A 144179-nucleotide genomic window follows, 5' to 3' on the forward strand; every position below is an offset into this window, starting at 1 on the left:
TGGTGTTTTGTTACGACAGCCTGAGCACACTAACACACTTTCACATCAGTCCTCTGCAGCCCACATTGAACTTTTTCTTTGCAAATGTGATCAGTCCAGAAGGAAAGCACCATCCAGAAACATTGAGGCTGGTCCTTCCAGACTGGGTTCTCAGGGGCTCAAGAAGGAAACAGACATGCATGAATAACTTCAAGTGATGGCCTTCTTGCCAGGATCCTTGGAAATGTGAGAAATGGAGGGAGAAATCGACACACTGAGTACAATAACCTCATCTTGTTCTTCTACTTTGAGATGGCTTCAGGGTTATGGCAAGTGTTGCCCACTGAGGCTCAGAAAGCAACTTAAGTGAGGGGACCCATCCTCCCTAAAATGAGCCTTCATTTGTTCTTCCTATAGTGAACACAGATTTTTATTGTTCAGGATCCCTTCCATCCTGCCCACTCCAACTCCTAGCTCTGGGGACTGCCAGTCCCCTGCTCCAGCTCCCGGATGACCAGCCAGAACACCTTATTTACCTCTCCAGCCACAGTGACCGCACAAGAGGGGGGCATTTGGCCTGAGCCGAGCGAGTCAGTCTTCATCGAGACTTTTCAGCTAAAGCAATCTGGGAAGATGGCTTCCTATTACGGGATTGCTTGAGAGGATGTGAAGTCAGGGTTTTTGGTGGTCGTCTTCCTCCATCACAAGGAGTTAACCTGTCTGTAGCAGAGAATAGGAACAATGCAGAGAGGGAGGAAAAAGCGTAAAGCGATGAAAAAATGGAGTACACTCTGAAGATGCCTGAAACCTATGTGGACTTCCCAGTCACGCAAGCCAACACATTTTATGTTTTCCTTAAGCGGATTCGACTTGGTTGGTTGATTTGTTGGTGGTGGTGGTGGTGGTGGTTTGTCACTTGTATCAAAAAGAGTCTTAATACATTTGCCATGATGCCCAACCTGACTAGAAATCGTTGGCACCATCTGGTCAGGTGGGTCACTTTCGGGCAGCAAATTTCCCACAGCCCTTCACACTCAGCGGGGGCTAGACTCCCTTGCAGCCTCCTCTTACGACTTTTCGGTCCTCAGCCACCAAGTGGCTCGGGTGGCGTCACATCCGCAGCTACCCACACCGCAGCATTTGAAGCAGGAGGGACAGAGCGGAGGCAGCGGGCTGGTGTCTACTCCAGGCACCTTAAAACCTGCAAATCCAGTTTTCTGAGGGAAAGTTAGTGGAGTGCCAGCCGAGCAGGGGCAGCACGGAGCAGTTAACAGTTTTCCTGTCGCCCAGACGGACGGCTTCCAAAGCTGGTAGCACACGTCCAGTGTGTGCTCTGGGGAGACATGCAGTTCGTCTGCCGTGGCTTGTCTTTGTGCCACGGGGAGGGCGGGGCAGGAAGAGCCAGCCCCTCCATCCACAGGACCCAGAGACGTGAAGTCAGCTTGCATCCGAAGACCATCCTGGCCGTGTGACATGTGACCAGGGCACCAACTTCCGAGGAAAGCACAGCCCCACGTGTTCATTGGATAGTCCAGGGTATACCAAACAGACCTGCTCCTGTCACCGCCCCAGCCCTGTGGGTGACAGCACATCCGGGAAGTAAGAATCCACAGCTTGATGGCATTTCCTTCCCTTCGGACCCGTGAGGGGCTCTCACAGGAGTCGGCTCCCACCAAGTCTGAGGACAGGAGGAGGGGACAGGGCAGGAGTGAGTCTCTTCCGTGTGTTTCGTGGAGAGAATGAGGTTAAGTGACAGCAACTGCTTCCTCAAAGCCACATTGTCAGTCCCATGCCTCCCTTTCCCTTCCTCAGCCTCTCCCAGCCGTACCTCATCTTGGCCTCTGGGCCCGTCCACCCACAGAACTCATGAAGACTTAAGCCATCCTGTGGCAGCCTGCCTGACCAGCCGGGATTGAGGCAGAAATTTCTTCAGCACACGCACAAGCAACCACCTAAACACACACACGTCCTTACACGCATGCCTATACACACGAGCATACGCTCACATGTTCCCACGCACGTACGTATACGCTACACATTCACGCGTACAGGCTCGTGACCAGCACACACGCAAACGTCCATGCAGATAAATACACAGCAGAAAATCACACCCACGCACTCACCTAGGGTGGCCTATCGTACCCTGGCACATTTTTTAGTCAAGTTCATAAGACTGAGGCCTTTTTCCTCCATTGAGCTGAGTCACTGAGCCCGTAAATCCCTCCCCTCTACCCCCCATTCCAGTTATTTCATCCAGGATGAAGATCTGAGTTTTTCTTCACTTACAGCCTCTCACGGATGCTCCAAAGATAGAGCTCTGTCATGACAGCTGGAACAAAATCTGTCACTAACATATGTGGAAATGAAACAGAGAGGAGCCAGCGGAAAGACCACGGACTCACTTGCGCCAAAAGCTCCATACCGAGAGCACACAAATAAAAAACCATAGTCCACAGGGGCGCCTGGGTGGCCTAGTGGGCTAAGCATCTGACTTCGGCTCAGGTCATGATCTCGCGTTCAGCGAGTTCGAGCCACGCGTCGGGCTCTGTGCTGACAGCTCGGAGCCTGGAGCCTGCTTCTGATTCTGTGTCTCCCTCTTTCCCTGCCCCTTCCCCTGCTTGCATTCTGTCTCTCTCTCTCTCTCTGAAAAATAAATATTAAGAAAATTAAAAAAAAAACATAGTCCATATTTACCAAAATAGATGATAAATTCCAAATGAATATTAACAGATCACTCTCAGCACTCTAATAACCGAAATACAAGCATCATGAAGTAAGGCATCTATTATTGTAATTCACTCCATTAACATTCAAAACTAGTTATTGTGTTATTTGAATACTCACTCTTTGCCAATGTAGTATTGGCTTCATTACAGAGAATCGGAGCAAGATAGATGGATGAATATGATGACGCCTATAAATACATTAACAGGAGATTCCAGAGACGGACCCACACAGAGGGAGAAATTTAATGGTAGAGGTGACAATTTATTTTTTAATTAAATATTTTTTTAATGCTTTTATTTATTTTTGAGAAAGAGAGAGAGAGACAGAGGACCAGCAGGAAAGGGGCAGAGAGAGAGGGAGACAGAGTCGGAAGCAGGCTCCAGGCTCTGAGCTGTCAGCACAGAGCCCGACACGGGGCTCGAACTCACGAACTGCGAGATCATGACCTGAACCAAAGTCCGATGCTTAACCCACGGAGCCACCCAGGTGCCCCGGTGACCGTTTAAATCAGAAAGGAGAAAGGAAAGACCATCAGTATGTGGCCCTGACACAACAGGTCATTTACAGGGGAAAAATAAAATTAGATCCTGCCCCACGTCATTCAAAACAATAGATCCCAGATGCATGAAGCTTCAGTATAAAAACCCAAACCAAGAAGGTGACTCTTAACTACAGAGAACAAACTGAGGGTTACTAGAGGGGAGGTGGGCGGGGCAGTGCCTTAACTAGGTGATGGGGATTAAGGAGGGCACTTGTGATGAGCGGCGGGTGTTGTTGGAAGTGTTGAATCACTATATTGTACACCTGAAACTAATATTACACTGTGACTAACTACCTGGAATTTAAATAACAACTTAAAAAAAAAAAAAACCACTAAACTACAGAGCATGCCCAACGGCAAATGAATTCAGATAACATGACAGGGCTTGCCAATTAGCACAGTAACACTGAGTCCACATTTTGAGCCATAATACTTTGGGCCCCGCTTCCAGCATTATGCTGGGGTTTCAGTATGCTAGGAGAGAACACGGTAGAACATTCTTACAAGCTTCAGACAGAAAGACGGTCTTCCTAAGCAAGAGGGAAATCTCGAAGCTGCAGAAGGAAGACTGACAGATGTGGCTGAATCAGAATTTAAGGTTCTATCAAATGACCACCAAGTGAAAGTTCAGATGTGAAGCGCTACATTTTTTCCATAGAAATATCATCAGTGTGTTCGATTACACCATTTATTATACAGTCTTAAGTAGTGGTTACCAAAAATGATGCAAAGTTGTATATACAGGTTTGGTAAAATTTCCAAGACACAGAGCTAAGGGTCCAAAACAAGTTACAGAGCTGACTAGATAGACAGATGGATCCCATTCATGTTTAAAAAGTGTGTGTGGTTTGGCCATAAGAGACTCTTAAAAACCGAGAATAAACTGAGGGTTGATGGGGGATAGGAGGGAGCGAAGGGTGGGTGATGGGCATTGAGGAGGGCATCTGTTGGAATGAGCACTGGGTGTCATATGGAAACGAATTTGACAATAAATTTCATATTTAAAAAAAAAAGTGTGTGTGAGGGGCACCTGGGTGGCTCAGTCGGTTAAGCGTCCACTTTGGCTCAGGTCATGAACTCACGGTTCGTGAGTTTGAGCCCCGCGTTGGGCTCTGTGCTGACAGCTCAGAGCCTGGAGCCTGCTTAGGATTCTGTGTCTCCCTCTCTCTCTGCCCCTCCTCCACCACACTCTGTCTGTCTGTCTCTCTCTCAAAAATAAATAAACATTAAAAAAGTTTTTTTTTAAGTGTATGTGAAAATTATTATAAAACTTCATGGAGACTCCTTTTAAATTTTATTTATTCTTGTTTATTCTAGAGAGAGAGAAAACCTTAAGCAAACCATGCTCAGCGCGGAGCCCGACATGGGGCTCGATCCCACAGCCCTGGGATCACGACCTGAGCCGAAATCAAGAGTTGGACGCTCAACTGACTGACACACCCAGGCGCCCCAGCGGGGACTGTTATCAATAGAGAACAGACTGAGGGTTGCTGGAGGGAGTGGGTGGAAGATGGACTGGATGAATGATAGGTATAAGGAGGGCACTTGTGATGGGCACTGGGTGTTGCACGTAAGTAAGAATTACTGAATTGTACTCCTGAAACCAATATCGCACTGTGTGTTGGCTAACTAAAGTTAAACAAACAACAAAAAACTTTATGGAAAATGGACTATATTCATCCACAATGAACTGTTCGTGCTGGTATCTCTGGGCAGGAGGCTGGCATCAGTGGGTGAGGGATGGATTTCACTTTCTAGTCCATAAGCTTCTGAATTACTGAGTTCTTACAAAAAGAACGGATTCATGCATTTCATTGTGTCACAGGTAAGAGACAAAGAAAATCATAACATTTGGAATCAGGCCATTGTCCTGACTCCCAGGTATTTTTAGCTTTGTCGCCTGTGGCAGTTGGCTCCATCAAAATGAGGCAATAACCGCCTGCCTCATAATAATGATTTGAGCACTGACTAAGATAAATTACAGCTACCCTTTATTGAGCGCCCACTGTATACCGGGCTTTATAAATGCACTATTACCTTTTCACTTGATCTTAGCCAAAAGGCCGAGAAGCGATTGCACTATTACCTTTTCAATATACTATCGGCTAATTTTAGTGATTTGCATATAAGGAAACTAAGGCCCAGAGAAGTGAACTAACTTACCCAGGGTCACAGAGCTGCTACCCAGGGTAGCAGAGCTGGGGGGAAACCTGGATTGTTCTGATTCTAAGATCAAGCCCGTTCACCCACGTTCGCCACTCGAGCTCCTTTTGTTTGCTCTCCCAGAAGGGTTCTGGCACTGGCTTAGGCAACACCCAGGGATCGACCAGCTCCAGCACAGCCCCCAGGCTGGACCCTGCAGAAAGGGGACCAGGAATTCCTGACTCATAGCCACAGCCGATTGCTCACAGGCCGTGTCTGGAAGCGCCCATCTCCCACTTCCTCTGAAATAGATAACAGCTATTTTAGCCTCAAATGCCCCTGGCATAAACACATGAACAGTAATAAATCCGAACTGAAAAAAAAAAAAAGAACCTCCTAAAATAGCAGCCAGGGACCTGCATTATAAAACTCTCCACCCCTCTACAGCCTGCTAGAACCCTTGCTCTGGGGACCCCACCTCCCCCCACTCCACCAAGGAAAGGGAAGGAAGAAGAGATCAGGAGACAGCTACCACAGTCAGTAGGGACTAATTAAAATAATCAGTGGCGGAGGCTAAACATATGTTAAAGACTAGGAATGGCTAATTGGGTATTCTAACTTTTCAGAGTATACACAGTCTGACTTCTCTCTATGAACCTGAAATTGTAGGTGACGTCAGATATACCTACAAATACCAGCTAAGCCCATTTAAGGACTTACTATGTGCCAGCAACTGTTTTAGGGATCTTCACAAATTAATGCATTTAATCCTCCGCAACAACTCAATTGTTACCCCAATTTTCCAGATGAGGAAGCTGAGACACAGAGAAGGCAGGTATGTTCCCAAAGCGAGTAAGTGACAGGCCCAGAACCACTTCAAACCGCCTCCCACGTGCTTGGCGTGGGGAAATTGTTTGCACTGAAATCAAAGAAGGAACTGGAAGTCTGGATTTATGCAGTGCAGAGAGGTTAGCCTCAAGACGAAAAAGACCTTGAGGATATCAAGATACTCAGAAGTCTGGAGAGAAGAGAGTTGGACCGGCCAGTGAATGGAATGAGGTTTCAAGCTGATCTTATCTGGGTCAGAAGGTTCAGAGACCCAGCTGTCACCTGGGTTATGTTTCCGAAGGATGTTACCCTTCCTCTCCTCCAGATCGCCCTTGGGGGTGAAGAAGTCCTACTGTGTGCCTGGCCTGGCGTCCTCTGGTCCTTGGCCACTGGGGTTCTCCTTCCCAGTTCCCCTCCCAGGTGTCCCACTTCTGCCATACCACTGTCCTTGCTTCGTATCACTGGGACTTCGTATCATTCTAACTCTGCCCCACCACCTCCAGGACAAAATAACGTCTAGAACTACAACCACAGAAGTCAAATGAAGGATGCACAGCCCGGCTATATTGTTGGTATCGCCTGAATGGAGGGCATGGCTGGTACTCCCTGGCTAATTGGTTCCATCAGCTTTCCCCGAAGTCTAGCCCAGTGCCATCCAACGGAACTTCCCGCGATGAAGAAGATGTCCCGTATCTGCTCTGTCTGATAGGAAGCCACAAGCCATGTGTGGCTATTGAGCAGCTGAAACGTGGCTAGTGCAACTGAACAAGTACATTTTCAATTTGTACTTAATTTGAATGCCAAGAGCTATATATGCCTAGTGGCTACTGTTTGGGACGGCACAGCTCTAAACCATGGGGAAGACCTAGACACCATGGCAGCAAGAAGGGGAAAAGAAGCCTAATGTCACTCGAGTCTGTATTTGTCTCCTATTGCTGCTATAATAAATTACCAGAATGTAGTGGCTTCACGCAACACAGCTCTATTATCTTATAATTCTGGTCGTCAGAAACTCAACACATATTTATCTCACTGGGCTAAAACCATGGTGTCACAGGGCTGCATCCCTTCCGGAGGCTCTAGGGAAGAATCTTTTCTTCATTCCTTGGCCCACAGCCCCCTTCCTTTATCTTCACAGCTGGCATTATCAACACATCACCTTCCCTCTTACAGGGATGCTGTGATTACATTGGGTCCACACAGATAATCCAAGAGAAGCTGCTCATCTCAAAATCCTTAATCGCATTTGCAAAGTTCTTTTTTGCCATGTAAGGTAATATATTCCGAGATTCAGGGAATTAGGATGTGGATATCTCTGGGAGCGGGAAGTCGTTATTCTGCCTACCACAGAGCACTGTACTGGGACAGTGAGAAATGGACTTCCAGATCTGCCTCTAAAGCCTGTCTCTGGGACCTGATCCAGAGGTGTTTACCCCATTGGGGCTGGAATTGGAAAAGAATACAGGGTACCTGGATCAACTAACTCTAGGAAGTGCAATTTGCTCCTTTTATGTAAATGAGATGCCATGGAGTTTTTGCAGTGCACAACCTGAGCAATTGTACATGGGGCTCTGGGAGAAAGCTTCTATCCAGCAGACAGGCCATCACAAAAGGAGAGAGAGAGAGAGGAAAGGTAAGCACACATACTCAATTCCTCTTCCTGGTTTGGTGAATCAGTAAGGCCTTCTTCATCCCTTGGGGAAAGATTCAGTGAACAAAAGGTAGGAAATGCATTACTTCCAAGTACTTTCCGCCTCTCCTGGAAAGTGGGGTGAAAGTTCCTCACAGAAACATTAGGATAGGAAAAGAAATTTCCACTAAGGGGCTGTCTAGCTCAAAGTATCCAGATCCTAGTTGGCTGGAGATTCCTCCCCACACCGCAAGACATACCCAATACCTCCCCACCCCAAATGCTCCTGGACTGACGCAGCCACAAGACTGATAAGACCAAATGTCCCTCACTGGCAAGGATCGCCCTTTACGACAAGCCCACAAAAATGTCCTGTGACACTTGGCCTTTCCCCGCTGTGGAGGACTCAGTGAAATCAGCATTTTTTACAGTTCTCTCTGCCTTTGGCCAGTTAACTCAATCCCAGCTCCCTTAAAGAAGAGGGTTTGTCATCTTAGCCTGAATTTTCCCCCTGAAATTCCCAGAATTTCTCTGGCTCCTTCCCCACAGCTGGGGAAGCTCCAATTACCACGGGGGAGTTCTCTGGGAGTCCTCAGGGAGGGCTCATGGGTATTCACCAATGTCCCCTCCCAGCCACAAGGTAGCCTCATCGGACACTTTCTCTGCTGCTCCAGCAATGACATCTCGTGGCCCCTCCCAGCGTCCAGGTGCATCCGGTCCTCTCCAACTTCTCTGATGGTGTGGTGGGCTGGGCCTGCTCACAGCTTGACCGCTCTTTGTCCCAGCCCCTCCCACAAAGGCTACCACCTGACCTGCCTTGAGTGTCCAGGGTCTGACGAGAGCCACCGGCATCATTCCCTTAATGTCGCCTCCTACTTTGTTACCATGGCCCCTTTCTGGGGCTCTGTCTTAAATAGCAATGAGTGTCAGGGAAGCAGTGAAACACAGAGCTATGTGTGTGACTTGAGGGCGACGGGAGGGTAACTTTAATCAGGTGGGTGTGACATCTCCTCTGAGGAATAAGATTTGATCCCTCCCTTAACCTGAAGGAGGAGACGAAGCAGCCTGCAAGAGTGCCCCAGGCAGAGACCCCCAAGGCCAGAGCAGGCTGGCTTCCATCTGAGGAACAGAAAAAAAGAGCAGGGTAACTGGCACTAAGGGAGTGAGGACAGAGGGCCCAGAGACAAAGTGGGTAAATGCAAGAAAAGAAAGTGGTCAGGTCATCAGGGCTTTGTTGGCCACAGCCAGACATTTGAGTGACTCCTAAGTTGGGGGGTCTCGGAAATTCAGTAGTTGGGGTACCATTTACTGCGATGGACAAGTGGGAGAATAGAGGAACGGGTCTGTGAAGGATTGTGAGGTGGAGTCAGACTTTCCATCCAATGGAGCCAGTAGGACTGAATGCCGCGAGCTTGATGCTTGGGACCGTTGTCCCAGCGAGAAAGGTGATTTGAGCAGGGTGGCCCACAGTCTCTCTTGTGGCTGCAAAATCAGAACGAAACTCATAGACACACTGACAGACGACATTCCCACTCCATCAGCCCCACCCTCGCTAAGTCAGCCAACAAACTACTCTGTCCGAAATATTAAAGCAGCCACGATTTAAATCAGGTGGTTTTGTGCTCCCGCTGAAAACCTTCTGCTGAGCTCCCATTACAATTAAAGGAGAAAAAAAAATCATGCCCCCTTTCCAGGTGTTGAGGCAGCACTAGCTGCCTCTCAGGCACATCCCCGAATCTCAGTGGCCAAACCCAGTAGAAGTTTACTTCCGGCTTATATGCTTTAGACTGAGTGTGTGCCCCGCAAAGACATATGTGGAAGACATAAGCCCCAGTGTGATGGTGCAAGGAAGTGGGGCCTTTAGGAGGTAATTAGATTCAGATGAGGGGTGAGGGTGGCGCCCCTGTGATGGGATTAGTCTCCTTCTAAGAAGAAGCGACTAAAGCTCGCGCGCTCTCTCTCTCTCTCTCTCTCTCTCTCTCGCTTGTTTGCTTTCTCCTTCCTCTGCCACAAGAGGATACAGCAAGAAGACAGCCTTCTGCAAGAGGGCTAGCACCTGACCTTGGACTTCCCAGCCTCCAGAACAGTGAGAAATAGATGCCTTGGCTAAAGCCACCCAGTATGGTATTCCATGATAGCAGCCCAAGCAGACTAAGACAATCCGCACAGTCCAAACAGGTGATCCTGATGAATGGTCAGCAGGCCTCCAAGTAGTGACTCAAGAATTCAGGTCCCTGTCATCTATGCCTCCACCATCCCAAACATGTGGCTTCTAATGTCACCATATTGGAGAAAGAACAGCAAGCACTGCACCATTGGAGGTGCCATTGGCTAGAGCTCAGTCACATGACCACACCTGCCTGCAAAGCAGGCTGGGAAATGTAGTCTAGTTGTGTGGCCAGGGGGGTGAGGAGGACAACATCTAATGGGCTCTGCCCTCCACGCTTCCAGAGTCCCTCACAATCTGGCTCTTGTCTACATCTCCAACCTCATCTGCCACAATTCTCCCCTCACCTACTATGCCTCAGCCTTCTTTCTGTTTCTTGAATACCCAAACCCAAGCCTCCCATGCCTTTTCCTGCCTCAGGACCTTTGTACTGGCTGTTCATCTACCTCTCACTGGCCGAGTCTTCCCATCATGCTCACTTTCATTCAGAAATTACCTGCCAGACGCCGCAAGATTCCAGCCTCCTGTCAAGTCCCAATCCTTGATCGGGACTTTGATTGTCTTAATTACATTTGCAGTATCCAAAACTATATTATTTATTTGCTTATTTATTGTGTCTTCCTCTATTAAAATGGAAACATCAAGAGTCCAGGAACTTTGTGTTGTTCTCCACTGCACTCTCCAGCACACACAGGGGCTCAATAAGTATGTGTTGAGCAAAAGGATGAATATCACCAGGATTGCATCTCTATCAGGGATCCCCTCGGCACTTTCAAGGCAGCCTGGAGCAGGGCTTAAAGTGTGAGTTTTGCAACCACGCAGCCTGGAGTCAAATCTCACTTCCACATGGTCTGGGACAATAAATTGACAAGCCTCTTAGCCGTAAATCATAATTATACCGACTTCAGTTTTTATGAAGATAAGCAGTAATGTCTCTTAGATGCCTGAGACGTTATAGGTGCTCAGATAGTTGGTAAGTGTTGAGAGAAATAAACGGCTATTTTTTTTTTCAACGTTTATTTATTTTTGGGACAGAGAGAGACAGAGCATGAACGGGGGAGGGGCAGAGAGAGAGGGAGACACAGAATCGGAAACAGGCTCCAGGCTCTGAGCCATCAGCCCAGAGCCTGATGCGGGGCTCGAACTCACGGACCGCGAGATCGTGACCTGGCTGAAGTCGGACGCTTAACCGACTGCGCCACCCAGGCGCCCCAATAAACGGCTATTTTAACTAACTTTTGAAGAGATCCCACTCCATGCCAGCCACTGGGCTGGTGACTGGGATGAGTGATCGTGGTGATCATATCATGATCATAAGAGAGGGACTCCTCCTATTCCTACTGTGCAAATGAATAGGGTTGCCAAATAAAAACATAGGATACTTAGTTTAATTTGAATTTCAGACAAATGAATGATTTTTCAGCATAAATGTGTTCCATGCAATATAGGAGACATACCGATGCTTTAAAAAATTGAAACACAATGGTACAACTGAGTTTTACGCTGAAATCTGTATTGCATAATAGATGTCAGGCATGGCCTAGTAAACAAAGGTAATAAAACCGAATCCCCATCCCTTGAGGAATAATGTTGTCCCAGCTGCGAGCATTCTGGATCAGTCTTTTGGGGGGAAATTTGGCAATGAATATCAAGGGTCTTAAAAACATTTTCATTCCTGAGGCACCTGGGTCGCTCAGTCGGTTAAGCATCTGACTCTCCGTTACAATCTCACAGTTTGTGAGTTTGAGCCCCGCGTCAGGCTCCGCGCTTTGGATTCTCTCCCTTTCTCTCTGCCCATCCCTACTCATGCTCTCTCTCTCTCTCTTTCTCAAAATAAATAAATAAACTTAAAAAATATATATTCTTATTCCTTAACCTAGAAACTCCACCGCATATGAATTTCTGACATATTAGCCGATTTTCTAAGTCCTTAATATATTTCACAATTTTTTTTTGGCAAAGCAGGTTACACTTGCAAAACATCTGTTGTTTCATCAAGAAAAATAAACAAGAATGATCAGGACTAATATTCTTACAGTAGTAATTGGGAACTGTTATCGATTGAAGTGTGTCCTTCCCCCAAAAAAATTCTGCTGGAGACCTAACCCCCAGGACCTCAGAATGTGATAGTACTTGGACATAGAGTCTTTGCAGAGGCAAACGAGGTAAAATAAAATCATTAGGGTGGACTGTTATTCAATATGACTGGAGTCCTTATAAAAAGGGAAGGTTGGGACACAGAGACAGACACACAAGAGGGAAAATGATAGGAAGCATAGGTAGAAGGTGGCCAACTATAAGCCAAAGAAAGAGGGGACAGGTCATTCCCTCACAGCCCCCGGAAAGACCCAACCTTGCTGATATTCTGATTTTGGACTTACGGCCTGTAGGACTGTTTAAGCCATTCACTTCGTGGTATCTTGTTACGACGGCCATAGCAAACTCACACAGGAACATCTTAGCTCATTTTCAAATTGGGGTATGAAACTAATCATGAGTTTCTTTTTCCTGTTTTGTTTTGTTTTTTAATTTGGCACACGATTCGAAACCCGTCTACCTTTTGGGTTAAATGAATTGTGGTACAATATAAAACATGGCAGCCATAGTTATGCACAAAGTATTACTATGGCAAGATATTCCCATCTATTGTTAAATGAAAAACATTGGGGGTCAAGCTGCCAAGATTCAAATACTGGCTCGATCACTTATCGCTGGGCCACAATATTTAACCTCTCTGTGATTCCGTTTCCTCATCCCTCATTTGGGGATGATTGTATTAATACTTACCTCTTAGTATTATTTTGAGGATTAAGTAAGCCAGAACAAAAAAAGATTAGAATAATGCCTGCACATAGAAGGTCCTCTATAAATATCAGCTATTAGAATTAGTACAGTTTGATTCCATATTTGTAAAAATCACTTATTTAAATTATATAAACGGTGTCAGGGATAGAGATAGAGATGATAGATAGAGAGTGAGGTATGGAGATGATAGAGCGAGACAGAGAGATGACAGAACTAGAAATAGAGATGATAGAGAGATAAATGTCCTAGGTAAATAACAGCTATTAATTCTGGATGGTGGGATTACAGGTGATTTCTATTTTCTTTTTTTTCTTTATATTTTTTAGCTGCTACAAGAAGCATGTGTTACTTACATAGCACATTTTAGTGAATATTTTCATTATTTTAGAAATGTTGTGTCTTTTGACATTCCTAAAATTATACCGCATCACAGTGATACAGAAGGAGTTGATCAACAGCCAGTTAGCAAAAGAACATTTCATCCCTGTGGCCTGAGCTTGGGCTCTTGGTGGCAGAGAGAGACCGGCAGAGCTTGGCAATTCTTGTTCTGGGACGGTCAGCCTGAGGAGGAGGGCTGTGGGCGAAAAGGGGAAGGGGTCACGGACCGCAGCCCAGGAACAGAGGGAAGACCTAACCTCTGCCAACAGGTGGCGTTTTGATGATTGCTTCCTCTGTATACGATGTGTGCCTACATTATATGACGCGTGCCTCACGTATCTACTCACGTATGTTCGTTCTACTTACGCGTTCAAGAAACATTTATGAAGCGTCTACCGCACGCCAGGTCCTATGTTAAGGATAAAAAAGACAATTCAGATGTAGTCTGTGCCCTCAAAAAGCTCACAGTCCAATGCCGAAGACAGACGACAGATGCCGCACCATGAACGGCGACAATACGCACCAACGGCCGCAGCAACGATCCACGCAGGAATGCAAAGGCCCTCAAGAAGGCCGATTGAGCCACAGGAGCTGTGGCCAGCATCTCATCTCAAGGACTCCTGCAGAGCCTGTCTGGTTGATTCGGAGTTGTTACGCCCCATACCAGATCCCCTGCACCCCTAACCCAGGGGCAGGGTCAAACACTGCCCTTGACATTTTGTTCTTTGATATTTATACAACCAGATGCAGAGATGAACCCGGACATCTGAGAATAAAAAATTCCAGTCCCACCAAATGCAAGCATTCCACTTTCGGACACAGGTATACCCCTGTTGGCTTAATAACAGGCATCGTAAAAGATCCCGGCCGGTGTTGAGAGATACGTCAATGTTCCAGTAACAAGCAATCATAACTGGATAGCATTCGATAAACTCACTCCAGAATCTCAGGCCTCGGGCCAAGAAACCGCCACTGTTTCCTGTTATGGTCTCCGAGGCCTTGCCTTCCTCCCCAACGCTGAGCCGTCTCCTTTTAAAAGCTCACTCTGGGGGCTGTTCTTTGCAACAGGTGCTGCCTGTTATCCTCAGGATACCAGAAAGACCCAGGGCGAGGCTCTGAGGCGGAGGTAGGTCGGAAAAGGAAAAACAAATCTGATCCTGGGAAGGAAGGAGGAGATGAACGAGTCCTTCTCGTCGCCACCGATGCCACTGCCACCGTCATCATCATCAACCTGCCCTTGAGGAGGTTTTATTGAGCACCAACTCTGTGCTCAGCGTTACTGGGGCTGTGGCATGAGCAGCACAGAGGAACTCACGTGGAACTCCCATGCTCCTGGAAGAGAGACAATAAAAAGTTCTCAGAAATTTCCAGATGATGATGAATGTTAGGAAAAAGATAAAACAGGGGCACCTGGGTGGCTCAGTCAGTTAAGGTCTGACTCTTGGTTTTGGCTCAGGTCATGATCTCACAGTTGGTGGGATTCTCTCTCTCCCTCAAAATAAATAAACATTTTTAAAAAAGAAAAGAAAAGAGCTACAACTAGGTGATGTGCTAGCGAGGAGCTTGGGTGAGAAGAAAGCTTACTAAGGTGATGAGAGGGTGTATCATTGGAGGTTAGAGCCTAGTGATAAGAAAAAGCCACGGGGCCAAGAACCTGTGAGGAGAGTTCTCAGCACAGAGGGAGCCGCATGTGCAAAGGCTCTGAGGTAGGAATGGGCGTGGCCTGTTTGAGGAGCCGAAAGATTGGTGTGCTTGCACAGCAGACCATAAACTGCTGGGAAAGGGTAGGAGATGGAGTGGGAGACACACAAAGGGCCAGTTGAGGTGGGGCTTGTAAACCATGACCAGGAGATTGGATTTTGCTCATAGCTTTATTGAGCACCTATTGTATGCCGGGCGTTTTACGGACACCATCTCTTGAAGTCCTCCCATAGTGGACGTAATGACCACCACATTATAGACGACGATGGTATGACACAGAGAGATTACAAGATGTGTTTTATCTTGGCAGAGTTAGAACTGATATCCACATTTGTCGGACTCCAAAGCCCGCACAGCTAACCACTACACCATGCTTGGTAAAAGGATAGGACTTTAGCGGTGACAGTCCCTCCACGGGCTCCCCTCTCCTCTCTCCTCTTCACACCCCCCAACGTCCTGTCCCCCCCTCACTTCCCCTGCTCTTCCCCCTCAGACTCCTGTAGTATAGTGATAACTGGAGGGCCGGGGCAACACAGCCTCCCCCAAGCCTGACATGACTCTCAGAGCCCAGGACCCTGCACCAACGACCAGTCCTCATGCTTCCTCCCATGCAGTGCAGGAGCTCCCCTGGGGTAACTCTCTCCGCTTCTGGGGCCCCTCTCTCCCCTCCCCCCAGGGCAGAAGGGCTGACAACGTGATTGGAGAGGTTGAAAGGAAGCCCCTTTCCCTTCCCTCTCCTCCTCTCTCACTTCTTCCTTCCCCTTCCTCTTAGGACCATGTTGCCCCCCCACGGCACATCCGCTGTGCCCTCCCACATCATGGCAGGCTCTGACCTCACTGGGGTAGGTGGGCCAGGGCTGGCTGCCTGTGGCTAGTGGCCAAATTTGTCCATTGCAGGGTTAGCATCAGGACACCCACAAGTCTGCCATCTGATCCACAGCTAGCTCACCTCGTGCATTCTGAGGAGCAAATGGCATAGGGGAGCCATTAGTGTTCAAGGGTGTAATGCCTTTATTAAACAGCCAGTGCATGCCACCATCATCCACAGGCCTCCGCTTAGGTCCCCTGAGCGTGGTTGGCACAGCAGGAACAGTTGAGTTAATAATCTGAACTCTGCTTACCTCCCTGAGTTGTTGTGGGAACCAGCTGGAACAACATAGTGAACAACAAGGTGGTCCATATTCAGAGACCTGGATAATTGGAGCATGAAATTGTGCTCATAGCCAAGGTGGCTTGTTCAGAAACAGACACATGAATCTCTTCTCATTCTGAGACTTTTATGGAAACTCTCAAGAAGAGGGGATATCATCCGATTTTGAAGTGGGTAGATTATCAAACTGGAGCTACTGGAAGAAAAAATTGTCCCAACAGGCAGCCTGATTGAGAAGCAGATCCAAGGGTTGGAGAAAATAAGACGAGGGCCTGATGACATTTTCTGAACTCCTGGATCTAGCCATACCTGAAGCACAAAACTTTTCCAATGCAAATAAATTATCTTTATTTTGCTGAAGCCAGTTGGAGAGATCACCTGTTACTGAAAGTTTCAACTAATTGAGCATTTAATTTAATAATGTAGTCCAAGTGCTTGAAGCCATGCCTGGCACACCGTAGCTACTCAAAATCTCAAGGCCATTATTCTCAAGCTCGTGTGAATCCACCTCGGTAATAAGGCCTGAACTGAAGGTCTTAAGGAGGCTTAAGTTAAGTCTATATCATAGAAAGCAAAGGGCACTTTAGCCCTCCTCTACAGCTTCTTGCCTCCTACAAGGAGCCTGTGAAGCGTCTCTGACATTGGAGCCTCTGGCTGCCAGTCAAGCACTGTCTGACACACTAAAGTTCTGCCATCCTCGGGACACTGAAGGAAAGGTGTGATCCCTTCTTAGGCCTCAAAGCAGATCCAGTGACTTCCTTCCTCAGTTACATCTAAGTCAGGGTTCCTTAACCTTGGCACAATTAACACTCTGGGCCACATAACTCTTTATTATAGAGGCCTTCCTGTGCTTGTAGAACATCCCTGGCCTCCACCTCCTGGATATCAGCAGTGCCCCTAGGATTGCGACAACCAAAATGTCTCCAGACCTTGACAAATGTCCCCTGGTGGGGGGGGGGGGGAGTCATCCAGCTGAAAATCACTGACCTAGACCAAAGCCATGAATGTTCATTTCATTGAGTAACCTTGGTATTGGAATGTACAACCCAAAGACCCCACAATTTTCAAAGCACAAGCAGTGTGAGGTTAGGGGAATTTAGTGGACATCTTGGACAGCAAATTACATGATAGTGGTGAGAACCACTCCGTGGGCAAAAAATACAACAAAGCTTGTGAAGCATTGTCATTGTCATCATCATCACCATCATCACCACCATCACCATCATCACCACCATCAGCATCATCACCATCACCATCACCATCAGCATCACCATCAGCATCACCATCATCAGCAGCATCAGCATCATCATCACCATCACCATCATCATCAGCATCACCATCAGCATCATCATCACCATCATCATCACCATCAGCAGCACCATCACCATCACCATCATCACCACCATCAGCATCATCACCATCATCACCACCATCACCATCACCATCAGCATCACCATCAGCATCATCATCACCATCATCATCACCATCAGCATCACCATCATCTTCACCATCACCATCACCATCATCACCACCATCAGCATCATCACCATCACATCACCATCATCATCATCACCATCATCATCATCACCACCATCACTACCACCAGCATCATCACCATCATCATCACCATCACCATCACCATCATATCATCACAAACCAGCATGTATTGTGTGCTAGCAGGCACTTTTCACTTATTATCTTTATAATCCTCATTGAACAGCCCCATAAGAGGCACAAATATTATAGACATAAAGCACAGATGGGTAAACAGAGGCATGAGGAAGTTAAGTAACCTGGCGGAAGTCACACAGACAGCAAGGGGCAAAGGGCTTGTCTGGGATTCAAACATAGGTAGTCTGACTTCCCAGCCCAAATTTTTAACCATGATGCCATATTTAGATTTTGTCTGAGATCCATCAACTGAGTGCTAAATTTATTTGATAATAATCATAGGTGACATCTAAAGAATTCCTGAGACATAGCCTAGATAGACAGATAGATAGATAGATTATTGATAGATGATAGATAGATGAACAGAAAGACAGATGATAGAATCAGAACTATGGAGCCAGAAAAGGTGTTAGATATCATTAAGATCTGTGAGTCCCATCTGGAGTCCTGGTATCCCAACACTGCTTACACTGATTAGAAGCCCTATTTGGCTACCAGGGCCATCATAAAAATTCCTAAAATGTGATTTCCTTATTCAATCAGAAATACTTCCATATCTGAATCATAGATAGCAGAAAAGAAAATTGGTTACTATTTAACAAATAGTCTGCCCCGAAGACAGTATCTTTCAAAACACAGGGAGGAAAGGAATCAGAAAAAAGTCCCAGGCACTGAAAAGTGTGAGACCCTGCTTCAGTCTGATCTTGTTGCTTCTGATGAAGGTGGGAAATTATGTGAGCCAACCTGGGCAAAACCGTAAAAAGAAAAATTCAATTTTCCTAAATGCATAGTCCTGTCATAGTCCTGAGGACACTATCAGAGGAAGATGTGCACATACAAGTGTATTTTTTTCCAGTTATGCGTGGACTGAACTTTCCAAAGGACTTCTTATTACGGCCAGCTAGTTGGCCAACCTTTCTAGAAAGGGAAACATCCCCATAGAGCCTCATAAGATGATCATGTGACCAGCAGGTGGCTCTGGAGAAGACAAAAGAACAGAATCACCAGCCTCCTGTATCCTGCCCGGACTGAGCGGGAGTCGGAAGAAAGGCTGGCTTGTCCAGTTCACACAGACATCGATGCAACACACACACATTTGCAGATGGAAGCTATAAACCCCAACTGTTTGCCCATTTACTGATTCCCTTACAGGAAGACTATGACCTCCTCTTTGCATCTCTAGTGCCCAGCACATTTCTTGCCATACACTCCATGAATGTTGGTTGAGCCATACAGTAAGCACTCCATAAATGTTGGTTGAATTAATTCATTTGAACAGACTAAGGCGTTACTCAACGATGATTAACACAGACTTACAGAGGACTTACGGACCCACAATTCAAATCCTGACTCTCACTGGAAAACTTTGTGACCCCGTCTAGGCCTCCTTGCCTTATCTGTAAAATGAGTAAATTTGAAAAGTAAAAACTCTATGTCGTGTTGGTGGAGAAGTAAGTCATTACGGACATTTCAGAAAGCAATCGGCCAGCCCTAAGTGAAATGAAATGTGTATATATCCCGCTGCGTGCATGTATCCCAGAGAAACCCTGGCCTGTGGTAATGGGTGACCCTGTCGAGGGGCGGGGGGGGGGGGGTGGGTGGGGTGGGGAACAAAGTGAAACTGTGATGAATACGTCTGTGGGAAGCAATGCCGCAGAAAGAAGCAAGAAAGTAGACATCCCTAGAGCAGCGTGGACAGATTTCAATGCAGTGTTAATATGCAAAACAGGCAAGCAGCCAGAAACACATGGAAAGACCTACGCAAACTAATAATAATAAATAGAATGGAAGCAACCTAAATTTCCAGCAACAGGAAACCGGTGGAACAGCAGGCAACTGAAAAATCACCACCGCAAAGAAAGACCAGAAACCAATGTTAATAATGGTTACTCTTAATGGGTATGGGGGCCAGAAACAGGCTCGAGGGGGAGGGATGCAAGGGAGATACCTCCGAGCGGAATTTGTAATTTACTTTTGCCTGTTCAACTATGCAGTTTACGTAGTCAAAAAGTAAACCAAAAGAGAAGGGGTGGGTGGGAGACAAACTTCAAAACTGAAAGCAAGCTTTTGAACACAACGTCCTAACTGTTCCTCCTGGAGTGGACTTTATTCAAAGAACCACACAACCACCCAGGAATTTTGCAAAGAAGCCTTAAGCTTCACGGAGTAGCTTTATCGTCAGTCGTAACATTTGTGCTTTTAAAAAAACCATAGTCTTGGGTGAGAAACTAAGAAAAGAGTAAGATTTCTAGCACAATGCCATCTGTGAACATTAGAAACACATACACCGATGCCACCTGACAAGGACGCACCCCTATTTGAAGATGGAATTAGAGGGAGTGCCTTCTTGGGGAGAGGGAAGGTCACGGGTGTTGGGAGAAAGCGGGAGATAGAGGGCAAGAGTCTTTGTGAGACTAATGGTGACAATGTGCTGTGAGCTGACAGGAGTGACTTACAAGGTTCTCGGAGCTGAGGGAAAAGGTAGTAGGGACATAAAACAAATGAAATGAATGGTCGGACTTGAGTAAATGTCTGGAATAATTTCTCCTTGCTCTTATCTAAATTTTAAAGAAAGAAAATTTGAGAAGGAAATGAGCTACCTGATGTCATTCTTTTGCTTCCAGAACCCAGAACGTCTGGTTTATGACAGGTGCTCATTAAATGTACATGGAGTCGATGCACATACAATATGAAGTGCGCTTGACTGCCACACGAAAGATAATTAGAAGTAGGCAGTCCAGGACAAGTATGGTGATCCCTGGTCGTTAGGGTCACAGACATTTATCTTTCTGCTCCACTGACCCCCATCTTACAGCTTTTGTCCTCAAGGTCACTTCATGGTCCAATACAAATGCCAGAGTGCCGGTCATTTCATCTACATCACAGGCCAGACGAGGGGGGAGACGTGGAAGACCAAAGAGAAAGAAGAATAGCTTGTCCCCTCCCTTTTAAGGAAACTTTCTGGAAGTACTAAAGAGTACTCGCCATTACATTTCATTTGATATAACTTAGTCACTTGGTCGCACCTAGATATAAGGGCCCAGTAAGGGAAGCTGGAAAATATTGTCCCTAATTCTGGATGATGTGCCCAGCTGGAAATTGGGGTTTGCTACTGAGAAAAGATAGTCATAGTTAACAGGTGTTGGGTAGACAGCCAGTAGTCTCTGCCACTGGAGAAGGAAATGATTTTGGTTAGCAAAACCGAGTAATCCTATACCCTTAGGACTTAGCAAAGGTTAGCAGCTGATTGGGAGGCATACGGCTTAGTGGTAAAGAAGGCAGACTCCAGAGTCTGAGTTCAAATCCCCATTGAGGATATGAACTTGAATAATTTCTTAGCCTCTTCCTACGCTTCAGATTCTTTTAATCAAAAAGTCTCTCTTAGGATGCGCTTGTCAGGATTAAGATGAGCTATGTGAGCAAAGAACCTAGGACAGAGTATGTCTCAATAGATACAGGAAGTGGGGCTTGGACAATGGACCCCAGCCATCATCTTGTAGTCCCACCTCTCGGACACCCAATTGGCTGTGGTCCAGATAACACCGGTTACCACTGACCCTATACGTTTTGTAATCATGACTATGACCAATCATGACGATTAATCATAATAGCAGCAATTGTAATGATCCATCCACTGCACTTGGCAGGATAGGAGACCCATCCCCCGCACATTATATCTTCACCGTATCATCTATAAAACACCAACGACGACACCCACCAGTGGCTGATACGGCTAGTGAACGAGATCCTGTGTGTTGAGTGCCTGGCGCATAGTAGGTATTCAGCAATCCTTGCACTTAATTCCTATACTCGACCGCATAGCCCTAGGTGTGCAACAAATATCAAAGATTTATGTATTGACCATTTTACTTTGTAGATTTGAGCATTAAATGTATACTTATATGTGTCTCGAGTATATATGTATGTATTAAATGTTTACCAGAAATAAATGTCTAAAACGAAGCGATTCTTGCCAGAGCTACTAGTCGCCCTCACAGATGACTTTTCCTGGTGTCCCCTACTGCGAGATCTGAGTGTGGCTTGTTGGCATGTAGCCTGGCCCTCGCACCAGTAACTCAAACCTCTTTCGATCAATGGCCTGTGTCTGGATGTGCTCCGGAAACCCTGCATCAGGAAATAGGCTCCAAATGAGGGCTTTTTAGTTCTTTCTGGTATTGGCCTGGATTCAGAGCGAAGGGGTTAGGGAGCAGAAGGAAAGAACTGCACAAAGGTGCCAGACGGTGCCCAGAGTGCTGGACGCACCAGGGGGATCCCATGCCCCATGAACGCTGGGATTTGTGCCGTCGTGCCCAGGCACAGTCCTGGGTGAGTGGGATTCTCAGGACTCCATCTCACTTCCTTTGCAATGTCGAGTGGGGAAGGACAGCGAGGCAGGGAGAGCGTTGATGTCTGGTGTGGGTGGGCAAGACAGAGACAGGTGAGCTCTCCCGATGGTGGTCTCCAGAAGGGCCTCAGACATCCCTTGTCTACATTTGAGGTTGACGGAGGGCAGGCCGTGTCACAAAATAAATGGTACAAAAGGGGACCGCCTCAGTGTAGATATTAGAAAGCGTATTTTACCAAATAGGGAAGATAAAGTTCTGCCATGCTCAGGCCTCGCAAGCAAACGGGACAGGACTGTGTCTGGCGGGCTCCTGCCCCCGTTCAATCTATCTATCCAGAGTCCTCTGAGCCAAGGACTAAACAGGATCCACCTGGCTCTTCTTTCCTCGGAAGAGATATGAACCTTGACTTTCACCCAGCAGCGACATCCCATGTGATGTTCTCAAGGCTTAGGTGACCCGGGTTCAAGTCACTTTACCTCCCCAAGGGGCCTCAGTTTCTTCATCTAAATGGGGATAAGAAGAGCCTCCTGTGGGTTAAATGAAATGACATAGGATGATTTGTCATTGGTTGTGGGTCATTTTTTTGGCTTCCCTACATCTGAAACTTCTAGGTCTACAACCCAGTCCAGAGCAAGCAGGCGCACCTGCCCAGGATTTCAAATCTCAGAGTGAGTATCCACAGAAGCAGGGAAGGAGGAGGGTCCATTTTGGCCATTCTGACCCGGACCGTCTCATTTTCTAGGGCAGCCGAGCCCTGTGGCCAGAGGTCAGACCCGGCTGAGGTAGCAAAGCAGCCAGGAAGGTGGTGGAGGTCTCCTCAGCAAACTGGCTCCGCGGCCCGATTCTGGCTGAGGTCTGGCCACTCGCTTCCTTTATATTCCCAAGCCTTTAGTTTGCCAAGCCTTGTTTCCCAGACCTTCTGGAGATTCTGGGAGTCGTCTCCCGTCCTCTTCTGCTGAGATCAACTGGGGCTCCTCTCTGGTGTTTGCCGCTCAGGGTGTGGTCCGGCCCAGCAGTGGGAAGGACCCACCACAGTGTCTGGCCAGGAGCAGGTTCACAGGGCGTGCTCAGCTCCCTCGGAACTGGCGTCCTGTTTGTACGAGTTTGCTAGGGCGGCCACGGCAAAGTACCGCAAATTTAGGGGCTTAACACAGCAGCCACATGTTATCGCACAGCTCTGCAGTTCAGACATCTGGCTTGACGTGGCTGACCTCTCTGCTCAGGGGCTCACAAGGCCGTAATCAAGGTGCTGACAGAGCCGCATTCCTTTCTGGAAGCTCTAGGGAAGAACCCACTTCCGAACTCATTCGCAGTGTTGACAGAACTCAGTTCCTTGCAGCAACAGGACTGGGATTCCCGTTTCCTTGACCTGCGGCCCCTCCATCTTCAAGCCAGCCATGGCTGGCCACTGAATCCTTCTCGTACTTGGAACCTCTGTGGCCGTCCCTTACTTAGCCTCCCTTGGCTGCCGTGAAGAGTTCCTGTGATCGCACCTGGCCCACCTGGGTCTTCTCCCTATCTTAAGGTCAACTGATTCTCACCAGAATTACACGTGCCAGGTAGGTAGCCCGTTAGGGCTGGAATCTCGTGGGGGCCCCAAGCGTGCCCACCACAGCCTCCTTCCCAAAGCCACTCTGCAATGCGTGAAATTCCCCTCCTTGCTAAGCAGGTCGATGTCACCTAGAAAATGTCTTGAAGTGGGGTCGGACGTATGTTTTAGAACAACTCCAGAGTCTGCGTTCCTACGTGCAGGAGTGAGAAGGGGCAAAGCAGTTGGGGAGTTCGGCTCCTGAGAGAGAAGGTGAGGGTGAAAGCCAAGGTGATGGTGGTGGTGGTGGAAGGAGAGGCAGCCTGGAGACAGAGAGGGGGAGGGGGAGGAGGGAGGGGAGGAAGGGAAGCAGGGCTGGCTCCTCCCAGGTTTCCATCCTGTACATCCGGTGCCATTAAGCAAAATGGGAAACCGGCGAGGACGGGAAGCAGGTTTCCTGCGCGGGAGGAAGGGATTCTGATTTGAACGCAATGAACTGGAGAGGCCTGAAGTGTATCAAAGGGAACATGCATCCCCAAGCGCTGCGAGGATGCAGGCGAAACCTGAGAACACCGCAGCTAAAGCAAAAAGCAAAAAAAAAAAAAAAAAAAAAAAAAAAAAAAAAAAAGCGAAAGCGAGAGGGGAGGAGGAAGCCGGAGAAAGTGCAGTCGAAGGAGGAAGGATGAGACACATGGCGAACATATGACCGCTCTGCCGGGGAGTCAGATGCTGCTGGCTGTGGCCGCGCCGCTCCGCCGCGCGATTTAGGCTCCCATCTGCGGCAGCACCCTGCGCGGCCGCCTCTTCCCAGAGCACAAGGCTCGTGTGCTTCCGTGCGAAGCTGCAGCCCAGCATGCACCTGCTGTCCCGATTTTGCGGGAATAAATGCTGCTTTGGGGCTCCGTGGAGCTCCAGATGGCACTCCGGGATTCCTGCCCACATGCCTTATGCTTCCCAGCCCCAAGAGGGTCGTCGCCACCTGAATGCCCCTCCACTGCCGCCCACCTTCTCCAAATGTCCCGCGCTTCTTTGCCTCGCTCTCCTTCGCCCTTCCTCTCTTGCCTCGCCGCTGCCCCACGACACGATGGAAGGATCATGGGCTCTGGTATCCGACAGACCTAGGTTACTACCTTACTTAATAACCCAGCTGTGTGGCTTTGAGCAAGTTACTTAGCCTCCCTGAGACCGAGGTTCTTCACACATGGAACGGAACCCGTAACACCTGTCTCAACGGGCCTGTCACATTAACTGCCTAGTCCCTTGTCTGACACAAAGATGAAACCCAGTCGATGTCAGTCCCCCTCCCCCAGCCTGGCACGCGGGCCTGCGGGTCTCTTGGCAGAGGCAAGAAGGCACAGCCAGAGGCACCACGGGGACTGGTGAGCGCGAGCTGTATAGTGAGGGGAACGAGCCGTCATCTGTCTTTGCCACATCTTATTGCTAGAACCTTGGGCTTGTTATCTGGCCGACCGCTCTGAGCCTTGGTTTCCTTGTCTAGAAAACAGGGACAATGGCAGCATGTGCCTCTGCTGGGCACCTCCCACCCGCCCCTCCAGAGACACCCTCCGTCTTGCCCCACTTTGCTCAAGGTGACCAGTGGCAACTATGCCAACCGAGATCCCCGCCAGCGTGGTCATTTCTGAGCTTCCTCCCCACAGGGTCACGGTCGAGCAGAATTCCGCACACCAGCTCCAATCCCAGCAAGGACTCTAAACGCTTCTGCCCCCTGCATCTTGGTACCGGAGTTGCAAGAAGAACATGACACGGCCAAGTACCGAACGGAACAATGCTTTCCATACACAGAGAAGAGACAGAACAAGGTCAGCTTCGATAGTGGGCATGGGTCCCCAGGGCGGGTAGGTCTCCCCCAGTGGCCAATGCAGGGAAGTCGGCCTCTGGGCACCCTTCTGTGCCACGGCAGAAGACAACTCTCCTCTCCCCATGGAGGACAGATCATTAACAGTGGGGTTGGCCAAGCGCCATATGACATGCATGCTTTGGACGAAAGAGTATCCATCCTGCCTGAAACAGGGGAAGATATTCCCATACAAGGTGATAAGCCTGGCACGGGCCATAGAGGGTCCTTATCTCCCGGGAAGGCCTGAGAAGGCCTGTTCTTGCATGGCCAAGTGGGGCTCGAGAAACTGCACAGGAGACAGCCTTTTCCAGTGGTCACCTCTGGCCGGCCGCTTTGCCTGATGACAGCTCCTGTCATGGAGGCCTTCCTGACATAGCTGTGTCCTTCTAGAGCCCAGGACCCGCCCCATCCTCACTCCTTCTTCATTACCCCTGGGTACTGAAGTTCCCTGGCGTCTGCCCTACTCCCTAACCATAACCCCAGAAACTGTCCTTTTATGAAAATCTCCTCAAGTTATCCTATTTCGTGCCAGAACCCTGCTGGTGAGGAACGAGTGAATAGATGCCAAGGGCTTAGAACATTTCCTGGCATAAACACTAAATATGTGTTAGCTCTTATTGGGTCATTTCATCAGGTTTTCATGAGAATTCAATGAGATCATTTTTATAAAGTGCTCAGTAGCCTGTCTGACACAGAGGAAGACCTCAAGTAATGATGGTACCAGGAGAGCACTGACTGCTCCCGTTTGGACAGAGGAGGGCGGATGTCCTTCCCTCTTGACAGAAGGGAATATTGGTAAGAGGGGCACACGCTGTCCTTACCTTTTCTCCTCTCTCCCATGGTGCGCAGCGATTATCTGCCTGGTCAGACCAGAAAAGGGGCATAGGGCAAGCTCCCTTGGGGCCATTTGGGGTCACTCTTTTGTTACCATCTGCCCACAGGAATTTCAGTTTCTTCCCCTGGTCCCAGGTGAGACATCCTGCATGGGGGAGGCTGTGTCCATCCAGTTTCTCCACCTCTCCCTGCCTCCCTTAAAGACAGAAAGAGCAAAAGCCCCAGTATGGCCGAGGGCCCAAGCCATAGCCTCTAATTTTTCTTTATCAGCAATAAAGCTGGTAATCAAGCTAACTACCTAGGTGGGTCTCTCCATAGACTCAGAGCTGAGAGTAGAAAAAGTGAGATTATTCGCTACCTTATCAATCTCAAACTGGAAGTTAATTTTGTCTCATGTTTATTATTATGATTCTACTAGAAGGTAATTTGCAAGCAGGAAAGAATCAGCGTTCATTGTGTGGCTTCACGGGGAAAAAGGCCACGTGCGCCTACTTTGCAAAGCTTGTCCGACCTGGGCCTTCCATGCAGCACACTTCACAGTTTTTGGAGTTGGGGCTGAAGATGGTATGTGCTCAAACTTAACCTTCCCTAATATGGTCAACACTGTGGGGATTTGTCATCCTATCTGGCTACCTAACATATTTAAGGCATGTGCTATGTCCAAAGACGTCCCCATCTTGTGAGGCATGATGCAACGTAGAGGTTACTAGAGAGACCGGGTAATTACTTCCACTGCTATCAGAGTGCAGGCATGCAACCTCGTCCCCACCTATTAGACAAATCCATGCTTAGCTTTGACCCAGGTACAGACCCCACAGAGGGTCTATTCTAGGAAAGGTGGTGGCAGCTACCTCCAATTTTCAGAGGCAGTCACTGTGACAGATACTGTGTTAATAGTGGCCTGTCCCCAGCATTACCCTGTCAGATGTTGGCAGCGCAGGGGGCAATGTCTATGACCACTGGGGCTGGCTGGGGAGGGGGGGGGGTCCCCTCCTGACAAGTCCTACAACAGAATTCTGTTTCTGCACCTATAGTCTCAAAGTCTGGCCTTCCTGAAGGCTCTGTGTTTACTGAATAACCTTCAATAATTTCCATTTCTGCATAAAAGAACCAGAACTTGTGTCTGAAGTGTCTGAAGCTAAAAACTCTGACTAATACAGCCATCGAAATGACAGCCCTTTGGACCATGAACAATGTGAGAGCAGAAGCCAAGTTTGTCTTCATCACCACTATTCTACTAAGAGTTTCTTTTGGCTTTTGAGTCCATGTTATGCTCAGAGACTGTATCAGTCAAGAATCCTTCAGTTGCAAGGGACAGAAATCCAAATCAAACTAATTAAGCCAAAAACCAAAACCCAAAGCAAAAAACAGGGACTAAGTCTCATAATTGTAAAGTCCTGGGTTAGTGTTTGCTTCAGGGACAGCTGGACCCAAGAGTTCAAATAAAGCTACAATACACATTTAATTTACTTTCTTAGTTCTGCTTTGTTCTCTCTTGGCTTCATTCTCAGGTCATCTTTCTTACCACCTGGTGATAAAACTGGCTGCCATTAGTATCTCTAGGTTTACATCAGTCCTATGGTCATTCCAAAAAGAAAAGAAAGAAGGAAAAGAATACAAGTCACTCTACCCCAACATGCACACTTAACCACCCACGTGGTACTGCTGGGCTCTGTTTTGGAGTGAACCCAGGACCAGTCATTGGGTCCAGGAGAAAAAGAAATCCAACCAGTTAGGGTGGGTGAAGAGCTCATTCCTCCTTCAGGGTAGAAGGTGTCGCCCCCCTGGAGCCACCTTGCATTGGGAGTGGTTGATCCCCACAGAAAGTGGTGCAGGACCAACAAAAAGAGCAGATTTGTATAATAGAGCTTTCAGTGACAGAATATTATTCAACAAAAGCTACTAGAATGGAAACTAAATGGGCTCGTCTAAGACTGATACATTTCTCTGTGTTCCTCTCTCTGTCTCTCTCCCTCCCTCCCTTTCATTGTCCCCTCCCCCCATGCACATCTCACATATGCATACAAGGCAGCGATTTCAAACAGTCCCTGTGCCACTAACAGAGGAAAAGGACCATGAGGATCAATCCCAGAATTGCTCAGAGGACAGAGCTAAAGTCTCTTGTTACATCAAGAGGAAAAGAAAAATCATGAGCTGAAGCATAAACTTCCAAATTGTAAGGACCATGATTGCTGGGCAGCGAAAACCTCATCATTCTCAACTAGACCATAATCTTCAGGAAGCTTTCAATAAATAACCTGCTACTTTGACATGAATAAAGTTGAGAAGAAGTGAGCTGTGCTGCGACAGTAAAGGCTGAAAGAGAAAAACAAAAGTTGTTTCTGATGTCCCTTGGTGTCGCTCTCTTATCCAGACACTGAAATCGAAGCACCACAATGAGCCAAGTATCATATTCTCAAAAAATCTGCCAGACATTCCTGCCATTTTAGCTTTATTGAATTACTATGGAGTGCAAGCTTAGAAATATAAATCAAGGGGAAGCAGGAAGTGCGTTTATTTCATTAACCCATCTAGCCTTCATGTGAGGCCTGCCGGTGCCTCTGTTGTAAACAGCCTTGCAACCTCACCCTGCAAATACGTTGCATTTTGTTTTCCAATGGCAGCAAACCAATGATAGGCTATCGCTTTGTTCCTGCTCTCCTCAGAAGCGTTTTCTGCCCAATTTAGTTGCCCAGATGGAGCACAGAGCTTTAAGATGAGAACATCTCTGTGTCCTTTTGTTTGTCATTTCTTGGTCTCCCAGGCGCTCGTTGGCCAGACTTGCTTTTCACATCCATTCCAACCGACCAGCCACAAAGGGGAAGAACTGGTTCCCAAGATGGGCCACAAACATCTGGAGGACACGCATGAGCCCAGATGACCTTTGGCACAAAACGTAGTGCTGTGTAGAGGGGTTGCACATGCAAAATGCTTAATAGATGGCAGGGGTAATGAAGGCAGAGATTTTTTGGTCAAAGCAAGCAACTTTGCATTTTCAGATGACAGAGCAGACTTGGGACGGGAATCCCCGTAGTCAGATTGACTGAGTTCAGGTTCAGACCATGCACTTACCAGCTGCATGACTTGAGCCCGTGACTTCCCTTCTCCAAGCTTCCATCTCTTCTGCGGTGTTGATGTTTACTTCCAGGGGCTATCGAGAGACAGGACGAAATGAGCTTGGGGAGGACCCATAACCTACAAGATGTCACTCACCTTGGTTGTCATTATGACACCCAGACCAAAGAGGGCAAGAGCCAGATCCTTAGACGGCTCAGCTTGAGGCAAAACTTCAATCTCTCTTGCCACCTTTCTTGTGAGAATTCCCTTGCCTTCGCCTTCTGTCCCAAGGATCCCCAAGGGGTCTGTGCTGTTCTCCATTCTTACTCCCAGTTAGCACTTAATAAATCTTTCCTGAAACATTAATGGCTGGCTAAGGTTCAGCTGACAATAGCTTAATGTGTGATATCCTCCCAGGGATCCTGGCGCTTATTTTAATAGGGAAAGAGGCCTTAACATCCCTCCTAACCACTCAGAAGCTCCACCAGAATCCAGGGAGAGACAAACCTACAATGTCACCATCTGGGCCCTTTCTACATGCTCATGTTAAAGGTTTGGGGGAGAGAGCAAGGAGAGGGGGAAAGACAGTGAAAGAAGATCTTTAGGAATTCCCTCTCCCTTCCCCTCTCAAAGAGAAGCCTAGTGCCTGGAACGCAGTAGGTGTTCCATAAATAATCTTGAATGGATGAATCAATGATAGAATTGGTAAACCAGTGAGCAAATAAATGAAGAGCTGTCCCACGCTTTCTCCATTCACTCACAGGGGAAGAAAATAAATGAAAGCTCACTTTGGCAATGGCACCTCTGAGAAGCAGCCCAACTATAATAGCAAACTCCCTGGCTAACCCTTTTTACTGAAATTACCAGCAAGCAAAATAACCAATTTGCTTTTCACTGATAGAATTTTTACTTGACTTCTTTCTGGAATGTGATATTTTAAAAAGAGAGAGAGAGGGGTTGGGGGGAGAACAGGATCTTGATAAGAGTGAAAAACGTAGGGGGCCCCTGGGTGGCTCAGTTGATTAAGTGTTCAACTTCAGCTCAGGTCACAATCTCACAGTTCATGAGTTCGAGCCATGGGGCCCTGTGCTGACAGCTCAGAGCCTGGAGACTGCTTCGGATTCTGTGTCTCCTTCTCTCTTTGCCCCTCCCTCACTCACAGTCTGTCTCTCTCAAAAATAAGTAAATATTAAAGAAAAAAAAGAGTGAAAAACATAGGCTTTGACGTTTGTCATATCTGAGTTTAAGACCCAGTTCTGCCATCGCCTATCTCTGTGATTGGGCAAATGGCTTAATTTCAACTTTTCTCCTATCTATGAAGGAGAAACTCCTATGAAATACCTCCTAACCCCATTGTAAAAACAAAATACAAGACAGAACAGATTATATTAAACAATTGTGCTCAGACGTCAGGCAACAAGCAATGTAGAACTATGATCCCCAGTAGAAGAGAAAACACAAGGTAAACCCTCCAGTTGTACCAGCTTAACCTGGGGGAAATTTCTATGGTAAATCTCTTCCCCAGAAAGAGGAACCCAAACAGAGATCATGAAGGCCATGGGCAGCTAGATTGTAGGGCACAGAGTACTAGAAAGGAGGGCACTATACAATCAAAGAGCTCCAGAAATCTGCATGGGGATACTGAGCCTTTAGATAAATACTGATCTGTGCATGTGTAGGGAGAAAGCCCATGAAGCTGGGCAAAGGAAAATAACAGGAAGAAGAAGAAGAAGAAGAAGAAGAAGAATCATCACTGGGAAGCTACAAGCTAAACAGTTCTCAGAGTTCACCCAGGGCTGGAAATATTCATGTTTCCACCAGCCAGAGTACAGAGACACTGCTGAATGCATATGTATAGCAAATGGAACTTATAGGGATGAAAAACACAAAATCTGAAACACAATTTCACTGGGTGGAATTAAGAGCAAATTAAACACTATCAAAGAAAAGATCAGTGAATTTGAAGACACACCAAAAGAATCCAAAACAAAGCACAAAGAGGAAAAAAAGATTGAAAAATGTCAACAGCGTCATTGTCAAAAATGTCGACAATATCAAGTGGCATAACATGTATGTAACTGGAGTTCTAGAAGGAGAGGAAGGAGAAGAATAAATATTAAAAGTACTTGAATACATAATGGAAATTTTAAAAATCCAACTTTTGGGGGCACCTGGGTGGCTTAGTTGGTTAAGCATCCAACTTCAGCTCAGGTCATGATCTCATGGTTTGTGGGTTTGAGCCCCACATGGGGCTCTGGGCTGATGGCTCAGACCCTGGAGCCTGCTTTGGATTCTGTGTCTCCTCTCTCTCTCTGCCCCTCCCCTACTCTCACTCTGTCTCTGTCTCTCTCAGAAGTAAAAATGGAACATTAAAAAAAGTTTTAAATACAAGTTTTGATGAAATCTAGAAACTTATAGACATAAGGTCAATGAACCCAAAGAAGGCTAAACACACACACACATACACAAAGTATCAAGAGAAATCATAATCAAATTGCCAAAGGAAAAAATAATAAATAAAAAATATTAGGTGTTGCACAGAAAAGAAAACTGTCACAGAGAACAGAGAGAAAAATGATCACAGACTTCTAATCAGAAGGTATGCAAACTAGAAGATAATGGAGTGATAACTTTGAGGAACAAGAGATAAAAATGATCACCTAAAATATTATAACCAGAAAAAATATCTTTGCAAAATAAAGTTGAAACGAAGATTTTTATTTCAAAGAAAGAAAACCTGAGAGAAGTAGTCTCCAGCTGACCTTCACTAGAAGAAATGTTGATGAAAGTTCTCCATGAAGAAGTATGATACCAACGGGCAGCTTGGAACACAGAGGATAGAAAACACAGCAAACATAAAGTTATGTGTAAATATGAAAGATATTGGCTGATTTTTAATTTTTAAGGTAATTCTATTTATTTGTTTCTTTGTTTAAAAGGTCATTTTAAGGTCATTTAAAACAAAACCAGTAATAATGCATAGGCTTCTCAACAAATTGCTCTCCAACAACTGAAGATCTGTATGTAAAAAAAATGAAACTCAACCCTTTCCCACACGGTAAACAAAAGTTTACCTCAAAATGGAGCATACACCTAAGTGTAAAAAATTGAATGTAAAGCTACTAGAAGAAAACAGAGAAAATATTTGCAACACTGGTGTAGGCAAAAATTTCTTTGGACATGAAAAGCACAAACCATTAAGTATTTTATGAAAAGGATTCTGGCAAGTTTCAAAACATCTGCTTTTCAAATCACTCTGTTAAGAAATACAAAGGCAAACAAACAGAATGGGAAAAATATTTGCAAATATATATCTCATAAAAGCCTGTGTCTAGATATATGAAGAACTCCTACAACTCAATAATATGAATATTACCAACCAAATTTCTACAACTGGCAAAATTTTGGAGAGATACTTTACAAAGGAAGATACTCAGCCCAAAAGCACATGAAAAGGTGCTCAATATCATTAATCATCAGGAAAATTCACATTAAAACTATAATGAGATACTATGTACCCACTAAAGTAACTAAAATTAAAAAGACTGACAACGTCAAGTGCTGGAATAGATATGGAGCAGCTGGAACTCGCCTATGTTTTCGTAAATAATGTCACACGGCACAACCACTATAGAAAAATCTGTGGTTCTTTTAAAGTTAAGCATACATGTACCATAAAATCCAGCAATTCCACTCCTGGGTATTTACCCAAGAAAATGCTAACATATGTCCCAATAAGGATTTTTACACAGATGTTGAGAGAAGCTTTGTTCATAATAACAAGTGGTGGTATGTTCATACAATGGAATACCACATAGTGATAAACAGGAATGAACTACATGGTGTGCCTGGGTGGCTCATTCGTTAGGCATCTGGCGTTGGCTCAGGTCATGATTTTATGGTTCATGAGTTCATGCCCCGGATCGGGCTTCCTGCTGTCAGCACAGAGCCCACTTCGGATCCTCTCTCTTTCTCTCTCTCTCTGCTCCTTCCCTGTTCACTCTCTCAAAAATAATAAAAAAAAATTTTTAAAGGAATGAACTACAGCTACTTGCAACCACATGGACGGATCTCAAAAGCATTGGGCTGAATTAAAGAAGCTGGACACAAATGAGTACATGCTGAAAACTTTCATTTGTATGAGATGGTGTCAGAAGGCAGATTGGGAGTTTGCCTAAGACCAAAGGTGTGGAGTGTAGACAAACTGGGAAGAAGCGTTAGAAAGACTTGCTCATGGTGAAAATGTTCTCTATCCTCACTCTGGTGGTGATCACATGCACATACTCATTTTTCAAAACCTCCTCAAAACTAAACTCACGTATGTTTTATTGTATGTGAATTGTAACTCAATAAAGCTTATTTTTAAAAAGACACCCCCTTTATAATGGTACAGATAATGGAATAACAGCAGCCTCTAGCATTCTAGGTTGTAGTGATGAGGAGAGATGAGATGTGAGCACCGCGCCATGTGTCACTTCCAGTGGAAACGTAAAGAGCCAGGACGCATTTCCCCACCCTCCCTTTCCAGTGGTGCACTGGACACAGAAGAAGCACATGTCAAGATGCTCTCTCATTAGCTCCAACAGCCTCAAGGGCAGCAGCATCCCACGATTCTGGATCCCAAAAGGATCTGAGCATGTGATTATGAGTTGTTTCTCTGAAAAGGGGAGCTGATGTTTCCCAAGCCTCCACGAGTCTTTACTTTATCACCATGGTGCCCAGATTTACATGTTTATGAGAAGCCAGTCTAAGCAGCTTCCCCTGCCAGGAACCATCTGTACCCCACAGGGACTGAACCCACAACCATGGCCTCTTAGGAGCTGACCAGCAGGCCTGGTTCAGAGGTCTGCATCTGGCTTTCTGCTCTGCACACATCCTTTTGTCTGGGCTCCAAAGCCTAATGGTTGAAGCTTCTGGAATGCCCCAGGCACTGCCGCATCAGATGTTTTTCAGCTTCAGCGATTCACAAATTTCTATTGGAAGTACTTTCTCAGGATAGCTATATTATTGGAGCCCCTTTTCTCCAGCTGCCTCCAAAATGAGCTGTTCCCCACCCTCAGTTTCTCCTGACAGGGAGGTGTTCCTCTGGAAGTCTGATTTGAGGCCATGCCTATATTGTCACCTTGCTCTAGGTTTTGAAAACACGGTGATGTTCTGTGTTTTGTGATGGAAGTTTTCGCAATGCCTGATGCCAAGCAGGTCCGTGCAGCCAGCCTGGCATCCCGTGTTTCCATGTGACTCCAAAGCAGTTGCTTTGAGCTTTCAGCCCTCCGGTAGTGGGCTCCCCTGAGATGACACATCAGCACAGGAGAGAGTTTATACAGCACTGTTGGGTGTGTGTGAATACACATCTTTGGACAGAAGAAATCTAGCCACTGAAGGCCTACTACTGAGTTTGGAGCCACAGCATGTGCTCAGAATAAAGACTCATTCTCCATCCCGTTCCACTCAAGAGGAGTTAAGACACCTGAACCCATCTATTAATTTTATCTACTGAGATGAAATCTTCCAGACCCTGGCACCATATTTGTTCGGAGAGTGCATTGATTTGGGCCCGTGTCTTCATTCCCGATTGTGTCCATTTAGCTCCTGCAGGAAAATGCCATTTACATGGACAAGGATAGTGACAAGAAGGGCCTTATGATCAAGGAGTTTGACTTAAGGAAGGATCATCCCAGGGGCACAACACAGCAGTTAAGAGCTTGGGCTCAGAAGCTAGTCAGCCAGGCTTGAATCCAGCTCCACATTCAATAGTTGGGTGACTCAGGCAAGATGCTGCACGTCTCCAACACCGTTTCCTCATCTTTAAAAATGGAGATCAGGAAACATTGAAACATTAAAGGAGCATTAAAAGGGATGATGTACGTAAAGGGTAAGCACACTGCCTGCGGCACCGTAAGCACTCAGTTAATATCAACAGAAATGACTTTTCTTTGTGCTGGACCTCCCTGTGGAGACCAGACGTAAGCTGTGGAAGAGCCGTTGTTATGTGCCCATCTGACTCCATTTTATTTTCCACTTTTTAAGTATTATAGGCTCAAAGACTACCCGGGAAATTAGGTTGGAGTCAGGTGACTGAGTTGTGGCCAACGGGAGGAGGGTACACGTGATGTATACACATTCAGGCCTGACCCTTAAAAGGTCCTCACTTGTGGTCTCTCTATCCCTCATTTGCAGAGCTAGACATGGAGGACCCCAAGATGGCGGACCCACAGGATGGAGGAAGCTCAGATCCCTGAGCGCCTGTGTGGAGAAGACATGACAAAGAGAGCTGCCCCACATGTTTTGGACTTGGTGACAGTAAGAGATAATCGTTGATCATATTGAGCCACTGACATTTCGGGACTTGTTACTTTAGCATAACATAGCCTATCCCGACTAATTCACAAATGAAAACCAGCACAGGGGCTGGATGGGGAAACTAGCGGGTCGTGACGCAATGCACATTCCCAGTCAGGTGGAGACGAGCACCATAAATTTTCCTTCACTAGGAAAATAATTGTCATAATTTAAAAACATTGACTGCCAATTCCCCCCCCCCAATTTCCCACCGGAACTAGATGGTTGTGACAGCATGGGGCAGGTTTTGTGACATGAAACCCTTCGTCTGAACTTTCTGGTCTTCATAGAGCACTACTGTTGCTCTGCTTCCATGCCCCAAGCTTTGCATGATTCTGCGGATTAAAAACATCTTCTCCATAAATTTCAATAAATTGGCAGTGATTTTTCTGCAGTGGAAACATATTCTTATTTAAAATCGCACGTCATGGCATGTATCTCATCTGGGGACCACCTGTCAAAGGAGGCGGCCATTTGTAATTAAGGGTACACAGAGTCCTAAATGATCGCAGCCAGTCCACGTTAGAACCTGACCACATACGTTTAGCAAAACACCACACTCCCGGGACCAGGATTGTCCTATGCCAATGGGCCAGAAATTAACCCTGTAAAGCTCTGTTTTGAAGACCCCAGGGCCTTTGCATATACTATTCCCTTTGTCTAGAATGCTCCCTCTTCATAGAACTAGTTCTTCTTCCAATCTCTTACCAAATGTCACCTCTTCAGAGAGATACCTTCCCTGACTATTCTTTCTATAAAAGGTACCCCCTCCCTTAATTCTCTATCTCTGTACCCTATCCATATCCTTCATAGTAATTATTACAATCTATAATTTGGGTGGGTTATTTGTTTACTTGTTTATTATTCCTTTTCTCACTCCAGTCCAGTTTGAAGGAACCGGGCCGGTAGTCTCTTCTGGAACCCAGAACTGAGACTACCTGCAAGGTATGGGGTAAGTCATAAAATCAGGGAGAAAGCAAGGTTACAAAAGGAGGAGAAGAAGAAAGCCGGTGTGCAAAGAAGGGCAGAATAAAAGGGCCTGGAGTTCTCTTGGCCCCTACTGCTCCAGTTCTGGTTCCAGCTGCATTTCCTTCTCCAAAAACTTCAAATAAATTCCCCTTTTGTGTTTCAGCTAGCTTGGGTGGGTTTCTGCTACTTACACCCAGTCTGTCACTTAATTAACTCAGAGGAAAACAACCAAATAAAGAAGCAAGGTCCCAGTTCGGTTCAGTTCATTGCAATTTATTTAATTTAAAAAATAAAAACGGAAACAAAACAAAACGAAAAATGAAAAACAAAACAAAAATCAGTTTCCAATGAAAATACACACACTTTGGGTGGTTATCCAGCTTTTTCCCCCCCTGTAGGCTGTTCTGGGCTCAAACCAATCAAATGAATGAAAACCAATTTTGACTGGAGCCATAAAGCATGTTGCACCAATTAAATTACACCAATATATTATTATAATACCTTTGAAATGCCTTTCAGACCAATAAATAAAAAAAGACAAATTCAAATAAAAAAGTCAACTTTTTATTACCAAAAAAAATAGAAATTAAATAAAAGTCACAACACGGATTTAAAAAAAAAAAAATGTGCAGTCAAGTTTCTCTCTCTCTCTCTCTCTTTTTTTTTTTTTTTCTTCTTCTAGGAATGATACCATGCCAGTAAATCCCTACAAAACATTTCCAGTTTGGCAATAAGCAGTCAGTCGATCATTCACATTTGTACTCAAGACAGCAGGCCAGAGCAACACTCACCTGAATTCCCCACCCCCCGCAAAGGGCTCCCCATCATCTGAAGAAGCAGCACCTTATAACAGGGATGGAAAGTCAGAGAGCACTTAGCATTTTCATTTCGCCTAGGGTCTTGAAGCACTTCCTGAAAACTGATCATGCCTTAAAATTTACCTGTAAAAAGAAGTATAATTCTACTCCTTTGGCAGATGTGTAAACTAAGACACCGAGAGGCCCACAGAGGCAGGGAAAGGACCAGGACAGCTGACATGGATTCTCCTGCTTGGTCCACCAGGTCATGAAAGTGTCTCTCACCTGTAAATTCCATGGAAATGAATCGAGCATGACTTCCTTGGTTGGGGATTGACTGGTAGGGATGATAGGACTTAATCAGGAAGCAGGGAAGCTGCTCGTCAAGAGCTCTTCTCTCTATTCCAAGGTTTTCCTTGAAAGGACACAGTCAACACGGCATCTAGAATCACAGGACGTTAGCAGAATGTCGGAAGCAGGCAGGGCCTGAGAGACTGGCTAATCCACCCCTCCAGCCCTCGCTGAAGGGAGAATTTAGCCCTCAAAACACTGCAGGTGCCTAAGGCCATCGACTGGTTAGCAGCACAGCAGGACTCAGCTCAGAACCTCCGCCTCTGAGTGGAGGCTGTCTTTGCCACAACCCACTGTTGGTGTTTATTGACAAAAGAGAACATGCAGGTGTGGGGCTTTGGGGGGAGGGGGAGAAGCAGAGTGATGTTCCTTAATAGTGTCATTTTAGAAGGAAGGAAAATATTAAACAAATGCAATCACTTGGCAAAAGGAAAAAACACATCAACCAGTAGGTAGGCGCTATACCTTCGTCGGTGTCATACCCTAAGTCATACTGACAGCCACCAACTAGGCTGGCCGAGCTGCCACGCATGACGGACCAGCAGTGTGGCAGTATAGGCTGTTTAGAAAAGGTTGCATGAAATGAGACATGGAGTGGGGAGCTCACAGGCTGCAGGATGCCCTCCATGCACCCACACATCCCCCACACACAATTAGCTATCTACAGATTTTTTTCCCTTTGAACCTATACTGGAGTTCAGGAAGGAGGCGGCATTGAAGGAAAGAAAATCGAGAAGCTTCCCGTAATGCACCACTCAGCTCAACCTGAAGGCACGCACAAGCCACAACCCCAGAGCTAGCGACAGGGGACAACTGGAGCCATCTCCTCAAGAAAAGGGCAGTTTCATTCCAATGATTGTTCTCAGTGCCTTAAGGTGAATTCTTTCTCATCTCTTTATGAACGACTGTCTATTGGTTTCCCCAAAAATACCCCCAAGACTAGTCCTCCTTATATATCTATGTGGCTACCAGAGGTTGGCCATCTTGCATCAAAGGGTTCAATTTTCCCAGGCCAGTAGGATCTGAAGTCATCCCAAATTCCCCAAAGAAACCACGAATTCCATACCCAGTATCTGAAGATGTCCCACTGTGAGACTGACATCTTACCACCGGCAGTCTGGGGGTCCAGAAGTTAAATACTTAGTTATATTACTTTTTAACCGAAGAGTCCTGCTACACCTCTTTCCTACCTCCTCCAGAACCATCTGGATGGCTCCTTGGGAAATGTTCCCTCTCCTGTACGCTTTCTCCCAACCCACTCTGCTCTTTCAACACCTTATTCATTTGAATGGATTCAGCTTTCTTTTCCCCCAAAGCCTAGGAGTTCAAACCCATGACAGAATACTTAGATATGGGCGGGGGGGTGGGGGGAGGAGAGGGAGTACCTTCTGCCTAACTTCCTTTTCTCATCCAAATATCCCACCAAACACAAACTCCCTGGAAGCAAACTCACCTGCCTCTGTGGATTCCACACTCGGTGGATGGGAACCCATCTGCTATTAGTAAACAGGGTAAATGGTTGAGCCCGTGACTCCTATGGCAACATCACATCCAATTCGTGCAGGTGAGAACCCCAGAGGCAGCATTCCAGTTAACAGTGAGATGTTAAAGAAAGCGACAAGTTGCCCCCTTGCTGGTGAGGATCAATTTCCATTCATCTGCCCAAAGACCACAGAGGGTCCCGAGCTCAGTACACACCATGGTTTGACCTCTGATGCCACCAACTTTTTCCCTGTCCATCCTCGGAAGGCTGTGCTGAAGAGCAAGGCAGACATCAGGAAAGAAGTGGCAGACGGCAAAAAAAGCCCCCAAATCACCACGGGCTGACTCTTCTAAGTCCTTAGCAGTGTTCAGAGCATTCTCCTCTGACCGAAGCCCTGTCTTCCATTCCAGGTAGACTAGCAAATTAACAAAGGTCACACTAGCGGCATGAAGGACAAACACAGAGCCCACAGGATGCCTTGACCCAACACTCCCAGGGCTGAGCTGGGTCCAGGATGGCGACCACGTGGCTTGGGCACTACCACCCTCTCTTTCCAATCCCATGGCACCACTGCGGTTCAATCACGACACTCCTTCCCATTGTGCCTAGGCGACTCGAACCAGCACCCCCAGCAGCCACTATCAACAAATCACTGACTCAACTTCAGGTTGCTGAAATCTACTTGCCGACCCCATGCAGTCAGACCAAGCCTGCCAATGGGAGGAGGAGAGAAGCAAGCTCTGAGCTCACCCCAAGCAGACGGCCCCAGGCTCTCTTGCCCCTCCTCCAGAAGCATTTGGATGATGTTTAGGGAAACGCCCCCGCTCCCATATGCTTCCTCCCCACCCTCTTAGCGCTGGCCACCACCACCTCCCCCGGACAGCCGGTCCTCCGAGAGGTGCTGCAAAGTAAATGCCAATTCGGACCCAAATTCTGACTGGCAGCTGGCAGGACTGGCAGAGAACCCACTTCTCCCTTTCAGGTGCTGGCGCAAGGCTGCGGACTTGGCCAAGCAAGATGGTACCAATCCTTTTTCAGTCTATCATCATGGCCAGCAAAGAGGTAACCAGCTCACAAGCACAAGTCATTGCTCCCACTCCTCCCCCAAAACCCACCCACAACCCACCCCCTGCACCCTGGGGAGCTAGTTAAGCTTGTTGCAGATCTCCAGCGCTTTCTTGTAGACCTGAGTCACATCATCCATGTCCACGAGGAGGGAGAAGCTGCTGTCCCCCAGCCGGTTCCGGTACCGCTTCAGGTACTGGGGCCGCGGCCGGTTCTGGAGCCCCTCAAAGTCCTGGATCTGGAGGAAGTTTTCAGCAGAGACGCAGCTGCGGATGCGCTGGCGGGCAGGGCGATTCTCCTGCAAGTCCAGCAAGTCGAAGGAGTCGCTGGACAGGACGCTGTCGTCACTGATGACGCTGGAGGGCCGGCTGTAGCTCCGGGAGAGGCCTTCGGCGGGGACGCCGGGCTCCAGCAAGGATTCCAGTGTGGGCATTTCGGGGCTGACGAGGGCCGGGTCCATGGTCCCTGCTGAGTACTTGCTGCTGTGTTTCAAGATGCCCTTCCTGCGGCAGGAGAGGCTGTGGGAAGTGCCCCTGGCTGGGTCTGGGGGGCTGGGGGATGGGATGCTGCTGCCCAGCCCATCATTACTGTCCAACAGCTCGGAAGATTCGCTGCGCTCTGGGGACGAATAGTACCCCGATTCTCTCTGCTGGGTCTTCTTCAAGATGCCCTTCTTGGGCATCGTGGCCGACTGCTTGGGGCTGAGTTTACCCGGCACCTCTGCCTCGGGGGAGCTTGGGAGGGGCACACCAGTCCGACACAAGTCCTGCTCCATCTTGAAAGCAGAGGGCAAGGCAGGGCTGACCACGCCTTCGATGAAGCCCGTGCTGTGGGAGCGATGTTCACTGTTGCTCCGCTTCTTCAGGATCCCTTTGGGCCTCTTGGAGCTCAGCTTGGATGGGCTTTCGGGCACCGAGTCCTGGCCAGACTGGGCAAAGTCATTCTCTTTCTTGGACTTTTTCAGTGACCGCTGCCGCTCCAGCATGACTTCTGAGGCCCCGGGTTTGGCCAGGCCCTTCATTTTGGCTTCAGCCTCAGCCTGCAGCCCCGTGGAACGGTGATGCCAGTCGATAATGCGAGCCAAGAGCGGTGACTCGGAGTTGTGCAGTGCGTCACAGTCACAGACACTGCTCTTGTAGCCCCAGTTCACCCACCAGTGGTTGGCGATGTCCTCAATGGTGGCCCGGCGATCGGGGTTCACCATCAGCATCCACCGAATGAGTCCTCGAGCGTCTGTGGGACAAGAGAAGAAGAATGATACGTCGCACGGAAGCCTTTGGCCTTGACGGGGCCACCACTGTAGGGGTAAGGAGACCCCACCAGGGAATGGGAGCCAATGTCTTCCAGACAGTACATCAAAAGCATCATCAGGACGCAGAACCACAGGCCAGTGCATTGTCACATCTTGGCACGTTTTTCCATAGAAATAAAGGAACGTCCTAGAACTACCAAGCTCTCCATCAGCTCAGATCTTCATTAAATGGGGAAGTCCAGGTAACCAGAACAGATTCCAGACCCGGCCCCAAGCAGGCCCCACCATTCCTTCGGTGGCTATCGTTTTACCAAAAGGGAAAACAGGTGGAGGTTACCGAGGCTTTTCTTTCGACCTCCAAGGTAGGCTCGCGGAAACACACCATGCTCAAGGTCATGGGGAAAGTGTGTCCGCATGAAAAGGAAACTGAGGGCTGGGATGGTGAGAAAAAGGCTCCTCATCAGAGAAGGAAAGACAGAGAAGGGTGGAGAGGGGCTCACATCTGGCATACCTGGGCAGGGAGAGGGGCCATCCCCAAGGCTGGCCTGACCCCGGGCCTTGGCCAGGTTCTGAGACCCACACCCAGTGAGCTCACCTCCTCTCCCTCTCTGACATAAGCTGTCACCTACCGAGCTGTCAGATCCGAGAGCTCATCTAGATCTGCTATCTGCTTATAGCCTGGCTGAGACATACCGTGTGCAAATCTCTCCTGCCAGACGATTAGGGGAAAGGCCCAAAGGGATGTTGAGGAGGCCACAGGAACCAACTGACTCTCACAGCTTATAAATTGACTTTTCAGATCAAACTGTGCTTCCCCCAATGGGAGTTGAATTAGATCCTGGGAAGGACCTAAACTTCCCAGGCCCCACCTCCCCCTCAGCTGCTTGTGTAGGCTAATGAGTAGCTGGTGGGGGCCAGGCAATGAGACCAGGGGTGAGCGACGCCCCTGAAAAGTAACAGGATGATCGTTCCCTTCAGACATTCAGGAAATATCTTCTAAATTCCTGCAATGTGCCAGGAACTGTGTTTGTGTGTTGGTTAGCCGATGAGGCAAATAAGACCACCGTGAGCGTCACCTGGAAATTTCTTAAAAAAAAAAAAAAAAAAAAAACACCAGGCTGGCCTATTTAAATAAATAAATAAATAAATAAATAAATAAGCATCTACATATATACATATATGTATAACACAGTAGTCAAGAGTCAACCCTCATTCTTCACAGATTCTATATTCTCAATTCTCCTGCTCACTAAAATGGATTTGTAACCCCAAAACCAATACCCGGCCACTCTCCCTGTCATTTGTATACATTTGCAAAGTGGCAAAAATTTGAGTCACCCCCAGCCTGTATGTGTGTTCCCAGCTGAGTTCGAAGGAGGCGATGACGCCCTGCCTTCTTGTTTCCACCCTCATACTGTAAAAATGTGTACTTTTGACAGCCTGTAATAGTCCATTTTTTTCCATATTTTTGTCCTTGTTTTTTGGTGATTTCACCGTGTAAAATGGCCCCCCCCCACCATAGTGCTAAAGCACTGTCTATGGTTCTTAAGTTCGAGAAGGCTGTGACACACCTTATGGAGAAAATACGTGTGTTAGATAGGCTTCATTCAGATAGGAGTCATAGCGCTGTTGGCTATGAGTTTGATGTTAATGAGCCAATAAGATATTTCAAATGAGGTATCTTTAAACAGAAATATACATAAAACAAGATCATATGCTCATCAGTTGACAAAAATATTGTGACCAGAGATTGAACCCTGTATTTCCTCTCAGAGTCGTGCTTCAGTATTCACTACCTCAGTGCTCAGAGCAACTTTGTAGAACGTAACTACTGGGAAGAATGAGAATCCATTGTGTGTGTGTGTGTGTGTGTGTGTGTGTGTGTGTGTGCGTGTGTGTATAGCATGTCTATCTATGAAGGTCTGTGTTAACTACATTTCAAAGATGTGCACAGACTTTCCATCCACACATGACCTTCTCCTATCAAGGGATGAAGCTTATGACCTTGGCTGCTTTGACCCACAGAACATGGCAGAAGTGACATTATCTGGCTTCCCGGTGCTGACATGAAAAAGGCCTGGAAGCTTCTTCTTTCTCTGTCTTAAGAGCCCTGAGCTGTCATGTTAGAAGTCTAGGCTTCCTCCTAGAGAGAGAGGCCTGGGGAGGGACTTCGTGGAGGGGAGCCCACGTGGAAGGGCAGTGAGCAGGGGTCATACAACCAGACCCAGCCAGGTGGCCATCTGAATGCAACTGTAGGAGAAACCCAAGCACGGCCAGGAGAGCTCTAGCCAACCCAGGGAATCGAGAGATACGGTACCTAGTTGTTGTTTAAACCACCGAATTTTTTTTTTTATTGATTACTCAAGATTTTATTTTGTGATTCCATTTTACTTTGATATGAGAAGAAAAATCAGGAATTGAATTAGATTTGTTATCCAAAGTAGTAAAACAGATCGGAAAAACTTCATGAAAGAAGAAACATTCAGAATCCTTCATGACCCAGCTCATCTATTTTCATCCTAAACATACAGAGAAAAGAGCTAATTCAGAAACCACTAGCTGGATGCGTTTTGATAATTGTTCGTGAGTAAGAATATTAGAGACCCAGCTCCTTCTAAACCCTTACGTAGCTACTATTTCTCGAGGTGTGTATAGTTCTTCTCTCACTTCTGATCGGTAACTATAACTCATGAGAGAATGCCTTATTTTATAAGAGTAAATGTCCCCTGCTTTTGTATATTCAGCTCAGCTGAATTTGTTAGTGCTGTCTCTTACAGGACAACTGGTGAGGCAAAAATTTAAAAATTGGATATATTTAAGGCGTATAACATGATTGGTATACATACACATGATTAAATGATTACTACAAACCAATTAATTCATCTCCTGACATAGTGTGTGTGTGTGTGTGTGTGTGTGTGTGTGTGTGTGATGAGAGCATCTGAAATCTATCATCTTAGCCAATTTCCAGTATAAAAAAGAAAGAAAGAAAGAAAGAAAATAAACCACCAATTTACTTGGAGTGGTGGGGGGAGGGGTAGAGTTGCTATAGCAATAAATGATGCAATAAATGAAGCCAAGCGCCATACCACATGCCCCCGGGGCACAGCAGTGAAAAAGAGCGGTTGCCACCCTCCTGGCACTGAGTCTAGTTGAAGGTGGTTTATATGACTGCATGGGCTAGAAAGGACTTCATAGGATAGCTCTTCCAAAATTAAAAAAAAAAAAATTTAATGTTTACTCATTTTTGAGAGAGAGAGAGAGAGAGACAGTGAGCATGAGTTGGGGAGGGGCAGAGAGAGACAGACACAGAATCCAAAAGCAGGCTCCAGGCTCCGGGCTGTGAGCACAGAGTCCGATGCAGGGCTCGACCTCATGAGCCATGAGATCATGACCTGAGCCGAAGTCAGACGTTTAATCGACTGAGACACCCAGGCGCCCCTCTTCCAAAATTTTAATTAACAGTGGAGAGACTAAATCCAAATGGTAAGGGACTTGCCCAGGTTCGCGTAAGCAGGACTCTCAGCCTGCCTACTGTATAGAGCATTTGCTCTAGAAATTCCATTTGGGAAGGTTTGGGCAGAGCAGCGTTATCAAGCCAGCTTTGCCAAAAGGCAAAAACCTGAAGAGGAAAAACAGGAGACTCCTTATAGGCATTCAAACAGAAGCAGCAAGTGTGAGCAAAGGCAGGACAGCCAACCACTCCCGCTCGACCTCTGACCCTCCCAGGGCACCGCACCTGAGGGCTGCGTGGGCTCCCGGTACTCTCCACTGCTGATCTGCCGAATGAGGTTTTTGTGATCGAAACCATCGAAGGGCATCGTTCCATAAACGAGGGTGTAAAGCAACACGCCCAGGGCCCAGCTGTCCACCTGGAGCAGAGAGACGGGGTATACAGGAGCTCAGAAGCAGGTTCCAGGATGCCTTCCAATCCATCGGCCTCACTGCCTGTGAGCAGCCACCCACAACGACCCCAGGAACTGAACATAGCCCCTGGCAGACAGGTTCCCGCCCGCAGCCTGACAACTATAGGCAAGGCAGCTGTGGGCTGCTTCAGAGCCTGACCTTTCCATTTCCAAAAGAGACCGACAGTACCAATCTACGTGAGAATTTTCTTAAAAAGATTATCTTCTTGGATCCTCAGTATAATGTGAAATAGGTAAGGCCTGGATTATATTCAACCCCATTTGACAGATGAGACTACTGAGGCATAAGAAAGCCAAACGATATTTCCCCAGAGCCCCTCTCTGCCAACGTGATGGGTACAAGACGGGGCCATAGGACCCTTCACTCTGAATCCAGGAATCAATTCCTTCCTGCACCTTCTTCAGATGGGTCAGGGGCTAAAGACTCAAAAGCTTACGAGAGCCAGGCACGCAACAAACATGAACAAAGCAAGAGAGAATCTGGGGTACGACGTGGAGCACTGGGGACGGAGACAAACTGTAGAGTGCATTGATCCACCTTACAGAGGCAGCCTCCCCTTGGCAAACTGCTTCCACATAGCCAGGCGAGCCCAGCACTGCCAGACCCTCTGGTTTTTCAGGAGAAGTCAGAAACTGGACTTTGATGTGAAATCTCCCAATTATTAAAGGTTTGGTCAATTTTCTTTTAGAAAGACTAATGTGGCCAAATAAAGCCTGCTTGCTGGCCAGATCGCAGGCTGCCAGCTTAGAACCTTGGAAAGAGATCATCGAAGATCAAAGAAGCATTTATTACCTCTGGTAAATGTAGTGTGTCAGGTTTTTAGAGGTTCGTAAATTGAGTCTGATGCTCCTTCCTTACACTCTTATTTTAGAAAGACTTTCTCTTCACTACAATTGGTAGGGGGCCTTGGCATCCTTCTTTCACCCTTCAGCCCTGCCTTCAAACACTCTCAAACAGATAAATATTTGGAAGGAAACATTTCAACCCACTGAGCAGCTGCTATTTAAGGGATAACCAGCGGGTGGATCTCTCCATAAAGAGAACCTTCCTTTTAAAGAGAATAATCACTCACAACTCACGCATTTTCAAAATAGCATTTACACATACGCATCTCTCACAGTGGCCCTGAGAGCCTTTAGGCATATAAAGAAATAAACACATTTCTCGTGAATTAGAAGGTGCAGTTAAAACTGTAATTCCTTAATCAAAAATACATGCTGTCAAAAATACATGCTAAAAGACAGTCACTGCAGAGTTAGGGGTTTGGGGGTTTGTTTTTTGATTTGTTCTAACAGGGAAAAACTAAAAACAATCTGTCTAAATCTAGGGAAGTGATTAAGTTATGGTATATTCGTACAATAAAACATGTCTTTGTCAGAAACCACGCTTTTAAGTAATAACAAATTTAGAAAATGTCACAATATGATTTTAAGCTAATAAAAAGCCAGACACACATATGTATACACATATACATAATGACTGCAATTATTTTTTGAAATGCAGAGATCTACATTGGAAAAAAGTCTAAAAGAGAAGTCACAAAAATGCTAAGGTAACTTTATCTTCTGGATTTCTCAAATTTTCTCCCAGGTGTCTACATTATGGCTTTTATAATCATATAAGGAAAAGTCTTCTTGCGTGGCATGCTTTTTTGTTTGTTTGTTCTTAAGTATTGCTTAGATCCAATTCTCGCCCTCCCTCCTCCCTTTCCTCCCCCACCTCCACCCCCCCCACACACCAGCAGCTTGCTCACCTCTGGCCCCCGGTAAGGTCTCCCATTGACAATCTCAGGAGACGCGTAGAGCGGGCTCCCGCAAAACGTTTGCAAGAACTTGTCCTTCTGGTACAGGTTGGAAAGCCCAAAGTCAGCAATCTACAAAGAGAAGCAAGGCCAAGGGGGGCCTGTTAGTGTCCCAGTGAATGTCTGCATTAGATCATCTGAGCACGAGGGCGCCTGCGTGGGTCTGCAGCTGGGTCACCATTCTCTCTCCGGTCCTTAGTCTTCATAAAGGAAGGAGTCCACAGGACCGGGCCAGGGACTCCCAGCTGCAGTCCCTGCCACCCACCACAACTCTGTCACATCCGCCCACTACATGCTCTCTTACTTACTCAAAATTACTCCCCACGTGGCCTTTATCTTCACTGCAGTTTAGGCCTGCCCTGAGAAACACCCAGGAAATCACTGGCTTGATGTTTCTGATGCACAACGAAGTACACAACTATTAATCTGGAAACCGCCCATCTGTGGCCCAGCTAAACTCACTCTGCACCCACAGAGCGTATCACACGTTGGAAAACCACGACCAGTGCCGCTGATACCCCGGCATTTTCATCTGCCCGCACTCTGACCAGAACCATATTTTGCCAAACCTTGTGACCCTAGATGAAACGGACCCGGAGCCCTGGATTTTGAGTCATTGTACAATCAGGCCAACCTCTGCCGCCAGCCCTCTGTGCGACATGGAACAGGTCCCTTAGCTACTCTGAGTTGAACCACCAGAAAATGGGAACCCAGGATCCTTTCCTGTTCTGGATCACAGGCTTATTGTGAGAATTAAAAAAAAAAAAAAATCAATCAATCCAGATGAGAACATGAATGTAAACCTTAAAGTCTTCAAGCTCCACGCACATGTTTTACCCAACCCTGGTTCTCTGGTATGGCACATCCCTTAGAATCACTGTCTTCTGTCCTGGTTTCATTACCCTCTATGGCAGTACTCTTCTCTGTGTGTGTACATGTGTGTGCATCATGCATAAATATATACATCACATAAATACACACCCATATATACAGATAATGTACATTTATGTACGTATGTATACACACATGCCGTATATATAACTTCCCCTTGCCTGTGAGACTCCAGTCCCCGAGGCAGGTTGCATGTTCCACGTCTTCCCTCCCCACCCAACGAATACTTGTCACGCCAATAGGCAAAATGTTTTGAAAAGCACAAGGTAATTAATAGAAAAATGAAGAAGGTGGAGGAGGAGGTGGAGAAGGAGGGAGAGAAGGGGAAAAGGAAGGAAGGAAAGAGGAAAGAGAAGAAGAAGGGGAAGGGGAAGGAGGGGAAGAAACTTGCACCACTTACTGAACAACCTCCAAGTATCGAGCACTGTTCTGAGCACTTTCCCCTTCTCTAATCTCATCCAAAACCCCATTTACACAACAATGCAAATGTACTTCATGCCACTGAACTGTGCAGCTAAAAAGATGGCTAAAGTGGCAAATTTCATGTTATGGATATTTAAACACAATTCTTTAAACAGATGAGGAAACGGGTTTAAGGAGACGAGGTGATGCATCTCAGGAGAGCTGACTAGTAGGCGGCCATGGAAACCCCGTGCCTCTAAAGCTTCAGTCCACTGCGTGCACAAGACCACCCCCGGATAATCTGCAAGCTTCACCCCAGCCTTCCGAGCTGAGCTTCTGCCATTCTCCAAGCCGATTTCCATTTGGGGCTTATAATAGGCTGAGTGATTCACATGCCCAGAGCTCAGCCTGGCCCCAGTGGCGCTGAGGCTCTGTCTTGAATGCAGCCCCCAGAATAAGGCTATTTTCTAAAAGTTGTCCCTGAATGAATGAATGGAATGTCATTGAAAGCAGCTGGTGTATAACCACGCTCAGAAAACACATTCTCTGGGCTCACATTGCACTTAATTGCCCTGAATTCCACTTTCTTATCAAGGCCTCCGATTTGCTTGCAGGAAGTTGGTTGGAAGCTTATGAAGTGTGCCCTGTGGATCAGGAAAGGAAGGGAATGGCTGGATGCCCTGGGGCCTGCCCCAAAGTCCCAGGGCTTCGGCCTCTGCAACTGCAGCCAAGGCAAGGTGCAGACACAGCGCAGTGTGCGTCCCGAGGAAAACATATCCCCTTCCTACCCCGCGATGTCCACGGTTGCCAAATACATGCGTGAGAGGCACCTACCACCATGGCGTGCAAATCCCTGCACGCACACACTCGCACCAGACTTCTCTAAGTCTGGGCGCCCTTGCTTTCTGTGCAGCTGTCCTGAGAAGCATGTTTATGTTAGGGACCCCTCCCGTCCTCTCAGACTGATGCTTATCAGCCTTGCCCAGTAAAACTGTCATTGCCACTGACAGAAGATTTATAGAAATGTAGATTAGCCCCGTGTTCTTGGCACTTCAACGGAAAAGAAATATTAATCAACACACACACACACACACACACACACACACACACACACAGTTCTTAAACCTTGAACCACCTAAACTTAGGCTCCAGCTCTAAGATTTCATACCATCGGGAGTGTCTATCGACTATAAGAGCAGAAATGGCCACTGGTTAAAACTTCTCAAAGCCTCAATTTCTTATCTGTAAAATGGAGGTAGGGAGGTGCCTGGGTGGCTCAGTTGGTTGAGCGACCCGCTCTTGGTTTTGGCTCAGGTCATGATCTCAAGGTTCATGAGATCGAGCCCTGTGTCAGGCTCGGGACCAACAGCAAGGAGCCTACTTGGGATTCTCTCTCTCTCTCTCTCTCTCTCTCTCTCTCTTCCTCTGCCCAGCTCATGCTCATTCTCTCTAAAACAAAATAAAATAAAATAAAATAAAATTAAAATAAAATAAAATAAAATAGTTAGGAACAGTACCCACCTCCACAGTGTCATGGTGAAAATTACATGACAAAAAGTATGTAAAATGCTTAGGACAGACATTGGCACAGAGTTGGGCCTCCATAAATATTTGCTCCCCACCATTAAATCTGTATCCATAGCTTTATCAACCTCACGATATTCAAAACAATACTGGCTTTCCAGTTCAGGAAATTATTTAAGGCCCCTTTTCCAAATTAATACATTTTTTACAAGTGAACGGAACAAAATAAAAATATGAAGTAAAATAGCACAGAAGATACGAGGGAAAGGCAGAAACCATGAAGACCGTGTAATAAAAAAAAATCTGGGAAATTTGAAAAACCTGAAATTTTGGAAATAGTGATTTTAAACATAATAAAACAAAAATAACCGAATTAAAGTCGTATTTTGCCGACACATCAGTAACTTTTGGAGAAGGTAACTACTTTGAATTTTTTCTGGTGATGGGCTTGTTCTGCCCCGTATCGGCTCAAAATCATGTCCCCACACTGGGCCAATACCCATTCAGCCTGGGCCCCAGAAAAGAATCTGAGAAGACAACACGCAGGTCCTTAATTTTTGGAGTTTTTGTTATTATCAAGCCATTCTAGAGGGATGTCCTGCTGGATAAAAATCAAAGATAGAAAGATACGGTAGGAAGTGATTATTCACATTTCCAAATAGCCTCGCTACAACACAGATGCACCTTGAAGACTCCCAGCTAAGTGAAACAAGCCAGACACCAAAGGATAAATATTATATGGGTCCACTTATATGAGGTACCTAAAGGGGAGGGGCGGCGATTAACCCTGGGTCTCTGTGAATAATCGCTGCGAGCTCACAGGATGAAAAAGGAAGTATCTGCTTGCCGGTGGGTAAACGCTGGGGGAAAATGCTGACGAGGAGGGTGTTGGAAGCAATGGTCTGACGGTCATTTGCAGTGTCTAAGAGGAAGTGCAGCAGACTGGACAGATCAGAAGAATCTGGGGCTGACCGTGGACGTGGCACTAGTGGGTGATGGGTGGGACCTGCCACGTCACTCAGTTTCCTCACCTGCAAAACGGGACTAATAATAGAACCCACCTCGGAAAGCTGCGTGAGAGAGAAGAACAGGCACGAGAAGCCCTTGGAATAGTCCTGGGACGACAGACTCTAGATTACAGCTGTCATGATGTTGCTGGTGGTTTCATCTGCTTAACAATTGTTTGCTAAGAAACAAACCCACCAAAGAGCCAAAGGGAAATTACCATCACCCACTTCTGGAATAGGCATGCCCAGGGTGGGAGGCTGTTCTGCATGACGGGAGAAGTAAGGGATGAAGGGTTTGAAGGTTTGGGTTCAAATCCCAGCCCTACCGCTTACCAGCACTGAGTTTAGGCGGTTCGTTAATCCTTCCCTGCTCCACTGAGGTCCGCAGGTCGGCAGCTTCCGCACCAGCTGGGAAATGACCAATCCCAAGTGACCTGGGAAAGCTCTTAACTGAGAGCACCTCCAAGAAGCAGCTTCTCAGGGGATGCTAATGAGCAACCCATCGCGGCTCACCACACACTCGACTGGGGCGTCCCTACACAGCTGCCCTGGCCATCATGACTCCGGCAGCCTGGCCGGTGGCTACCAACAGCTCTTGGAGAGTCCCTCCCAGGAACAACTGTCTACAAGCTGCCTGCAGACAAGGCAAGGCAGACTGAAGCAAAGGCCAAAAAAGTGCCCGTGTGTGATGCTCGCCTAGATCTGGGGCAAAATTGGGTCGTAGTGGTAGAAGGCAGAATTTATCAGGTGCCTGGGTGTTTAGAGTCCGGCGGCCTTACGTTTGCAGCCAGCCCCATTGCCAATATCAGCTGCAGGAACCTCCTCATCTGTAAAATGGGGATAATCAGACCCACCCCAGTGGAGACATTCTGAGATCCAAATGATGTAAGGCATGTGGCAGGTCCGGCACAGGACTCCGGCTTCTAGCAGAGGCTCAATGAACATCACTTTCCTTCCCCAGCCTCCGTGCGCTTGTAGAAGGCTGTCAGCACATTTCTATCAAACTCCTACCCATCCTTCAAAACCCAGTTCAATCACCACTGCCTCAGCAAAGGCTTTTTGGTCCTTTTATAATTAACAGAATCACTACCTCCTGCTCCGCACTTCCAGAGCACATTATACGGGCACTATGAGGCACACAGCAAGACCATCTGGTCTTGAAAGGAGGATCAGGGAAGGCTTCCTGAAAGAAGAGGCATTCAAGCTGAGACTGAAAGGAGGGGTAGGCAAAGAGCAGTGGGAAGAGCATTCCAAACACAGGGAACCACGTGTGCAAAAGCCAGGCTGTCCTCACCATCAGACAATTACATTCTATTATCTGTTCGTCTGTTGCTTGTGTCCCCAGCTGGAATTCTAGGTCAAATTCAGTACCTTATCTTCCTCACTCACCTCTATATCCTTCTCATGGCTCAGTATGCTGGTTTAACAACTGTGAGATTCCGAGCTCCGAGAAGATAAGGACCTGGCCCTCTGGTTCACTCTTAAATCCCAGCATCCAGCACGGGGCCAGGTACACAGTAGGAACTTAGTACATGTCTGTGGTCGAATATGTACTGCCCATAGGACATACTCAATTTGCTCAACAAGTAAGTGCGGAAATAGATGAGTGAATGCAGCCACGCACGGAGACACGCGTATACACAAACACACACGTAAATGGGTGAGTGAACAAATGAACAGATTACTTAATGCACAAATGCAGAGTTCTCACACGCATGTAATCAAAGCCCAGAGGCCATATCCTGAGCTGCCCCATTTGGCCTTGTGAAGCCTCAGAGATTTCTATCTCAGCCCTAGCCATTCAAATTTCTTTTCTTGTCCGCAGCCGCTTTGAGTCCATTGTCATCAGGGGCAACAGGCCATCTCCCCTATGCCCCTCTACTCTGAGCCCTGGGAGCTCACCAAATTCCCAGCCCTCTTTGAGGAGGCGAGCTGACCCCAGTGCTTGGACCTCTTACTTCAAGGCATTTTTACAGGACCCTTCTATGGGAATTGTCAGCATTCCATTCTCCCAGAGAGTGGGATGTGAATCTGGCCCATTTTTATTAATTGCAAATTACTGCTATGCCGGGCGTCTATTTTAGTAGACATAGGCTTACTCCACAGAGGCTTTAACAGGCCTCTCCGCAGAACGGAATGCAACCCAAAGAGGCACATTGCTCTCATTCTTTCTGCCAACAGACTATGTGAATATTTTTAGAAGCCACGCCCTCTCACAGTGGCCCGATAAATAATTTCCAATGCCAGATGTGCCCTTTGCAAATCAACATCAGGCAGAGAAGAGGGGACAACGAGTTACCTGGCTCACACCAAAGTGCAGCGGCATGGGTCACATTTATTTTTTTTTTTTTTAATTTTTTTTTTCAACGTTTATTTATTTTTGGGACAGAGAGAGACAGAGCATGAACGGGGGAGGGGCAGAGAGAGAGGGAGACACAGAATCGGAAACAGGCTCCAGGCTCTGAGCCATCAGCCCAGAGCCCGACGCGGGGCTCGAACTCACGGACCGCGAGATCGTGACCTGGCTGAAGTCGGACGCCTAACCGACTGCGCCACCCAGGCGCCCCGGCATGGGTCACATTTAAACCAGTAGCATGCTTGGAGGCTTCGGGGGCCAAAGCCCCCCTCCCCCACCCCCAGCCTTGGAATCCCGGAGAAGGAATCGGAACTGAGGCTAGGGAGGCACCAGCGGGGGCTGTGAGAGGGACCTGGCTGCTCTTATCCCGCTGGCTTTCTCCCTCCAGTCCAGACGCTGATGCCACGGGCTCTCCAGAACACGGAGGCCGGTGTGTGGTCATGTGTCTGCTGCCTCTGCCACCAATGCCCTTTCTAAGTATGTTTCCAGCAAAGTGCTGAGTCAGGAAGAGAAGAGCCAGGCAGATACAGCCGGAAGACAAATCAACACCAGCTGAAACGTATTGAAAAAAAAAAAAAAAAAAAACCTTGGGAGTGCGTGTGAAATGATGAAAGAGAATTTGCCCAGAAGTCAAACATGGGAGTTGTAATCCTGGCTGTCATCCTTTCACCCCAAACCCAAACAGCTTAAGGGTACCCGCTGTGTGGCAAGTGCTGGGCCACACTCTGCAGAAACAGAGACACAGAAAGCCCACATGGATTCACTGCACATGATCATGGGCATGTCACCTAGACCTCCTGGGCCTTCATCATGCAAACAAGGGGGTCAGAAAATGACCCTCAACGTTCTTCAAGCTCTAGGATTCTCAGATCCTAGCAGCATCCCTTGAACAAGCAGAAGGAAAAATTCGTGTTGGGGAATGGGAAGGTTTGGTTTCTGTGCGGATGGGGGGTGGGCGCGCGTGGGCCCATTCTTGTGTGTTTCACCTTGGGCAATGCCAGGAGTAGAGATTCTTAACGAAAAGACAAGGAGAGAGACTGTTAAAAACTGAGAACAAACTGAGGGTTGATGGGGGGTGGGAGGGAGGGGCGGGTGGGTGATGGGTATTGAGGAGGGCACCTTTTGGGATGAGCACTGGGTGTTGTATGGAAACCAATTTGTCAATAAACTTCATATATAAAAAAAAAAAAAAAGAAAAAAGAAAAGACAAGGAGAAAAAACATGACCGACAGTTCAATTTTATTAACGTTCTGTGCATCTGCTATTCACCTACACAAAGGACAGGGAGCGCAGACTGAAGGGCTCAGTCCTGGGAGCCTTGAGGCCCAACCCCACTGCCCTATGGCTCATTTGCATGAGCCATTCCCCTGGGCTCCTGCACCATTGTTCCCAGAACAATTGCCTTCAGAATTCTAACTATTCTTCTCCTCCATTGGGAAATTCTATGACTCCATAGGAAGCTATGTGCCTTATCACTTCTGGGACTACATCATGGGACCAAGAGGTCACATTGTCCCACAGAAGCCAATCCCCAAGCCAGAGGTTCACATTCCAGGCCTTGTAAAGACTACATTTCATTTCGAGAGCTCCCAGGGCAGGTGGCAGGACGAATCGCTGAGAAAGTTACCAGGGTGGAAGGCACAAACCCTTAGAAATGTGTCCCTCGGACAAGAACCCAATTATGTAGCCATGGCCTGGCCACCACTCCCCAGGACCCAGGCACCTTCCCAGCAGCTGACTCCCTGTTCAACGTCCTCTCCGGTGGCCAACCATTTGCACGGGTGCTTCGGACACGAAGACCCGAGTGCCAAGTGCTCTGAGTATATATGGTCTAAAATCCTCACATTTGCCATGGACTCCCCAGGACTGGGCACAAGGCATGGCACATGGTAATTGCTCAGGAAGTAGTCACTGTAAACTTGGACAAGTAGACAACAACCCCCAGAGACAGGACCAGCATCCCTACTGGACAGACAAGGAAACTGAGGCTTAGGCAAGTACTTTATCCAAAATACTGCCATTAGTAAGGGGCAGAGTTGCAGTTCAAATTCAAATTCCAGGCTACCCAACTCCGAAGCCGCCGCTCTGAACCCTGACTCACTGCACGGTGCTCAGCAATGTACGAAGCTACACACGGGGTATCTTGCTTAGTCCTCAAAACAAGCCTGTGAGCATCACGGTTACCCCGTTTTATAGTCACAGAAGCAGGATGAAGTGGCTTTCCCGATGGCAAACAGCTAGTAAGCGACGCAGGACAGAATTTTCCAACCACACAGTCAGTGCTCCTACGAGAATAATCCAGCCACTTTGCCAGAAAGGGAGAGACCTTGAGACTGCACCGCCTGATCCTAGGAAGAAATTGTTTGACCAATTGTTCCCTCCTTATTCTGTGGACTAACACAGAAATGTGTGACCACAGTCCACTACTCGCAAAAACAAGACGTCACCCTAACATGGCTTCTGGGAGCCTCTCAAAGGATGATGCTAACCCATGGTTGCCACCATGATCTGCAAACAGAATCCAAACTCCAAGAGAGGAAACAGTCTCCCTGTGATGCACCCTCTCAAATGAAAGCAACAGCAACAAAAAGAGGGGACGATGCGAGGTCATTCCCATGCTTTGTCCCGGGACCAGGGATGAGGCACTAACGTCACCAGCGGCCAATTAGAGGGATCCCCTGGTGGCGGGAGTACTGAGGCCATTTCATAATGAAACCCATGCGGCGGGCTCCGTTTATTTTGAAACCGTATTTGCTTATTTTGCAGACGTGATCAAAAGGACATTCAGAGAGCTCCGCAGGAGGCACTTGAACCCCGTTGGCCGGGAGAGCTTCAGCTCCAGCGGCAGCCAGCAATAACACTCTCCGTAAAAGTACGCCCATCCCTTGATGGTATGCTCCTTCCCGGCAGCACAGGCCATCATCCTGTCTGGCAGCTGCCCAGTCCCAAGGCTGGCTACGGGGGTGGGAGGGTTGGGAGGGCGACGGAGGCGGCATGGCAGTGACAGGAGGGTGGCAGGGAAGGAGTTCCAACTCTTCCATAACCTGGGACCCTGCTGGCAACTCAAGCATTCAGGAGTCACGCAGACATGGGCTCACACCCCAACTCCACTACTTACGGCTGTGTCACCTTGGGTTGGTTACCTAACTTCTCTGTGCCTCACGTCCCTATCTGTGAAATGACGTAAATGACAGTGCCCGTGTCACAGGGTTGGGAAGATTAAATGGAAGTGATATCAGGCAAGTTGCATATCAGTAACATGTGCAACCTGTTACTGTCCTAAGTGTTTTTATGGCGATGATTATAGACCATGAGCTTCCTGGGGACGGGGACTGTACTGTAGTCATCCCAGCGTGAAAATCAATGTCTGGCATCCAGTTGGAGCTGGAGAGATGCTTGTTGAATCTCAGTGTTCGAGCTGAACTGATGGCTTAAGCCCCATGACTGCCTGCACCTGCCTGCCAGGGCAGGACCCAGCAGCCGCCTGATGCCTGACTTCTGGGCTGCAGCCTGGGGCTGCTTGAGCCCCACCAGCCACAATCCCCAGGCTCCGTATTATCAATCAACGAGACACGAGCTTTACCTTAATATTGCAGTTGTCATCAAGCAGTATGTTTTCCAGCTTCAAGTCCCGGTGGACCACACCGTTCTGAAACGAGAACACAGGCAGGGGACTGAATGGGATGGCTGGGATGAGATCAAGAAAGAGGGAGCAAGAGCCGGGGAGCAAAGGGAACGATTTGACAGATTAAAGAAATGCGCCAGCCCGGTGGTCTTCGCCTCCAACCTTCAGGGCCTTTCTCACTGTCATGAAGCTCTCCGCCAGCCAATGACCAGGGACAGGAGAGCATTAGTCACTTGCTGTGTGGTTGAGGGAAAAATGACTGGAATCCATTCTCCCTCAGAGCCTGTAAAACAGCAGGGGGAGTCTTTGTCGGAATGTAATTCCACTGTGTGAAAGCAATATAGTCGCAGGCAGGGACAAACAATGTCTGTCTGTAGTGTGCTTCCCAGGGAAGAAGCAGATATCTCTGCTGGAGACTCAGAAAGTGGGGCTCACAGACCTGGCTTGTCTGTCTGTCTGCCTGCCTGCCCAAGGCTGGAAAGGGGACTTGCTCAATCTATTCTGACCCATGAAACTAATCCAGATCTGTTCAGAGCAGAACAGTAACACCCCCATGGAAATTTCCTAAGCAGCTGGGAGGGCAGCTTCAATAAGTCCCTCTCTGCTGGCAGGACTCAGGTGATGGGAGGCGGTGGGAGGGGCCAATGAGACCCTAGCCACTGGACTGACCAAAGCGGGTCCCTGCCATCCTACGTGACCTTTCCATTCAAGCCAACTCTGGCAAGGCTGGACGCTGAAGTGCAGTGACAGGCTGCTAGCCTACAGAGGGTGAAAAGCAGTCATTAACCAACAGACTGCTGGTCTATACAGCAGTAACAACTAGTACTCATGATCCTTTGTAAAACCCAATGATCTTTTTTTTTTTAAATTTTTTTTTTTTCAACGTTTATTTATTTTTGGGACAGAGAGAGACAGAGCATGAACAGGGGAGGGGCAGAGAGAGAGGGAGACACAGCATCGGAAACAGGCTCCAGGCTCTGAGCCATCAGCCCAGAGCCCGACGCGGGGCTCAAACTCACGGACCGTGAGATCGTGACCTGGCTGAAGTCGGACGCTTAACCGACTGCGCCACCCAGGCGCCCCCCCAATGATCTTTTAAAGAGGTGGGTGGGCGTGGGCAGAGAGGTGGAACTGAGACAACCAGCTACATTGGGCTGGGTGCACAAACAGCAGGGAGTGAGTTTTTAATATCATTCGGCATAAAGGGCATTTGCAATCGAAGCTGCTGTTGTAAGCAAACCAACTGGCTAGAAGTTCTTAGTGTTTCATTCAAGATTTCTTTAGGGGAGCCTGGGGGGCTCAGCCGGTTAAGCTTCAGACTCTTGATTTCAGCTCAGGTCATGATCTCACAGTTTGTGAATTTGAGCCCCCACACCAGGCTCCGTACTGCCGGAAGCTTGGGATTCTCTCTCTCTCCCTCTCATTCTGCCCCTCCCGTATGCTCTCTCTCTCTCTCTCTCTCTCTCTCTCAAAGTAAATAAATAAACTTAAAAAAAAAAAAGATTTCTTTAGTTCAGAATCTGCATGTTTATAGTTGGTGCTTTATTGTTTATTTTCCTTTCCATTTGACAGTTCCTAATATCCTCAAAAGCACTGGCTGAAGACACAAAAGTTGTATTTCTGCTACGCTTTTTCTAACACAAAACTTCAAGGGTGTGTTTTGAATTCAGAAATATACAAACCAAGGCTCCTGGAGGAAAGATACAGAATACAAGCTACCCCATTTTTCTCTAGTTTTAAATATTGGGAGGAGTTTGATTTATGTTATTGCATTCTTAGTGTTCATAGTAAGATGGAATGAGTCTGATAAAGCCCCATTCATACAAAAGCCTAAGTCTTCACCCACTACAAATAATGAAAATATGATCTGTAGTGCTTTAAGATGATGCCTGATGATAAAGCATAAAATACTGTTTGATCTGATCGGTGCCTTTGGAGTCAGCAAAGTGAAGTCCAACAGTGTTCATGTGGATTAAAGGTTTTAGATTTGAATTATCAAATTTTTTTTCAATTTTTTTAATGTTTAATTTGAGAAAAAGAAAGAGAGAGTACCAGCAGCAGAGGGCCAGAGAGATAAGGAAACAGGGGATCTGAGGCAGGCTCTGTGCTGACAGCAGAGAGCCTGATGCAGGGCTCAAACTCCTGAGCCATGAGATCATGGCCTGAGTGGAAGTCAGCCGCTTAACTGACTGAGCCACCCAGGCGCCCCTGAATAATCATCTTCTAATTACTTACAGAGCCACTCTCAATTAACCAGAATATTTAACAAGCCAGAAGGCCCCATGTGGCAATCATTTGAATGAAGAAGCTGACTCTATTTTGGACGCCATGTTGGATTCAAGTCACTATTGTCCTCAAAGTGAAAGAATGTTCCTGAAATAAACAGCATGAATAGGATGGGATCATGATTAACATAATTGGTAACAATGATGGCTGAAATACGTCTTGGAATCATTTGTGCCCTTCATTTCCTTCTCCAGAGACAAAGGGTAGCCAACCTGGCTGTATCATGAGCACATCCCATTAGGCGTGTTGCAATAAAATGTACGTGTAGGTACGTAACCTTTGTGGGTGTAACCTATGTGAGGAAAGATACCAAGAGCACAGGAAGTTCACAACCAGCGGCTTAGTAACTCCACTTCTGGAATATCCCTCAGGTAAATCATTCAGATGAGTGGAAGAGGTTAATATATAAAGATAGCAATCACTACAATATATTAACCAGAAATTGGAACCAGCCTAAATGGCCAACAATCACAATAATTACAGAGAATTTTTAGTAATGTGGGAAAATGGTTTACATTAAAATACTAAGTGAAAAGGCAAGACACCAATATAAAAAATACACATACTGTGGTGCTCTGGATCGTGGAATGGAGAAAGGCCAAGGGGGGGGGCGGTGATGGAACTGGTGAATTCTAAATAAAATCTGTAGTTTTGTTAACACCAATGCCTGAATGTTAGTATCTCGGTTTCAACAAATGTACTGCCGTAATGTCAAATGTTCCCATTAGGATAAAAGTGAATGAGGGGCAAATGGGAGCTCTCTGTATTATCTTGGAAACTTTGCTGTGCCTCTAAAATTATTCAAAATAAGAAATTCGAATAAAAAAATAGATGTTAGGAGTAGGAGGAAAAAGACTGGAAAGCAATGCACAGAAGTGTCACTTGCGGGCTATGCCTGGATTCTGGAATCACGGGGGATGGTGATTTTCTTCTATTTTATAAGTTCTCCATGCACATGACAATGAACAGATATCACCTGAATTCTATGAAAAGGATCACGTGGCACCATCAAAACCATCTGTGAGCAAAGCCCCGGCGGGGCGCAGCCGTACCTTGTGACAATAGTGCACGGCGGAGACGATCTGGCGGAAGAAGTGTCTGGTCTCCCTCTCGCTGAGGCGTCTCCTCTCACTGATGTAATCGTACAGCTCCCCCTTGCTCGCGTACTCCATGATGATCACAATCTTGTCTTTGTTCTCAAACACTGCGGGGGGAACGGCAACACACAAACACCCTGTTTATCCAACAAGCTCAATTATGACCACAGAGGGTGCGAGGGAGGACGACGGAGATGTCACTGAGCAGGGGCCAAGAGACAGCAATGGGTCAGGCCATTCCACGTCACGAGGGGCTGGGCGAGTGTTCCGGCCAGGTAGATGATGACGTCACGCTATTGTTACTGGACACACCTCTGTAATCCTAAGGGAAAGGTGTCTCTCTCCTCCGATGGCCCCCTGCCCTTGATCAGGATCATTTTCCTAAGCCCCGCCCACCAGAACAGCCCCCTGTACGACAAACAACTACCATCCGTTAACCATTCGGTATGGACCAGCGGCCTGGACCTCACGAGCTACTCTGAACCCAAAATGGGTGGCTGGACTTGTCACCTCTTTGCTCAAAACCTTCTAGACTTTTCCATCTTACTCAAAATAAAACCCAAAGTTCCAAATGTGGCCCACCAGATCCTGTGTGGTCCTGTGGACCCTTCCTAGCCCTATTCCGTGTATTCTGCATATTTATTGATTTAGTCACCCCCACTAGAATGTAAATGAGGGTTGGTCTATTTCATTCACGGCTGTATCCCCAGCACCCAGAGCGCTGACATGGGAGCTCAATGAACAATTATCGAATGAGCGAGCTCAAAACTTCCTAAATGCATTCTGGACAGTTACAGTAAATAATTACATAGCCTTTACTCTGTGCCAGGCGCCTGTAAGGTTTTGAGTGCCCCACATGTACTGACTTATTTAGATCTTACAGCAAACTTTCAGGGAAATACCAGTAATTGAAAAATGAGGACACTGAGAGCGAGAGAAGTTCGGCGACTTGCACAGTTTGGCTGAGCTGCCAGACTGGGACATGGCTCACCTCTGGCTTCTGGCCTTGGTGGGGACCCGTGATGCCATAGCCTAACGTGGTGGCATGTCAGGACCACTGCAATCCCCCCACCCCAGGCTGGGTTCCCTGACTCAGCCCCATCCTACTCAACCCCCACACCACCAGGGAACTTGTTCTCCAAAATGCTTGTAACCGCTTCTCTCTCCCCAACCCTGATACTCTCCCTAGCAGTGATGTTCACACTCTGCCAGACTAAGTCCTTGGGAGGGAGCATCAAGCAGGTGCCCATGGGTGCTGGTCAGGGGAAGCCACAAAGCACAGGCACTAGGTCCTCGACACCCCCTGCACCAAAGCCACTCTGCTGCTATCTGGGCTCCGTTGGGCTTTCACAAAGATGGACATCCTTTGAGCAAAGACAAAATAAAGAATAATTGTTTTGAAAGCCATCACTCCCGAGGGACATGGTATAAAAACCTTTGTAGGGTACCCAAGACCGTCCCTGAAGGACCCCTGCCTACATCCCTCCATCTCATCAGTCTCTACCATTCCCCCATCAGGCCCCTGATGTCCACCAGTGCTGGACCATTTGTCGTTTCTCACAATCTCTCTCTCTCTCTCTCTCTCTCTCCCCCCCGCCCCACCAATGACTGCTGTTTCCCACCTCCTTCCCCCTGCCTTTACTCCTCCCTGTCTCACCTGCCTGGGAAACTCCGGCCCGTCTGTCAAGATTGAACTCCAATATGGCTTCTATTTTGCTTCCCTCTGCCCCTCACGGTGGCTACTTAATACGCGTATCACTTTCAAACCGCATACATTTATGTGCTGATTTACATACCCATTTCCTCTGCCTGGACTGTGAGTCTGGACTTTTAGACATAAAACGTTTGGTTTTAGAATCAGACACGCCTAAGTAGGATTCCTGGGTCTGCCTCTTAATTGCTGTGTGACTCTGGGGGAGTGGCCCGCCCTCTCTGTGCCTCAGTTTGGTCAACTGTAAAACGTAAGTAACGTTAGTAAGCACTTCTTAGAACTGTTGGGAGCGTTTATTGACACTGGGTTTGTTAAATGCTGAGAACAAGGCCTGCACTTATAGCATGTGCTCAGTGACATTAGCTAGTATTGTGACTATGGATATTATCGGACCCCAGGGCCTTAGCACTGAGCCAGACTCCCAGATACACTCAATGAGAACAGAATGGAACTGGAACATGCCCCAGGCCTGGGTCCTCTGTCCTCCCACACCTTGTCACTGGCTGTTAGAAGCTCAAGCCCCTCCAGTTCCTTCTTGGCTCCTTCAAGTCAGGCCAAACGTCTCTGATAAAATGAAGGGGGAAGGAGGAGGAGGAAGGAGAAGAGCCAGACAAAATTGGCCGCTTCTGCGTCTGCTGGCCTCGGGGTGCCCTGCAGCCTTGGCTCCTGCCAGGGATTTCAGCCTGTTGTGCCCTTTTCATTAACAATAAACTTTGGAAACTGGAAAAGCTGCCTCGGGAGGCACGGCTCAGGCTCCAAAAATGACGGAGCGATATGTCCTGGACAGGACGGCGGGCTTTCTCATTTTAAAAGGTGGGGAAGGAAGAAAGAGGGAAGGTTCTCTGACAGGGGAATAAAGAAGGAGCCTCACCCCCCTACACACAAAAGTCTGATGCGTCCCCAGGGGAGGCCAAACCACTGGTCCCCTCAGTGACTATCAGAAGGTGTGGGTCACTCGCCTGGTACAGACACAGGACCGTTTCGGTCTCTTTCCAACCGGCTGACTTGGTATCATGCAGACATAAACACACTCGTTTCAACAGTTCGCTGCACCGGACGTTTTCCTACACAGCTTCCATTAGTAAGTCCTTCTAGGCCTCCCTCTAAAATACATCTCGATTCTGTCCTGTCTGACGTCCCCAGCCACCCCTTGCTCTGCAGGCCCCGCCTCACTGGTCTCCTGCCTTTCACTCTTGACCCTCAGCTGGCTTTCTGTATTTAGAGGGCGGCCGGGGAATGGTTCCAGATGCATGTGCTGTGGAGCACAGTCCTGCAAGAGACTCTGGAGGAAAAATAGGGTTCTGCGATCAAACGTAGGCAAAATGTTTGGAAAATGCTAATTAATGCTCGATCGCCCTAGGAGAGTCTGGTTTCTTTGACTCTGAGTTTGGCGGGTTGATTTGGCCATTTCAACACCCCTACTGACATCCAGAGGAACTAACCAGGAGCCAGGCTGGGGAACAATGGGTGAACGAGATAATATCCAAGTGATAAAATCGGCCCCTCAACTGTTGTAGGCCGGGCTTGCGGGCAGCGGGTGACAGAACTGTCCAAGTGGCCACGCTGGGCTCTGCGACCCCACCCCCACCCCTCCCACAGGAAGCAGCACAGCCAAGCCTCAGGGTCAAGGCCCTGATTGTAACCCTAGATTAGCTAAATGCAAACAACAGTTCCAGACTTGGTACCTCAATGACTCACCAAGGAGGCCACACGGTGATATGCATGAAGCTTCCAGTCCCTTCTGGTAACAGCGCACTTACTGAAGGCTACTGTGTGCTGGCACTGAGCTGACCAGTGTTTTGCAGGAATTGTGTCATATGGCTTCGGTCCTATGAGTATCCTCATTGTACACGTGAGAAATTCTGGGTTCACCCAGGTTAATAACTGCCAGGGCCACAGAGAGTCTGAGGCGGAGCCAGGCCGAGGCCCGCAGTCTGACCACACACACCACGCTCTTAGCCACTACACTAACACACCTATACGTGAACCCCCTGACCCTCGGTCTCATCAGTCAAACACAGGGCACTCCGTGAGCTCACGGGTCTTGCTCCTCCAGCGTGCTGCCTCGGCCAGTGCTCAATAAACGGGAGCTCTCCTCAGAACTACTTCATCTGCCTCTTAGCCAGCTCCTGCAAAATAAAACCCTACGACTTTGCTCTCCCCGCTGCCATCGCTCTTTAAAACGTGTTGTGGCTGCCGCAGAATCACAAAATTTTCAAGCAGGAAGGGCCTTAGAGATCAAGTACTATTTTTTCCAGAAGAGCCCAGGGTTTCTAACATATAAGAAAGAGCAAGGCCTTGGGGGTCTGTCCTGAAGAATAACCAGCTTCCGCGCCCTTGGCCCCAGACTCCTTGCCCACGTTAAGGTCACTATCAGCGAGGTGATAGGAACTCTTGGCCATTCTTCTGGCAAAAAGGGCCGCTTCCCTTGGGCACTTTTACAACTGGTTATTTATAAGCCCAGAAATCTTGTCTGTGTTTATGTTATTAGTCACTAAGCAAAAGCTTATTTTCCACCAGTTGGGAAGGGTTTCCTTTCTGAAAAATGAAAGCCTGTGTCTCTTGGCCAGTCTTACCCAGAAGCCCAGTGGCTCCAGAATGGTAAGGAAAACTATGGCCCTTGACATGCCAGGCCTACCAGGAAAATCAAAACCCTGAATAGAAACTTAGCTCAGCTTGAGTCAGCCCACAGCACCAGGCCATGTCCATTTGCTGCAGATCCAGGATTTAAGTGTAACGATACGCTTCTATAAAGTACCCACGATGGGAATGGCACGGGGGGTGGGGGGGGTATTGAGAGAAGACTTTACCAGGTTAAGACTGGGGAAAGCAGGCCAGGCAGAAGGAGCTGCATGAGCCAGGGCAGAGACAGGAGCAGAACCAGCGGCAGTTGGCAGGTGCTAGGAACTAAGGGACAAGAAAGGAGAGGAGGGCTATGAATGAGCCACAGAGGCCTTGAATGCCCATAAGGAGTTCTGGGGGGGGGGAGGGGGGGGAGGAGGGTCAGATATGCCCAAACATTGCGAAGAACCATCATAAATAGACGGAGCAAGGGACAGGGCAGCACCCAGGATCCTGGGCCTAAGAAATAGACCAGAGCTCCCTTCCCCTCAAGAGCCTTCCCTGTCAGATGGTAATCTCTCCTTCCTCAGAAGGCTTATTTGTGATAACAATAGTTAACACTTAGTGGACAATTACTGCATGCCATGGATTGTCACCTTTAATCCTAACAATCCTACGAGATAGGTATTAACATTATCCCTACTTCATAAATAGGGAGCCGGCACTCCGATGGTGAAACAACAGGGCTGACCCCCTGCAAGGCTACATCCTCCAGGCTGAACATCCTCCGTGATGAATATCGGTCAATACCAGGGATAAATTTTGCCAATTTTCTAAAAATGGAATCATGCAGTATATCTTCTTTGTGTCCGGCTGGCTGCATTAGCTCAACACTGTAAGAATAATCCATGACTGTTCCACGTAATGGAAGATTGTTCACTCTCGTTGCGTTGTGGGAGTATGTCAGGGCTGTGTCCATTCTACTGTTGATGGGTATTGGGGCTGTTTCCAGGTGCGGGTCATTGTGAATAGTGTTGCCGTAAACATTCTTGTGCATGTCTTTCGATGCTCATCTGTACGCATTTGTGTTGGGCGGGTAACCGATATGGATTTGACCCCAAATTTATATGACTCACAAGTTTCTGTTCTTCCCACGACTCTCCACCACTTTCCACCATCATCCATTTACTTTCCTTGCATAGTACTCAATAAAGAGCCTCCTTCATTGAAGAGACCAGCATCACTGCTTTTCTGAAAATGCTTTTTTACCAATCTGGAGCACTTTTTGCTTTGTTTAGTTAAAGGGGATACAAAGGCAACATAAGGCACTGTTTTTGCCCTGAGGAGCTGCAACCTAGCTGGATACAACCAGCAGTGTTTATAAAATAAATCAAGTGCTAACCTGTGTGATACAGACTTTAAGCACCTAGATGATCAGAGAGAAAAATCTGTGAGATAACTCGAATGGCTTGAAAAGATTGCTAAAGAAACAGGCATGGAACTGGACCACCCAAAATGCCTTGAGAGTTTTGCTTGCATGAGATGGTTTTACCATTGTTTCTGCACAGACTGATACGCAAACTCTGTCCATTTTCTTCTACTGTCCCGCAGAAAGGCCTTCTTCCCAGACACCAACTTGAATGATTTCTCTTGTTTTCTGTTTATTTTCCATTTCAAGGGAGAGTGGGGATTGGTTACTATAGCAACAGCTACTTCTCCAAATTAATTCTGAATTTCATCAGATGTTCAGTTTGACAGTCCAGCTCTGCCTTCTGATTGTCTGGCTTTCACAACCGCGCTAATTACCCAGCTCCTAACGACTCCCTCCTGCTGCCCCCGGGGGGAATAACACAACTTGTATAACTCGAGAAAATGCGTATTACAAAACAATGCTCTGGCCTGGGAGAAACACTGATGAGTGAGGAGATCTTGGGATTTTAACCATCCGCCAGCCATTTTAGAACCAAATACACAAGGCCATTTGGGAAGAAGACGGGCTTGGGAAGGGAGAGGGTGGGAATCGTTTTACAGGATGCTCCGTGGAGAGCAGGTTACAAAAAATGGAGGATGTCTTTCTGGTTTACATGTAACGTCAGAAGAGGAACATTAGTTTCTGTCGATGTGAAGCAAAATGGCCAAGGGCCTTGGCACCTGGGTGGCTCAGTCGGTTAAGCGTCCGACTTCGGTTCAGGTCGTGATCTCGCAGTTTGTGAGTTTGAGCCCTGCAGTGGGCCTCTGCTATCAGCACAGAGCCCACTTCGGATCCTCTGTCCCCCTCTCTCTCAGCCCCTCCCCCCCACTCATGTTCTCTCTCTTCTTCTCTCTCTCTCTCTCTCTCTCTCAAAATAAACATTAAAAAAAAGACAAAGACAAAGCCAAGGCCTAGAGTGGACCGGTCAGGATTCTCCTCATGCCTTTGCCTTCAATTAACTCCATATCTGAAATTAGTTCATTCTTTCCATGGGATTGCCTCCCTGCATGACAGCATTTTACTGCTTCCCTGAAACCTCAGACACACCGTTCCACTCCTCAGAGATGTGCTCTTATTAAAGGTCATAGGATCCTCATGGAAAGTAGCTTATTTCTCATTTCAGAAATGGAGTTATCTTTCCTTTGCAAGAACTGTCTGCAACCTAATTATAGGCCCTTTAGTCAATACAAGATCTATTCTTCAAAAGTTTCCTCCCCAGAACTAAATTTCAAGCACCTCACGGGCTCATGGCTTCATAAAATGGTCCTCTGATCCCTTAAGTCCGAAAGCCCATGGCAGTGAGAGCGAGAAAATTAAACTGGGCTGGCAGCTCTCCACTGCCAATGAGTTGGTCAGAGTTGAATCAATGTGTTTCCTGGCTTAGACAATGAAAGGCTCTTTAGTTCACTAATTGTCTTTTCTTAAACCAAAACTCTCTCTGGATGTCGGTTGGCATGTGCAAGGAGAACCATAGCCAACCAGGCCACCCACTACCAGCAGTGGACCCCACAGAAGGCAGAAGAAATAGTAAGAAAGTGTATGAGCTACCTGCAGAAGAAAGGATGCAGAAGGCTTGTCAAGAACCATTCATTCCTGGTAGGACCATCAGTGCTACTTGGGAGCCCAATAACAAATCCTAGGAGGGCAGGGGATGTGGCCAGGAAAAAGGAAGGAGCTTCATGGGGGAGAATATCAATGGCACCATGTTGGTCCAGCCATTGGACTCCATCTTCCTTCCACAACCACCCCTGGGGCTATTTCCATGGAAACAAGCAGGGCTATAAGGTGATGCGTTCCATCAACCATCACCACACACTCATCAGCCATGCCCCACAGTCTCCCTGATCGTCTTCTCTATTGCTCTGTCCGGGCCTGTTTGTCACACACACACACACACACACACACACACACACTCACCCAATCCTGAATCTGAGAGAGCCCTGACAATTGATCAGAACATCTCAGAACCACCCCAGGCTGATGCTAAGGCTCTTGTACTTGACACAGTGAAGTTCCAAAAAAAGCATGCAGTTTGGGCAACGGGTATAGTAGAACCTCTCCCCACGGTGAAGACCACCTTATTGTTCCCCTCCCCACAGAGGGCTTTGCTACAGGGGCTCATCCCACCCTTACCAGCAGTCAGGGTGGAAAAGTCAGCCCTGCCGTTATCACACCTCTGCTTCTAGCCATTGTGTGCTCCACCATGCATGGTTCAGGACTATCTTGTCAACTCTGAATTCTGATCTGCCTCATCATGCAACACAGTACCATAGTTAAGAACCTGACTCCCTGAGCCAGGCTACCTGGGTTCAAATCCAGGCTCTGCCACTTACCAGCTGAAGGACCTTGGCAAGTTACCTACCTTTCTGAGCCTCAGTTTCCTCATCTGGTAAGGTGAAGATCACCTATCCTCATTGTGCAGATTATCACAGCACGTGTACATGTGTTAGCCTGTTATTAGTAAGGAGCGAGTCTTAGTCATGCCTGAATCAAATCCAGGACTATTAAGGATATGCATGGGCAAAATCTGCACCTGAGGTCACACGTGTGCTCTTGAGGGATGAAAGGGAGTTGGGAGAACAGAGAAATAGAAGACTAAGACTCAGGGACGTCTTCCTCAACGCATGCCGCTGACCTCTGAGGCAAATTAGCAGAGCCATCCCACTTAAGTTCAAAAGATCCTATATTAAATGACAACACGGTTCCATTTTTTTTTCTCTTTAAAAATTAACTTCAAGTACAAGTGGTATTATTTGAGGCATTAGAAAATATTGAATTCCAGGAAACCCAAGAGGGCGAGGCAGGACAACCACGGAGTAGCATTAGTTTTTAGTTGTTTTATTTCTAATCTCCAGCCTCTAGAAAAATGACTTGGGTGTAATCAAATGAAAACAATGAAAATAATACACTTGAAGGTCAAATAGCTAACTTAATAGGAAACTCATTAGAAACGTGGCTGGACAGATTCAGGGCCGAAGAGCTTGTTCGTCTGACTAACAGTGAAGAAAACTCCGGTGCTGTGTTATTAACCAGGGAAAGTCCTCACTTTTGGATCCGGTCTGCAGAGACGTCGCGTGGAACTTGCGAATCTGGCAGCAAAGGCAGTGTGTTAAAATGCTCAGCGATTCGCCATGGGTTCAAAAGAGTAAACACAAGCATAATACACTACTTTGCCAAGTTCAACAAACTGTTTCATGGGGCTCTGAGTCCCTGATGAGGGCAGCAACCAAATGGCTAAGTAAGTAAACCCAAGCCCAAAGGTATCGCTCACTGCTCACTGGGGATCACTGCCAGACACACGTTCTTCTCTGGAATTCACCGATGACAAATGATCAGACCAAGACAAGTTTCTAGAGCAGGGCTCATTTCCTCTTGGTTGCAGGATTAAGTCCATATTTCTCAGGCTGGCCAATTAAATCTGAATCCCCAGGGGTGAGGCCCAGGCATCAGCATTTTTTACAGACGCCCCATGAAACTTCAGTGTGCATCCAGCATCCAGAATCCCTGATGTAGGCGATCTGGCCTCAACCTTCTCTTCTAGCACCTCCCAAAAGAAGGTGATACTCTAGCCATGAAAAGACCTCTCAGAGCCGTAAACACCACATCAGGAATAATCAATATGGTTTATTAAGCATATTTATTAAGCATGTACCTGCCACTGTACTTAGCAATTTTATTCATGATCTGGTTTAATCCTCACACCCTTATCTAGAAAGTATGGAGCTACTGGCCCAATATTATAGATAACAGAACTGAGCCTCAGAGAGGTTAAGTCACTAGCCCAAGGTCACATAATAGCAACTAGAAGAGCACCTGGCTCATTCAAATCGAAGCCCACTTGGATCAATAAAATATATATTCACCCTACTGGCAAAGTACCTGGGACATAAGTACTCAATAAATTTTTGTGAAAGTAATAAGTGATCAAATGAATGAATGACTAGACGAGCGAATGAATGAATGAGAACACTGGGTAGAACTAATGACCAACAGCCCTTGTTAGATCAATTCTGCCATCCCCTGCCTTCAAAAAGGCCTCAGTCAGGATCTGCTTGCTGCCTGAGAAAGCTGGATTAAGGCACTCGAACCTGAGAAGAAAAATGTGAACTGCTTCGACTGTAGGCAGTTCCAAACAATTGATGCTAGAAATGAGCCCTGCCTTGGTTTGTGACCTGCTGAGCTGCTGTTTCTCTAATAGAGTGGTTCTCAAACTTGAGAGTGCATCACAGTCACCCAGAGGGCTGGTTATGACACAGAACAGGGGACTCCACCTCCATCTGGGGGGTGTGGGGGGGACAAGCAATGTTGTCACTGTGGTCTGGGCTCCCTCTGAGAACTGTGGCTCACGTACATTACTGGAGTTTATCAGGGTTCTGCCATTCTCAAGGGGTTACTTTCCAGAGGCAGCCATACTCTGGGACTCCAGGACCTCTGCTGTATCCCAGGGACGCACGTCTTGCACCAGCCCCACCGCCCCTGGCTGTAAGTTGAGAGGTGGAGGTAGAATGCTGTCCTCCAAGCCTGCAGCGCACAGTACAGCCTTTGCGCTCTTGCAAAGACCCTGTCTCTTGGTTTCTCCTCTGCATCTCTGGCTGGAGTTTTACAGCAGTGATTTTCGCCAGGAGGCAAGAACAATAATATGCCCTTCCAGAAAGGTCTATCACATTCTCAGGAGGCAAAGGTAGCTTGAAAAAGCATACTGTAATGTACACATCAAGGAAGGTGGAAGGAGCTTTTAACTGATAGAAAACCCACCCAAAGTGTCTTTATGGTAGGAATTCAGAGAATTTTCTAGAATACAGACTCCTTTACATCTTCTCCAGGGCGGCAGGTCTTAGGCTCACAAGACCCATATGCTTATCGAGGAAGGCACGTTTGTTTGTTTGGTTTTGCTTTTTCAAGCTTCAGAAACTCTTCCAAAGGTGGGAGATCACAGCTGACCAATGCCCAATAGGCTTCCCACTTGGTTCCAGAAAGCCAGGACCACCCTTACCTAAGATAGGAGACGTGATGAAAGAGTTGGCCCGGTCTAGCATATGGCAATGCAAAGGGCCAATGAGGCGATGTAATCTTGCAGGGCCAGGAAGAGAGATTTCCAGGAACAAAAACCAAGGGCAGACAAGTGAAGGCACCAGGGGAATCTCCCCCACTCACTCCACACACCCCCATCCCCCTCCCTCCCTCCACCCACCCCTCCCCCCCACCCCTACCCTGAGGGGTGCTGTTACCAGATGGGGTGCAAAGTTTCCCTAAAGTGTTGTGCGGCAAGAAGTTCCTTTCTGGTGGTTTTGCGGATCGGGTCTCCTAGGCTTTCAAAGGGGAAGCCAGGGCGAGACAAAGTGCCTTTGATGTTTGCGCTCTGGGTCCTGAAATCAGAACCTCAGGCAAAAACTGTTTTTATCTCTTCCACCCTAGGCAGCCAAGTTGAAAGCTCTGGCGGGCACTTCCTTTTCAGCTGTTATTTCCATACTGTCAATTCCCACCCTGCTGAGAGAATGGAATTCCTTTGACTGGAAACAGGGTCCATCTCAGAGATGGTGCCAGAGATTTCTTTTTTCCTCTTCTCTCTCCATTAAGTGATTATCCTTAGTACCACATACTAGAAGGTCTATGTCTATCCTCTTTTATTTACTTAGCATTAGAAACCAGTTACGGCTTGTGTTGACACAGAGTTGACAAATTTGAGGGTTAATCACCTTCACCCACAGGTCAATAGGAAAGTAACCCCAGGGTCTGGGTTTGAGAAAGAAACATTTGAAAGGAAACACTTGATCTTCGAGTTTACCAGATCTGGGCCCCACACTTCTTCCTGAGATGTCTGCGGAAATATTTTCTAAAATACCCACAAAGCTGGGATTTAATGCTCTCACATATTTAGGGCAGCAACACCTATGAACGCCAGGGAATTCTCTCGATCATGGGTTCCAGAATAATGCTTGTCCCCAATTAGGGGCATCTGCAGACCACTAGATGATCTGGCTTGGATCAGGAGCACCGGCCTCAGAGTGCCAGGGACTAGGTTCAGCTCTCGGGTCCACCACTGGTTAGCTGGTGTGACCTTGGGAAGTTATTTGGCCGCTAAGACAAAACTTCCTTACCATAAACTAGAGCTGTTAACAGTATGCATTTCGTGGACATAAGGAATTAACTGAGATGCTACAAGCACACATCCTAGCACAGAATAAAACTCAATAACTCATAGCTATTATTAGTATTACTTTAAAGTGTAAATAAAAACTATTTTCTTCCTCAAAACCGGTGGCTTTGCCCTATTCCTGGAATGAAAGCCACAGCCCTCCTTTAGTCAATGTGGTCAAAATCTGGCCCTCCTCAGCCTCCTCCACCCCCTCCTGCTCACTCGATCCCTCAGCCTCACAGACCCTCTGTCACTTCTGTCAACACGAGGTCCTTCCCTCCTCTGAGCATTGGTTCGTTTGCACACGCTGTTCCCCTTGCCTGGCATGCCTGCAACTTCAGGGGGCTCACTTCCTCTTCCACTGAGGCTTCAGCTCAGTAGCCACGTATCTGTTCACTCACTGAATGTCAGCCCCGTGAGACCAGAGCTTGTCCTGTTCACCCCAATATTCTTAGTGTCTAGAACAGGCCCTGGCATGTAATAAGCATCCAATTTGTATTTTTATTTTGTTAATGAATGAATTGCTTTTTCTCTGGAACTAGTATGTCAATATCATGGATAGTACAGTCCAAGATAGCGCCTTCCCCTTGTGAAAGCCCAAAGTTCCTAAACATACGGGGTTAGATACATCATTGCTCTGCCACGTTGCTACTGCTGGGACTGCTGCTGCTGCTACTGTGTGTGTGTGTGTGTGTGTGTGTGTGTGTGTGCACGCTTTAAATCATAAAAGTCCTGGCTAAAGAAGAAATTGTAAGGATCTTCAATAGTCCTATTCACTTGGCTAATGTCCAAACAGCCGGTTAGATGCGAAGCACTGATTTTTCATTCGGCAAATTTGTACATTTCCGTACTCAGCTAAGGCTCTTGATTGGCCTGTCAGGCCACCAATCAGCTTCCAGGGAGAAGGTTCCCCTTCACACTGTGATTGGCTGAGAAACCACACACTCAGGTCCCCCCACCATTGTTGCCACCAAGCTGCCCCTACCACACCCCAGGGATGCAAAGGATTGAAAAGGCCAACCTAAGGAGGATGCCTAGGGCACAGAGGTAGGCTGCAGAGCCTGCAAATTAAGACACAAGATCAGAAATACAGGGTTGAGGCCCGGCGGAGGAAAAGACAAATGGGGTCACTAGGCCTGTGTGCCTGGGCCACCAGCTAGCCATGATACCCTGTGTTATGAACTGAATTGGGTCCCCCAAATTCATGGGTTGAAATTCCAATGCCCAGGACCTCAGAATGTGACCCTACTTGGAGACAGGGCCTCTAAAAAGATCATTAAGATTAAATGAGAACATCAGAATGGGCCTTAGTCCAGTGTGACTGGTGTCCTTATAAGAAAGGGAAATTTGGACACAGATGCATACAGAGGGGAGACCACATGAAGACACGGGGAGAAGATGGCCATCTATAAGCCAAGGAGAAAGGCTTGGAGGAAAACTACCCTCTGACTCTGATACCCAGAACTGGGACTTCTAGTCTCCAGAGCAGAGGAACAACACGTTTCTGTTGTGCAAGCCACCGAGTCTGTGGCGTCCTGTTGTGGCCACTACACCAAACTGATACACCCAGCAAGTCCTAACCTTCCCGAGTCTCAGTCTCTACAACTGAAAAATGGGACACCTGGCCTGCCCACCTCACAGGTTTGCCACAGGGAGCAAATAAGGTGGGACGTGGGGGAGCTTTGCAAATTATACGGAGTTCTACAGATGACATCGAGAGATCTAACTTAGCTCTCAAAGCCGGGTCCCAGGGTCCTGAGCAGCAAAGCAGATAAAGTCAGAAGTCCCTGGAGACTGCGGGGTCACAGGTGGAGGTGTAGGGGCTGGAAGAGCGCCTTGGCGATCCCTGGCTCCAAACCTCCGGGGAAGGGAGGGGAGCTGCCCTCCTCCACAGTTATTTAGTGGATGTGGGAGAAACAGAACTTGCGTGGGAGAAGGGAAAGAGAACAGAACAGAAACCAGAGATTTCTAAGAAATTAAAAGCCAAAAAAAAAAAAAAAAATCCACATTTAAGTCCCTGGGAGTTTTCTGGATAAAAACAATTCATTTCATTTGTATGGTATTCTGCAGGCCATAAAATGTTTGGTGGCAGTAGAGGGTTTTTTTTAACCTATTTGAGGTCAGGAATCCCTCTGACAATCTAACAAAACCTACCCACCCTCTCCTCGGAAAAAACTAATGTAGGCACTGCCCAACATCTAAAACATCACATACCAGCATGGTCCTATCCTGCAAGGATGAGCAAGATCTGAATCTACGCTGTCCAATATGGCAGCCAAGACTCATGTGGCTATCGAGGACTTGAAATGTGAGTAGTGGGGCTGACAAATTGAATTTTTAATCATTTTATTTTAGTAATTCTAAGTTAAATATCCATCTATGGCTAGTGGCTTCTGTATTGGACAGTGCAGTTATACACTATTTCAGGGGGTTTATAAGCACTCTGCAGTTCACCCACTGGCCCTTGCCAATGGACCAGGCCAAAGGAACCACTTGTAATGAGTACACTGTCTTCACGATAATTACCTTTTCTGAGCTTACCAGAACATGTATCATCTAATTTAATCCTGTCAACAACCCTTAGAGGTAGAACTGTTACCCCCGTCTTATAGGTGTGGTTATTGATGCCCTGAGAAACCCCTCAACTTGCTCAAAGTCTCATGTTGAGGCCACGATGAAGGATTTGGGACTAAAACACAAGAGTCTGATATCAGAACTCAGGCTCTTTCCTGACTCCCGAAAACCTATTGATAGGGTTTTATGAATTGAGTCCCAAACTCCCACCTGAGACCTTAATGGAAATTATTTCTAGTCACCCAAAGAACTTTAAATTATGTGGTACCCATCTTTAAAGTTATAAGCAAGGGCTTTTCTTCTTCTTGAAGCCTCCAGCAGGAGCTGAACTAAGACCAACCTGACCTTGATAACAGAATGTTTTTCCATTAAGTTTCATCTCTGTCCTTCCCTTGAGAGTACAGATTCCTGTTCTCCATTCCACCTTCAGGATTCCCAAGGCCAAAGTGAGCACGATGCCAGTGAAGAAGTCAGGCTTCTCTGTGCCAGACTTCAGTTATCTCCCAAATAATCTGCAAACTTCATACTGGGCTTGCACTCTCTCCAACTTCCTGATGAAGAAGGCTCCTCCCCTGAGCCAAGAAACCCCAAGCACAGCACCGCACACAGAGCATGGCACCCACACGGGTCCACATTGTACTGGTCATCCTTTACAGCTGCCTTCAGGTTTTCATGGTAATCAGGTCACATGGAGGAAAAACACTCAGAATTGTATAAAACTCACTCTCATCCTGCATTTTGTATCTCCACTCACTTCTAAACTCTAGAAATTCCCCTCATTGACAGGCATATTCAGATTCATTTTATCAACGTAGATTTCTACTTTTGCCAATTCTTCCTCAAAAAAACAAAACAAAACAAAAACAAAAACACACCTCCTTCATGGCCCAGCCTGTATGTCATGAAAACATCTAAGCTCCAGGACTCCACAGTGCTAGATATGTTGCTTGTATATCTACATAGTATTTTTCTATCATGCCTTGTGTTGTGCCTTGAAAATGAGATTTTTAACCACATTTAACACAGTGCTTAACCAGACACAGACACTCGGTAGGCCACTGGTTCCCATCCTCGTTAAAACACAGACTTCTGGGCCCCACCCCAGAGTTGCCCATTCATCAGGTCCTCAGTGAGGCCCTTGAATCTGCATTTCTAACAATCCTAATTTATACTAATGTTACTGGTTCAGAGTCTGCACTTGGAGAATGACTGCAAGGGATGTTTGTGGAGAGAATAAATGAACGAAGATTTCCCTCAAGCATTCTATCCTCAAGGGCTCCAAAAATGAGCTTCAGAAAAATCAAGATAAAACCTATTACCAACATTCACTTCTGGATGAGGAGAAAAAATAGAAACAACAGGGGGAAAAATGGCAAAAAACAGCAGAGAACCAGAAGAAGGAGCACTTAGAATAGACACCAGAAAAACTTTCAGGTTACCATCTGGCTTCCTCTTAGCCACTACTGTGTAACTTATTATGCTCAGACCATAATTAAAAATATTACGATTATACCAAATTAAAAATAGGTTCATTTTTCTGACTCGACTGTATATTTAAAAATATTCTGGAGAAACACTTTGACTCAGGAAGTCCAAGCCTAGAAAATTTCTCGTAAGAAAAAAAAATTACGGAAATGAATATAAAAATGATTACAAGGAGGATCACTAAAGCTCTGTTTATAATAACTAGAAATCTGAAACAACTTAAATATTTAAGAAAAGGAATTAGATTCAGTAAATTATGATACATCCATAAATGGAATACTATAAAGTCTTTCAAACTGTCCCTACAGGGAATATTTATTGACATAGAAAGAGATGCATAGTATAAAACATGAAAAAATTTTAAGTTAAAAAATGGTATAAACAGTAAGATCTAACTTTGGATAAAAATCATGTACAGACATAGAGAAGTAGATAAAATATAAATAAATATAGCCAGAGTGATATTAGAACTGGGGGGTTAGAATTGAATTATTTGTTTATTTATTTTTTTATTTTTATTTACTTTTGAGAAAGAGAGACAGAGTTCAAGCGCAGGAGGGGCAGACAGAGAGGGAGACACAGAATCCCAAGCAGGCTCCAGGCTCTGAGCTGTCAGCCCAGAGCCCGATGCGGGGCTGGAACCCACGAACCGCAAGATCATGACCTGAGCGAAAGTCAGATGCTTAACTGGCAAGCCAACCAGGTGCCCCTGAAAATATTTTTAAATTTTAACTTTTGTATTTCAATAATTCCTGCAATAAATACATATTGCTCAAGTAATTTTTTTTACAAGATATTAAAAAAAGAAAAGATAGGCTATAGGAAGTTTATACTCTCCATTTCTTCCCAGGAAGGACCAACGAGTTGAAGCTCAAGCATTTTTGTGACTTTTTTCCCAGCCCCGCTCTTCCACAAACACCACTTATGACTTGGACTCCATTTGTGAGGCATCTGCTCCGCCGAGAGATCCCTCCTCTTTCTTGGTACTTCCCGGACCTGCTCAAAGCTAATTCCCAGCTCAAAGAGCCTAACTTGGAGTAACTCATTACTCCACCACTGGGGCATTTGCGTTAGGCAATGACCTTTACAATGGATCCACCATGACCCTGGTCACCCAGCAAACTGCCATTTTTCAGAAACCATGGCTGTCTCGCATACTGGCTTTTAATAAGGCGGGTTGCCTAGCAACCGCCAAGGAACTGGCCGGGAGGCGGAAGAAGGCACCAGCCGGAGCTATTTATGACCAAAGGGAGCCGTGCTCCGTGTGTCTGGTTGCGCTCGAGGTAACCAAATAGGAGATAACACCCAGCTATTTTTGCATCATGAAGAAAAAAACTACTTGGCTCTTGCCCAGAAGGGCAATTACCTAAAAATCTTGGCAGGCCCCATGGTATGAGAAATGGTAACTGATACGCGGGTGAAAAAAAAAAAAAATCACTGACCTTCATAAATACTGATGATATGAGGATGGTTGAGGGATGACATGATCTCAATCTCTCGTCTGATGTGAACCATGTCTTGTTCATCCTTAATTTTGTCCTTACGAATGGATTTTATAGCAACCTATAAAGTCAGGAAATGAAATGTTACTCAGAGGACTAAACAGATGCAAATCAGCCATTGGGGGAGTTTGGAAAATAAATACAGATGTTACTTGTTGGCAGAACCGACAATAACCAAAACAAAGCTTCAAAATACCCCCTGTCACGTCTTTCATTTATAGCAAAAACACCCTTCTCCTGACAACAGAAAACATCAGAGTCCAAGAGCCTGGGGTTTGGGACGCTGGGTTAGGGGGTTTTATTTTGGTCTTGTTTCCCTTGTTTTGTTGTTGTTGTTGTTGTTGTTTTTCCATAAAGCAGAGGTTGCTTCACGTGGCCAAATTCGTTTACTCTAGGAATCCTGATGCTTTGAAAAAAGGAAACCGAAGAGCTCAGTTTACAGGGCATAGATGATTAAACATGGACGGGTGAAATCAGTATCACTCAGCCCCAGCGGGCAGCTGCCGCAGCAATAGCTGGTGAAAGCTTCCTTGCACGGCGCTTCTCCAGGCCAGTTCTGCTCAAATGCAGGGTTTTAAGACTCCAGCCTATGCTGTGGTTGTGCAACTGCTCAGAGGCCAAATCCTTCCTTCATCCTTCCTCTGGCCCCGGGCACCTTCCATCGCACGTGACGTGACGTGACGAGACAAAAAGGCTCTGCTATAGAAAAATCAGGATGAAACAAAGGGAGGGACAGCCAGACTCCCTGCCTGGCCCCAGATGATCCCCGTGCCAGTGTCTGCAAATGCAAACTGTAGAGGCCTGCCAGGGCCAACGCGCAGAGCAATCGCTCAAAAGAAACACATAAATAAAAAGGCATTAAATGACAACGGGAATCTAATGAGGAAAAATATGTTGGCCAGTGGATTCATCTTTGCTCCTAAACAAGTTGCTTGGTAATTTAGTTCACCCTGGCTCTAAGGGAGGCAAAAAGTACTCTGGGGGGGGGGGGGGGAGGAAGGTGTCCGTGGGTAACAAGGAAGCTTGTTACCAACAGCCAGCTTAGTCCCTTCCAAAGTGGTCCTCCTATGACGTCAGCTCTCACCTGGACCACCCTCTCCTAGATGAAAGGCATTTAACTCATCCCTCTGGATCACAGAGACATGAAGTACCCCGGAGAGACAGCGTCCTCATTACCAGCAGCCCACGGCCACACCTCGATTCCGACAGGGGGAAGCCCCGTCAGCCTCAGCAGGAAGCTACTCACATCTGGGAACGTTTGCATCTTCTGGTTTACACCGGGTCCCCACCAGGCACTATACATGGAAGCTACAATCAGCCCATCTATAATTCAATGAGAATTGGGCAGCTACTATTATTATTGCTGTTTTTGCCATTTGCTGCCCTCCCAACAAATGTCAATGGACTAGCAGGCCCACATATCTCTCCTTTGCAAAAGCCTCCCCAGCTGTAATGAAATCAGTATTTGTGTCATTACTTGGCTCTAAACTAGCGGGGATCTTATTCACTGCTTTATCTCCCGTGCTTAACTCCGCGTTGGCACGTGGCAGGCCTGAAAAACCCTTAGTGTGGGCAGGCAGGCAGGTGCTAGGTAGACAGAAGGGGAAGGAGGAGGGAGGAGAAAGGAGGGAAGGGAGGGGGAGGCAGGGGTGATGTCTGCGGTTAGGTGATGAGAACCCAGACCAGAGAAGCGACAGTGAAACCGGAGCATAAAAACAAGGACCACTGTAGTCAAACACCACCACCAAGACAGGCACACTGGGAAGATGCTTCGTTTTTCTCTGGCATCCTACTGCAAGGGCAATCGAGGAATGGACAAAGCAGACTGGAAACGCTGGACGCCCTGCTGTAAACCCAGGGAGAGGCACCGTCCTCCCCTAGACTGGGAGCAGACCCCGAGGCGGAGGCCGGATAAAAGGAGGCTGCCCAGAGATGAATGAGCCTCCAGCTTCAAGGCCCCTTTTCACCAGGGTGCCGGGCTCAAGGCCCTCCGAAAGCCCCGTTCAGTATGCAGCGAGAAAAGCCTCCCTGCGCTGACGTCAAATGTAAAGATATGACTGGAAGGCTTTATTTTGTCTGAGCAGGGCCTGCGATCCTGGGAGCTTGTTCTCGGAGGAAGCAGACAGTGAGCACACACAGGCCGTGGAGGATGTGGGTGGCTGTTGGACCACCTCCTGCATTCCTCCATGGACTAAAGATGGGCCAGGGGAGAAACCACCCCTTTGATTATGCAGCAGGCTGAACTTGGCCTCAAGGAGGCTCTACTGTCAAAGGACAATAGGAAGAAATTCTTTCCCCATCCAGGGTCAGGGGAGGGTAAAGACATTCTGGGGGGTAAGAAAATAAGCCCACTGGTCAGCTCCCCCCAACAGTGGGGCAGGAGGCCGACTGTCTCACAGCGCCGTTTGCCAGGGGGATGTTTCCAGCCCAGTATGAAAAGGAAAGTGCTCACATTCTAACAAAACCCCACTCAGCACTGAGGAAACTAAAAGGGCTCCATAAATGTTAATAGCCATGGTGGTTGTCCCTCCACAAAAGTTTCCCTCTTCCTACAATGAATCTTCTATTGAAAATGTAAAAGAGGGCTCATTCTGCCCCCTCTTTCAAAGGGTTGGTGGGAAGTCCATCGAAGAAGGCGGGCTAGAAATCACTTAGAACCATGCAATTGTCAAGGCCAGGGGGAGACTCTCATTTCAACTCCCAAGGGCAGTGAGATGACCCACCCAAGGTCGCAGAGCCAGTTAATGGCAAACCACGGACACAGTAACAACCACTGTAATAACAGCAGGTGGTCGTGGAGCACTTCCTATACGGTGCAGACGTTGTGCCAAGTGCTCTACACGTCACGGATCTTTACACCCTTATTCAGGCTTCAGCTCCAGGATCCCTTAGGGAAACCCTCCCTCTGACCCCTTTAGGGGATGAGGCAGCTCCTGGCCACCTCCCTCTCTCCACACCTTTCCCTACTTCATCTTCGTGGGGACATTCTGCACCCTCTGAAATGCTCCTTGGTTTGCTGCATATTCAGCCTGTGACCAAATCCAGCTCATGGCCTGTTTCTGTAGGACCCAGAAAGCTAAGAATGGTTGTCACAATTTTAAAGAGTTGTTTATAAAAGGAGAAAGAGATCTATAAGTGTAGTTCCTGTAACTTAAGGTGGTGCCTGCTTCATGAAGTCGAAGGATAACCTGAGCCAGCACAAGGCAAAGCCGTGCTGTGTAATGGTCAGGAAAATGGCTTTGAGTCCGGGCTAAAACCACTCATTAGCTGTGTGACCTTGGAGAGGTGACATAACCTTTCTGTGCTCCAGTTTCCTCATCCATCAAGTAGGGAAAGCAGGAGACGTCAGGTGCTTGGAACATGCCTGGCCCAGGATAAGTGTTCAGTAAATGGCAACATGTTTAACCTGAAGAGACTGCCCCCTATATAGGGCCTTCCTGCTTTCCTTCCTTTCATTCTTGGAGCACACTTGAATTCCTCCTGGTTCCTCATGGGCCAGCAGGTAAAGGCCTAGGGAACATATGTTCCCCAAGTACATAAAAGTCAGGAGAATCTCTCTCCAGGTCTTTAAACTGTACCCTCCTCTGACATGTCAGGAAGCCCAGAGCAGCTGGGGCTCACCCACCATGATCACCATGGCATCTGAGCCTGAGACCAGACAGAAGGATAAAGCAACCCCAGGACTATTCCCCCCCGCCCCCATCTCCTTCTTATGGTCACCTGTGCAGGTGACCAGGGGAATAGAATGGCCTAGAATGAGGCCAGAAGATGGCCTCAAGACATCCACTTCAGCCTCTCTGCATTTGGACTGTTCATTCACCTACTCCTTTTGGGTACCTACCAGGCACCAAGCACAGTGCTGGGACTACACAAAAGGGAAAACCAGCAAGATTCTGCCCCAGCCCTCAAGGTTGGGGTGGGGGGTGGGGAGCAGAGGCGGAGAAGGACAAGGGCAACGAGCAAAAATTACACAAGTGATCACGCAATTTTCCTCATGACCGAAGGCTACCAAAGAAACACGCACGGGTGCCAGAATTCTGGAGAAAACCTTCTCTCCAGTTTCCCTCAGTCCTCGCCCACGTCGACAAAGAAAGATAGAGGTGGGGAAAGGGCCCAGCAGGAAGAGATTACCAAATGTCTGAAACCATACACCCTCCCCCCAAAACATCCAATTTGTTCCTGCGCGAGCCAGAGAGATGTCACTCCGCCTTCAGAGTGACGGGAACTCACGCGCAGTACAACCACTTTCATAAATGTTCCCAAGTCTAGACAGCACCGTGTGCCTTATAAAACGGTCTGCCTTTAAATAAGGCCACCCTATAGTTTAATGTTTAAACCGTAGGCAGCAGCGGGGCTGGCTGCGGACCTGTGAATTCTGCCCTGCGGTGCCTGCCTGTTTAAGAGGCACACTGAGCCCAGCCAGTCCCCAACCCTTGTTAAACGTAACAGGCCCAGTCTCCTCTTCCATGGAGGCAGTTTTTCCTTTTTGGAATAATCACCATCAGCCACCTGTTCTGCAGCCTGCTGGGTGTCCTTTGCCACAGCGGCTGCTGTGAATGTTAAGAGCTTGGTCACTGGGCAGGGTTCTGGGAGGCAGACGGTGGCTGCGAAAGCCAGGCTTTTACTGACTAGCTGACCTCGTTCCGGGAGCCTGACCGTCACAGATCTCAGTTTCCTCATCGGTAAAATGGGGCTAGCAAGGCCCACCTCTTGGGGCTGTTGTAAGGAGTGGGAATAACATAAGTAAAGTGCCTGGAGCACAGTAGGTGCTTTTACTGATGGTGATGACTATAAACGAGGCCTGGCAGACACAGGGTCCTGGACCATGTTTTCGGGGGGACGAACCCACAGCAAATCACCTTATAGGCCTCTCCCCTCCCCTTTCAGTACATACCTCCTCCCCTTCCCCAGATTTGTAATAAGTAAGCAAGAGCAGGTTAAAATTCACATCCAGCCTGTGCGCCTGCAGAGAGGGGGGCAGCCAGCCGTCTTCCTGTCCTGCTTTGGGGAGTGGAGGTATTTCTGGGCAGGTTCTACATTTGCCAGGCTCTGACCAGGAGAACCACTGCCCTTTTCCCTCCACAGCCACCTCCCGCAGATGCTCATTCACTGCCACGTCAGCCTGCAGAGACTGTCCTAGAACAGTGTTTCTCAGACAGGGGCCACGGACAGCTTGTTAAAATGCAGATTCCGGATGCAAAGGTCTAGCGTGGGGCCTGGGATTCCGCACTTCTGGCAAGTGCACCCCCAGGTGATGATAGCGATGCACGTCCAGGGACCACACTTTGAGTAGTGAGGTCTTAATGCTCTTTGGCCAGGACATAGCAACAGTTTAAGATCAGTGGCACTATTCTTAATAATAGCAGTAACTAGCATTTAGTAAGTGTTAACTGTGTGCCAGGGGACCTTATCTCATTTAATCCTAACTAAAACCTCATTTGTTACAGGAGGAAACTGAGGCACAGAAAAGACAAATACTGCCCAAACTCACACGGTTTGTAAAAGACAGTGCAAAGACTTCACCCGGGGCAGCCTGAGTCCACCACCTGCTGATTCTAGAAGCTGCGGATGAAGCTGGGGTAGACAGCAAACACGGCAAGTGACAGAAGCTCTCAAAGGTCAGTGTGAAGGGACCCCTCCAAGCACATGAAGTTTTATAGGGTCATATGTGAGGTCTCAGGAGGCAGAATTGGGGGTCTGAGTAGCGGGGAAGAAACATGACCATAAACACGGCATTAGAATCACTTAGTAGGAACAAGCTTGCATTCTAATCCCGGCAATAGGAGCTGGCAGCTTCCCGGCCATTCACAAGGTGTGATCTCATACCCGGCCACGTTCCACGGGAGCTCCAGGGCACTGAGTCAGAGCAGCTCGGGGATCTTTTCTCACCAAGGGGCCCGGAGGCCACTTGCAGTGGAGGTAAGCAGCCAAATCAGGGCGGAGACCGGCGTAGGGGTTCCTGCTCTTATCTGGTTGATGGTCAGAGTTCGTGGCAAGGCACAGTTCCACACCGGCCACACAGATCCAAAGACCCCAGGATCACCAAATGGCTTCCATTCAGAAAGGCTATGCGTGGCCATCACCACGGTGATGCCACCCAGGAGGCCATCCTGCAGCCAAAGCCCCTAATTAATTAAATGACCCCCAGCTCTTTTTGAGGAGCCTGGCCAACTCGAGACAACACTCGAGCAAGTTGCCATGATGCAACCGACCCTACAGGGACCTGAGCCAAGTCCTCCACGGGGCCCATGGGCCTCTTCCTCTCCGGCTTGTTGATTCATGTCATTACATGGATGTTTTTTCAGACAGAAGCAGGTTGGAAGCCAAGAGCTGTATCAACACGCGCTGAGGAGATGCGCCCAGACGCCAGGGAGCATGGCGTGTGTAAGGAAAAGCTTTTTCTTCAAAGAACGGCAACCCCCTTGTACCACTACCAGCCCTTTAATCTTGTAAAAGGTTCTGAAAATATAATCCTAAGTCGGTTCTCCATCCTTGATTTCCAAAAACTCCCCATCAGAGATGATGTGTCCTCCGATGATGCTCATTTTTCTCCTGCCATGAAAAATGTGTTCTATTTCCAGAATTTTGAACAGCAAATCAGATTTTTATCCGACGGGGCTAGGGCCTGCTCACGGGACCCCCAGAGAGGCCTGGGATGTTTTTTATCGACGTGCACAAGGCTTCCCTTGCTCTCCACACCCCCTCTTCAAGGACTGGGCTAAGCGTGTCATTGTTGCATGGGGTGATGCCACAAAGGAAGTGGAATTCACAGCTCAGAAATTACGGGCACGTTTACACTCCTTGTACTGCGCTGGGGTTTGTAAACACCAGATAGCGGCCATGGCTGACCAGGCAGGAATCAAAGGATGGGGGGCAGGGGTGCGGAGAAAGGTCAATGGAAAGTTAACAACAGCGGCCATGGCAAAAGCAAGCAACAAGTCAGTTCAGAGCACATAATCTGATTGTCTGGGAGCGCAGTTCCTCCCTCAAAGAGTGGGGAGCGAGAACACCACCTGCACCAGGCCCCGGCAGCCCAGGGGGGCTGTGGGTGCTGAGTGTCAAAATGCAGCTTCCGGGCCCCACCCCAGCTGTACTGAATTCTAGCATCAGCAGTTGCTACAAGCTTCCCAGGTGATTCTGCCGCACTTTGAAGCATGAGAACTGCCATTATGTTACTTAAACCAGAGTTAATGTCGTCATGATGGCACTTCTTACGCCGTAACCCAAACACCACGCGGTCATATTCAACACTGGATGAATAATGAGAATTAATGAACTGCCCATCTATATAGAGGGGGACTGAACACAAGCTGCTTCCCTGAGGGGACGCTGCGACCCGCATTAATTTAACCCCCGGCAAATGGAAGGTTTGCTCCCATGCTGCGAGGCCCCAGAAGCTGGCTGCTAACGGGTTACTTCATGCTCTGCACACAACCTGGGGCTCCCACACCTGAAAAAGTAAATGTCTCCAAAGGAGGAGAGAGGAAGCGAGCCCCGGAGCCTCGCGTTCTGACCGCTCTGTGACAGAGGATGTGGCTGGGGCTGTGGGGAGCCTTCTCTTAGCAGAAGCCTCCAGAAGTCTCTCCAGGCTCTAATGAACAACCCCAAGCCCCCCTGCGTAAAAAAGGCCTCTGCAAGCACAAGAGATGCTACACAGACCACAGCAGAGTCACAGAGAGACGGAAAACGCAGGCCTGTTTAGCTGGAACTCGAGTGGCGAGGCAGCTGTTTATTTTTGGGCTTTCACGTTTCTGAAAGCCAAATGCAACACCAACTCAGAATTCTAAAGTGCAGCTGCTTTTCTTCCAGATTCCAACTGTCCTGGGGAGGGAGAGGAAGGGCCTGGCCGGAGGGCAGAGGTTGGACAGCCTCGACCGGTAGCATCCAATAACTCTGATGCCGTTCGTAACCCGGCTTGGATATGCTTAGGGTTGTGTAACTTGTATTTATCAATCTCCAAGCCCAGCAGAACCACGGCCAGAATTGCCAAGAAACCACATCAGCACCTTGGCCTTGCCCTCGGTCACGGCAACTTGGCCAGGTGCCCCTGAACAGTGGTACTCAGGCAAGCCTATCATAGACTCAGTTTCCTCATCTGCAGATGAGGATGACAAGCGGTCCAGCCCCACCAGGTTGACAGATTGTGTACAGGGTGGAAGGCTGAGAAGGCAAACAGTCACAGGCACGAGGTGTAACGATCACTGATCACCGTTACATCAGATGTCAGAGCTGCGAGGACCTCAGAATGTTCTATGCCAACCCCCTCATTTTATAGGTGAGGAAACTGAGTCCCAGGGAGGTTAAAGCACAGGCCCAAGTTCACAGAGTTCATAACAGCACTGGAGCTGCAGGAAGATTCCTGAATCTCACTTCAGTCTGAGATTAATACTCTGGGCAAGGAGTGCTAATCAAATTCCAAGCCACAGCTGGCAGCAGGACTAAAACGGCCACCCAAAGATTAGCCATGCACACACGAGGCAGGCCCCAGAGCAGCCAAGCCCCAGACCTGCTGCGTTAGTAATAAGCCAAGATGGGGAGATACTCCCAAGCGTGCTGGCAAAGTAGGACCTGTCTCACAGCACGGCACAGTATCTCACCTCCATCTAATGTCAGGGGGCTCTCTGCCCACAGACATGCAGGGGACGCGGTCTTTAGTCCAATTCAGTCCAAACCTCGTTCCAATTTCTGAAGCCTGATTTGATATCACACATGAATAGGCATACTTGGGAGGGTTTTATCCCATTATTTCTTAATTCACCGAAAACAGCGCTTTTAAATATTAACTTCAGGCTGCTGCTGTAGCCCTGACCTTGCGAACAATGCACAAGGGCCACAAAATACCTGAGAAACATAATTAGTTTTCCAAAGGGGGGCCAAAAGAATTAGTCACTTGAATTTAGCTGATCCGGGTGAGCAGAACAAAGAAAAAAAGTGTTTTTTTAATTTCTTAAGATGGTGAAATATATAGAATGTGCAAAAAAAAGGGGGGGGCGTGGCTTTATATTGCATGTTTCAACCACAGATGATTTTATAAATAAGTGAAAGGAAAGATTCTTCAGACGTTATTTTTATCCCGACAGAGCTCCTATTCGGAAAGCTGAATCGTGGCAATCAGAGTGTGCAAAGACATACCGGACAGGTAAGGAACAGTGGATGGCCTACAATCCGTCCCTCTGGGGGCCTCATTCAGCATCTTCTCACAAACCAGAGTTTCTTTTCCGTCCAAAGGAAGCTCTCATTGTCCACTGCCCCGAGAGTGAGCAGGCTGGGCCCTGCCCCAGAGCCCCACTGCACAATCTACCCCGATGCTTCCCAGCCTGCTAATCAACTCCCTACAAACCTGCCGGGCATGCCTGTCACAGCAGCACCTCCAGCTATACATGCCCAGCCCCAGGCAATGCAGCCTGACCCCCAAGGAGCACGCTCAGTCCCCAGCGGGCATCTTCTGCCATCCCCTTAGGCAGGTGACCTCCATGAGCTTCATCCAGCACCCATCACTCAGTTCCTACCCCCAGGGAGGTTGGGGCAGGGGACTGTGGTTCCTACCGGGACCCAAAGAACAGCCCGAGTGGAGAGTGTGATGCTTCTGGACATCTGTGCTTTTCATTTTCTTTTTTTTTTTTATTAAATATAGTTTTTTTAATGTTTATTTATTTTGGAGAGAGAGAGAGAGAGATACACACACAGAGAGCAGGAGAGGGGCAGAGACAGAGGGAGACGCAGAATCTGAAGCAGGCTCCAGGCTCTGAGCTGTCAGCACACAGCCCAATGCGGGGCTTGAACTCACGAACCGTGAGCTCATGACCTGGGCCGAAGTCAGCCACTTAACCACTGAGCCACCCAGGCACTCCTGTGCTTGTCATTTTATCTGCCGGGATCCCTCCACTCCCTATCATCTGCAACTAGCTTCTTCAGCTGACCAACTCCTCCAGATCTGTCCCCTACCATGAGCCCCCGGAATGCAGATATAGGTCTGCTTTGCTGACCTCGGTTGCCATTCACCCAGAGACCATTTCTGTTTTACTCACCTTACCTCCAGTGCCTTGCGGGCAAAAAGCTGTGGCTCAAATGGACTCCAAGATATTAAAAAGGAGCCTGAACATTTTGTTAAGTGAAATAAATCATACACAGAAAGGCAAATACTGTACGATCTCACTTATATGTGGAATCCAATAAAGCAAACCTGATAGAAATAGAGAATACGTTGGTGGTTGCCAGGGCCTGAGGGGTGGGGAAATGGGAGATGTTGGTCAAAGGGCACAAACTTCCAACTATAAGATGAGTAAGTTCTGGGGATCTGATGTGCAGTATAATGACCACAGTTAACAACACTGCCTTACGTACTTGAAAGTTGTTAAAGAGAGGAGATCTTAAGTGTTATCACCATGCATGAACTTGTGCACATGTACGCACACGCACACACACACACATACAATGATAATTATGTGAGGGGATGGAATGGTTAACTAAGGGTTAACATTTTGCAATATATACGTGTATAAAGTCGTCACGTTCTACACCTTAAACTTACATATGTTATATGTCAATAATATCTCAATATAGCTGGGGGGGGGTGAAAAGGACCCTTAAAAAGATGTCTAAACACAGCCACCTGCCACTGAATCTTCTTTTATTTATCTGCCTCTCAAGTGTTGAATCCCTACTTGTCCTGAAATCACTGAGCCTGACCTTGTCTCTAAAATGGAGATAACATGATGGTACTTAGAAATGGGGCCTTCGGGGAGTGATTAGGTCATGAGGGTGGAACCCTCAAGAACGGATTAGTGCCTTTACAAAAGAGACCCCAGAGAGCTCTCTGGTCCCTTATGACAAATGAGGACAATGTGAGAAGATGGTCGTCCATAAACCACGCAGGGAGCCGTCCCCAGACACAGAATTCCCGGGCACCTGACCTTGGACTTCAGCCTCCAGAACTGTGAAAAATAGATTTCCATTATTTACAAGCAAATAAATAAATCAAGAAAAGGGAGATAATAATAGTACCCACCCAGAAGCACTGGGAGATAATTCACAATAGCTGAGAGTAAGCCTAATAATTACTGGTTATAAGCCCTGACTATGGGCCAGGCACTGGGCACCACCCTGTTTCTCAACCTTTCACTCATTAAATTCTTGCAAAAACGTTATTATTTCTGCTTTCTCAATGAATATAAACTGAGACTGAGGTAGGTGAAGTAACTCACCCTAGGGCACTCAACTAATACATAGGACATCTGGGTCTCACTAAACCTAATAACTGTATTCTTAAGCTCTGTACCTCACCCACAAAGCGAGTGCCACAGTGCCTGGCACATAGTGGGTATCTGATAAATATGAGCTGTATCGGTCTCTGAAGACACCACCTTATCCCCACCCCACGTCTTGTTTTAAGCTAATATTTAAATGCTTCCATCTTCAAAAGCACATCCATTGGTCTTTCTTGGTTTTCTCTGTGAACCCAGCCAATGCACTTGGGCAAGAGGCAGAATCAGAGAGGAGGGTCTGGGAGGTGTGTCCCCAAAATGAAGCAATCATGAGTCAATTCTCCTGCAAGCAATTTTGGGAGATCTGCTCTGGATAAGGCACTGATCCAGGTCCTGCAAAACATGACCCAGGCATTCCCTTCAAGTTGCTTGCAATCCAGCTGGAAAAGAAGGGGGACATGGGAGCTCCTCCCTGTCCTGCACCCATTCATCCTTCTACTGGCAGAAATGCCCTGACTTTGCTCTGAGGATGCCATTAGATGCAGTTTTAAAGACTGTCAGTCAAGATAAAGCACCCTCCCAATACCAGTGGGTGGACCCATGATCCTAGAATTTGGCTAAGACGCTCTTTCCCCAGAATTGAATTTTGAGTGGTTTGAAGATGGCTGGGGCATTGGGTTTTTTCCTTCCCCCAGCCTGGTCCTGTGGGATACACCAGACCTTACAAATTAATTTTCTCCTTAAATGAGTCACAGAGTCATTAGCAATGTCATTTCTGTCGTTAGCAACCAAGACCCCTAACTTCTACTGGGAGATGTCAATGCATTGGCGTGACAAAAGAGAACAAGTTTACTAAGGAGGCAAGCACCCTCGGTGTCATGGGCTAGAGAAGTCAAGGCAGGTGCCTGGGAGTAGGTGGGGTGGGGGATGGGACCAGAAAATACAGAGGGTTTAGCATGGACAAGGAAACTACCAGTCCCTCCTGATGCCAATAGGTAAACACATGACCCTAGAGTTTGGCCAAGAAGATGCTTTTTCTAGGACTCCAAGACCCTTCCCAGCAAAGTGTCTTTTTGTGAGATCACAGGTGAACTGATGTATGTGCGCAGAGGTGGGGCCTCCTGAGAAGTCCTTCCATGCATCACCACCCCCCCACACACACACTTCTACTTCCGTGTCTCACTCACACTCCTAAATAAGACCAGAATTGAGTCTTACTTTACCCACTCATTTTTCCATCCCCAAAAAGGACACATCTCCACTGTCCCTTTTGCTCACACATAGTGCATGCCTTATACTCAGTCACCTCCTCCATAAAATGGGCCATGTCTCACTTGACTGGTATGAGTCAAGATGCCATCCTCAGGAACCATCCAGATGTAATTTTTACAATAATTTCCTCTCACACCACAATAAAGCTGTATCCTATTGCTGTGCAGTTTTGCCTTTTTTTTTCTGGCTGGTTGGGGGTTCCGTAAGGATCATTTTGACCTATCCTGGTGGAAAAAGTCTAGCCATTATTCTCTGCCAAAGAATGTTCACGTGTATAAAATATTTACCAGTTGTTGTAGACTGAGTTGTGTCCCCCCAAATTCAGACCTTGGAGCCCTAAACCCCAATGTGACTATATTTGAAGGAAGTGCCTTTAAGGAAGTAAGTAAGGGTAAATGAGGCCATAAGGGTGGAGCCCTGATCCAACAGGGCGAGTGTCCTTATAAGAAAAGGAAGAGACCCCCGCGAGCATGCAAACACCCACAAAGGAGCTGCGAGGACACAGTGAGAAGGTGGCCATCTGCAGGCACAGAAGGGAGGCCTCACCAGACACCAAACCCTGCCAGCACTCCAATCTTGGACGTCCAGCCTCCAGAACCATAAGAAAATTAATTTCTGTTATTTAAGCCACTTGATGTATGGAATTCTGTTATGGCCGCCTGAGCACATGAATATACTAGTCCTCATCCGTGCTACCTAAATCACAGTCAACATATAACCCAACAAAAGGGAGGATCATTCATGGTCAATACCACACACACAGCAAACAGAGCCTACAGGACAGGAACCCTAACTGCCTTGTTCACCCTCGTGTCCCCAGTATCTAGGAAAGAGTCTGGCACACAGCAGACATTCCAAGAACATTAGTGGTGTTGAATTTAATCAAACATGATGAACATAATATTGTCTTAACTTCTGTAAGGATGAGAACATCCATCCACTCACTACCACCAAGCTGGCCCAAGATCTGCAAGCTGCCAAAGTCAGACAACCCACCCAGATAATATCCCGGATTCCACTCCAGTCTACATCGCCTCTGTACTTGTAGGTAAGACCACAAACCCATGGATGGAATACCCGGGTGTGCAAACAACCCCCACACACTATGTTAGAAATGCTGCCCTACTTGACTGTACTCTCCCCACCACCCCATGAGACAGGCTACTCGTTTTGCAGGACAGGAAAATTGACACTAAGAGAAAAGGACTCCCCAGGCCCCCACAGGGTCATAAAGGCAACATGCAACTGTCAGCCCAGGTACTTGGATTTTGTGGCTGGTCCTGGGTCACACCTGTTCCCACGTTTCATCAAACCTCCGGAACCATGGGGCAAAGAAGAAACACCCTGAGTCCTGGCATTGCGACCCTCCCTTCTCCAGGGGTTCGGCCTTGGGGAAAACTAGCTCAGATATCAGACTGTTGAGACTTCGTGGACGAGCCGGCCAGGCAGCTAATCAGAACAATTTGAGTGCGCGGCTAAGCAAGGACAGCCCTTCCTGGAGCGAGCCTTGCCTTTATGGCAACACTTCATAAGAACTTTTCCCTTACAACAAAACTGTCAAATCCAGCAACCACAGGCCAGAAACATCCCAGCTGAGCCCCACCAAGCTGCTTTCTGATGTACTGTACACACAAATACCAATATTCCCCAGATGTTCTCTATGTAAAACATTTGGTTTGAGACACAGCCCTTTTTCCCAAAAACCCTTACATTTGTTTAATGGACTCATACAGTTCAGCTAAAATGTCCTGGATCAGACATCTGAGGCCAGCCCGGCTCTGATGCAAGCATCCCATCTGTAGAAAAGACGAACAAGTAAATAAGACAGTCCTCCCCAAGATTTATGCTCCCTGCATCTTTAAGCAGGTCATAAAATGTAAGCTATGTACGGATAATAATGCAAGTTGCTTTCAAGTGTGTTTCTGAGTCCATCTCGGTATTAATCTAAGACTGATGTTCAAACAGAGAGTGGGTCTGGTGTGCCGAACAGGAGGCCACATTCTGCTACTTACTCCCGCAGAAAAGAAGTTTAAAAATCTGTCACTGGAGTCCCCTCCAAGGTAGGTCTTTTCCTGGTCTTAGTTATTCAAATACAGCAGCATCTCCTTCATTCCAACGCCACGTATCCCTTAACCCGCAAACACAGGGAGACGGTGAAATGGAAAATGTACTGGACCCAGCTTGGACGCGGGCTCCCTGAGTGACCCTGGCCAGCCCTACGCCCCCCACAATGGTTCATCCTGTTACAGGAGAAAACGGAAGTTCACTAAAGTCACCGTTGGGGCCTGTTCAGCTGTGAAGATTATACAAGGAAGGGAAATAAACCCTTAGGAAAGCCACCCAAGAAATGTCATCGAATCCATGCACTGAGCCCCCACAGATGGTAACCCACAATTCTCCTACTAATATTTATAACAAGCGTGGTCACAGCAAATCTTTGGGGAAGTGGAAAAATGGAAGTAGAAGGCCGCCAGAGGCAGCCTCACCGATAGAATCAAGACAGGACAACTTTAATCTTTAACTTTTCTGTGTTGTGTGAGCTTTCAGCATTGGGCACGCATTATTTTTGCTATAGGGGAAGAAGAATTTTATCATTTAAAAAGGTCACAAAAAGCAATGAAAGCTGATGAGGAAGAAAGCAGACAAACTATAAATAGCAGACACAAGAACTCCAAAACAAAGTTCTGAGGACCATTCAGAAGTTCCCCAAAGACATCAAAAAAAATAAAAGGTCTTATTTTCAAGGTACTTTGTTTTAAGAAGGAAAGAAAGCATAAGAGATTTCCATCATAAATGGCTATAATTTTTTAAAAGACTGGCTTTCAATGGGTGAGCTTCAATTACCTGCAAAAATACACTTAGAGTTCTCTATGGTAACTCAGTATGTCCACTTACCCGATGCATCAGATTAACCCGTATTCTCCATTTCTTTGACTGAGGCTCAAGGTAGGTTGAACACTAGAGGCTGTAGCACTACCCTCTGCTTTCCCTACACCCTCTGTGCAATCAGCCAACTACCCATTGTCATCCCCGCCAAGTCGACTGCCCCAATATGGCGACCTCTACAGTCCATGGAACGCTTCATCCTCCGACAAGACCAGCAAATCATGACATGACTGTAAGCCCTTCCATGCTAGGGATCAAAAGCCCTAGATAGCAAACTTTACTCTCTCACTGCCAGGAAAAGGTAAAATACAATAAGATAACGCACAGAAAATGCCGAGCAGTGTGCCCAGTGCTGCTAAGTGCTCCAAATTACTTTTATTATTAGTGTTAACAAATAGGCCTTATGCAGAGATATGTGTAAGTAAGAAAACTACAATGAGACCTTCAAAATCTCAAGAGGTCGAGAGGACAATGTCAGAGGGTAGAGTGAGAAGGGGCTGGGAGAAGGGGACCAGCTGTGGCCTCTTTCAAGAGGACATTTCAGGTCACCCGCACTAAAAGAAGTCCCTCCAAATGTACTTCTGTAGCCCCCAGGGAATTGATTTTGCAGGATGGAATTATTTCCCTGAAATAAACAGACACACAAAGGTCGCTACAACTGGGGCCTAGAAAGAAAACAAGCCAGCTGCCGATTTACGGGCAGCCTCTGATGCAACAGAGCAAAAGGTCCCGGCCCAGGTCCAGTGGGATGGCTTCGGACACACCACTCCTCCCTGGAGAAAGCAAACCGGTGGAAAGGCTCGGGGAGGGGACCTGCCTTCTTGTGGGGAAGGTCCCCACTTGGCCAGGCACCAACGGGGGCATCTTCAGGAGTACAGACCCTCGGACCTCTGCATTCAGCGTGCGCCGGCCAGGGGCTCTCAACTCGCTGCATGACAGCGACGTTGGGGGACCATTAAAAAATGCCGATGCCCAGGCCCCATCTCCAGAGAGCTTTCAAAAGGTTATTCCACTGCTCAGCCAGGACTGAGAACAAGGGGTGTAGTGGGAATTGCCCTCAGCGGGGTCGGACGGACCGGAGCTAACCCAGGTGCTGCCTTGACCCCGTGGGCAGATCAGCTACTCTTCTTTCACTGCAAATTGGTAGTTACCATCACCCCATGACAAAGCTGCTTGAAATGAGAAGTCACGTGTCAGCTGCCCTCCTTTAGTGTGTCTTGTAGGAGGCACATAGGGAGTACCTGTCGGTGTCTATCTTTCTCTCTAAGTGTCTGTCTTTCAAGGCTCTCACAAGTGAGTCGAGAATTCTGGGCCGCTCCCCACTCTAAGGGGTTTCCTGAATTTCTAAGTGGTTAAAAAATGGTGGGGGAAAGACTCCTGTCATACACACACACACACACACACACACACACACACACAGAGGCCCTACTGGGTGACACAGGCATACAGTGGAACTATGTAAAACAGCAAGCATCACATGCAGCAAAATGAGGGAACACCTAGTTTTTAAGATGTACGTTGCGTTCCCTGTCCAGAAGAAAGCCTATCCTGGGTGTGACACTTTCTCAGGAAGCCCCTGCCTATCCCTCGTGTCCCCCATTAGGTCAAGTGCGAGTCCCTTCCACCTGGCGGTACTGTGCAGGGCTGGCACGTAGTGGGCTCAAGGGAATATCTGACAAATGGCGTGAGTTAATTCCGCTCCTCGAGGCCAGGGATGGGCATTTGTAGATCAACAGAGCTCATAATGGCCACAGATGTTAATCCCCTAAACAGGCATTTCATCAACACACCTGAACTTCGCTTCCAAGCAACTGGCAGAAAAGGACATAAAGGCCCGTCCAACATTCAGGAGACAGCTGCTCAAAGCCCAGTGACTGTGAGCAGCGGCGTCACAGCATTTCAGGGTCTGAATTCCATCTACGGGTACCGCAAACGTGGGCAAGTGACTTCATTTTCTGTGCCTCAGTCTAGCCACCGTAAAATGGGAAGAGCCATGGTGTGCACCTCTTAGGGTTAGCACGGGGATGAACTTAGGTCAGTGATTTAACACGCTTAGGCTACAGCCAGGCACGATCGCTGCTCTGTAACTGTTTGCCATTATTATTACCCCATGGGAGGATATCAGGCAAAGAGACCTCAAGCTTCAGGCCCGATAGAAGAACCCCAAGGTCATAGGGTGCTCCGGTTACCGCAAGAAAAGGTGTGCGCTGAAGAACGTGGGGTGGTGTACCCAGACGAATGCAGCAACTAGCTTCCCACTGTCCAGAGCTGTGTTTTTCAAAGCAGAGACCACGAACCAATCCCACCATGCTCACTTGCGTTGCTCGGTTACAATGCTAAAGACTCCCAGGTCCCCCTAAGTCCTACCCCAGCCGTGCTGGATCAGATTCTCTGGGGTACATGCCAAGGATGGTGCATTTCGACAAGCAGAGGAGATTCACGTGTCCCCACAAATTTAAGAACCGCTGGATTGGCTAAGCTAGAGGATCCGTGTCTGTATCACCCCCGGAGCCTCCCACATCGCCCGATACACAGTACATGCTCAACAAATACCAGGTGAATCCATTCAATGATTACAATCCTCTTAAGTGTTGGTTCGATTATCTGAAGGCCCCCTATGCGTAAGGCACATGCAGACCAATGCTGAATCAGACTTCATTCATCCTAAAAATCTTTACTGGGTGCTTACAACATACCAGGCAGTGTTCTAGACCCAAGATACAGAAGAGATGATGAACGAGGTCGCTCAGAGATAATCACAGAGAGTGACAAACACTGAGTATGGAGCCAATAATGCCAACTAAGGGGGTGGCACACTTCTCCCATTAAACTCCGCATCTAGAGCAGCGCTGCCCTTTGGAATTTCTATGGCGATGGAAAAAACATTTTCAGCACCGTCCAGTGGTAGGCACTGCCCGCACAGGGTTATCAGCCGCTTAAAAGGGGGCTGGTGTGAGCAAGGAACTGAAGTTTTCGTTTTAACTGTGATTAATTTTAACAGCCACATGTGTCCTTATTAGACAACGCAGGTCTAAAGGCAGAACAAAAAATGGAAACGGGAAATGATAACACAGGCAATATGTACTACGGGGGCGGGGAGGCGGGGTGGGCGCTTAGAGCACCATGTGTTATCAAATGCCTCTCACCCAATTACCAGATGCCCTAATGTTCTCTGGCTCCAAGAATTGAAAGTACAAGGTCAGGTACAAGGCATTGTACTCGGGCTGGAATTTTTATAGCCCATGATCAGTTGGAAGAGGTATGCAGCCAGCCAAGCCCCAGAGACTGCGGTTCAGGAACACAGCACCGCCCGCAAAGCCTGCCCACGGCTGCCAGAGACATCTCTCCCGGCCCCGCCACTCTGTTGTTGGTCGGTCATTCTGTCCCTGGCTGGAACGTCCCACTGGGCCCAAGACACTGCATGGATTTTATGAGATTTCTCCGCTTCGAGCATAAGGACAAGGACAAGCCTCCTAAATTCCACCGGAAAATTGGTGGCTAATCCAAACATTTCATAAAATTAGAACTCATTGTGGGGCTGAAAGGAATTCAGACTGTGCCGCCACCAGAGAAATGCAAGATATTTGTTATAATTTTTTCCTTCATGAGCTGTTTTAAGAAGCAAGTGCGTTTTCTGCTTGAAATAAAGAAGGCATGCAGGGGGGAGGGGGGCTGGAGGGGAGAGGGGCAGAGGGGCAGAGTTTTTGTTTTTGTTTTGTTTTCTCTGTGGTTTGCAAAAAGTATCACCAGATGACAAATGGAGGAATCCTGCCTGACTCCCTAATCCCACAGCTAGCAGAGATAATAAACCTGCCTTCCCAACCTTGGCTGCATCTTGCTTTTATAGAGACGGAGTTTTTCCTGGAACATGGTACTTCTGTGCCTTAATTTTCTTCTTGGGCTTTAGCCCCAGAAGTTTCACATGCAGTGGTTTTATTAGCGAGAGAGATACCTGAATCATTCATTTGGGCCTGCGTGCGTGCACATCACTGACGTTCATTCACCAGGCATGGGGCTAGGCGCTTGGGATTCATCGGTAAGAAAACCGACGAAATCCCTGCCCTGGCGGAGCCGGGATTCTAGTGGAGGGACAAGGGAAGCCTCGGTGACCGCCACTTCAGAGGAGTGTGGGCACAAGACACACAGACTCACCGAATGCGGACTCTGGAAGAGGCTGGGAAGGGGGTTCTGGCAGAGCAGGAACCCCATCTCCTGACCATCACTCTCTCGCTATCACCCAGAGCAGAGCAGTGTCTGACACACAGCTGGCCCTCGACAAATGTTTGTTGAATGAATAATCAATCCTGACAAAAAATCTGTCCCAGAGCCCTCATCTTACAGACGGCCCTCATCTTGCAGCCTAGCAGGGACACATCTTGCCCCAGGTCACACAGCTCAAGTTGTGGCAAGAATGGGACAGACCCCAAGACTCCTGACACTATTCGCTGACTCTTAACACCCCACAGCCATTCAACAAGTATTTGTTGCATCCTTATTGTGCGTGAGGCCCTGAACTAGGCACCGGGAGGACATAAACGAGAAGGATAACTGAATTAGTTGAGATTATGCAACAAAGTTCCTCCAATTGCCATGTTCACAAGCTTGGAGACCACTTCTCTGAGCCTGGGTTCAGTGGGTGTTCACCATCCAGTGTGTGGGTGGAAAAAACCAAAGCAGGGGGCTCCAGAAGCTTCCAAGGTCCCATCCCACGAAAGGCTAGGGAACCGAGGGATTATGACCATGACCCTGATGTCAGATAGCCCTGCCCTAAATCCCAGCTCTGAGACTTTGGGCAAGTCGTTTGACCTTCCTAAGACTCTTCTTCCTCAACTGCAAAATGAACACACTGATGATAGAGGACAGAAGGCATAAACTCAGAACAGCGCCTGGCATACACACTCGTCACCCAGTAAATGTTTCCCGCTATTAAGACCGTTAGGGAACATACCCTCCATCTGCTCTGAACCTTCCTACACATTCGAGAAGGTGGATGGGTCTCAGTTTCCACTTAATTCCTCCCCTCTCCAGGATTTCTGCTGTCAGCTGCTCGCATGCCCATTCATGCAATGAGGGAGGTTTCCCTCCCTCAATGTCGCTTTTTTTTTTCTTAAGTTTATTTATTTATTTATTTTGAGAGAGAGAAAGAGGCAGAGACAAAGAGAAAAAGAACCCCAAGCAGGCTCCGCACTGTCAGCACGGAGCCCAACACGGGGCTGGAACTCACAAACCTCGAGACCATGACCTGAGCAGAAATCAAGAGTTGGGCGCTTAACTGCCTGAACCACCCGGGCGTCCCCTGGACGTCCCATTTGATTCTGCCTGGGAAACAGATATCCTATGACCACGAAGAAAATGCAAGCTGGGGTTCTCCCTAGAGTGAGCACATCCTTGCCTTGCCTTTCCATCCAAACACATTCACATGCTGGGCTCGGAGCTCACCTACTCAATGGAGTGTTAGCCTCTTCCCTCCCACTCATTCTGCTAGTTGAAGGAAAAGTTCACCTTCAACTCTACTAAGAACCATTACAAGGTAATTATCCACCTAGGAGGCATGTTCTGCTATTACCGTCCCACTTTCCACAAGAGAAAACTGATAGGCTCCTTAAAAGTGAGAATTTTCTGTCTCACACAGAATCTGGCACAGAACCTGCCTCACAGACATCCTTGAAAAAGTGGTGCCTGCCTTGAGCTGAAGGGGAGTGTATACAGATCCAATGGGATCCAAGAACTGGGAAGGTAATGGCCCTCCGCATGGGAAAAGTCTCCTTACACTTGTCAAAGCCTGCACCAGACAATCGGAAAAGAGTTTTGAGAAATAAAGACACTTCCCTTCCCCTGCAACAAGGAGTCCTTTGGCCAAAAACCAAGCAACAGGAAATGAAATCTACATTTTACCAATTTCCTTCAGTGAATCCCAGGATTCTCTTCCTGTGAACCTGGAGAACAGTCTGTCTCAGCCCCTCGATTTACAGGTGAAGAAAGGGGGCTCAACACTAGGGTACCTACTTCAAGTGACACGCAGCACCCAGGCGGCCGGGGATACAAGGACAGCCGGCACACTGGCCTGCCTTTCCCAGGAGGGCTCCTTCCAAGAATAACACTTAAGGAGTGTTTGCTGTGGACCACACACTTTTCTCAGACCTTGACACACAGCTCATTTATCTTCACAGCCACTCCCATGTCACAGATGAAGAAACTGAGCCAGGCTGACCATCTCAAGGTTACACAGGAGGTTCAGGCAGGCTCTGAAACCCAACCCGCCCCCATGCTCCCTTTCAGATCCATAGATTGGATCATCCACTTCCTTTTCACCATCCTGTAGAAGACACAGAGTGTCCCTTGGCAGTCATGTCCCTTGGCAGTTAGGCAAATCACACGTGAGCTGAGCCCAGGGCATGAGGGAAAGACAATGGCCAGCAAGGATTCCAAACCTGCAGCAATCCGCGGTCTTGGTGGCTTTGGAGCCACTTGAATATGAGGAGCTTGACACAGAGGAGGGAGTGGGGGAGGGGTGGGGGCCCTTAGAAAATTCTAACACAAAGAAGCAGCTCCCTCCTTCACACTGGGAAATTGCCCTTGGGCTCTGAGACACTGGAACCCGGCTGTCCCCCTCCCCTCCCAGGGAAGGGGGAACCTACCACACATGCCTCCTAGCACGGTCCCCGGGGAAACTTCATGCTGTCTCAGTATCTCTAATGAAAGTAAGAGACATGGAATTCTTCTCTTGAGTTTAAAAGGCAAATCATGATGGTGTTTTTTCCAGACATACATTAACTCTGCACTCCAGTCGGTTTACAATTCCTAAAGCACTTGATTTACAACCCAGGGAGAAAACGGTTTGCAAATCTTGCAAATGCACTTTGCATCTAAAGCTTGCCTCCTCTGCAGAGCTGACCACCAGGCTTCTCAGATTGGGGGCTGTGGGAGCAGCCCAAGGAGGTGGTGGGGGGCGGGCGGGGGTGGGGGGGCAGGGGCAGCTGCCCAGGGTGGGAAACAGGTTCCTCCCTCCTCCTATTCTTCTCCAGCAGGGGTGCAGAGCTGCAAGAGAGAGGCACTTACCTGACAATGCTAGGCTCTCCACACCTGTCCACACAGTGGTGAGGAGGGGGGTGACCCAGAAAGGGAAGAGGGTGGGGACCCAAGGGACCTTTCCTGCTGCCTCCCATGGTCACAGAGCCCCCCTTCTCAGGATTGCTGCTGCATTCCCCATTCATTCATTCATTCATTCATTCTTACTGAGCACCTACTATAGGAAGGGCACCAGGCCACAGGCCAGAATGCAGTGAGGAGTAAGAAGGCACCCCTGCTTCCCTCCTAAAGGGGGAGGAAGGGGAGGGCATACACAGACAATTCGTCAAACCCACATAGTTCATATGTTCTTTTTTTTTTTAATTTATGTATTTTGAGAGAGAGCGCGCACACATGGGAGGGGCAGCGAGAAGGAGAGAGAGAGAGAGAGAGAGAGGGAGAGAAAGAGAATCCCAAGCAAGCGCCACACTGTCAGTGAAGAGCCCGACGCAGGACTCAAACCCATGAACTGCGAGATCATAACCTGAGCAGAGATCAAGAGTCGGACGCTTAACCAACTGAGCCACCCAGGCGCCCCATAGTTTACATGTCCTGAAGGGAACGGACCAAGGGCCGAGACAGAGTAATAAGGAAGTGGGAGTCTGGACACCCAGGTGGGAACCTTGAAGGACGTGGCAAATTCCGTGTTTAGCAGGGAGAGTCATGATCCAAGATAAGAAGATCACCGGGTACTCTATGTGGTACTTCTCACCAAAATAGTAGCGCCAGCCCTTGTTTTCAAGAGCCTGCTAGGCGCCAGGCTCTGCGTCAGAAGCTTCCAAATCCTATCTCTCCTACCAATCCCACTTGGTGGGATGCCGGCAGCCACACTTTCTAGACGAGAAAACAGAAGCTCGGAGACAAAGTGTGGCTCGCTCAGGATCATCCAGCTGCCAAGTAGCAGGGATGACACTGAACTTCTTCCTCTACACCCCACTGATATCCTACCTTGCATGCTCCCAGATTATTCCAGATGTATTACTCACACGCCCCAACTAGGTTCTCAGGATCTCGGTGGCAGCACTTGTCACATTCTCCTCTGAAATTGCCAACAGTCCTGAGCACTTAGTACGCACTCATTCAATACATCTGCTTTACCACTAGATTAAAAGAAAAAGAAGGTACGTCAGCCCACAGCATATGTTGTGTCTTTGTTATGTGTTTTTAGTATGTCGTGTCTGAATATCACAACTCAGCCACGGAGCAGCGATGAGTGGCAGCTAATAAGAATACTGAAAGCCACTGCCAGGTAAGCCAGGTGGCAGTGTGCAGAACATATACACCCGGGGGCCCAGTGGAGGGACAAGTGAATGGCATCTGGTTCTCCCAGAGCCATCAGTCTGGGGCTGCTTCAGGCCAGGAGGGGAGCCTTTTCCTATTCACTCGCCTAGAGGGATGCCATTTTCTAATTCAGACAAATGTGCCCTTTTAGACCAGCAAAAGCCCCAGCTGTATCCGCTATGCACCTGTGCATCCGCTCTGTGTGAGGCACGGGTCTAAAGGCTCAGCCGCATCGCGGCACCTTCTTCCATCTTCTCAACAGTCTGGGGAAGAAGAACCATCATAAGCCCCAGATGAGGAAACAGAGGCTTAAAGGAGATGAGTAACACCCCCAGGTCACAAAATTGTCAAGCAGTGGGACGGAACGTGGATCTGGGCATTCCGGTTCCAGGGTGCTCTCGTGGCCACGGCACACAGGTCACTGCTTTCCTCGTCTTGCACAACATTAGCATGAGACTTCTGTGGACCCACAGACCGGAATCTTGGCGGCCTGACAGACATGGGCCTCCACCCCCGAGCCCCTTACTCCCCCCACCCGCCTGAGCTCCGGCTTGTTGCTGTTTTGTTTTTCAATTTTTTAAACATTATTTATTATTGAGAGATAGAGAGAGACAGAGCACAGCAGGGGAGGGGCAGAGAGAGAGGGAGACACAGAATCCGAAACAGGCTCCAGGCTCTGAGCTGTCAGCACAGAGCCCGACGCGGGGCTCGAACTCACAGACCGTGAGATCATGACCTGAGCCAAAGTCAGACGCTTAACCGACTAAGCCACCCAGGCGCCCCTGTTTTGTTTTTTTAGTAATAGCTTTATTGAGATATAATTTTCATACCACCAAATTCACCCGTTTTAAATGTACAACTCAGGGATCTTCGGTATATGCCCCTATTTGTGCAACTGCCATCATAATGTTAGAACATTCTCATTACTGGGGCGCCTGGGTGGCGCAGTCGGTTAAGCGTCCGACTTCAGCCAGGTCACGATCTCGCGGTCTGGGAGTTCGAGCCCCGCGTCAGGCTCTGGGCTGATGGCTCAGAGCCTGAAGCCTGTTTCCGATTCTGTGTCTCCCTCTCTCTCTGCCCCTCCCCCGTTCATGCTCTGTCTCTCTCTGTCCCAAAAATAAATAAACGTTGAAAAAAAGAACATTCTCATTACTCAAGAAAGAAACCTCGTGCCCGTCAGCAGCTACTCCCCACTTCCTTCCAACCTACTCAAGCCCTAAGCACCCCCTCATCTACTTTCTGTCTCTACGGTCTGGCCTATCTGGGACATTTCACAGAAATGGGATCATGCCACGTGAGATCTGTTGTGACTGGCTTCATTCACTGAGCATAATGTTTTCAAGGCTCATCCGTGTCACAGCACGTTTCAGTATTTCATTCCTTTTCACTGTTGAATAATAACCCATAAGTATTCCATAAATGAAATTGTGGAATGGGTCAGATATAACATTCCACAAAGAAAAAGAACACACCACGTTTGATTTACCCATTCATCAGTTGACGGATGTTTGGGTCGCTCTCACTTAGGGCTCTTGCGGATCGTGCCACTGGGAACATGTGCATTCACGTTTCCGTGTGGACGTGTGTTTGCATCACTGGGAAGGCTGACGAGTGGAAGTGGCCATCCCCATTTTAAAACGCAGTTAAGAGTGTGCCGAAGGGCGCCGCCGTGAAGTCAACATCTGGCCGCTCTTGGGCTGTTTCCAGAGAATGTTACCAATACAGCCAGACTCTGCTCACGGGTGGGTCATCCGGCCGAGCCCCTCCTACTCTGGGGCCTGGGATCTTCTCATTCCTGCCCTGCGTAGCGCCGTCTGGGCCAGCGCGATGATAAATGCATTCTGCTTTAAAACAGATACTTCACAAATCATAACTTACAGATGCTCCAGGACTTTCATGTGGGAAAGACAAATGAGACTGAGGCTGTCTGACTCCAGAGCCACTGAGGACAGGAAGCCACGGCCAGGAAGCCGACAAGCCCTGGACAGACGTCTCTCTCCCTAACGAGCGCCTGAGCACATGTAACAGAAAGGGAATCCGTGCGGAGAATGGTCTGCCTGGCTTTGCAGACTTCGCTGTGCAACCGGCCATTCGTTTCCAGCCGTTGTTTTTTCTTCCCAGCAAATCAGAAAGCTCCTGGAGGTCAGAGACGATGACCTACGGCCTTTCCATCTCCTAAGATCTTCCCTAGCTCAATGCATTCACTTCAGTTCCGTCCTACAAGACTTTGTTGAGGACCTACTATGCGCTTGGCACTACGTGAGGCAGTGACAGGAGGTAATAAGACAGGGCTTCCCAACAGACAAGATACTTTGCCTCAATCCTCCTTTCCTGCGGCTTCCCAGGAGGAAGTGAGACGTCCTGTGCGGTGTGGGCACATCTCTACCTGTACGCGGGGAGGTGAACCAGCTGACCTCTCCAGACCCGCTAGGGATTCCAGAATCAGAGGCTACTCGAGGAACAAAGAACTCAGTGTGTGTCCAGATGGAGAGCTCCCTGACTTGACTCATTAAAGCATACTCACGGCCCAACAAGCAGTTTGCCAGAAGCAGACATATCAACGCGGTTCCGATCCTTATCTTCTCATACCTCAATTCTTGCGAATACCTCCAAGCTAGCCTCCCCTCTCCAAGCCAGCACACCAGACTACTGGGCTCAGAGCCCCGCTGCGACCAGAACCCAGGTCAGCCCACCTAGAGGAAGAGATATGGTCAAGGTCTCTGCGTTCACACTGCCTAGGTCCAAACCCTGACCCTGCAGCTGCGTGTGACCTTCACAGTTGGTGACTCGGTTTCCTTGTCTAGAAAATGGGCTCATTATGAGAATTAAATCGGTTAATATGTACGTGGCAATGGGGGTGCCTGGGTGGCTCAATCAGTTAAGCGTCCAACTCCGGCTCAGGTCACGATCTCATGTTCGTGAGTTCGAGCCCCGCGTCGGGCTCTGTGCTGACAGCTCGGAGCCTGGAGCCTGCTTCGGATTCTGTGTCTCCCCCTCTCTCTGCCCCTCCCCTGCTCATACTCTGTCTCTCTCAAAAGCAAATAAACATTAAAAAAAAATGTAATATGTACATGGCGATGTACCTGACCCATGGTATAAGCCCTCATAAAGTATTAGCTGCTATTACCGTCATGAAATATTATTATTACTAGCCCCATCCTATCTTGTCAATCTTGCCTCCCAGCACAAACCCTGCATCCTAAGCAACACGGCCCGCTCACCCTAAAATCTCCCTTTGCCTGAAATTCCCTGTATCTCAGTCTCCTGAAACCCAAATCAAGGGTCATCTTGAACATCAACTGCCCTCGCTAATCCTCCACTATGCCACTGCCCCTTCCCAAACAGCGCAAAGAAACCCCCCCGGGGAAAAGAATCACCCCATGGCTGGTCTTTTGACACCATGAGCAAAGAACCACGCCCAAATCCAGAGGCCATCCATTGTGCAACATGAGGAAGGTTCTCCGTTTCTGTAGCAGCAGCGGGTTTCGAAACTGACTACTTGACATTCTTTAGCTGTATGACCCTGGGCAAGTTACCCAACTTCCCTAAACATTATTTTTCCCATCTGTTAAATGGGTCTAGCTAGACTGCACACCTCTCAGGGTTGTTGTAAGGCTTCGATGAGAGGAAATGTCTGTAAGGCAGTTAGCATGGCACGTCACACCCCAAGCTTTCAAAAATATTGGCCAGTAATAATCACAGCAGCGGCGGCAATCGGGGAGGGGGTGTTCCTGTCCAGGATTGAACTCAGCGAAATGTACTAAGCTTCAGGGAGCTACATTCCAACGTGAAAATCACCTGATATAATCCAGTCCTACACAAAGGAGGTACTCAGACCTAGTGACTGCTTATTGCCTCCTCCACCAGATGGGTAGCCCCGTGGGTCTCAGTCATGCCTGTGTCCCGGCCTTTCACACGGAGAGAAACACAGGGGAGATGGTAATAACTCTTGGTTGAACTGCACAGAATTAGCTCAAAATTTGTAAGTACATTTTATCTTTGCTACTGGACTACGAGCTATTTAGGAGTGAGCATCACATCTTGCTCTAGTAAAGATTTATTAAACAAGTGATGGAAAAACACCAAAGTGAGAATCAGATTGGTTAGACCCAGCTCGGTTACTTCCTGGCTGTGCAACCGCAGAGAAATCACTTAACGATTCTATGCCTTATTTTTCCCGTCTCCAAGAGAAGTTTGGACCACATGTTTGCCAATGTCCCTTTACTCCCTGAAAGTGGGTTGGGGCCATAAATGCAATAAGGCACCCCAGCCACCCCCACGGGACAGCCACACGTCACCTGCCTCAGCAGGCCCGCTTACTACGTTGTGCCCCTCGTTTGCAGTTTCCCGGCACCAGGCTGGGAGCAACTTTGGGCTAGGGTTTCAAACACCCATTTTTGGTGAAAGCAGTTCCTTTGCTAAGTGAAGATGCCCCATCACCCAAGCTAGGGCTCCGGCAGCCAGGAACGCGGCGGCAAACCAGGGGCACACTCTGCCCGCTGATCCGCCACTCCCGGACCAGACCCCTTCTGGAGACCTCGCCCCCCGGCTCGGGAGAGATGACCTGATGCAGGGGAAAAGTCGAACCCTTGACGGTGAGGTGATCACATGACACCTCTCCTCAAAATGTTGTTTGTTTTTGGGGTTTGGGTTTTTTTGGCAACAGTTTGAGCAGCCTGAAGGTCCGGGCAGTTTGGCTCAAAGAAAATGCATGCCGTGTTATGCCACAGGGCTCCACTCAGCAGCCCTGCCCAAAACTGTATCAAAACAAAAGTTGTGCAAGAAACAAAGCCCAAATTCAAGGCTGTAGAAATGCTTTCAGATCCTATCACAATCTGGCTGATTGTCTCGGCTCCTCATGGGCGCACTTTTCTGTTCACCTTGTGTTCCCTAATCAAGCCGAGAAGCCGATTATTTCCCCTACCACTCTGAGTGATACAGGGCTAATTTGTCCAATGCACCATGTCCCTCTGATGGTCTTAATATCTAAATGAAAGTCCACGTGAGATGAGGAAAAAAAAAGAATCTGCTAAAAGAAAGCAACTAAATTGGTGAATTTCACTTTTTGAGGCTTTCTGTAGATGATTTTATTCAATTATTACAACAGGTCCATGAAAATGGTACCACTGCCAGCCCATTTTACAGATGAGGAGGCTGAGGTCTCAAAGTAACATAGCCTGCACAAGGTCACAGAGCTGGCGAAAAGTCAGGATTTGAATGCTGGCCAGGGCTCTCAGCCCCTCTGCGAGAGTGCTTCCTTGTCGGATGTGTTCATCTCCGGAACAAGCCACTCGGAGCCCTTGTGTCATTGACACCCTCAGGCAGTGGCCACAAACCACATTTGGGAATCAGAGGGGGGCATGGCTGGACCAGGCCAGGCCGAGTCGGCCACTCTGAGCTCGGGATCCTGCAACTCTCTTCGGAAGTGGCTTTCACAGAACATAGAAGACGGTGTTGTGCAGTGCTCTGTTTGATTCCGAAGGCCCTTCCAGATGTGCAATTAAAAGCCACAACATTTTCATTTTTAAACACTTGTCTGCCTCTGAGCTGCTTTCAACAGGGGGAGGGGGCGTCCCACTGATTCCACAGCATCTCCCACCTGGGACGCCAGCTACTCTCACAGGCCAAGCAGCTTCAAGCCTCTGCTCCTCTTGAGAGGACGTGGGCACACATGAAAATAAAACAGCACTTCACACGCTACCCGAAGACCGAAAAGGCAGGCCGGAGACAGTGCTCTCTCGGGTTTCTTCAGCCGCACCCCAAAAAGCAAGGTGCATCCTTAGAACCAGAAGCAAACTCCAAGCCCACACTTCAGATGAAAATTCCTTGCTGCTCTGGACAGATTCTGAATCGCCAAGCGCTGGACAGGCAAGAACGACTTGCTGACTGATTTTTTTGTGTGTTTGTTTTATTTTCTGTTCAGCCAGGCATAGGGAATTTTCCACCTGACAATTCCTGTTTCTCACTTAAGTTCTTACACCATCTGTGAGCACTGTGCTCAGCAGGGGGAGGACTCAAGGCCAAGGAGGCCTTCCCATCTCCAAACCTCAGTTTTCCTATCTGGTTAATGCAAGGTTCTCACCACATGATTCTGCTAACATTCTTAAGTTTATGTATCAAATAGAAAGCAGTTTGAGGATTTCCAGCTTCTGAGCTGGGATCTGCTACCAGACTCAAAATCTTCACCTAATTTTTTAGTAAAACAAGAGATTTAGCTGAAATTAAGAGCACAATGGGAAACAACCAGGGCTGGACAATAAGAGAGCAGGACTTCAGTCTCCCGGCTGAGAAACGAGCTTCTCCCGTTCTCAGGGCGCCCCCTAGCGGCCGTCCAACTAAATCCCGACGGAATGTTCAGAGTTTCTGCAAATAAAGGGAAAGACACCCACCAAAAGAGAAAGGCAGGCTCCCGTCTCCTGATGCAATCCCTTTCACTCTAGCCTCGTCTGTGGATCAGACAGCAAGACGAATGCTTGACAGGAAGCCCCAGGGAAACTCAGAAAGGTGTCTCCCATAAGACGAGATCTCATTCTTTCAAACAGCTGGCGGCCGCTCCCCAGCATTCGGGCTTCTGTGTCCTCCAGACACACCCTTACCACTCAACCCCTCACAGGCTCACATCCTCAACCTGCAGCTCCAGCCGCGTCTGTTTTTCATTATTCCGCTTCCCAGCTTCCCAGCGCGATTCTTCAACAGCTATTAAGACAACACGAGCAAGGAGCGAGGCTTACTTCTTGCTTCTTCAACATCCAGCCTGGGGAATATCACCTCAGAAGAAAAGCATGAATGAAGTGCACGTTTCTCAGCCTGAAAGTGCGCTCCTCAAAGTACATCTTTACAACCGTCTCTACAGAATTTTCAACCTACAAAAAAGTGGCACCTGCCCAGAATGAATTCTGAACCACTTGTTGGCTGTAGGATTTGTTTACTGAAGACGCCTTTCAAAACACAATGCACAATGTCTCGAATTTCCAATTAACCTATCACAGACCCTTTTTTTTTTTTTTTCTTTTTAAGCTATAGAATACAGTTGGATCAGCCCAAACAGGGAAACTTAGGATGCGGGAGTTATCCAGGTATCCAAATATTTGAGAATTGAGGGGCTAAACTTTCTGACTGGTACCCCCTACCCCCACCAGAACTGTTCCTGTAGAGATCGAAAAGAAAAATACCAACATCAATCTGCCACTTCCCTCGCCAGTTCGTTTTGCTTTTTCGCCGTGGTCATTTGTTAAGTGTATAAGCAACTCTGGGCCCCGAAACACCCCCCAAAAGTGCACGCAAGGAGTATCGTAATTAGTTCCTGACTTTGGCCCTAAATCGATTAAAATACATCTGATACGCTTCAAATCAAAGAACCATGTTAATTTTCTGCCACACACCACACGAAATCTTTCTGCAACAGTCAGTCACTTTGAACCCAACCCTCTAGCCACAAGCGGTGTGGATTTCAAGGGCCTGTTCTGCAGAAAGGAAAACGACAACAAACCAAGTTCAGGACAACACAGAGACCCCAAGGCACTCAAGGAGCTGCAAATGGGGCTGGGACCCTGGCAGGGTTTCAGCTGTCACGAAGAGTGGGGCGGCTGGGCCAGACCCCGCAATTCAGTAGCCCTGAAACCAGGACCTGAAATGCAATGGAGTCGGCTGCAACTCGGCATCTGTGTGGCTACCCATGCCCTGGGCATTTCAGTCCTCCCAGAAGCCGGAGGCAAACTGTCACAACCCGCAGGCATGCAGCAGCCTTTAACTTTTGCTCCCAAACCTTCTCTTTTAAAAACAAACAACAAACAAAACAAAACAAAACAAACAAACAAACAGACAAACAAAAAACAGAGGCAGGAGCCCACCCTCCCTTGCAGCTACAGCAGCACCAGGGTGATGGGGAATAGGAGTGGGAGTGGGGGGTCGCATTCATCTACAGGACACAGGACTTGGGGAACCACAGCACCCCGCTGAGGATGTGGGTCTGTTCGGAGTTAGAGCAGCGAGGCATTCCAGGGCTTGGTCTGAATGCGTGCCCGCGAGGGAGACCTCCACGGTCCCAACGTTGCAAAGTGTTTGCAAATCATAAACACTACTTTGCTGCTGGGAGAAAAACCCCCAAAATATGCGCAGACAGGATGTAACAAGTGTTTCGAGAGAGAGAGACACGCCTGAGCCACGGCGAGCTGGGGAGAGTGAGGAGTCTGTCTGGGGGTTCCTGGGAAGCCGCTCTCCGACGAGAGAGTCTCGGTGCCCAAGACCCCCGCCCCGCGCGCCCTGGCTCCGCCGCCGCGTCCGACCCCGCGCCCCCGGGGGCTTCCCGCACTCACCACTCGGCCCGAAAACCTCTCGGTGGCCCTCTTGACTTTGCCGTAGGTGCCTTTGCCCAGGGTCTCCTGCAGTTCGTAGCGGTGCTTCAAGTTGTGCTTGTGGTGATGCCGCTTCACCCCGTGCGGCTTCCTGGGCTCCGGGGCCGCCGCCACCGCGGGGGCTGCGGTTGCCCCCGCCACCGCCTCCGGGGGAGAGCCCGGCGCCCCCGGCCGCAAGTCTGGGCCGTCCCCGGCCGCGGGCGCAGCGGCCCCCTCCATGTCCGAACGCGGGGCGAGCCGGGCTGGAGAGGGCAGGACCGGGCACGGCGCTCGCGGTGTCGGGGTCCCCGCCGAGGAAGCCGGGGCGCGCTCAAGGTCGCCCCCGCAGCATCGGGGAGGCGGCCCGATCCCGCTCGGGCTGCGGCTCGGTCACTGGCGGCAGCGGCGACTGCACATCTGGCGCCCCTGGCGCGCACGGTCCGCGCACCGCCCCCCGGCCGCGGCGAGCTGCGGAGCGTCAGGCGAGGTGGCGGCGGTGGCAGGGGAGGCGGCGGTGTTTGCAGGAGGGAGGGGAGAGGGGTGGCTCCGAGCGCAGGAGGGGGAGTGTTATGTGGGGCGCCGCGCCCCCCGACCCCTCCCCGGGAGGACGCGCAGACGGGGCGGGGGCGGGGGCGGCGCGCTCGGCCGGCCCCGGGGGAGGGGAGCGAGGGGCGGCGTGGCCGGGGCTTCCCCACCTCCCCGCCGCCGCCCGGGGCCCCGGGCCACCCGAGCTGGGAGGGGGATGGGTGCGTGTCGCGACTCGCCCTTTGTGCCGCGCCGGGTAGGCCGCAGCGGCGGCCAGGGGGCTTTGTCCTCGCTCGGCCGGGCCGGGGCCCGGGGGCTTCCAAGCCCCAGCGCCCCCTCCCCGGGCTCGCCCGCCGCAGCTACCGCGGGCCCGCTCCCGCCGCCGCCTCCTGCTCCGGCCGCTCGGCCTCCCTGCCTGCTGGCGCCCGGGCGGCGGCGGCGGCAGCGGCTCGCCGAGCCCCGAGACGGGGGAAGCGGGAGCGCTCCGAGCCGGAGGCCGCCGGGGCCCGCTCGCGATCCGGCCGGGGGCGCCACGGGCCCGGGCGCCCCTTCATTTTCTTTTAGGTGTCGCCGCGGCCGCCAGGCCGGAGACGGAGGAGAGGCTGGGGGAGGGGAGCAGGGCGGGTGTTGGGTTACAGGCGGTGAGTCACGGCCCCTCCGCCGCAGTGCGCACCCCTCCCGCCCCGCCGGGGCTGGCACCCCGCCTCCGAGGCCCCCTCCTCCGGCTGGGGCGGCTGTGCTCGGCGGAGGACCCCAAGGGGGGGGGGGCGCCTCGACCCCGGCCCCGCGCGCTCGCCGAGGAAAGGCGGAGTCGGGGAGGAAGGGAGGCCCGGAGGCTGAACCTGGGGCCTGCCGCGGGACTGCCTGCCCTCCGACACCAGCCAGGGCTCCGGCCGCCTGGGAAGGGAAGGCAGTTGGGGGCGTGGAAGAGGTGCGGAGCCAGGGGCGCCAGGACCGAGCCGGGCGCCCACCCTGCCCGCGAAGGCCGCCTTCGGAGGTGGGCGAACCGGGGACCTCAGAGGGAGCAGGGCCGGAGCCCTCTGAGCAAGAGGCGACCGGCAGGCCTCTTGGCCCCCTTGGGCCTTGGGAGTTTTCCTCTAACTGAAAGGACCAGATCTCGGAGGTGGTAACGGTGACTGTACCCCGCAGGCCGAGGGTCGGGCGGAAGGGCGTCCCACCGCGGTGAAGCTGCCCCCCACCCCCATACACACCTTCTCCTAAGAAGCTGCAAGGCAAGAGAAAAAGAGGCCTTAGGGAATTTTTTTTTATAATGGTGCAGTATACCAGACTGGGATAGGGAGCGTGAGGTACGAAGAATGTCCCGTGCGTTGTACAAACCGCCTGGTGGTTCTTTACTTTTCCACCAGTGAGCCGCTCTCCACCTTCCTCCTCAGCTCTCAGGTTCATCCCTTCTGCATTCCTGCTGTCTTCACTCATGTCTACCCCTTATCACCTTACCCTGGGCTCCCGCGACAGCCTGTCCTGCCTGGGAGCCCCCTCCCTGCTGCCAGAGAAATGGCCTAAAGTGCTGCAGTCATCGTGTCCCCCAAACCTGTGCCTCTGCCACACTCCAGCGTTAGGCATCCTTCTCTGTCCAAACTTCTGTCAATCTGCTGATGATGACATAAACCCCTCTCTGCCCCCTCCTGCCTTCCCCGAGAGCACACTGATTATTGCATAATACAAACAGGAAGGCCATGTCTATGCAAATCCTATTCTATCCTCCACACTTTGCAGGACCCCCCTGCCCCCATCCTGAAACTGTATTCTGCTTATATATAAAGTCTCTAGACATTGTGCATGTAAATTAAAGAGTCAGAGTGAGCAAAGTATCGGTTTATCCCCCATGGATAGGCTGTGTGACCTTGGTCAAATGACTTAACCTCTCAGAGCTTTTGTGTCTTCTTCTTAAAATATGGATTCCCCGATCTGTTTTACAGGTAAACAGACTGCATAGTGGTGATGAAAATTGTTCACCAAGCATTTCCTGGTTCTCCCCCCCCCCACCCCTCCTCTTACTCCCAAGGGATGTGGTAGGAATCTACTACCTTATATGACTCACTTGGGCCAATGGAATGAGAGCAGAAGTGATACGCATTGCTTTCAGGTACAAACTTTTAAGGGCCAATGGGCAAATCCGCATGTCTTGAGAATCCCAAAAGTTCAACCCTGGCAATCTTACGTTGACAACCGTGGAAATGCAGAGACAGAGCCTCACCAAGCCAGTGTGGGTCTCTGTAAAGATGGCAGAGTAGGCCCAGCTAATCTGCATTAGAAAAGTAGCATAAGGGGCGCCTGGGTGGTGACTTCGGCTCAGGTCATGATCTCCCCCCACCACCGTTCGCAAGTTCGAGCCCCCTGTCAGGCTCTGTACTGACAGCTCAGAGCCTGGAGCCCGCTTCAAATTCTGTGTCTCCCTCTCCCTCTCTCTGCTCCTCCACTGCCCGTGCTCACTCGCTCGCTCTCTCTCTCCCACACACACACATACACACACACACACTAAATAAATAAATACATACATACATAAATACATTTAAAAAAAAGAAAAGTAGTGTGAGCAAATATTAAACTTGTGCTGTGTTATACCAGTGAGATCAGAGGTTTATTATAACAGTGTAAGGTAGCATTCTGGCTAATAGTGTTGCTTCCAAATGCTTGCGACTTAATCAGTATTTGTTGAATGAATAGCACTTAACGTATTCTGATACTATTTTATGATAGTAAACCGTCCTCTGTAAGGTGGTTGTCATACTCCCTATTTTCAATTAAGGCCACCACATCAGAAAACTGACTTTGCCTGAGATTGCACAGGTCATAAATAGCAACGCCAGGATTTAAACCCTACCTGTGCAGTTCCAAAGCTCATGCTCTTCCCCTTCTGCATGTGCCATGCTACCTCTCCTTAAATGGGAAGGGTGGAAACACCCAGTCCCATGCCTGGCACACAGTCATGCCCGAGCACTGGGAGTTCCTCTCCAGACTGAATTCCTATAGCATTTATAATCTGAGCCACACTTCAGCACAATGTTATCACACGTTGTGCTCAAGTGTTTTCACATAGATAAAGTGTTTCCTCCAGCAAGATCCCAGGCTGCCTGATTAAGAGCTTGAGTTCTAGAGTCAGACTGCCTGGGTTCAAATCCCAGGCAATTGACCACCTCGGACAATTCTTTTCCCTCTCTATGCCTCCACTCTCTGACCTTCAAAAGGGTGGTGGCTACCGTGCATTCATCTTGCAGTGTCCTCCGGGCCTGAGCGTATGGATGGACGAGAGACTACTGACAGTCAGCAGAAGGCCACAGCGGCTTGTGACACTTGGATGTTACATTTGCAGGGTGGGCAGGTGGAAGTCCGAGGGGGGACTCCCTATGAAACTCATAAATGGGGAGCTGCGGAGATGAGTGCCACCACCAGGCTTTCTATAGGCAGGCACTGCAATTCCTAGTGATTTGCAGCACATTTGATTGGCCTCTAAAGAAAACCCATTATCTTTGAGGAATTCAGTGCATCGTACAATTATTGGCTTTAATTGCTTCTACATTTCCAGATATCTTCCCCTTTCCCCAGGCAATTCAATACTTCACTCGGCCCATACCACAAAGTACTGATTTAGCAAGTGCATTTCTCCACCCTTAGAGAAAGAGATGGGGCGGGGGGGGGGGAGCTTAAAAGCACCCACACAGTTTTCTTTCATTTGCCAGGACAGCAAGTGCTGTTACCTCTAGAGCAAAGGTGATTTTTCAGTATGAATTTTAGGGTCTTTAAAATCTGAGCTCCCCTGATTCTCTGTTGAATATAACCTAATTATATCATGGTCTCTAAATACTTGACGTAATATATCATATTGTTTTGGTGCAATTGACAGCAACTTTTCAAATAAAGGTCAACGCACACAAAAGTGCCTATAATTTATAACAAAGTATGTGGTGTGAAGTGTTTTTGTAAGGTTGGTGACCTAATTACCTTGCAATTTCTACTCAGATATAAATTCTGATTGATTTCTTTTCACTAGTTTCTATCTGGTGTATAAATTGTGTGAGGAGTGTTTTCCAGTAGTTTTCAAAAAAGAAAAGAAAACAAATCTTTGACCTTCAGGGAAAGTTCCTAACTATGCAGTTATACTTGAGATGAAGATATTTGTTCAATGTTTCTTTGTTACATTGAATGGACTCCCTGCTACCTGATCCATAACCGATAATAAACCGTATTACTTATTTATAAAAAAAGAAAATAGGGGCGCCTGGGTGGCTCGGTCGGTTGGGTGTCCAACTTCGGCTCAGGTCATGATTTCGCGGTCCGTGAGTTCAAGCCCCGCGTCAGGCTCTGTGCTGACAGCTCAGAGCCCCAAGCCTGTTTCGGATTCTGTGTCTCCCTCTCTCTCTGACCTTCCCCCATTCATGCTCTGTCTCTCTCTGTCTCAAAAACGAATAAACGTTAAAAAAAATTTTTTTTAAAGAAAATAAACAACAGGTTGTTTTTTTTTTTTTTAAAGTGTGGTGGCTATAACATAGGTGGTGTTAGGGACGGTAACAATAATATGCGTGAGGGCTGGTGTGAAGGTTAAAGGATATAAAGTATGCAATCAATCAGTCATTGTTTTTATTATGCTTATTTTTCATCTTGCATGACTCCTACTAGCAATGAGGCAATTAAAATCAGTTTAATCATACTACTCGATTAGACTCTGACTCCTAGCTTCATTCTGGTTATGTGACAGAGGTTATAACATCTGAAGTTGGAAGCATGACATCCGCACTGTGCTACAACTTATATTTACGTAAGGCTGATGACTTGTTCTTTATTACGCTTTCTGTTTTCAAAGCATTTAAAAGAAAGGACATTTGCTTTCTTGAGAAATACTTGTTCAGAAAACATAGTAATACCAGTATCGTGTATCCACGATCTGTCTGCCAGGACCTTTCTATGTATTACCTCCAATCATCATAAAACCGCAAGGTGGACATTATGATCCTCCATTTGGCTGTTAAGAACCGGGAGGCTCAAAGAGGTCAAGTTGCTTATGACCAGACAGTAACTGCTTTAGTCAGAATTTGAACCCAAGTCTCTGACTCGGGTTTTGTTCTGACCCCTATTCCAAGCTACCTGACATCTCAGTTCATCTCAATGAATGCCTATGCTTTGGTTGACGCTAGTCTGCCATTTTTCTAGATGAGGTTTTGGAAAATTACCTAAGATTGTGACGTTTCTGACTTAAGAATTTTGCCTGGTAGACATCTTACATTAAAGAGCAACCTGAGAAGTTACATATTCTTCACTGTGGCAGAAGCTTGCTAGCTAACCACCAAATATTCATGCTTGTCCTTTCACAGAGGAGCTGACAGACAGCTGCTCAGCTGCGGACAGATTTCCCAGCCTCCCTTGCATCCAGGCCTGGCCATATGATTAGTTCTCTCTAATGGAATTTGAGCAAAGTGATGTTCATTTCTTCCAGACCAGGGTGTTTCAAAAAAAAAAAAAAAAAGCCTAGCTGGAAGCAGAGGGCTCCAAGACACCAGAGGACGGTGGAGTCACAAGATAAAAGAAGCCTGTGTCACCAGGGGCACCTGGGTGGCTCTATCGGTTAAGCGTCTGACTTCGGCTCAGGTCATGATCTCACGGTCCATGGGTTCAAGCCCCACAAGTCGGGCTCTGTGCGGACAGCTCAAGGCCTGGAGCCTGCTTCAGATTCTGGGTCTCTTTCTCCCTCTGCCCCTCCCCCACTCACACTCTCTCTCTTTCTCTCTCTCTCTCAAAAGTAAATAAACAGCTGTGCTGACAACCAGAGCCTGAAGCCTGCTTCAGATTCTGTGTCTCCCTCTCTCTCTGAACCTCTGTCTCTCTCTCGCAAAATTAAATAAACAGTTAAAAAATTTTGAAAAGGGGGGCCCGGGTGGCTCAGTTGGTTGAGCGACCGACTTTGGCTCAGGTCATGATCTCACGGTTTGTGAGTTCGAGCTCTGCGTCTGGCTCTGTGCCGACAGCTCAGGGCCTGGAGCCTGCTTCGGATTCTGTGTCTCCCCCTCTCTCTGCCCCTCCCCTGCTCATGCTCTGTGTGTGTGTGTGTGTCTCTCTCAATAATAAATGAACATTAAAAAAAATTTTTTTTTAAATAAAAAAAAAAAGTCTGTGTCCCTGAATCACCTTGAATAAGGGGAATGAAGACCCCCCTCGCGCCAGAACATCGGACTGGTACGTGAGTGAGAAATAATCTTCTATGAAGTCACTGAAATTAGAGGGTTTATTTGTTACAACAGCTAGTGCTGCCCTAATACATACAGCTTACGCTAAGTCTGTATCTACAACGTGAAAAGCAAAATGGAAGATCCTAACAACCATCTGAAGACTTAGAACTGAAAGTGCCACTTTTATATGTTCCGTGTACTCGCTTATTTAAGGAGAAAGCAGATCATTTGGGGCCGGAATTTTTCTTTTCCTTTTTCCTGGATTACACGTATCAGGGATCCACTAAGCACAGTAATCGACAGTCATAAACCGGTAAGACAAATTTAGTCATTCAACAATATCTCTTAATTTTCTCCTCTACACCAGGCATCTAACACAGGCCCTGTCTCATCCTCATGAAGCTTCCAACCTATGGGTAATAAACACAATTTACAGCATTTAACTGACCGCTGGCCACCAAACTTCTTGGGAGAACCCAGGCTCCTTGAAGGTGAAACAGAGGACTAAGATAAAAAGTAAAATTTACTCACAAGTCAAAACAGAAAGCTATGTGTCTTCCCCTGCTGAGCAGCTAGAGAAACAGGAAGGAGGGCAGGTACGAGCCTAGTCTCCAGTGTCAAAACCAGCTCAGTTCAAATCCTGGCTCTGCCACTTACGAGGTGTGCGATCTTGGGTGACTTCATCTGTTTCTCAGGTTGCCTCGCCTTTCGAATGGGGACATTCAAAATACCAGCTCAAAAGGTTTTTGTTGAGGATTGATTGAGCTAATGCAATAAACAGCCTGGGGTGGTGGTAGCACCCAATAAATGTCAGCTGCTAATACGATTTGCCACCTTCCCTATGATACGCTATCGATATCTTATATTCGGTCTTGTGCCTGACAGGTTACAAGGGAAGGCCAGGAAGAGAATTATAAGTAGAATCAGTTGCTATTACAGGGGTTCAACTGAAATAACCCAGACCAAGTACCCTTGCAATGTTTCTCACCTATTTGGTGATGGGGAGGGCAGGGGATCCAACTGGGAAGGACAGCATCTGTTTAGGCATCCACCGTAGTATGGAGACAGCCAACAGGACGAGGTAGGGTTTCTGGTCCCTGTTGTCCCCGGGGGTGTTGCCTCGGGCAGGTGCCTTCGCCTCTCTGTGGAATGACATCACCAGGCGAGATGACCTCTGATGCCCCTCCGTGCTGACAATTTTTGATTCCTTCTGGAGGCTGCAGCTTCGAGCCCCTTGCCCGTTTCTTCTTTTCCTCCCTTCTCTGCTCACGTGTGCAGAAGACAGAGCAAGCAGATGACTGCCAGTGGTTCCACTGACTTTGTTTCCTCTGTCCTGAACATTGTACTGGAAAAGAAGGTAGCTTGTCTCAGAGGGCATAAAACAGTGGGGATTCGTTGGAAGGTTCTCTTGGGGAGAAAAGAAACTGAAGAGTGATAAACTCCCCATCAACAGGGGAAGTGCGGGCAGGACTCCAGAAGCAGGAGACCACACCTTGCCACCCTGGAAAGTGGAGAGTACATATATCACATGCAGGGATGCACTGGGTCATGTGGGACAATAACTCTAATTGGCTATCATAGAACAGCCTTTGGATGTCGTTGGGGTTACATGGGGCGGGGGGGGGGGGGGGGTTGTCCAGGCAGGGGGATAGAAAGAGCTCATTTCCACATTTTGCTCCCTGGATGGGTGAATACACTCAACCATATTAGCTAAGTATTTACCATGGGTCTGTCACGATTCTAGGTACTGGGGATACAGAAGTGAACAAAAACCCTGCCTTCCTTAGGTTGACAGATAAATAGTGAGCCACTGACAAATAAATGTACTACCAGTCAGGTGATGGTAAGGGCTGGCCAGAAGACTAAAGCAAGTTAAAGAGGTAGAAAATGATGACAGTGGTAAGGAGAAGACTTTCTGACAAGGTGAGGTTTGAGCAGAGTCCCTAAGGAAGCAAGCATGTGTACGATCTGGCTATATGGGGGATAAATACAGATACCTCAGGGAAGAGCCTCCCAGGCACAAAGCCTTATAAGTGCAAATGTCCTGAGGCAGGAATATCCTTGGCATGTTCATGAAACAGTGAAGGGGTCATCATGGGTGGAATGAAATAGAGGAGAATAGTAGGTGTTAAGGCCAGAGAGTGACTGAAGGACAAAATCCTGTAGGCTTTGTGGAATGATGAAAGAACTCTGGGTTTTATACTGAGTCAGGCAGGAAACCATTGGTGGATTCTGATTAGAAGAGTGACATAATCAGACTTGGGTTTGAAAAGTCTCCCTCTAGCCATTGTATTAAAAATAGATTTAAGGGGCGCCTGGGTGACTCAGCTGGTTAAGTGTCCAACTTCAGCGCAGGTCACGATCTCACACTTCATGGGTTCGAGCCCCGCATCAGGCTCTGTTCTGACAGCTGGGAGCTTGGAGCCTGCTTTGGATTCTGTGTCTCCCTTTCTCTCTGACCGTCCCCTGCTCACACTCTGTGTGTGTGTGTGTGTGTGTGTGTGTGTGTCTCTCCCAAGAATAAATAAACATTAGAAAAAATTAAATAGATTGAGGAGGGAGGGAAATGATGGGGGCAGGGGACTATGAAAAAGGCTAAGGGGAGGCTCCTGCAAGAACCACGACGCCTCAGTCAGTCTCCTCAGTGCCTTCCTCCTCGTGCTCACCGTGGTTCATTCCTAAAACACGTATCTATCTGATTCTGTGTCTCCCTCTTCTAAGATTCTGCTGATCTCCTATGGCCTTCGGGACAAAGTCCAAACTCCCTGGCCTGTCAGGACAGCATCCCAGGATAAAAAGAACATTGGCTTTGACCTCAGAAAGACCCAGATTAGAACCCTGGCCTTGGCGCTCACCAGCTGTGTGATGTGCCCAAGTCGCTGGAGCTCTTTCGACCTCAACTTGTCCTCTTTCCTCCTTGTCCTGGGTGTTATCACCTGCGTGTCCGCTCCATGAGGGCAGGGACTACGTTTGCCTTGTTTCTTGCTATATACTCAATACCCAGAACAATGCCTAGTATACAGTAGGCCCTCAACAAATATGGGTGGAGTCAACAAACGAGCTAATGGAGGAGAGAGCATCTGGCAGAGTGGCTGGCACACAGGTGCCCAACAAGTATACCTTTTTGTTGCTGATTAATGCTCTTTCCCTTTCCCTGCAAGGTCTGACCCTAACAGTACTCTTCCTGATTCGTATCCACACCACCTCCCCCCACCAAGGACCATGTGCTCCAGGGGCCCCTCTGTTTCATGCCGCTCCACATTTATACATGCTGTGCCCAATGCCTGGGATGCCCCCTTCCCTGTCCTCCAGATAACAAACTCCTACTCACCTTGGAGACCCAGCTTAAGACATCACCTCTCCTCTGCTCCTATGCTAGACAGAATGAAAGTCTCACTTCTCTGTCCCCAGAGTACTCAGTTCCTGGGTCTATTACAGCACTTACCTCATGGCATTACAATCATTCAGTTATGCGTCCAGCTCCGCCCCGTTGCCTGGGAACTCCAGGATAGTCAGGGATAGAATAGCACTGCCCAATTAGAAACATAATGTGAGCCACATATGGAATTTTATCTTTTCTAGCAGCCACATTAAAAACAAGGTTTAAAGAGAGAGAGAGAGAAATTAATCTTAATAATGTATTTTATTTAATCTCAGATGCCCAAGATATTATCATCTCAATATGTAATCAGTACAAAAACCCACTGATAAGATATTTTATATATCGTTCTTTTGGTACGAAGTCTTTGAAACCCGTAGTATATTTTACACTTAAAGTAAACCTCAATTCAGAGCTACGTTTGCAATGGTCAAACTGAAATATACCCCAGCAAAACAATAAAGTTGTATTTCATAAAAAAAATTATTTTACACTGCTCCAGGGTTTTTTAACTTATATTTTAGTTAATTGCATAAAATTAAATTTTTCATTCCCCCGTGACAGAGCCTCATTTCAAGCGCCCAATAGCCACACGTGATTAGTGGCTACTGTATCCAACAGTATAGATCTAGATCTTATTCTTCATTTGGATAGAAGTATAGATCTGACTTGTAATCTATGAGCACTGAAAGGATGGATGTACGGACAGATGGACAGACGGATGGAGGGATGGGTGGAAAGATGTATAAATGGATGGATGGATGGATGGATGGATGGATGGATAGATGGATGGACAGACAGACAGATGGATAGATGGATTTTACTAAATTTACCCCCTCCCTAGTTTACCTTCTTATTTCTTACTCTAGAAATGCAGAGCCCAGGAAAGAGAGAAAGAACTTAAGGGAAAGGTGAATCCATAGAAATCTTCCATGGACTCCAATTTTTCAACTTGCTCCATGGGACAAAGTTCAAAGTCATCAAAGTTCTACTCTCTAATCCAGCAGCTCAGCAACCCAGCATATTCAACTCTGCTTAGATGTCAAAGCAACATGGGGTCTTTCCTGGCCATCCTGTTTAAAACTGCAGCCCACCCTCTCCTCCTCCATCCCAACACTGGTGCTACTTACCCCCTTACCTGTTTCATTCTTCACCATTGCACTTACTGGCATGTCATCTGTTACACATTCTATTTGTTTGTTGTGTTTGTCTGGAAAACCAGGGATTTTTATGTATATGATGCTCTCATAAATCCCCAGTGCCGGGAATATGATAGGTGCTCAGTAGTTATGCATGGAATGAACAAATGGATGGATGGATAACTTGAGTTCCAGCTCTTTCATCTGCCAGCTCTATGACCCCAGTAAGCAATTAAAGATTAGAGCTCAGGTCCTTCATCTGTAAAATGAGTATATGCTAATATTTACCTTACAGAGTTGTGTGATATGATCCTACAGGGTTAATGGTTACCTTTAGTACTAAGATTACGTCTACGCACTCAAGTACAAAACCTACGTTGGCATGTAGTAAGCACTGACAAAATCATAGCTATTCTTATTCTATTTAAATAATAATATTAGATCCATTCTATCAGGTCTTTAACAACCAGGTAAAGCAATTAAATTTCCCAAGTAATTCTGTCCCAGACAAACAAACAAACAAAAATAACTAGGTCAGGAAAAAATAGTCTTGGGGTCTAGATTTCCTACACGAATGCCTATATTTACCTGTCCTGTTTTTATTTATATTTCTAACCATGGGATACAGGTCCCCTCGGCCCTGCCCTGCCAAGACCCAGGGCAGCTCAGTGTCAGGCCCTGAGGCTGCTATGTTTACTGTCACCAGGGACTTAGGCTCCAAAAGCAGGCACGAGAGACAGGGCATTCCACACAAGTCACCAGCCTGCCTGTGACGGCAGAAGCTGTCGGCCCCCCTGCTCTGGAGCAGTCGCCCAGGCCTCAGATGGCCCAGGGCCTGGCAGCTGGGCCCAAGGGGAGCCGGGCTGCCCAGGCGGCCAGCTGGTGACGGATGCATTAGCTGCCTTCCTGACAGATGAGACAAAAGCCCCAAACTCCTTTCAAGGACCTCCTCCTCCTGCTCCCTCTCTAGCCTCATCCTCTGACACCCTTAATCTAACAGGCACGTTTCCAATCTGCCCTTCCCTCCATGACTCTCTACATCCACCTGTTCATCCATTCAACCAGCACATGTTATTTGAGCGTCCACGGCGATGTAGTCACCGTGTCAGGGCTGGGGATAAAGGGTAATATAAGACGGTCCTCTGCCCTCGGGAAGTGTCTAATGCCTCCCCCTGATGTGATGCTTTACAGTTTACAAAGCACTCACACATGAGTGGTCTCTCTTAAATCTCCTAATGCTGTTTTACTTGGGATTAGATATTTTTATTCACCCCCGCCTCCCGTATTTCACTGGTTGTGCTGAGAGACGGGATGCCTTACCCAAGGCCTCCCAGGGCACGCATGAGGAGCCAGGACTCAAACTCAGGTATTTGGCTTATACCCCAGGGTGTATCCATGTGACATCACATCTCACAAACAGCAGTTCTGTAAAAGTCACAAAAAGTCAGCTCACCGAAAGATAAAGGCCATTTGATGGCTCCAAAAGATATTGCATGTTATACATGGGGAGGAGAGAGATGCTCCCTCCCCCACGGCAGCAGAGGGGGGAGCCTCGGAAACTTACGGGTATTCAGATGGATCGGGAACCTCACCAGATCTGCCTGTCCCTTCTTCCCCCAATGCAGGTGCCCGGCTCAGGATTCCTAGAATCTGAACACAGAGCCCAGACGGCCCAAATTCACACAGTGTGGACAAATGCTGGAAACACATGCGCGGGGATGAACCACACCTCTTTTCCCTTGAAGCACCATTTCTGGCGTCCCTATCTTGAGTCCTGAAGTTTTCGGGGAGAAGCATCCAGGTGGCTTTATAAGAGAAAAACATCTTCCCACAGCACCACCAAGTGGCTGAGTCTCTGCCCATGAAAAACTCCATAAAACAGAGGCTCACTCCAATGAGCCAAGGCACAAAATATCCAACGACCAGGACTGGGAAAAAGAACTTGGCAAAACCGAGGTGGGGTGGAAAAATTCATTCAGGGGAGATCCAGGAGGCGTGGATGCCCTTAGGACAGGAGGAAGGCAAGTGGTCAAAGCTCTTTATCAAGAAGCAATTTGGCAGAAATTTATAGACTAGTACTGTGACAAGTGGCCAAACTTTCCCTTTTTATAGATGGGAAAACTGAGGCCCGGGGAAGTTCATGCTCTTGTAGGGTGGCATAAGGGTGATGATGTACTCTGTGCAAAGCTCATTATCTGTATGGTCTTAGTTAATCCACACAAGCCCAAGAGAGAGGCGTTACTGCTCCCCGATTTCACAGATAAAGATAGAATAGGACCAGCACACTACGGTCTTCGCCTGCTTTTTTGTGCCTTACACAAGCTGAGAATGGTTTTTACATGTTTAAGCCATTGGAAAAATGAAATAAGGGCAATATTTTATGATCTCTGAAAATTAAGTGAAATTCAGATTTCATTGCCGTAAATAAAGAGCTATTGGAACACAGCCACACCCATTTATTTATGGACATCGATGGCCTGCTTTTAAGCTATAAGAACAGAATTGGGTGTTTTGACACAGACCATATGACTGTCAAAGCCAAAAATATTTACTACCTGGCACTTTACAAAAAATTACGAGCTCCTGGGAGAGAGACTCAAAGAATTTGAGGAACTCCGGGAGAAGCGATGCAAGGAAAAAAAAAATAGAATCTGACGTTACAGGACCAGGTCTGTCACTGACAGTGTGATCTGCAAAATGGGAGTTAATAATAAAATTCCCTATGGGGTTTGTTGTGTGCATGAGTTAAAAAGCTAGATGCAAAAGCTCTCTGCACTGCAAAATGCTCCACCTTTGCGTCCATTGTTGTTTTATGAGATTAAAGCCACCTTAGGACCCCAATCTTCCAACTCCTCATCCTGCACACTTTCTGCTACATCACATAGTCTCTCTGGGCCTCGGCTTCCTCATCTATTAAATGGGCATAATGATACCTTTCATCACATGGACACAGTGAAAATGAAAAAAAAATAAAGAGCATGTTTGTGAAAGCCACTCTTAAAATATTTTGTGTATAGGGGCGCCTGGGTGGCGCAGTCGGTTAAGCGTCCGACTTCAGCCAGGTCACGATCTCGCGGTCCGTGAGTTCGAGCCCCGCGTCGGGCTCTGGGCTGATGGCTCAGAGCCTGGAGCCTGTTTCCGATTCTGTGTCTCCCTCTCTCTCTGCCCCTCCCCCGTTCATGCTCTGTCTCTCTCTGTCCCAAAAATAAAAAACGTTGAAAAAAAAAATTAAAAAAAAAATATTTTGTGTATGGTTAGCCTCAGGGTCTCCATCTCCTGTTTCTAATGAAATGGAAGGCCGTGAGTTTTCAGCATCCAGATTAGAGTCCTGGGAGCCAAAATGAAGAGCTGGGGAAAGGACAGGACAAGAAAATCCAGCCTGGCTTCAGCTTGGCCTCCTGCCCTTTCCGAAAGAGCAGCCCCTTCAGTGTTCTTTTGAAAGGGCAGCTGGTTGGATTCTCAGCACCTTCATTATGCCGGAAGGGCATTTAGGGAAACTAATGTGTCCTTGGGGTATTTCCAGCCAGCAGTCCCCTCCAGCCTGACATTCTGCATCTCACCTCCGGCCCTGGGCCACCGGCAGGCTTGCTCTTGAGCTGTGGTACCAGCCACTGACAGCAGGCATAGCACAGGGGATGAGGCCCAGGGACCAGATCCTGACACGGACAAAGTGGACCAAGGCAGCCAGCTGGGTGGTTAAGGAAGGGAAACAAGAGTCTGCTGCTGAGGCGGGAGATGGTGACCAGCCCACCCAGCCCACACCTGGCCACAGCAAGATGGAGCAATTGTCCAGAGTTTGGGCCCCCAAGGCCTTTACCTAAAATGTTCCAGCAGCTCTCACCAAATTGCTTGGGTCATGGGCCCACCTGCTGGCTCAGATCTCCATTTGACTATGTGACTCCTTAGCATCCAGTTGCATCTACCTATTAAAATTTTTTTTAACGTTTATTTATTTTTGAGACAGAGAGAGACAGAGCGTGAACAGGGGAGGGGCAGAGAGAGAGGGAGACACAGAATCGGAAACAGGCTCCAGGCTCTGAGCTGTCAGCACAGAGCCCGACGCGGGGCTCGAACTCATGGACCGTGAGATCTCGACCTGAGCCGAAGCCGGATTGGTTGCATCTATCTAAAACAGCTCCAGCCAGGGGCGCCTGGGTGGCTCCGTCAGTTAAGCACCCAACTCTTGATTTTGGCTCAGATCCTGATCTCACCGTTTGTGAGTTTGAGCCCCACGTTGGGCTCTGTGCTGACAGCTCGGAGCCTGGAGCCTGGAACCTGCTTCGGATTCTGTGTCTCCCTCTCCCTCTGCCCCTTCCCTGCTCACTCTCTCTGTCTCTCTCTCTCTCTCTCTCTCTCTCTCTCTCAAAAACACATAAGCATAAAAAAATAAACATTGAAAAAATAAAATAAAATAGGCCCAGCCACAGTTGAAAGGAATAAAATGCAGAGAAAGTCCAATGTAGGAGAGGCCATGTATATGGAGAAGGAAAGCCCTGGAGTCAGATCTGGGTCATACCTCAACTCCCTTTGTTACTAGCTGTGTGACCTTGGGCAAACTGCTTAACTTCTCTGGGCCTCAGTTTCCTCTGTAGCTGCAAAATGGGACTAATACCTAACAAATGTAATTTGAAGATGATTATACTAAGGTAAGCCTTATTGGGGAATATTGTTATTTTTTACTGTTGTGACAGCAATTTCTCCTCAGGCGTCTTGGTAGCCCTTTGTCCCTTAGATCAGGACTGCAAAGAACCATTTGCTAAATGTGAATGAATGAACCAAACAAGGAAAACGTAGTATGCTTCATTCTGGCTTCCCGATAACATCCAAGAGAGTTAAAGCGATTGCATAATTGTGTCCAATTCACAGATGAGCAATGTGAGGCACCGGAGCCTAGATCATCCATAGAAATGTGTAATCCAAGCCAAGGTTTTCAGTTTTGGCTTCTGTTTGGGCGTCTGTTTCCTCATCAATTAAACAGGTATAATTGTCAAACCCATCTTACTGGATTATCAAGGGCATCCACGGAGAGGAGGCGATGTCAAAACATCCTTTTTATGGTTATTAAGTGTAGAGGCTCACTCTCTGAGGAATGTATTTTAATAAGACACAGATTACCTGTTCGACTCTAGCCAGGAGGATGGCATTCTAATTGTAGAATTAGATAAGCTTGAGAAGTGTCGATATAAGGGAAGGAGAACTGTCCATCAGTTTTGCAAGTAAATGGCATATGGAAATGATGGCCAGGGTAAGGGTGACCTTGTCCTCTGAGGGTGTTTTCCTGGATTTGTGGAGTCCAACATTGACTGTGGCTCTGGCCTATTGAGTGAAACCTACAGATGGTATTTTATTACAGAGCGAATGGTGCCCACAAAATCTGCACATTTAACGGAAGTATCTGGCATAGTCCCCATTTAGAAGCACCCTGTCGGAGCCACAGGGGTCTAAGGCCACAGTGAGCTGTATTTCCTTCACTCTACTGGCCTTGTCATAAGTAGAAACCCATCAGAGTCCACTTTTGAGATCACACACACACACACACACACACACAATTTAACAATAAAAGATCTTCCAATATAAAATTATCTAAACTGCCTAGACTAAACCTCCCTATTAATGTACATGCATATATTCCTTCGGGATAAAAGGCTTGATCAGTGCCTTAACATCCAGGGAGGTACCTGTAGGAATAAATAGAAGTTCTCACGCACGCCTCAGCAGCTGTGTCCGCCATCACTGTGGGTTGGATCCAATACGAGTGTTCTCATCAGAGCATGATCTAGGTAGGGCCTCTGGCCAAAGACCTTCAGAGTTACTTAGGGCAGTGGGGAAGGGGTGCAGAGGCCACAGGATGGCCCCTGCAGTGCCAACCAATGTCATCTAAGAAAGCTCAGTTCCTGGCGATGAGGAACTCCCTTTCCGATTGGTTTCCCTGGGGGTGTTGCTGTTCACACTCTCACTCTGATTGGCTATATGCAAATAAGCAAACTCTAATTTGTTGATCCTAGATACATTGCTTAGGGGCACTCCTGCTGGCTGTGCTTTCCCCATCCAACTCTCTGCCTTGTATGGATGTATGAATTAATATGCTGGTGCTAAAAAGATGCTGGTCCTTGCTGGGAGGAAGCAGCCCTCAGGTGCCTATGTTGGATCCAGAACTGGTACTTCCAGTTAAAATATATATGTGTATATACTCCACACACCTTGTAGTAGATGTTTAACAAGTATCCTATTTTCTGGTACGATTTGCTCCCCTCCTTCTCCCCCGGCCATGTGGCTGGTTACCCTCCTTTGTACTTCCTACCACCATTGCCTTTTCCATTTTGTGAATTATCTGTTCATCGATTTGTTCTTCTCCCTAGGCTGTGAGATCTTCGATGGCAGGATCTGGGTCTCTTTTTCAATGTGTGTCACTTAATGCCATGATACAGTTGTGGTACTAAGTAAATGTTGAACAGAGCTGAGCTGACTCAGGAGTATAACTATAGAGGAATGAGACGGACGTTTTAAAAATGCATAAATCCAAAATTAATGGTGTCCATGTCAGAGTGGTCACCATAAGAGGGGCTACACTTGCTATACTTGTTGGAGGAAGAGGCTTTTTAGCATGTGGCACATGTTTTTGAACAGCCTTAGTGATGGTGTACCTTCCTCCGATGATGGGAGGGTTTCCATGAGAATGCGTTTAGTGACAAGGAAAAAAAAAAATAAAACAAGAAAAAAATGACTTAAGCAATGCAGACATGTTATTATCTTGCATGATGAGAAGGCTGGAGGTAAATCGTTCCAGGGTTGGCTCAGCACTCCTACATGGTGATGTATGGAAGTATTAAGTCACCATATTGAACACCGGAAACTAATATAACTGTATGTTAACTAACTGGAATTAAAATAAAAATGTAAAAATTTTAAAAAGGAACACAGGCTTTTAATATTCTTTTTCTCTACCATTCTTAACTTATTGACTTTTTTAAATTCTTAGGGTTATTATCTACCTCATGGTCATAAATGGCTGCCATGGTTCCAGACATCACATTCTGATACTACTGCTTGCAAAGAAATGAAGAAGTGGCAGGGTGAGAGGTCTGCCAGGGCAAAGGGGAAGTTCCCTTCATATGTCTTTCTCTCCCTTTATGAGAGATGAAAATACTTCCCAGCACACCCCATTGACCAGAATTGGTTCCATAGTTACACTTAGCTACAAAGCAGCCTAGGAAAGCAAATACTGGCATATTCAGTCTCTACAGCAAGAGGCAGAGGAGGAGAAAGGAGGTTGGGGAAGGCTGCTAGGGAGGCAATCAAGAAAAGTTCTCAGAGACTTGATTTCCATTAGATGTCAAAATTCAGTTAAAGCTCAACCCAGGGAATCAAATGGTTAACTTTAAGGAGGAACTGTAAATGCTAATAACTGTTGAACACTATAGACCAGCTTAGTATTAAGTACTCGGCATACATTGCCTAATTAATCTTAACACCCTTGAGTGACCTTGAGCCCACCATTGTTAGCCCCATTTTATCTTTGATGAAACAGACCCAGAAAGTTTGAATTACTCACCCAAGTCACACAAATAATAAATGAGGAACTCCTGACTCAAAAGTAAAGCCTCTTCATCCCAACATTGGACTACAAATAACTCATAAGAAGGTTTCTCTATCATGGTTCATACCATGACATTATGCTTCACAGTTTATAAAGCTTTCCTACCAGGTCATTTGATCCCCAGAACAACTTGTCGAGGTAAGAAATATTATGCTGTAGGAGGATGTTTCGTTTTTCCACACCATCCTACTTCTCTTCATTTGTGGCAGTAGAACTTACGGTTTTTAACTGGGTACATGGCACCCCAGAATAAAGACTGTATTTCCCAGCCTTCTCTGCAGGTCAGTTGGCCACATGGGTTCTAGAAAATGGGATATGAGCAAAAGAGACATGGGCAGCTTTAAGGTCATGCTTTTAGAGAGGATGGAGTCTTACCCCTTCCACCATCTTGAAAGTGAATCAGACGATGAGCCGTAATGAACCACATGGTAGGTGAAACTACAGGTCGTAGCCACCAGATAAATGCAGCCCAGCAGCTAGTACTTCAGCTGTGGTCTCTCTGCCCTATACTGTTTATAACTGAACTGTTACACGGGAAATATTTATCTTGTTTCTATCTTATGTAAGCCACTGCATTTGAGGTCTCTGTTGAGCAAGTGAGTCTGTGTTCTGAGATACTCCCCTAGATGAATCTTGGCATTACTATCCTGCTTCGAGCAGGATACCTTGCCCATATGATTGTTCCTTAATGATGTTTATGCTCAATGACCCTGACTTCATGGAGATGGGAGTGGACAATAAACCCAAGGCAGGCCAATCAAAGTGTCTCTTCTAGTTATCTAAGTGATTCTAGATCAGTCTTGGCTGACTACTCGAACAGAAAAGATGTAAAGTCACGAGCTATAAGGTGTCTACCTTTGCACGTTTCATGAACCAAAGCACAGGAAGTCAGTCTACAAAGAATGAAGCCGATGGGCAGAGACAAGCTGTATGATCCCAGATGAATTTGACACTCCTGATCTCTTCCTAAGGCCCAGCTGTATCTCTTTCTTAAGTTCTGTAAAGCGTCTCTGTATCCTTACAGTAATTCCTCCTTTTGCTTCTATAGTTCCAATAAGTTTTCGTTACTTGCCCGCAGAACTCTACAGAATGCTGTGAGGCCAGTAACATTAAGCGGATGGAAGAACAGACTCACACTTTCTTTAATTCCGGGTCCAGTGGTCTTCCCACAGCAAAGCTGTTATTTTGCAGCTTGACTCGGAAACCTGATCTCACCTCTCCCTTCTCCTTTTCAACGGGCACATCCAAGTAGGACAGGGTTCAGGACCTAAATTCCAGTTTGGACCTGGCCCCACTAAGTTCCACCTGCTATTTAAGGTAGGAGCTAGGTCTCAGCTTTCTCCCTGCTTTTCTGCTTATTCAGCTGGATGTGTTAAAAGTTCAAATTTTATTCACATCACTGTCCTAAATAGCCCTTCAATAATTCTCATTTCCTTCAGTCTAACTGCAAAGACCTTGACCGCTGACACCTATCCTCCCCAGACTGTCCCTTGCCTGCTCTCCGGCCTTGAACCCCATCGTGTTGCTCTAGTCTCCCTGAACTGCTTGCAGCTTCCTGTCCTTGCTCATGCTCTTCCTCCCACTTAGAGGTCACTGACCATCAGCCAATTACACACTTTTAGTTGTCAGCTTTTCCTGCGGTAACAAACAACCTCCCAAATCTCAGGGGCTTACAACAAGAAATGTCTGTTTCTCGTGTCTGTGCTTCCCTCTCTTCTGTGGCTCTGCTGGGCACAGCTGGGCTCAGCCCCCCCAGGCCGCAGACCAGGTTCAAGTCTGCTGCACCCGTCTTTTCATCGCAGGATCCAGGCCGAAAGACAAGTACGAGGGGTATGTATTTGACCCCATGACAGAGGCAGATGCCCAGGAGGCCAAGCGAAACAGAAGCACATTTCAAGTCTTGGGCCAGAGGTGATAGACATCACTCTGTCCATTGTGTTGGCCAGTGCAAGTCACACTGGGGAGCAAACGTCCATGAGGCAGGGGTGTGTACATTTCCCGTGGAGAAGTGAGGGACAGTGAATATCCACTAGATAAGGATACAGTCTACTGCGCCGCCTCTCATGTCTACATGTGATCAAGAGAGCTTTCTTTCCTTCTTCTCTTGGGAAAGAAGAGTATTGAAAATTCACTTCCTCCCTCCACAATCCCTAGCTGTCTGAATGGGGAGGCGGGAAGAGGGGGACCGTCCCGTGTGGGGTCTCTCCCAGGGAACCTGTCTGCCTGCATACTACCCAGGTTAATTGTCTCCTCTCCTCCTGCCCTGTGATAAACTCACCAGGGCAGGACTTAGCCCCTGAAAGGGGGCGAGTAAGCCCGTCTATTAGAGGGGCAAAAGGAGCAGGAACACCACACCAGCCTCAAGCCCAAGCTGAAGTCTCTAGTTCTAGCTCGGTATGAAACTGATCTCGCCTCTATCTGACCGCTGTGTTCATTTCTCAGCGCACAATATGAAGGGGAGAAGTGAGTAAGGTCTCACCAAGCCCCCAACCCCAAGAGTGCTGTGACTTCTCCCAGGCCCTCATCTGACTAACATCTACTAATTATGAAAAAATAATAATCCTAGCTCACACTCATATAACGCTTATTATGTGCTGGTCACTGTTAGAAGAGCTTTTCAAACATGAGTTCATTTAAAACTCATGCAAACGCTATGAGGTAGGCACTACTTTTAACGTTAAACATTAACATTAAACATGTTCCCACATGTTAAACATGAGGGAACTGAGACTCAGAGAGGTCAGATGACTTACCCAAGGTCACACAGCTGTATCAGCACTGGATTTCAACTTGGGCAAAATGGCTGGAAACCATGATCTTAACCACTCCACTTTACTGCCTCTAGCTTTTCTACATCCCACCCTGCTTCAAGGCTGGATGAGGGAAGCCCTCAACTTACTGGTGTTTGCAATATCCCCCACAAACTACCATCACCACACTGACTACACTGCGTTAGAATGACCCATTTATGAGTCTGTCTACCCTCCTGGCTCTAAGTTCTTGAGGACAAGAATGATATCTTATTTTTACCATGATATTCTCTGCCTAACAAGATGCTTTTATGTATTTATCCAACATTTCCTGAGCATGACTAATGGCAAGCACTGTGCTGAGTGCTATCTCATTATTCCTCCCAGTCACATGATATCCCAGATGATAGCAAATGTGTACAGTTAGAAAGGTAGATTATTGGGGGGGGGGGGGGAAGGCCTGCAATCATGCAATCATATTTCCCTCCTTGAATCTGTGCTGACTTTAAGATTTTCTTTGGCCAATAAACCGCAGTGGAAGTGATGTCCAGATAGTTCTAAGCTTGGACCTCAAGGGCCCTTGTCCACTTTCATTCTCTCGAGGCCTTGGGCCACAGGAACAAGCCCGGGCCAGCCTGTTGGAGGATGGGAGGCCACATGGAGCAGACATGAGCCAACCCAGTTGGTGCCATTTTAGACCAGTCAGCGCCAGGCCATCTTGGAGCCAACCACTGATGCATGAGCCAGCAGCTGTAAGCCCTACCTGCCCAGAAAAGCGAAACCACCCATCACACGCAGTCTCATGAGCTGAATAAATGGCTGGTGTTTAAAGCCACAGTTGTTAGAGTCACTGTTACGCTAATACAAATGGCGACCCTCGCGAGCACAGGATGGTGGTGAAAGGTGCGGTAACCACACACAGACCCTGTTAAGGATAAAACGGGGCAACGACCAGACCCCCTGCTGCCCCCAGCAGTGAAGTCAAAGACCCCACTTCTGCCCCTTCCGTTCTTCTCTCCCGCCAAATATAGTCACGTGGTCTGCAAGATGAGAAAGGGCCACAATGGTTCCAAACGCTCTGTGAAGAGAAACCAAACAGGCAAACAGGTCTTCCATTCCCGCCTCCAAGGATTTTAATGCACTAGCTCTCAAACCCTACGATAAATCCTGCTCTACCAAGAAGTGATTATTGTGTATCCCAGAATTAGAGCATCTCAAAGGAATGTTCAATGAATAAAATAAAGTGCCAGGAAAGCCTCTTATGTAATTCAAAGGGAATGAGGCCAGTCCCTCTGAAAGTGACTTGGATCTTGGAGAGGACACTTGTTTTTCTGGTTAGTGATGAAGGACTCAGCATTTGTAGAAAAGGATGAGAATTTTGCTGTTTTCTTGCAAAGTCTTGGCTCCTCTGCCCCGAAACGTTTTGAATTTTCACCTAGTGGGCTCTATCTCAATAAACTCAGATAGCTCTGCCTCCTCTGGGAGGAGGGGCTGTCTTTTTTATTAGCTTCTTAATTGCTCTGCTGCTTTTGTGTAACCTGCCAGCTGCCTGAAGACGCATGTCTAGGAGTGTAAGTAGTAGGGCAGAGACAAGCCTTTCCTAGGAATAGCCTTTGTTGTTCATTCACTGAAAAAAATTCTAGTATGCTGGCACTTTGGTAGGCTCTAGAAATAGAACAGTGCAAAGACAGAGGACCCGCCTTCCAGAAAGAAGGAGATGGAGAAGGAAGACAGACAAGAAGAAAAGATTTTTTTTTTTTTTTAGTTTATTTATTTTTTGAGGGGGGTGGTGGTGGGGCAGAGAGAGAATGGGAGAGAGAGAATCCCAAGCAGACTCCACACTGTAAGTGCAGAGCCCGATGCGGGGCTCCAACTCATGAACCCTGAGATCATGACCCCAGCCAAAATCAAGAGTCAGATGCTTAACCGACTGAGCCACCCAGGTGCCCCCGGGAGAGAAGATCTTATAACTGCCATGGCTTTTATTTCTTCGCTTAGCGGTTTGGGTTTGTTTTGTCGGAAGCTTTCCCGTATGGAGAGCCCTGCATTGCGCTGACTAGGGAAGACAAGAGTGTTTACAAAATAAAAAGGATATACTTTCGGAAAGATAATAGTGAGTGCCGTTAATAATCATTATAATTTCCTCGGTTTGGTTTTGTGCACTGTTTGTAACAAAATATACATAACATAAAATTTACCATTTTAATCACTGTTTTTAAGTTTATTTATTTGAGAGAGACAGAGAGAGCACGAGTAGGGGAGGGGCAGAGAGAGAGGGAGAGAGCGAGAATACCATGCAGGCCCTATCGTCCGCGTGCGGAGCCCAACGTGGGGGCTCGAACTCACAAAACCGGGAGATCATGATCTAAACTGTGTTCCCCTCAAACACGGATTCCCTGTTCCTGTGTCCTCCCTCAGCCCCTGGCAACCCTCATTCTACTTTCTGTCGGTCGGAATTTGACCCCTCTAGCTACCTCACAGAAGGGGAGCCAACCAATCTGTGTCCCTTTGTGACGGGCTTATTTCACTTAGCGTAACGTCTTCAAGGCTCAGCCACGTTGCTGCTCTTGCAGAGTTTCACTCCTTTTCAAGGCTGAATAATAACTCCAGCGTATGTGTCTACCACATGGGGTTCATCCATGTGTCCATCAGGGGACATCTGCTTGCTTTCACTTTGGGCTACTGCAGGTAACGCTACTCTGCGTCTGAGCGCGCAAATACCTCCTTGTGGCTCTGCTTTCATTTCTCTGGGGCACGTACCAGAAATGGGATGGCCGGATCACATGGAATCTCTATGTTTAACTTTTTGAGGGACCGCGTGAGTGCATGGCTCCACATTCCCATCAGCAGTGCATAAGGGTTCCGTTTTCTCCATGTCTTCACCAACCCTTATTTTTTAGGTATTTTTTAAATAAGTCATCCTACTACTGGGGAGGAGGTGATAGCTCACCGTGGTTTTGATGTGCATTTTCCGCACGATCAGTGATGTTGAGCATCTTCTCATGTGCTCATCAGCCATTTGTATATCTGCTTTGGAGAAATGTCTACCCGGGGCCCCTGGCTTTGTCTTTCGTGACCATGTGCTGCTCTTGTGACCGTAGGTTTTGTGCCAGTCGCACCGTCGCAAGCTCCACAGGTGCGTTATTGTGTGTAACCTCACTGCAAGCGAATTTGGGAATATCGTTCCATTTTCCAGGTGAGAAAGCAGGCTCTCTTCAAGACCCATGACCTACAAAGTGGCAGGGAGGAATGTGAGAGCGCCTGGCTGACCTCACTGAGCCGCCCTGCATTTCTGGCAGCGGAGGCCTATGGGAAGGCAGGGAGCAGTGCCCATCTGGCCTTGGGAGGGCTGTGTGTCTCACACATTCCCTGTGCTCCTCTGTCACACTCCCCCCTTCCTCTTACTTCCTTCCTTTCCCCGGTCTCTCCTTTCTGATCCTGAGCCATTAAATGTCTCCTGCCTGCCAGCCAAGATCTGATAAATTCTTAGCACCTCAGTGAGAACGGCTCCCTTCCCAGGAGGATTTTCATTTTCAAAGGCATAAACTAGAAGAAAAGTGCCCAGAAAGACCCTTTGGAGAGTCACCCCTGGAGATACGACTGGGAAGGTGCAATCTCACCTGGGGTGAGCCAACCAGAGAAACGGAGGGGGGGGGCAAGCTGACAGCAGCCCCCACCCCATAACCCGGTGACTGGCTCTTTTTATTTTTTTTCCACAAAGTGATATGACCCAACTACTCCTTTGTTCTTAATACAATTCTACAAACTGAGCATCTACTATGTGCCAGGCACTGTTCCAAACAGCTTACACAGATTCACTCACCTAAGCCTCCCAACCACCACTGGGCCCATTGAGACATGGAGAAACTGAGCCTCTGAGAAGTCAGATCACCAACTCAGACAGGCTCCCACCACTGTGAAGTGGTCCAGACACGATCCCGGCTCATGGGCACTGGATCCAAAGCCTGCACTTAGCTGCTGCCTCACACTGCCTACAGTATTCTCCTACAGGAAATTAGAGACAGATATACATGCTAGATACATGGATGGATGGATGGATGGATGGACGGACGGACAGACAAATAAAGAGTTGGGTGAAGGCAAAGGAGAGGCTTTTGCTCCATCCCTGACTTTTACTTACTTGTAAAGTAGCTGACCATCAACATCAGCCTCCTCCAGCTCTCACCCACCCCTCCCCTGGAAAGGAAGTCTCGGTTGTCTGTTCCTTCGCACCTCTCACCACCACCAATCCATTGTGCGCTTTCTCTGGGAAAGAGCCCCGGTGGTGCTGCCCCCTGTGGCCTACACCACCAGGGCAGCCTTGACCTCTGGCTCTCAGAGGACACAGCCAATGGAAGGACCGGCAAGGGCCAAAGGGTGCCCGATTGCTGGCAGTTTCCACATCCTCCTGTGGCCATGCACCCTGCTCTGTAGCCCGCTTCAAGGCTACAGCCTCTCCAAATGGAATCCCTCTGCCTTCCTGGCATCCTTAGGGCATGCACGTCCTTCAGCCGTTGCTGGCCTCGAGGCGCCACACCACTGCGTATTTGTTCCTTCGCTCTACCCACACCTCTGTGATGTTCCCTTCTCTTCATTTAGATCTTCCCTGCCAGCTCTGCAGACTCTCTTAAAACGTTCAGAGAACGGATGGGGGAGAGGGCTGTGTCTGCTGGATCCTATAAACACATGGACAAACACATACATACACAGACACATACACACACACGTATGCACACACAGTGCACATGCACGCGGACATGTGCACGTGTGTATACATATGTACACACGTGTGCACATACACACGTGTGTGCAAACCCATGCACTCACATGTGCACATGCACACACATGCGTGCATACACACGCACCCTCAAATACCAGGAGAACACAGCCCAGATGCTCACAGTGGTTTTCTCTGGGCAACAGGATTATAAGTGATTGTTTTTGTTTTTTATTAATGCGTTTCTGGAGTTTCTATGATATTCATGACGCTAAAATTTTGTGTGTTCTCTCGGTTTTCAAAGAAATGCTGATCCATGGGTGAGAAGGCAGAGCCAATGGTGGGGGAGGCAGCTGCAAATATATTGAGGGGGCAGAGTTCTTGTTTCCCCTGCAAATATACTGGTGGGAGAGGACTCCCCTGCCTTCGCAAAGACCCCCACCCCCTTCGCAAGCCCTCCTGCGGCCCACCTCTGCTCCGAGCCCACCTCTGCTTTCTCACCAAGGCTACCTTGAGGCCTTGAGATTAGGAAAGGCTCTTAAGAGCCCTTCCATGCCTCTGAAATGACCAGAAGTGTCAGCTAGCCCTCTGCCTGGACCCCTGTCCCCCAGTAGCCTCCCCACTCAGGTGCTGAAGCCTCCCCCAGCCCCCTGCTTTCCATCTGTGGGAGGAGACCCTGGACTTTCCGGCAGTGAGAAAAATGTGTGTCCCACAAACCAGGTCCTGACTTCCTTATTCTCCCCATCGCCCCACCCCCACCCCTACAAGAGCTCCATTCAATCGTCTCTCAGGACCTGCCCTGAGATCTGAGACACTCTCAGGCAACAATAGCAGGTCAGATGGAAAAGTATTTATTAACGTTTCAAATAGAGGAGTTCTAGAAAGGCAACCCTAAAGAAGGCCTTTCATGGCAGCGTTTCAGGCAGTGGTCAGGGCATTCTGTTGAGAAACGGAGGGTGTCACGCTTCCCTTGCTGCCCTCCCGCCAGAACAGAACCAACTTTCTATTGCATTTCAAAGCAGGGCCAACCCAGGTCAGCCAGGTCACTGCCCATGGCTACCTCCGAGGAGAAGCTAATCTAACAAGGATCTAGCAGCACCAGAGGGAGGAACCGGTTATTGAGATGTAAAATTGGGTTAAAGTAAATGAGTCCAGCCCTCTGCTCTACTCCCCAGCCCTGAGGAACCTCTGAGGTAGCTGCAGTGGACAGACCCTGTGGGTGGTAAACAGACCCAAGCCCAGAAGTTTAAAATTCCTATGTTCTGCGCCTAGCCGGCTCCTAATCTGCTGTGTGATGTTAGGCAAAATTCTAAACCTCTCTGGGCCTTGTGACACGGCTGGCAACGTGAAGAGCTTGGACTGGGTAGCTCTAAAGCCTCCTCCAGCTCCAATATGCTGTGATGTCCCCTCCCCTTCCCTCTTCACCCCCTTCCTCACTCCCTTTCCCTCACACGCAGACACACACACACACACACCCCAGTCCCAAAGATCGAATCCAAGAGAAAGGCAGAGTTTGGGTCAACTCAGTCCAGAGACTTCTGGAAACTGCAATGAACCTGCAGCTTGTATTTGGCCAACTGTCTTAGGGACTGAAAGAGCTTCTCTTCCCAGGTCAACCAAAGGTCCAGGCCTAGATAAAAGGACTGCCCCACGCTCAGCGAGCTGAGTTGCTCAGCCCGCGTCCAGGATGAACCAAGGCTCCTCGCTGATGCTCCAGTTTCAAAACAAAGCTTTGAAAGAGAACTGCATTCAGTGGAAAATCCCCCAGTAACAAGGCCCCTGGGAGCATTCTGGGAACACCATCTGTCAAGCATCATTCCCACAACCTGTGACCAGAACAGCCTTTCAGTGTCAATACCAATCACGATCATCACATCCTGTGTCTTTAGACAGTGGTCCTGGACCCTGTAAAGCCCTTCATCCGGACTCAGTTTGGCCTCATACAACTCTCTGAAGTAGGCGAAGCAAGGGACTTTCAAGTAACTTAGTCCTGTGTTAGAGATGGGGACTCTGAAGCCCAAAAACGTAACAGAGGTGGAAAGAGGGATACTCAGAGCTTTAACAAAGTCTCCCGAGCAAAGTTCGATGAGCTCCCCCATGCCAGTGCATCCCACGTGCCCTCCGGCAGACGGCTGTCCAGCTGGCTGCGCCACAGCCATCTGGGTGCCACCACAATGATGCGAGAGGTCTTGGAGGTTACCCCAAACCTGTATTTTTCATCTTCCCTAGTGATGCACAGATTTGGGGACCACTGCCCACCATGCCATCTGCACAGAATCTGGGAATCCTGGAAACTGCAGGCTTAGAAGGACCATCAGAGCTCCAGGAGGGCACTCACCTGCCCAGCACAAGTTGTCTCTCTGAGGCGTCCACAACCGCTGACGATACAGATGGTGACGCAGTGACAGAGACCACCAGTAGTCACAGCTTGAATGAAGGAGCAGCATCGTTCTCACATAACACTCCAGGGCTGATAGGGCAGCTCCTTAGGCTTGGGGACACAGGACTCTTCTGCTTGAATTTGTAGGGTCTACTGACATTTGGGCACCGCAGGAAGCAGACTCCAAGCTGGAGGTCAGCGTGCAGGATCCACACCTGTGGAAAGGGGTACCGGCTGGATTGAGCAGAGGGAGGAGTCGGGCTGTGATACGGTCACGGCCAAGGCTTCAGCCGACCCCTTGGAGACCCCTGAGGCTGTGATATCCTTTCAGGGTTTTTCAAACTGAGACGAGGGAGCCAAGCCTTTACACACACACACACAAGGACTAGCCGTTGGATACTGGCTGCCCGTGGGAGTGGGTATGACCTTGGTCCAGAAGACTCTCTTCAGCTGAGGGCGATTCTCCGCATTGGCTGATAGCTGAGGGTGGGCAGCTGTGGGAATGAGCCCTTCGCTCCTGAACGGTAATCTGAGCAGCACATCACAGCACCCACTATGAGACTGTTACATGTTGAATTGTGCTCCACCCCCCCCCAAAAAATCCATATGTTGAAGTTCTAACCCCCAGTACCTCAGAATGTAAACTGATTTGGAAATAGAGTTGTTGCAGATGTAATTAGTTAAGTTTAGATGAGGTAATACTGGAGTAGGGTGGACGCCCCCCCCCCAATCCAACATGGCAGCTGTCTTTACAAAAAGGGGAAATTTAGGGGCACTTGGATGGCTCACTTGGATGGTTAAGCATCTGACTCGGTTGTGGTTCAGGTCATGATCTCACGGTTTCATGGGTTCAAGTCCCACGTCAGGCTGTGCCCTGACAGCGAGGAGCCTGCTTGGGATTCTCTCTCCCTCCCTCTCTGCCCCTCTCCAGCTCACGCTCTTTCTCAAAATAAATAAATAAACTTAAAAAAATTCAAAAAGGGGAAATTTAGACACAGGAAATGCACACAGGGAGTACTCAGTGAAGAACAAAGATTGGGGTGATCCTTCCACAAGCCAAGGAATGACAGAGATTGCCAGCAAACCACCAGCAGCCAGGGGAGAGACATAGAACAGCTTCTGCCTCACAGCCTCAGAAGAGACTAACTCTGCCGACACCCTGACGTTGGGTCTTTGGCCTCCAGAACTGTGAGACAATAAATCCTGTTGTTCAAGCCACTAAGTCTGTGGTACTTTGTCATGGAAGCCCTCAGGAAACTAATATGAAGATGTTGCTTTCATCCATATGGTCTGCACTCCAGCCCAAGGAGAAAGAAAAGGGAGAAGGCAGACAGACCTCCTCCCTCACCTCTAGTCATATCCCATTGGTCACAACTTGATCACATGGCCACATTAGCTGCAAGGAAGGCTGGGAAATGGAGTCTTCATGCTGGACAGCCACGTGCCCGGGTAAAAATTCTGCTACTAAAGAGGAATAAGACTGTGAGTAAAATGAAGTGAATCCCTTCAAGGAGGTCAAGTAAACTTGGTCAGGGGGGAAGGGGACAGACGTAACAACCAACACTCCACCTAGAAACTTGCCAGGAGGTCTCCAAGAAAGGAAAGCATATGGGATTTTTAGAGCAGAAAAGAAATCCAGTCTGATTCTGCCCGAGAGCTGGGGAAGCTTCCAGGAAGAGGTGACACAGGAGCTGGTCCTGGAAGGGCAGAGAAGACATTCCCAAAGTTTGTTCTATGGGTAGTGTACAAGGAGCTCTACACCGATTCTCTCATTTCCTCTTTAGAACAACCCTGCAAAGCAGCCACTCCTATCTCGATTTCGCAGAGGAGGAATTTGAGCTAAGTAGAGAGATTAAGTAACCTCGACAGGTTTCTTGTCAAAGGTCCCATGACTAGTAAGGGGCAGAGCAAAGGTACAAACTAGGTCTTCTAATTCCAAACAAAGGTCCTATTTGTAACCCAGATATCATTTTGGACCCCCTAACCCCTGAGATCTACACAGGACACTGTTAGGAGACAGAGTCACAGTTAAGAACACTAATTCTATCCAATGTGTGGGCACATTCTCAGGGACTCATTCATCCATGGTCTCCTATCTCTGCCTCCAGAGTTCTGGGCCTTCATAAGCTGTCTGGCCCTTCCTGGTACCAAACTGGATTTAAACCCACCGGTTTTCTAAATAAGTAAGTAGAATGTTTAACTAGGAGAGGTAGGGGGAAGGGTCACAGCTCTCCTGCATGACCATTTCCTGACCCCAAACCACAGCCCCCATGGCTCTCCCCAATAGCCTCCACACCCAGCTCTCTTTCAAGCTCCACCACTCTCTTTGACGCCCTGGTGATCCAGGAAACCTTTGTTCAAATCCCCCATTGATAGACTGGGCTCATAATTTACTTACTGATGCTCATCTCTGCAGCTGCCTTTCTGTGCTCTGGTCTGTACACCTGGGGCTACGTATATGTGAACTACATTTCCCAGGCTCCTTGCCTACTGGCTTCCTGGTTCTTTCCACCAATGGAAAATGTTGTTGGTTGGAGATGAGCAGGCGGGTGGGAGGAAGTGAGAAGTTTCCTCCTCTGGCATTCTGACTGGTGGGATGGCTGGGGCTCACTACAGTGAGAGCAGCTGGGTGACTCTGGACACCAGCCACCCTGACAGAAGCAGCTTCGTTTCAGCAGCCGGGGCTGAGGAGGCACCTCTTCAACTGACCTAGACCTCACTGCAATGACACCCCCAGCAGGGCAGCAGCGCCTGTTGGGCACACCAGTAGCTGTGCTGCCCGAGCATCTTCCCTATTGTTCTTCCTGCCCTCCTCCTCCTTCTCCTTTTTGTTTTTCCAGCCCTTTTAACATCTTTATAACAAAACCCTGAGTTAAATTCCCTCTGTTAGAAATACCTAGTGTGAGGGGCACCTGGGTGACTCAATTGGTTGAGCCTCCAACTTTGGCTCAGGTCACCATCTCACGGTTCGTGAGTTCGAGCCCCACATCAAGCTTTGTGCTGACAGCTCAGAGCCTGGAACCTGCTTCAGATTCTGTCTCCCTCTCTCTCTGCCCCCTCCCCTGCTCATGCACTCTCTCTCTCTCTCTCTCTCTCTCTCTCTCTCAAAAATAAACATTTTTTAAAAAAAGAAAGAAAAAGAAATACTACTGTGTTTTTTTTTATTTCCTGACTGAGCATCTTCAACCTCAATGGACGTTTTAAGATTTTTTCACCTCTATTTTTCAGGAAAAAGATGAAAATATATTTGACTGTCTCTCTATGCCTCCAGTGAGTCACACTGAGATCTGCGCACATGTTTTTCAGGAATATGTATTTTGTGTTGTTAACACAAATGGAACATAGAATACTTGGAATATTACTATAAATAATGGTCATTCAATTACTGGGTCATCCTTGTTGTTTAACATTAATTTTAAATTGCTAAGAGAGACCTGTTAAAGCCACCTCAATTGAACTTTTGGAGTTTTGAGCTAATGTTATCCCTCTAATAGTAGTTTCCCCAGGGCACTTCATAAAAATGCCACCTCCCCAGGGGTGCCTGGGTGGCTCAGTCAGGTGAGCATCCTTGGTTTTGGCTCATGTCATGATCCCAGGGTCGTGGGATCGAGCTCCATGGCAGGCTCCGCATTGAGCACGGAGCCTACTTGGGATTATCTCTCTCCCTCTCTCTCTCTGTTCCCCCCCTTCTAAAATAAAATATAAATCAATTAATTAAATAAATAAACATACTTAAAAAAAATACCACCTCCCCCTTCAAAGCAGATATCCGTGTGTGGATGAATCTCTCTCTTCTGCCCCAACCCAAGCTGGGAGATCTCTCCAGACAGATCGAAAACAAAGTCATGTCCCAAGCTGAGGACTGAGAGTGGTGTGGCAATAGCCAAATGTTGTTCCAAGTTGATACAAAAGGTCAGGAGAACAGTCTTCGAGTGGTCCCAACATCTCCTTGTGTCCAGAAGCTTCTGCTCTGTTGCTTAATTTAAAGAATTAAAAAGTTGTGCCCAGTCTAGATAAGGAAATCACCCTGGATTTGGGGGATCTCCTAATACTCTCAGTGTGCACTCCAAGGGCCACACCCCAACCAGTTTCATCAGTGTTTTCACCAATAAAGTTCTCTCCCCAAATGGAATTCTCCTATCAGCTATAAAGACACGGCTGCCTCCAAGGTTTTTACTACTTGCCTCCACTGCCTCAAGCAAAGCTCTATAACAGTACTGGAAACAGTTCGGTGGCTGAAACCATGAACATCAAGGCCACCTTCGATCGCCCCGTGGTCAGTAAGCACACATCTCTCCCCACCTCCAAGACGTCACAACATAGAAGGGTCTGACAAAGGCACAGCTTTGTTTGGATACAGCCTTATTTTGCCAGTTATCTTGTGTTGAGGGGTGCAAAGAAACAAGTTGGAAATCAGTGCAGCCTGGAGGCCAGGGTACCTTTGGTGGCCGGAGTGGGGGGGAGAAGTGTGGCTGTTACTTGCATTAGGGCTGGGATTGAAGTAGGAAGGAGTTGGAGAGCCAATGGACAAAGTACCAAGACAGGCTCAAAACATACTCTAAACCGGGACCCAGGGAGGATCTCTGTGTAAACAGGAGCGTACCAGCCTCCATGGAAACTTGGGAAGGAAACATGACCTTCGCCTGTTCTCACACATCATTCAAATAATGGTGGTTGCATCACCCAATCCTTAACATTCAGAGAAGCAATATATGCCTCACGGGCCTGAGTGTGAATACTGGCTGTGGCTCTTATTACCTGTGTGTCTTGGGCAAATAGTGTAATCTTCCGAGCCTCAGTTTCCTCCTATGTTAAAAAAAAAATGGGGACAGTAATGCCTCCCTCAAAGGATTGCTGTAAGGATGAGATGAAATCACGAATCAAGGCACCGTGCCTCACTTCTAGAAACACTGGACAACAGTTTAAAAAATTCAGTCAGGTCTCGACAGTAAGCACACTGCCTGGTACTTAAAGGCCTGTTAAACGCTTGTTGGCCCCTTGACCCATGCCCCCATGGACCCTCTCCAAGAACCCTGACCCGAGCTGGGCCAGCTGGGTTTTGTCCATCTAAAATTTGTAACAGGTACAAGAAATTCTGGTTCTCTGTTGGTGCTTGAGTCAAGATGACGGGTAAGAGCTGAGGCGGTCATTCTGTGTCCTGTACCCAGAGACGTACAGAGAGCCCGTGGACAGAGGGAAAGAAGAAAACAGAGGAGCAGAGTGGGAAGCAGAGATGAGAAGCCACTGCCAGAGAAGTGGGGGTTGGGGAGAAGTAAAGAAGGAGGAGAGAAGGAGCACACATTTGCTTTTCCTGAGACACCCTAGGATCCTCCCACTGAATCCCCTTTTTGCCTAAGCGACTCACTGAGCCCAATCTAAGACATCCGTTCCGTCGGGTTTCCCCTCAGCTCGCCGATTCCTCTCCTTCCCTCTGCTTATGGGGATGCTGGTTCTTCCCAATGTGCCCTCCCCTCCCCTCCGGGCTTCTGGATAAAATTCATATGCAAATAT

The 144179-nt window shown here is 48.0% G+C and overlaps 1 protein-coding gene across 1 annotated transcript; it reads right to left on the minus strand.

The window, feature by feature from the left end:
• Window positions 1-40411: 40411 nt before the first annotated feature.
• NUAK1 (NUAK family kinase 1) lies at window positions 40412-110361 on the minus strand. The gene is made up of 7 exons (XM_047066169.1): window positions 109982-110361; window positions 77896-78016; window positions 60470-60621; window positions 57090-57155; window positions 47279-47398; window positions 45338-45470; window positions 40412-41579 (listed from the first exon to the last, which is right to left on the minus strand). Exons 1-7 carry the CDS (start codon window positions 110237-110239, stop codon window positions 40426-40428), a joined length of 2004 nt encoding a protein of 667 aa, XP_046922125.1. The 5' UTR covers window positions 110240-110361; the 3' UTR covers window positions 40412-40425.
• Between the last annotated feature and the right edge of the window lie 33818 nt (window positions 110362-144179).

This window comes from Lynx rufus, unplaced genomic scaffold, assembly GCF_022079265.1.
Source record: "Lynx rufus isolate CCGP_SWC_20201006 ecotype Redwood Valley unplaced genomic scaffold, mLynRuf1.p SCAF_7, whole genome shotgun sequence".
In the NCBI taxonomy this organism is placed as follows: Eukaryota; Metazoa; Chordata; class Mammalia; order Carnivora; family Felidae; genus Lynx; species Lynx rufus.

What these genes read in the sequence shown, in the direction of transcription:
- NUAK1 (XM_047066169.1), bottom strand. Translation starts at nt 110,239, where the DNA reads ATGGAGGGGGCCGCTGCGCCCGCGGCCGGGGACGGCCCAGACTTGCGG. An exon ending in TATCATCAGTATTTATGAAG is followed by an intron (nt 60,622 to 77,895) that starts GTCAGTGATTTT and finishes TTCCCCCCGCAG; the next exon opens with TGTTTGAGAACAAAGACAAG. An exon ending in GACCTTACCGGGGGCCAGAG is followed by an intron (nt 45,471 to 47,278) that starts GTGAGCAAGCTG and finishes TCTCTGCTCCAG; the next exon opens with GTGGACAGCTGGGCCCTGGG.